The sequence below is a fragment of the Aythya fuligula genome, chromosome Z (genome assembly GCF_009819795.1).
Source record: "Aythya fuligula isolate bAytFul2 chromosome Z, bAytFul2.pri, whole genome shotgun sequence".
In the NCBI taxonomy this organism is placed as follows: Eukaryota; Metazoa; Chordata; class Aves; order Anseriformes; family Anatidae; genus Aythya; species Aythya fuligula.
This window is the reverse complement of record NC_045593.1, coordinates 46,114,511-46,258,689: the sequence shown is the minus strand read 5'-3', so window position 1 is coordinate 46,258,689 and position 144,179 is coordinate 46,114,511. Positions and strand designations below refer to the sequence as shown.

Sequence of the window (144,179 nt, the reverse complement as noted above, 5' to 3'; positions counted from 1 at the left end):
TATGTATTTTGTAAATTGGATGAGTCACCGAATTTCTCAGAATCCATTTCCCCATCTCTAATGATCACTACTCATAGAAATTAGTATTTGATAAAATATTTAAATGCACAAATATTATTAAATCCTCTAGTTTTCCTAGAGTAAGCCAAAATGAAAGTTTACCTAACACATAAAAATGAGATTTTATTTAAATCACTTTCAAATAATGCCAATTTAATTTCACTTGCTCATAGAACAGATTAAGTGAAAACAAATAGCCAAATAAATATACAGACTGTTGCAGAAGGTGGCCATAAAATATTATAAATAATATGCTGTTTTACATATACATTAATGTCCCTTACTGACCACTATATGTGACAGAAAAATGTGTCTGCTTGCACACTATGCCATGCTGAGTTGAGGAGAGATAAAAACTCCAAACATATTTCAGTAAATGCCTGATCAGTCAGTTCAGCTGAAGTGTCGTTCTGAAAATTCATCTAGAGAATATATCCTTAAGTGCTCTTTGCTGGGATGCCAGTTCTAACAACTCACAGTATTCTGTCCCATTGCATATTGTGACTTGTTAACACTTTAACTTTTTTACTTTAACACTTTTTAAACTAAATGATTTAAAAGTACAGCTACATTTTTAATCCAAGATCAGTTACTCTAAACTCATTGAGCCAAAAACTTTATGCTTGGTTGCATTGGGAATGTCAAACTCAGAGTATGTACATGGCTTACTAACAATTCTAATGTGCTGCAGCCACTACAGGCAATGAAAAGCCTTGGTTTACCATCTATAACCATTACAAATTTGTTTACAAAACCTCCCAATTCTTCCTTCCTTCCTTCCTTCCTTCCTTCCTTCCTTCCTTCCTTCCTTCCTTCCTTCCTTCCTTCCTTCCTTCCTTCCTTCCTTCCTTCCTTCCTTCCGTCCTTCCTTCCGTCCTCCCTTCCTTCCTCCCTTCCTTCCTCCCTTCCTTCCTCCCTTCCTCCCTTCCTCCCTTCCTCCCTTCCTCCCTTCCTTCTTTTTTTACTTCTCACTCTCTCTCTTTCTTTCTTGTAACTGAATAACTGATAGACAACAAGACGATAAGTTATTCAGACAACAGAATAACTTATACGACAAGGCAGAATTCAGAAGTTTGAAACCAAAAATATTTTTCAAGCCTGCAGCTAAAGTGAAAAAATGTTGTTCAGTACTTAACACAATTTTTCTTCTTCTTCTGTCATGGCAGATGTGTTAAGCTGGAAAAAATAAATAGATAGACAGATAGACAAACAGTCAGACGGAAACAAAGGAAATAAATCCTTGAAAATCCACACATGAAAATATTTATCTTCCAGTCAGAAAAGAGAGGTGAATTCAGATCCTTGCTTTTCCCAATGATCAGAAGGTTCATTTTTAAGTGCCTATAAGATTGAAGAATGTCCAAGATGGTCAGCTGCAACAATTGGGAATTCTGCTGGAGCTTGCATTCATTGGTGGGAAGGAAGACTGTAACCTGAATATCCTCCCTAACTACCAAAGTAGTAAAGAATGGGTACAAGCAAACAGACAAATTTCTCTTCATTGCAATGAATGTTTTATGTTACATGAAGCATTAGAGAACTGCAGCAAGAATTACTCCACAGAAACATTCTATGAACCAGTATTTGGGACAGCCTTCTAAGAGGAAGGGTTTGGGATTCCTGTATTTGTTCTACATGTATTTAGAAGACATACAGGCAACTCTAAGAGAAAGTGGAGACAGTATCCTCCTTAAATTTATATCATTCATCTGCTTTATCAGTCCTAGTCCCAAATACCTGTCAAATATATTGAATCGGTGGAATGATGGTAGGGAAGATATCACTTTTTTTTTTTTTTTGTCCTTTCCAAGTATCTGCATACTGGCTTAAAAGCATACCTGTGGCAAACAAGCAGACAGTCTCTTCAGGAGTGATATAACCTTTGATAGCTAAATGTAAGTAAATCTATTTGAAATTAAGTTTGAAATTAACTTAAACACAGTATCTATTTTTGACTTCTGGGTTACGTGGTATTCAAAGAATTCCCAGGAGTGTCTATTGACCTCTACCTCCACGAAAAGGATTTAATTCTGGAAATAAATACATATTAGTTTAGTTTTCTGCCCATCTCTACTTTTAACCTACAAAGAGGATGTGTTAGTGATCTGCAAATAAACCAAGTAGTAGAAAATAATGGCTTAAAAGAGTTAAACTGTGTAACAACTTGTACAGGTGCATGCTGAAAAAAATAATAATAATAATAATAGATAATGAAGCATTTCAGCAACTCATGATTTTGATGCCCATTTTTACTTCACTGAAACAAGATAAGAAAAATAATGTTACTTTTAAACTACAATAATTTTAAATCAGTTTTATTTGGCATTTAAGTATATTTGATTATTTAATATTTCAGAAGACTATGGAAATATAATACTCTGTCCTTGATCATTATTCAATTCACCTTAAATTAAACCTCCTTCCCATTTTGTAAGGCTTTTTGGTTGTTTGTTTTGTTTTTGTTTTGTACAAAGTTAAGCACCACTGAAATAATCCTTATACTTTGCAGTTTCTGTGTGGTTGTCCAGCAGCCCAATTAGCCACCATTTACAATAGTAAACTGGAAGCCAGAGCAGTAAAGGTAGCTGGACCCTTGCAAACTGAATGGATGACCTCTCTTTAAATCTGCAAAAGAGATGAATTTTCTCTTATATCCACCTCAGAAAAGTGCATCATAATCCCACATCTACTCCCAGCCAACACCAGAACAATGTATAAAACCATTATATCTGAAACAGGTTTAAAAAAGTAAAAACACTCATCAATAAAATAAACCTGTCTGTTCCTAGATTTCAGATGAATCTCTTAAAGCAAGTTTTCTGCAAGACTGGTAATCCTCTTCCAAATTCCTCGCATCTTGAACTATACATTTATGTTAGCTTTTTGCCTGAACTTTCATTGTATTCCCATACTTACCATAAAAAGCATATGTAACCCTGCTTGCTACTTCCTTCATTTCATTAGGCATAAACATAATCACCTAACTAAATCCTTGGCTGGAAAAGTAATTTATATATGTATTTTTTCTTACTACAGAAGCCTGTAGTTTCTAAATCCAGCTCCCTGAAGAATGAAAGGCTATCTCACCTTCCAATGTGCATGACAAGACATTTGTGCATACACAAAAATAGAATTCTTCTTAATTCATGGTGTAACTTTCAATTGCCTTATCACAGCTCTCAGCTACACTCCTGGTCTTCTGCTTGCATATGACCCCTGACCATTTGTGCTAGAAATCTCTCCTGTCTCAGAAAATAGTAGTTGCTCCATATTTTCACCATATTTTCAAACTTCATTTTAGCATCTCTTCTCTCCTTTGCTTTTACAGTGGATATTTTTCCTATTCTAACCTCATGGCTGAACAATTTCATTTACCCATCAAATAGAGGTTGTTGGGTTTTTTTGTTTGTTTATTTTTCCATTTATCTGCAATTCATGCCATGATATTAACTGGATTGTTTCTTCTCAAACACCCATGCTTTTGATATTTAAACATATTACTGTAAGTTTTAACTTCATGTATTGTAAAGTGTCAAGAAGTTCATATTTTGCTAAAACTTAAAAAAAAAAAATAGCTCTAACTTTAAAAAAAAAAAAAAAAAAAAAAAAAAAACTTATCAGTTAACCAATTTAAGCTGGAAGTCTTAAAGCACAACAACTTTCTGAGTGGTTTCCCCAGTAGTTCACTGGTGTTATTATTAAGCTGGTGCAAGACTGAAAGATTACTATAAGATTCCAAGTTACCATTCCTTTGGACAGAAGTGACATGAATAGTGTTTTTCCCTGCCTATTAGAAATGAGACCAGTGTCTTTCTCATAGGCTACCTGCTGTATCACAAAGCTGGAGTAGGTGTCATATCATTATCAGAGACTGAAGATATTGATAGATACAAATATATGAAGAAATCTCTCTCAAACTTTCCCTTGGAACTTTTGTAATTATGGACACAAACCATTACCACAGAGAACAAACAAAGGGGAGGTCAACAGATTTTTCAGATTTCAGAAGGATTTCTGGTCCATGCTTTACACAAGAGTTATGAAAAACTTTTGTTATAATTGGCAATATTATGTTACCATGGATCAAAAATCCATTAGAAGATAAGCGTCAAAAGAAGAGGATCAAAATGTCAATTTTTAAAATGGTGGGATGTTAAAAGTACAGTACCCTCACATCTCTCATGAGATCCTATGCTATTCAGTGGTCTGGAAAGAGACATATGAGATCTCTTTAAAACTGTAGGTTAAATATATATATATATATATTCATTGCAAATAAAATATGCAATGAGAAACTTCAGAGACAGCTTTACTCAAGTTAGGTGAATGAACAAAAGGATGGTAATAGAAATTAAGCATTGACATATCCAAATAATGCACACTAGAGGTGAAAAATCAAGTTATTTATATACCTTTATCAACTCATAAACCCACCTTGCCTTTGTGGGTAGCATAATGAAAACTTTTCTTCTGTGTTCTAGCTGCTGCCAAAATAAATAAATAAATAAATAAATAAATAAAAATAAAATAAAATAGAATAGTCTACATGCTACATGGAATGACAAAGTGATAAAGCATATTACACTCTCAGATTGAAATCAATGGCTCACTAAGCCATTTAAAAGAAGTACTTTTAAAACATGACCTCTAATTAGTTGTGGAACACTACTGACACAGCAGGTTGCAAAGGACAAGAATCTAAACACTAATGAAATGAATGAAAAGGGATTAGATATTCATTTGAACATCGCAAATAACCAGTGTTGTAAATGCAGACCTTCTGCCAAACAGTGATTGGCAGCAACAAGGATTATAGCCAGCTTTATGGGGTCCTTATTAAAACATGCAAGTAACAGTGGGTAAAGTCACCACTGCAGAAAACTGAATGTTTCCTAGTGTGTAAATTACACCACAGATGGTATAATGTAAGGCAGCACTGCACCACTAAAACCCAGAGGAAAATTCAACATTCAAATCTTTTCTTTTTTCTTTTTTCTTTTCTTTTTTCTTTTCTTTTCTTTTCTTTTCTTTTCTTTTCTTTTCTTTTCTTTTCTTTTCTTTTCTTTTCTTTTCTTTTCTTTTCTTTTCTTTTCTTTTCTTTTCTTTTCTTTTCTTTCCTTTTCTTTCCTTTTCTTTCCTTTTCTTTTCTCTTCCTTCCTTTCCTTTCCTTTCCTTTCCTTTCCTTTCCTTTCCTTTCCTTTCCTTTCCTTTCCTTTCCTTTCCTTTCCTTTCCTTTCCTTTCCTTTCCTTTCCTTTCCTTTCCTTTCCTTTCCTTTCCTTTCCTTTCCTTTCCTTTCCTTTCCTTTCCTTTCCTTTCCTTTTTTTTTTCTTTTCCTTTTTTTCCTTTCCATTTTTTTTCTTTTTTTTTCTTTTTTTTTCTTTTTTTTTCTTTTTTTTTCTTTTTTTTCTTTTTTTTTCTTTTTTTTCTTTTTTTTTCTTTTTTTTTCTTTTTTTTCTTTTTTTTTTTACAAAGAGGAGAATGAAGAAATATATCTATTTGAACAAATGTTATTGTCCACAGGGGTGAGACTCTCATCCCAGAAGATGTCTCCTAGTTCTGCAAGCATGCCAGGAGGAGTGGAGGGGTGGCAGGGTGGCAAGCCAAGGTTCCTTTCTGTGACTGGTTTCCTGCCACATCATTCTGGCCCTACTGGGCCCTCTCTTGCAGAAACTTTGTTAGCATTGCAGGCCATGACTTCAAAAATACCCAGTATTTACTTACCCAAAAGAAGACATACCAGTTTATGAATCTCTGTTCTATAAAAAAAAAAAAAATAAACAGACATTCACATGAGAATATACCTTGAGACAATATCCTCTTGCAAACTCCTCATTTTCAGATATTTCTCTTCATCCTAAGGCTTCTCAGTTAAGGAAAACAGGAAGCCAAAACAGCTTTTCACAATGTTATTTCAAATAGATAGTTGGATAGATAAGCTTAAGTGTTGGCACAGAAACAACCATTGTTGTAACAGGAAACCCCTCCCCAAGATCTCTAATCATAACTGCAAATCATGGCTACACAGACAGGTTCATTCGTCTTTTCTGTCAGTGACAGTTGCCTGCCATCTTTCTCTAAATGGTCTTTCATTTCTTTTCTCACAAAGAAGGTGATATTTTCTTTCAGGCATTAAGCCACTGGTTAATACAACTAACTAGAATTTTGAAAATATATTAATGTTTCCAGTCTTTGAAACTTTAGCCAAACTCTAATCAAAAGAGCTGGCTATTTTTTGGCTGAGGCAAGTGGAAGAGCAATGCCTTGAAACACACACTGCAGCAGTCACATGCCTGAATAGTATAATGCAACAAGATGACCAAGAGACAGCTAAAGAAAATGTCTGCAAAGAGAATGCAAAGCAGTTTTGACAACATGAAGCATTGGGAAAATGCTTCAAACAATAGAAATGGTTACTGCAGCAAAATGTCTACCTTACCTCAATGCTCCATGTATCATTTCTATTTATAACTGTTAAATGCCCAGCCCCCCCACAGGAGATTAGAACCAGTGAGAAAACAAAAAGACCTCCACGCTGACTTTAGAAGTCTCCGCTCCACCAGGACGCACACCAGTTACATCAAACAGCTGATTTTTATGCTCCTAGACTAATACATATTCATTACTACTTCTAAAAAAAAACAGGTTATTATAATTAGCTTCCAGGGTCCAGTCCCTCCTACTGGAGCATGCGCATCAGTCTCCTCTGGGGGTCTCTAGGTGTCTTTCATGCTGAAGGCTCGTAGTCTTCCTCTCCAAGTTTTTTTCTCGTCCTTCCCCTTTGTACACCTTTGGCACCGTACCAAGTTTATAGAACATTTTCTGCAGGTCTTGTCTCCCAGCCGTCCTCCTTCAGCTTCTTTTTTCTTCTTCTTCATCTCTTGGCCACCTGGCCAGATACCAGAGGTTTGCATAGTATGCCATAACAGTCACTAGTTGTTATCAGTTGTTCTGAAACCCCCAGACATCAAACACAAATAGCTTTCTTATTGACACTTCACGAGTAATTAAAACATTCTTCACCAGCCATTCACAGGGACAGTCACACCTATAGCAGTATTAAGTTAATCTCGAAGAAGACAGAAAAAAGGCTGTAACTATTAGAAATAGAAGTCCAGAATAACAAAAGCAAACAGGTTCATAAATTTGAGTATTTTCTGAAGACTTGATAAATTGACTAGAATGAGAGGGAGACTGGGACACACTGCATCTGTGGTTCAAGAATTAAATTGCCAGTGCAGGGCCCAGAGGCAGACAGGACTGTTCTTTATGGACACGAATTGTTAATACATTCCTAACAGAAGGAAATCTAACCCAAAAACCCCTGTGTTCTTTCCAGCTCCCAACTTCTCAGTATAGCCAACAACACCAGAAACATCAGGACAACATTGGGTGAGCTTGTAGGTTGAGGCCTGTAAGAAAGGAACTACTTTCCTCAAGTGACTGACTGAAATCTCATTTCCTTTTACAAATGTTTCCAAAATACAGCCTTCTGCATGGACCTCTTGTAACAAAATTTACAGAAATAATCAAACCTTTCATGTGTTTGACAGAATTCCTGCATTGTTATGCTTCTCCAGCTCTTCTCACAAGATCACATATAATCATGCCACCTCGTATTCTCCAGGTAAGAGAGATATTACAGTAAAATTGACTCAATTTGCATGTTTTCCACAGGGAGAGTATTTAACACAAAACAACTTATACTCCTTTAGTCTTCAATAGAACAAACCTTAACCAAGTTCAAATATTCTATCTGTGATATACATATGTATATAAATTTAAAAAAAAAAAAAATACAAACCAGTACAAAACAAAATCAATCTAGTGTTTTACAAAAATAAATAATGTTTTGAAATAATACCATGCAGATCAAGTACATATCATACATTCTTTGCATTCCTTGAAAAAAAAAAAAATATATATATATATATATATATATTAAATACTCTTCTTTAAAATTTTAACACAGAAAAGTGAAGGCATGAAAACTGCCACAGACATAAGCACTGCAGTGGCAAATTCTAGGAAAAAAATAGCCAAGTACAGCATGGACAGAAATGGGGATTCATAGGAAAACCAGATGTTGCAAGACAATAAGAAAACTAATAAGAAAACAGGAAAAAATAGAGAGCTCAAGAAATTCATATCTAGGGAAAGACAAGTAGAAATATATTAGCTTTTTCATCTCTTACTAGAAAGCATTGTTCAAAATAAGAAGGAGAAGGAGAAGAGAGGGAAGAGGTGGAAGAAGAGGAAGAAGAGGAAGAAGAGGAAGAAGAGGAAGAAGGGGAGGGCAAGGAGGTAGGGGTGAGGGGCAAGGGGTCAGAGGAAGAGGAGGAAGGAGAAGGGAAAGGGGAAGAGGAAATAAGCAAAGACCATGCAGAAGCAAAGAGAGAGAGGGAAAAAAACTCTTATTCCCTACCTCCCATTAACAAGTAATGTTTGACCACAACCTGAGAAGACAAGCCCCAATACTCATACTGCTTATTTGAAGACAGGCATCATTATAATAAACACCAGGCACCACCACCCCACACACACACACCTTTTCCCTTATCGAGTTTTATGGCTGAGTGTGATATCCCTTTGGTCAGCTTAGGTTGATGGCCTTGGCAATGTCTCCACCCCAGTTCTTAAGCACACCCAGCCTACTGGTTTTGGAGGTGTTTCAGGGAGTCTGGATGTTGTGCAAGCACTGCTCAGCAATAGGCAAAACATTGGTGTGATACCAATGCTGTTCTAGCTAAAAGCACAGAGCACAACACTGTATGGGCTGCTGCAGGGAAAGTTACCTTCATACAAAAAAAAATAAAAAAAATAAAAATAAATAAAAAAAAAAAACCTAAAGTCTTCAATAACCTGCTTTAACTTTTGCTTAGCCCTGAAGCATCCAGTGATGTAGCTGCCATTTTACAGTGACTCACCAAGGCAATTGGCTCTGGGGCAGTTCTGCAGTGGAGCAGAGGATCGCATCATTCAGGGGTTACCTTCACTGAGGCCCCTTCAAGGCAGCTGAGGGAGAAGCCAGGACCCAGAAATCCTCGCAAGAACAGCTGACGAGCTTTGGACAGAGTCAGGAGTACCCCTCCTCTGTCATACAATGGCACGCCCTGGGGGGTGAGGTGAACAGGAGTGCTGCAAAGAGGATGTAGTAGTCAGGTCGTGGCGCAGAAGTGTAGTGGGTTTACATGGCAAGGTTTTGGTAACAGAAGGATACACAGTTGGCTTCTTCATGAAGAATCCAGAAGCTAACATGGAAACCTTATCTAACATGGGGCAGCTTCTGGATTCTTCCCACAGAGTCCACTCCTGCAGTTCCCACTACAAAAACCTTCCCACATTAACCAATTGCACTGTAACATCTCCATTTTCAAGACTTTAGATGAAGACTTTTGTGTTTATTTTACACATTCTTCCCAAATGCAACAACCAGTTGATTTCAGAAGATTTAAAGCAATTTCAGCAATTTCTTCTAGATTTAAAAGTAGCTGTTATCTTTAAAATCTTACCAACGTGGGGATTTAAAGCGTTTCTGAATCAAAAAAAATATACTCATGACCACCTATCACTCAAGAAGATTCCAGACAGGTAGATATTGAGCAAGTGAACCCACCCAGGATGGGTAGCATGGGATGTGTTAGATATAGAGAAAGAGGGAAGAAATATAGAACAAGTGTTTGAAACCTAGCATTATTAATGACAGTCTAAGTGGAAGCATTTCAAAAACATGCAGTGAAAGAATAAGTTACAAAGTGTAAATCTTTCAAATAGCTTGAAAAATGTGATCTATATAGAACATCATATCGAAATCTTTGTCCAAAGTAACATGTTTAGCAAAACAAAGTTATGCTAAAGCATGAACATTCAAATGTGGTACACAGCCACTCAAAGTGTTAGAAACAAATTTTTAACAACACCAGGAAAAAAAATAATACAGGAAGTACAAGCCTTCCTACTCCACTGTTGACAGTCACAAAGTCTTGAATATAAATATTTGAAAAATATTCCTCTAGATTATTAAATGTCAGATCCACAGAGGACCATACAGCAATTGTATTGTTCTCACATTCAGAAAGACAAGCGTAAAAAATCCTTCTAAAACTTGTGAGCATTTGATTTTAGGAGCTAGGTTCCACAGACACCAGAAGATCTCCTCTGACGTGTTAATAGGTCTCTTCTTTAATCAGTGAGAAGAAGACAAGTCCTTGGACAACCCCTTGTTCTTCAGTTTTGTAGTAAAGAGTTCTGATGTCTTGGAACAGGTCAAGAATGAGAACTCTATCCCCTCCGAACAGTGATTTCAAAGCCAGCTGTGGTATTAAAGAAACGGCACTTGTGACCGAACTGCACTGAGCTATTTCAGTGATGCAACAGCATAATAAATCCAGCTTAATTTATTGCTTAAACTGGGTTTACAGTTAGTGCTTGCTACTGACAGGAACTCAATTTGTACTGCAAGTTCTTTAGGTTATAGTTTTGTTGTTTTTTTTTTTCTTTCACTATATACCTTTAGTGTGCAGCACAAAAAGCTTGAGCTTCAGAATAAAAACAACTGCAACAAGTGCAGAGACTGCTAGTGAATCAGCTTGACATTTGCTCTAGCCAACTGTTTTAGAACACTGCTGTTTAAGTTTCAGTCACCTGATAAGAGTCATAATAAGTATTTACAGAGTGAACCTCTGGTGTTTTTACATTACAACTGGAACAAATAAATCACTTTTTTTTTTTTCTGCATGAAATTGGCCAACAGGAGATTTTTGTTGTCTTTGGAGTGATGGAGAAAAAGAATAAAAATGCCCCTTCCTGAGTGCTTTCTTCAGTCCCACTTTCAATCATTTTCCAGAGTTCAACATTTCATTATCAAGTTTACCAGTTCTGAGCTTAGTACAACAAAGCCTCAGTCAGCACAGCTAGTCTGGTAAATTTGGCATTATGAAAGGTTAGATAGTGCTTCACCTTACAGATCTGTAAGTATCAATGCTATGCTTTCTTGCCTTTTCTAAAGCCAATATGATATCTTTTATCGTTTATAAGTATAATACAATGTCAAGTTGAATAGCTAGGTAGGCTAGAGCTTTAACTGCTTACACATTTTTCTGCAATACTAAATTAGAATTTTATAATCTATTTTCTTTCTACTGCAGTCAGAAATCTCAAAACTTGAACACAAATCTCATTTTTATAAATAAATATATACTTGCTTATGGGGGGGTATATGTTTAAATAGACACATAACATATATGGGAAAGAGATTTTTCATATATAAATATTTATACATGCAAATGTGTGTGTGAGTATATATACGTGTGCATGCTTAAGGCATAAGGTGTGTATATAATCCCCCAAACACACACGTAGGCACATAAATCACTTAAAGAGGATATTTTGTGCTTTAAAATTTTGTGCTTTTAATTTCAATGAGGGTTCAGGATAGCTGTCAGCTTCCTGCCTCAGCACCCCAGCACCCTCCCACAACTTCCTGTAAATTATTCTAAGGTTTTACCTTGCCTGAAATCACTTAATTCACATCAGTAAATGGTGAGCCTTTAGTCAGAAAGGTAATCCTATCACAGACTGCTGCATGGGTAAGGTTGATTTTCCTTTATAAATGCCTACTTTATATAGTAGATGGAAAGCTCTTTCACAGAGAACCTAGAATAAAAAATACATTTCCGTCTTCCAAGAGCACACCAGCTCAATTTCCAATCTTTCTTTCTATCTCCAGTCTACATCAATACAGAAGAACACTTTTACTCTTTGGTTTTGAACATTAGGAAAGCAGAACCTTGACAAAGAGATTTGAAGTTCAAAAAATCTAACAAATACTTTTCTAACCAACATGAGAATCTGCAAAAATCTATACTATTCCAAGTTCTCTCTTCATTTTCATCCTCCCTCCAATGTAAAAATACAGAAAGTATATGAAATCTGACGTCTTAAAAATAATAATAATAATTTCAAAGTGGAGCTCTAATCCACACAGGTCAAGGCTACTTAAACAGCAAGTGGCCAATGCACGAGCATGTTTTGCCTAGATCCTCTACGCTTGCAAAAACACCTCCACATCCTTCAGTAAATCTATTACTTTCATTCCTTCAGGCTTGGCAGGACCTGCTCTCAGCTGTGCAGGCACTACGTAACATTTGTGTCACTTGGAGTGGCAGCTAGAAATTGGCTTCCCACTGAGCAGAGCTTGATGAAAATTACCCAACAAACTCTGCCTGTCAGAGGAAACAAACTTAGGCCACTTTTGCAGCCTAGTTTTAAGGACTTTTTGTCTGTGGTGTGTTGACAAAGGAAAGGCAGTACCTGACCAAAGCTCAATACAGCCTCATCTTCTTTAAGATGCATCAGCACATAGAATATAGAATCATAGAATCATAGAATATCCTGAGTTGGAAGGGACCCTTAAGGATCATCAAGTCCAACTCTTGACACCGCACAGGTCTACCCAAAAGTTCAGACCATGTGACTAAGTGCACAGTCCAATCTCTTCTTAAATTCAGACAGGCTCGGTGCAGTGACCACTTCCCTGGGGAGCCTGTTCCAGTGTGCAACCACCCTCTCTGTGAAGAACCCCTTCCTGACGTCCAGCCTAAATTTCCCCTGCCTCAGCTTAACCCCGTTCCTGCGGGTCCTGTCACTAGTGTTAATGGAGAAAAGGTCTCCTGCCTCTCGACACCCCCTTACGAGGAAGTTGTAGACTGTGATGAGGTCTCCCCTCAGCCTCCTCTTCTCCAGGCTGAACAGGCCCAGTGACCTCAGCCGTTCCTCGTACGTCTTCCCCTCCAGGCCTTTCACCATCTTCGTAGCCCTCCTCTGGACACTTTCCAACAGTTTCATGTCCTTTTTATACTGTGGTGCCCAGAACTGCACACAGTACTCGAGGTGAGGCCGCACCAGCGCAGAGTAGAGCGGGACAATCACCTCCCTTGACCTACTAGCGATGCCGTGCTTGATGCACCCCAGGACACGATTGGCCCTCCTGGCTGCCAGAGCACATTGCTGGCTCATATTCAACTTGCTGTCTACCACGACCCCCAGATCCCTCTCTTCTAGGCTGCTCTCCAGCATCTCATCGCCCAGTCTGTACGTGCAGCCAGGGTTTCCCCGTCCCAGGTGCAGGACCCGGCACTTGCTCTTATTGAACCTCATGCGGTTGGTGATCGCCCAGCTCTCCAACCTGTCCAGATCCCTCTGTAAGGCCTTTACGCCCTCATTTGAGTCCACAACTCCTCCAAGTTTGGTGTCATCAGCAAACTTGCTCAAAATACCCTCTATTCCTACATCCAGATCGTTTATAAAAATATTGAAAAGTACCGGCCCTAAAATGGAGCCTTGAGGGACCCCACTGGTGACCGCCCGCCAGCCTGACGCAGCCCCATTTACCATAACCCTTTGGGCCCTGCCCGTTAGCCAATTGCTCACCCATCGTATGATGTTTTTATTTAGCTGTATGGTGGACATTTTGTCCAGTAGGATCCTATGGGAAACCGTGTCAAAAGCCTTGCTGAAGTCCAAAAAAATCACATCAGCTGGTTTCCCTTGGTCCACCATACGGGTGATCTTATCATAAAAGGAAATCAGGTTAGTTAGGCAGGACCTACCCTTCACAAATCCATGCTGGCTGGGGCCAATGACTGCTTTGTCCCCCAGGTGCGCCTCAATAAGTCCGAGAACCAACTTCTCCATGATTTTACCAGGCACTGACGTGAGACTGACAGGCCTGTAATTGCTAGGGTCTTCTTTCTGACCCTTCTTGAAAATCGGCACAACATTTGCCAGCTTCCAGTCTACCGGGACCTCTCCAAATTCCCAGGATCATTGAAAAATAAATGAGAGAGGTTCCGCGATGACATCCGCCAGCTCTTTCAGCACCCGGGGATGAATCCCATCCGGACCCATGGACTTGTAGGGATCCAGGTGGAGTAGCAAATCCCGCACACGTTCAGGGTCAGTTGGGAGTTTGTCATCCCCACCGTCCCGGCCCTCCAGCTCAGGGCACCCTGGGTCCCGAAGCCCATCATCGGCATTGAAGACAGAGGCAAAGAAGGCGTTAAGCGTCTCTGCTTTGCCTACGTCATCGTCTATGAGGAGACCTTCCCTCTCAAGGAGCGGCCCTATGAATTCTTTAGTTCTCCTTTTTCCATTTACATATCTAAAAAAAACCTTTTTATTTTCTCTCGCAGACACAGCCAGCTTCAACTCTAGCTGTGCTTTGGCCATACGAACTTTCTCCCTACAAACACGAACAGCATCCCTGTATTCTTTCCATGACGCCTGGCCCTCCTTCCAGTAGCGAAACACTCTCTGTTTCCGCCTAATCTCCATTAGAACATTCCTGGTCAGCCACGCCGGCCTCCTGCCCCACCTGCCTGACTTGCGATATTTAGGAATTGCCTGATCTTGTGCTTCTAGGAGGCATCGCTTAAAGAATGACCAGCACTGGTGGACATCGAGGCCTTCAAGAGCAGTTTCCCAGGGGACCTTGCTGACTAGTTCCCTGAGCAGCCTGAAGTCCGCTTTCCCCATATCTAGGGATGAGGTTTTGGTGGCACTTTTCCTTCTGTCACCGTAAATTTTGAACTCAACCACTTCATGGTCGCTATGACCGAGGCGGCCACCAATCACCACATCTCCCACCAGACCCTCTCTGTTTTCTAGCAACAGGTCTAGGAGGGCACCTTTCCTAGTTGGCTCCGTTAGCACCTGCACCAAGAAGTTATCATCTAGGTGCTTCATGAACCTCCTGGACTTGCTCGTGTCAGCTGTGTGGCACTCCCAGTTAACGTCCGGCAAGTTGAAGTCCCCCATAAGGACAAGGGGAGTTAATCTCGAGGCCTCTCTTAGTTCTGTAAAGAATAATTTATCAGCGCTATCGTCCTGGCCAGGCGGTCTGTAATAGACTCCCACAATGACATCCCCTTTATTCGTTCGTCCCTTGATCCTTACCCAGAGGCTCTCAACTTTGCCATCGCCGACCTGAAGTTCCACACAGTCCAGCCCCTGCTTCACATACATTGCCACCCCACCACCTCGCCTACCCTGCCTGTCCCTCCTGAAGAGCCTGTAACCATCTATCGCAACACCCCAGTCACAGGACTCATCCCACCAGGTTTCGCTTATGCCGATGATGTCGTAGTTGCGGGACTGGGCCAGGACTTCTAGCTCATCTATTTTATTCCTCATACTGCGTGCGTTTGTGTAAAAGCATTTCAAGTGCGTCTCCTTACACTCAGCACCTTGTGGATCTGACCAAAGGACCTCACTGGCACACAGCCCCTCTGATTCTAGCGTACCATCCCTTAGGTCTTCACCGGCGCGCCTGGTTTTAGCCCCTTCCCCCTTCGACTCTAGTTTAAAGCCCTATCTATCAGCCCTGCCAACTCCTGACCAAAGATCCTTACCCCTCTCCGAGAGAGGCGCATCCCATCCGGTGCCATCAGGCCCGGTGTAGCGTAGACCTTCCCGTGATCAAAGAAACCGAAATTCTGCCGGTCACACCAGTCTCGAAGCCACGAGTTTATGTGAACAGCACATCTTTATCTCAGTTTGATGTTATGGAAGGCTTGTATGTATTGTAAGCAGTAAGTATACCATTCAGTAATCTTCAGTAATCTTATATAGATGTCTGCAGGGAAATTAAAAGTCTCCACTCTGCTAGTTTCATGAAAAACTTCACTGATGATAGAAAATCTTACACAGAAGTAGAATTTTTTACTGAACATCTGCCCCTCCCACTAACCTTGGCCACATTTGCCAAGGATGATCATCATACTTGCCTCATAAATATTTATGTGACCTATAAAAATGCTTATAGACTCACTCCCAATTCCAGTAGCATCTTAGAATACATTCTACAAAACATCTTAACCCATTTAGTGCCATGTAGCATAATGGCTAGGAGTGCAAATTCTTGCCAACTATAAAAAATGCAATAAAAGATAATTAGTACAGCTAATGTACAGCTGTGCATGTCATCAGAAGATGACATCCAGATGATTTCTCTGCGGACATTTTGATAGTTGTGATCCCACAGAATAAATGCACAGACTCATGTACAGTTTCACCGGTGCAGAAGCTGACCAATTATAACAGAGCATATTGGGTTTCTGTGGCAAGGACTTGGTAGCAGGGGTGCTACAGAGGTGGCCTCTGTATGCAGAGTCCAACAGCACTCCCATGTCAGGTCAAAGCCTGCTCCAGTCAGCTCCAAAAAGGACCCTCTTCTGGCCAGAGAAAAGCCACTGAGGAGCGCTGGTTGGGCTCTGGGAGAGGAGATTTAAGAAAGGGAAAGCACTGCTATGTCTATTCTCTCACTGCTATAGCAGGGAGAGAATAGTTAGAACCAGCCTTGCAGACGCCAAGGTCTGTGCAAAACGAGGACAGGAGGTCCAGACATGCAGCAGAATCCCCCTACAGCCTGTTGAGAGGCCCCTGGCTGTCCCCCTGGGTCCCACATGGAGCAGATCACGCTGCAGCCTGTGGAGGAGCCCCCAGTGGAGCAGGTGGATGTGGCCTGGAGGAGGCTGCGGCCCATGGAGAGCCCCCACACGAGCAGGCCCCGGGCCAGAGCTGTAGCCCATGGAGAGGAGCCCATGGAGGAGCAGGAGGTCTGGGGGGAGTGCCGCCTGTGAGGGACCAGTGCTGGAGCAGTTTGCTCCTGGGGGATGGACACTGTCGTATAGATCCATATTGTAACAGTTCTTGAAGATCTGCTGCCTGTGGGCAGCCCCTGCAGGATCAGTTCAGGAAAGATGGTATCCCATGGGAGGGACTTCACGTGGAGCAGGGGCAAAGAGTGTCTGTGAAGGAATGGTAGATACAAAGCTTTACAGACTGACTGCAGGCCCCATTCCCTGTTCCCCTGTACCACTTGAGGGGAGGAGATAGAAGTGGTTAGATGGGAGAAGGGTGGTTATAGTTTGCTTTTAGTTTCTCACTGCTCTAATCTGCTAGTGAAGGCAATAATTTATATTAACCTCCCTATGCAAAGTCTGTTTTGCCCATGATGACAATTGTTGAGTGATCTCCCTGGGCTTATCTCAACCCTTGAGACCTTTCCATCATATTTTCTCCCCTGTTTTCTCTGGGGAGGGGGAGTGAGAGAGCCGTTGTGGTGGAGTTCAACTGTCTAGCAAGGTAAAACCACCACCCATGTGAAATCCTTGAGAGGGGGGGGTAGTGGGGAGGATAAAAAAATAAAAATAAAAAGTGCGACTTCTAGCCTACCTGTGGAAAAAACAGACCAACTTCTTGGCTTCAGTCAAGGGTTAATGGCAACAGCTGATCATGAGTTAAAGCCTATGGAAGACAAGTTTGAGACTGTCTTGATACCTTCCAGAGAAATCAGGAGGTTAAATATAGGGCTAATCAATTACTTACTTCCCTCAGCTACAGTGCTGCTGGACACAATCTGTTGTGCACTTCCTTTTTAAGCATGAGGGTATTGAGTATATTATTTGTTTTAATTGCTACAATTCCAGTTAAACTTAAGTGAACTAGAATCTAAATAGTTTATTTACCTCTATTTCTTTTTAATTCATATCCATAAATCACACCAAAGAATAAAACATTTGTTTTAATAGCCACAAAGTGCCTATTCATGTTTCATCAGTAGGATGCAAATACAAAGAGTAGTGAGTCCTATAATTAACAAGCACAGCAATCTCACTGCTTTTCACATTTGTTAGAAGACATATTCCAGATGCGCTCAAAACTAATGAAACACTAGTTAATAAGTGTACATCAAGATGTCCTTCCAGTATTATTTTTTTTTTTCATAACACTTCAGCCTGTTGCTGTATTTCTGCATTTTTCACTGAGCTTCTGGGAACCATTCTCACTCCTGTACAACCTGTCAATACCATCTTAAGACTTTTTGCTTTCTGCTGTGAATATCATCCATATCCTCAGTTCAGTACCATCTGCTATACACCTTAGGACTGTCAGACAAAAGCCTTTTCCTTCAAAACAATGATCATTTGGAGGCATAAAATCCCCTACTGTGTTGGTATCATTTGGAAGGCAGCACACAATCACAAATTTCATTTAATGTTTCTCCACTGACTATTTTACTTACATTTTTTCATTCATTTTTATTAACATTTCAAGCCAACGCATGCTAGATAGAATTGCTCTTTCTTTTCCTGCTGATTTGAAAACAATAAAACATGATGAGCACACAGCATAAGGAGGGCATGTTAAATTTTCTGTGCTGCTTATATTTTTTGTTGTTCAGATGTTTGCAAAGAATGGTCACCTTTCTGGAAAACTTTCTCCTCAGTTGTCCAGTTTTCAATGACAAGGAAGGAGATAAGGGTAAGATTGAGTGCTAAACCGACAAATTTTGCTGAATGTAGACGAATAAATAAATACCATTTTGTATCAGTATTTGTATCAATGTTTAGAAGTACAGGCTTGATCATTCTGAAAGAAAATGACCTCCTTTAGGCAATTCCCTCAAGACTTTCCCAATACTAAAATTTTCTAAATGAAAGAAATAAAGAATAGTTACATTTTCATTTTATAGTGGCTAAGTGCCATGTGGAGACAGAGACACTGCACGCAAGATATGTGTACTTCAGACAGTGGCACAGGCTCATAAATCGTATCTAAACAAAGGATTTTATACCAGAAACATCTACCAGTGATAGCACAGAGCTTCAAATGAGTCAGGGTAAATCAGCCTGCAAGGAGCTCCAGGCTGCAACAGCACTGACGTTAGCAGCCAATATGGCTCAACTAGCTGTATTTCTTTCACAATCTGCACCATAATGCACTCACAGAAAAAAATGGGGACTTGGGAGATTTGTTTAGGTTTCATAAATACCCAAATGCATGGTATGTGTGAGCATACAGAGCTTTTGCTGGCTCCACAGTTCAACATTGTAGAGCACAAATATTCACTAATCATGACTACATTGCTACTAAATTAGTAGTGCTCTCAGCACATGGCACTTCATCGCAGCCAAATGTTCCATGCAAGCATACAGTTTCATTTTCTTACATTTGTTTATTTATGCAGGAAATTACTAAAGGAAAAAAATACATGAAAAATAATTCCAGTTTTGCTGAAAACATAACTGGATTTCTGATTGTCCTGTCAATCTGAAAATACACTGGCTGAAAAAGCAGTCTGTACTTTTTGTACACCATGAAAATTGAGCAGTATAACACAATAATGAATTAATGCATAGTTTGAAGAGGTACGATTGGCTAAGGTTACATTGTCAACTTCAAAATAACCAGAACTGTAGCAATTGTCCAGCAAATATAATTCCAAAAAGCCACAGTAATGAAGTACATTCGAGCATCACATATATAAAATCTTAACAGCACATTGTATTTCAGTCTTATTTTTTAATGCTGTTTGACTGAAACAAGCAAATTAAATAAAATTCCAGGAAATTATGTGCAGTAATAGAAATGTACAATAAGGTCAAAAAGATCATGTGAGATGACAAATAAAATAATCTCTGTTTCAAATGATTGCTCTAGATTTCCTTAGCTGTCACAGTGTAGTAATAGCAAAGTTATTCCCAATTGGAGCTCCTTTTTATTTGATTTCATCTTCCTTTTTGTTTGTTCGTTTGTTTGTTGTTACATTAACCACTTCTACAAGGTAGAATTAAGAGTTTTGCACATAAAAATCTTTGATTGTAACTAAAAATTTTGATCTATGCCACTTAACCTGCAGACTGGTCAACCTAATTTAGAGCCAAAAATTTAAACACAAAGTATCATTTTCTAGATTAGACATGCACACATTCACCCAGTTTCAAAAATTAGATGGCATTTTATTTTTAAGTTGATTTGCACCAAAATAAATATCCCTTTCTTTATTTGTTTTAATATTTGTACTGGCTATTCAAAACCAGCATCCAACTACTCTTACAACTTTAAGACCTATGAAGATTATTTTTTTCTAGAAAATTAATGAATCTGACAACTTAGTCTTCACAATAAACATGTCAAGAGTTTTCCTGTATCAGTAAGAGTTTCAATAAGTTTGTATTATGTAAGAGTTTCCTTGAAATGTTTCCTTTGCAAAGGAAACAGAAATACAAATGAAGGATCATTTTGTTGCCTTCCCTTCCCCTTCCTCTCTTACCCAAGATATATAGGACATTTCAAGAATACTGTCATTACCAGGGAGGGGCATATTTTAGACTTAAACCATGCCTTCCCTTTACCTGGTTCAGGACTCATGGTGTTTTCATCTGTTGTTTCTATGGTCCCATTCTTACTGTAGGTGCACATATCGACAGCATTGGATCTTCTCTGACTTTTTTTTGTTAAAAGCCTGCACCATATTATTAAACTCCATTTCGTAGTGTTTGCTCATTTTCCCCTAACATGTTTTTTCTTGTGGTATCACTCTATCTTCTCCCTTAATCTTTCCCATTAAGTCTCCCATCTCTCCTTGGAGCTTTCTGATAGTATCGTCAGCCTATAAAACAGGAACATGGTGTACTATAGACTTGCTTCATTAACAATATTTACTGAAGGCTTTCTGGCTTGTGGTTGTTCTTTTTACTTGCTTGCTTTTTCCTAGGAGCTTATTCCAATATGTTCTGAAAAGTTTTAAATTAATGGAAATATAAACTAACATTGAAATTTAGCACTACAGGTGACAGGAAGTCCAGGAAATCAGCAGGAGAGAAAGCATTTAACTCCTAGGTCATTTTTAAGCTTGCAAAATCCAAGTCAGCAGCAAGCCTGGAAAAGATGTAGAAAAATAATGCCTACACCAAATGCAAGCAGGTTGCACAGTTAGTTTCCTGACAATCCAGTCAATGCCCAGTGCAGAACAACCCTGCTGGGAACCATAACTGAAATGTGTAACCTTGCTACAACTTAAGAGAGAGATGGGCAGCACTAGTTTGAAAAAATATCCCTGGAGAATGTTCACTGAAAAAGTCCAGTTCTCCATGACAGTTACAGTCCTACAGAAAGTCTTGATCTATACATGGAATTTGTGTTAGTAGAGAGCAGTGGAGAGAAATAAATTCAGGGCTTTTGTAGCTTTTAGTGGAAGAGGAGAAATCAAACAGTGCTACATTTTTCTTCAAAATAAGGATTACCTTTTTATTGTGATAATGAAATCAGTATTCATGAAATAAAATTTCCAGAAATGTATTCCATATTTAACAGCCTTACTGAAAAACTAAATATGTATTCAGATATAATGTCTTTAAAAAAAAAAAAAAAAACTTCAGGAAAAATTCAACTTCATTTAACTTGAAGACTTTTAAGAAAGCAAGTTGCTATCTCATGCTCTTGAAAAAAAAGTTTTAGCCTCAGGCTTTTGGGCAATTTCATAGCCATGGCCCTTAACACCATTTCCCTTTATCTTTCATTTCTTGTTTCAGGACAGTGGTATGCATCATGAGCTGATTCAGTATTTCTTTATTCTATTATCAATATTTTCTCTAAAGAGAAATATTTATGGTTTAACCTTCTGATATCCCTATTAAATAAAGACACAGCAGGAGACAGAGAAACAGTGTAAGTGCATGTCAAAATCAGCAACAAACAAATTCTCTTTGATAATTTGAACTTGAAAGGATTCTGAAGAGGGTAGGTGGGGAACTAAACAGAAAACATTTTGTTCTTCTTTATGCAAAGAATAAGAATCCATGTTTTTTTTTCTTTCATCCATGTTTAATTTTACCATGACCTTTGTCTGCTTCAGTGGAAACTATAAAAATGCATTACACCTCCTAAATAAAGCCTAAATATGGGCTATGGAAGGTCTCATTAAAACTATACATTTCTTATACTTAACATTTAAAAGTCGCTGTTAAGGCAAAGATTCTGTTGAAATGAATTCTCATTTATCAGAAATTGAATGTGTATCATTCAGAGATTTTCATCTCTTAATAAATTGAACCAGTTATGTTTGACTTGTACTCCTTGTACTCAGAAGTCACAAGCACACTTGAGTGAATGCAGAACTTATACATATAAGATCCTGTAGACAATAAGGTAAATCATCACATGCCATTCTCATCATCACATTGATGGAGAACATAGGAACTGGCTACAAGTTGAAGAAAATTGCATAGAAGAGTTTGAAGAACATTTGGAAACCAAGAAAAAGAAAGCCAAACAAAGCACAAATACAAAAAATCACTGTCAGTGTATGACTATACATGAAAACATTAATTTCCTTGTTCATTTTCTTTTCCACATTAAAAATACGGAAATCTTTTCTAAAGTGAGGTTCACCAACAGAATAGCTTATTTATTTTATGGATGGATTTGCTAAGAAAATAATAATAAAAACAGGAAACATTTCTTTTGTGTCAGCTTCAGAATAAATGTAACTTGTTTTGTCATGTGCCTTGGTTAGATAGGTTCCTAGTACAAATAAGTGCTTGTTGAAAGCAAAAGAGAGGGAAAAAAAAAATCTTACTAATAGGAAACAAGTCTCTCTCTCTGCTCAATTAAAATTTAAACTAACTGGTATAATTGTACATATGGCATGCATAATAATGACAGTGATAACATCCTGTTCAATTCAGTTTAATGAAAATCTACTACTGCTTCTAATGGTATATAATAGCACCAAATTAAAAGAATTAAATGAAATAGCTGTTAAAAAAATACAGTCTTTCCAGAAGTCTTATGCAAGCAGAGAATCAGTATCTGAAAGCACCTCAGAAAACAAGTTTGTGACTGTAAAATGCAAGAATGCACCCAACTGATAGGGCCAATGATACATACAATTGCAGCAGCCAGATAGCAAGATTTTTAAGTCATGTGCATTGCATTCACAACTATGGCAGAGTAGGAAAGAACTCCAACTTTTGAACTACACTAAATTATATAGACTATCACGGGCTTTGCAATTAAAAGACATAATTCAGGAGGGCTGCTCAATCTATAAGAATTTGAGAAGCTTTATTGCTTCTCTTTCTGACTGGCTAGCAAAGATATTTGTAATTCTGACACAAATAATACCACATATATAATTATTCAGAACATCAATATCTATATCAAGATTTTTGGCCTATTTTGCAGGCCTAGTCTTTCCCAGCAAAAAGCCCCCTTTACTCAGCTCCTTGCCAATTAATGCACTTTGAAATTACACTTACTACAAAAACTAACGAACAACATCTTATTCCTTAATGTCTAGTTTGATGACTACTGTGATCATATACCTTATGTCACTAGCCCCAGGCATCTCAATGTTTTCATCCTAAATGCCTGTTCTCAGATTTTTTGAAGATTTGTAACTGAAGTTTTAGGAGAAAAAAAAAAAATATATATATATATATATATATATATATATATATATATGTACATATATACATATATATATATATGATCTTTACTTCTTAAAACAGACTTAAACCAATTTTAAACCTCTTTAATTGCATTTTTTAACAGACAAAAACATCCTAAGTCAACAAGGTACTATCCCATCCACAAAACACATGACAAGCATTTTTTTAAACCCATATTCACTTCTATAGCTAAAAGTGTTTTGATAAATAATAATCTATTTACACAGCATAAGGAAAGGAAAGGAAAGGAAAGGAAAGGAAAGGAAAGGAAAGGAAAGGAAAGGAAAGGAAAGGAAAGGAAAGGAAAGGAAAGGAAAGGAAAGGAAAGGAAAGGAAAGGAAAGGAAAGGAAAGGAAAGGAAAGGAAAGGAAAGGAAAGGAAAGGAAAGGAAAGGAAAGGAAAGGAAAGGAAAGGAAAGGAAAGGAAAGGAAAGGAAAGGAAAGGAAAGGAAAGGAAAGGAAAGGAAAGGAAAGGAAAGGAAAGGAAAGGAAAGGAGCATAGATATTAAGGCATCAACCAGTCTGCCTTAATTGATTAGTTTACTGTCAAGGTTTTATTTCTTCTTCCTCTTCTGAGAAAGTGATTTCTTCTTGAAGAAAAGTTGCATTTAAATCTCCGAGGTAAGGAAATCATAGTAGGTATGGAAACAGAAAGTTCTTGCATGGCTTCAAGGGAAAGGCAGTCTGTTGGTTGTAGCTAGTTAACACGGAAATATCTCATAGACAGACTTTTCATGGTTATTCAGAAATAACTATCTAATAATTATGCAAATCAAAACTTCCTCAGTCAGAGTGCATGGATTTGCATAATTGAGAAATAAACATACAATTATAGGTCAGTAGTAGCACAGCATCAAGGTACTTGAGAGGAAATGTTTCAGTATCAACTGTATTTAAACTGAAAAAGTGTAGTAATTAAAGGCAATAGACGAAGCATGCCTGAGTCTACAGAAATATGACTTCTATGAAAAAAATCATTCTATGAATCAGAATAAAACACCAAATTCTCAGCTGCTGAGAGGCTGCTCAGCTTTGCTGATTGAAACCAAACACCCATTATATAGCTAGAAACAGAGCACTGGTAGAATAAAGCATGTGCTGTGCAATTAGGAAGATATGGAAACAAGGAAATGGAATATGGAAACAAGGAAAAAAAAAAAAAAAAAAAAACATTTTTTTAGAGATTTACAGGATTTTTTTTTTTAACTTCCCCTGCAGCATGAAGTGTGGCTTGCAATTGGGATCGCCTCTGTTATTATAGAGACTGGATTGATTCCCTTCCAGTGCCAAAGAAGCAAGTGCTGGCAGTATCCTGCTTTCCGAAGTTCTTTGCTTGCACTACACACCAGCATCCACAGGACTGGTGTGATTTGGTCTTAGTAGCATGTGTTTGCACAAAACATTTTTGTTTTCAAAAGCCAGGATTAAAAAAAAAAAATGTAATATCTTCTGTTATAATCTCTCTCCAGTTATAACAGGTAAATGCTTTGTGCATTAAGTTTAATTTCAAGATTCAGAAATGCATAAAGAAAATTTCTTAAAGTTAAAAAATTTCTTAAAGTTAATTTCTTAAAGTTAAATACATTTTTACTTGCATCACAGTAGCCTTTCATAAAAAATAAAAATAGGAAAAACAGGAAAGAAAATTAGACATGCCCATTTTTTCCCAGTGTTATATGTAAGCAACTAAAAGATCCCTCAGTACTGTATGAGCTGATTTTCAATTGACTACTAAAGGAATGTATGATCTTCTATATATCCCTTTGGACCTAAATTCCAATACATGATATTAATATTTGTCTTTTTTCAGTGAGATCTTCATAAGGATTTTTCATCTTGGATATCCTACTTTCTAAATTAGTTAGTTTCTTGCATTGTTTTCATCTTTCTTGTGATATTCATGCTGGAAGTGATGTTATGTGTAAATCTCAAGCAATAATCTCAAGCAATAAAAGGAAATTAACAAAGTCATGCAAACATGTCAGATTTTACAGACAATTTTTAAACCATACAATTAAAAAAAAAAAAAAAAGAGAGAGAGAGAGAGAGAGAGACAAGGAGAGAGACAATGAGAGACATGAGAAAACTCAAGGTAGAAACAAGATTTAAAAAAAATGCATGCATACTCTGCATTTGTCCATTGGGGCAGGGAAAGATTTCCCTGAGTGAAAGACAAAAATTAAATTAACCTTTGTTGGCATTTTATACATTGCATCACAGTTGATATAGAGATTCTCAACATGAAGTGGCTTTGTTCTTATAATTAGCACTTTTTTACTGTTCTATTGCAATTTATTGACTGCATCTATTAGGCAATAAAGATACCTGTCCTGTCAATCCTTTTGTTGTTTGATTATTTTATTTTTTTTTTGGTGGTGGTGGTGGTTGGTTGGTTTTGTTGTTGTTTTCTGCTGTTGATTTTGTTTTGTTTTGTTTTGGTGAAAGGGTAGGAAAAAAAAATACAATATCTGCTTATGTAGCTGAGATATATCTAAGAACAACTGAAATAACATTGGCATGTCAATTAAGAGTGTAGTATCAGATCAGACTAATTAACTCTGTGAAGAAAACTATTTCCTATCTGCTACATTACAAGAATTCTTTAAGAAATCCTTCTACTCTGTTCAGTTTCTCCACTGATAACTGTTATTCCACTGGGAGTGACACAAAACACAGAAGCATCACAAAAACTGCAGGCATTAAACAACTCAATTGAAATGTGTGAGTACTGCTATATGAAACACATCACAATTATAAACTATTGGTTATAATACAAAACCACTATATCAAATTATATTTATAAGGAAGGCCCAGAATACACAGCAAACAAAATAAAGGAACGGTAGAAAGTGCCACATCAAAACTGAGACTATGCACCATACACCATACAAGTTAAACTATATAATCACTGATTTTGAAAGGATAATATTTTTTGTCTACTTTTTTTAATTGAAATGGCTTATTTATTTTTATTTTTAATAGAAGAAGTTATTTAAATACAGAAAAGATATTTTGATCCCCCTTATTCATTCTTTTTCCCACAGTATCTTCTTTTCCCACTGGCCATAGTGTCACTTTCCAATACTGTAACTCATGTTTTAATTATTTCATTTAACTCTACTAAGAAAAAACTTGCTACAGTAAGTGTAGCAGAAGTGCAAAATTCTTTCACACTCATCTGAAAGCTGGTATACAACAGTGGGCCTCATTTTCCTGTCATAGAAATTGGCTTAAACAAAACAAAAGAAGCAAACAAACAAATAAAACCAGCAAGAACAGAAAAACAAAATGAAAAATTCCCCTTGTTCTTAGTCCTAAAACTGGTGAGATAGGAACACTACAAATCCCAAATCTACTTTGAATGTGACAACATAGCAACACAACTCAGCCACTGTACTAACTAAAAGCTCTAAACACTCTTCTCCCTTTGCCTTTGATATTGCAGCAGATTTTGCACACCTCCTTAGCAAGGAATCAGTTGTCAGTATCAGTACCAGACCACCAGCCAAAAGGAGGGAGGAAACTTCCACAGCTCCTGCATTTGTAGCAGCTTCAGACCTTGACAATACCATACAGCAGAAACAGCTCAAGAGCTGGCAACTATACCTAACAAAATGACTTTGAATAATTCATTTTAGGGTTTAAATGAAAAGGGCAAGTTGCTGCTTGACTTTGCTGTCACTTCCAGGTTAAAGTTTTAAAGAAAACTGAAGTGGATGAATGATTGCATTTTGCTATGTTAAAACTTGCTTATGTGTTAAAATAAAAAAGCAATGTCAACAATAAAAAGTAAGAATTTAAAAGTACATAATTAAAAGTCTTTAAAGCTATTAATTAATTAAGCTATTAATTATTAATTAATTAAAGCTATTAATATAATCTCCATAGGCAGGATGTCATATTTTTAAAAGTTATATAATGGTATCACACAACACCTTTCATTTTTCCAAAACATTCTGCAGTGCCTGCAGTTTGTAAGGAGCACCCAGTGGGGATGATGGAGCTTGGGCAAGAGCCCGGGAGGAGACACAGCCAGGCCAACTGACCCCAACCAACCAGAGACACATCCCGTACCATATAACATTGTGTAAAAGTAAAAGCTGGAGAAAAGAAAGATTAAGGAACATTTCTACAATGGCATTTCTCTTCCCAAGCAACCTTTATGCACACTGAAGCTCTGCTTCCCAGAGAGTGGCATTTTGCTGCTCACAGGAAGTGGGGAATTAATTCCTGTTTTCTCTTTGCTTGCACGTTCAGCTTTGGACTCTTATTAAACTCTCTTTCTTTCTACCCATGAGTTATCTAACCTTTCTTCTAATTTCTCCCCATTTTGCAGGGGAGAAAACTGAGAGAGAGTCTGAAGGGGTGTTTGGCCCATCCTACCAACCTACCACATTCAATCTATGATTTTTGGTACAATGCTTATAGTTTAATTTCTTTGTTATATTATTTACTTCCTCAGATTAAAATATTATCTGAAAAATCTTGAAAATGCTTTTCATCCTCCCTTCCACTTTGCTGTTTCCCTACGGAAAACTCTGTTTGAAAATAAATAAATAAATAAAAATAAAAATAAAAATAAAACATTATTCTATTTGATTGCAACTGAATGTATGAAGCACATGTGCAAAGTTAGCCAAAATCAAGCTAATGGAGACTAGCACATTTTGTGAGCTAATAAATTGTTTAAAATGACACTCCTCTTGATCCATTTCTAGAGTGATGACAAAAATCTACATTTTCAGTTAGCCCCAGGATGGTGATTTTGTGCAGGTTGGTCATAGAAAAGCAGCTAAATTTCTGGGTACTTGGCAAAATATTAATGTCACTGCATGCAGCAGTGATGAAACAAACCTGTAACTCAACTCTTTTCACAAGGACAATAAAAAAACATTTGTTAAGACCAACCTCGGTACAAGACTAAAGGAATGTTAACTAGAAAAAAATAAGCGAGGAGAGGGAAATTTCTAATTGTCAGAATACATGGCTTTACAACAGCACTTGAGAGCACTCATGACATACAAACTTGGGAAAAGGGTAAGGAAAATTATTTCTGCATTTCTCAGATGGAATGCCAGGTTACAAGAGGGAGTTATTATAAGCGTTAGCCATGAGCAATGCAGACCTGGACTTGAAGGATATGCTTTCCTGTACTTCATGCCAACACACCATGCTGCCTGTAGCACAAGTTGTTCTAGAAATAACAAACATGACAAGAGATGCACTTCTTTCAATTTTTTGAACAACTCGTTGTTTCTTGGAGGAAAGGAGAATAAATATTTTACCTTTGAAATCTCCTCTGTAATTACAAATGGATATAAAATCATGGATATTCATCATCTACAATATGCAAGATCTTGTGAGACTTAAATTTTATTCACGTGTCATGGTAAAGAACAGCACAGTCTCACTTATTTTAGAAACTTAATGTGCAGTAAAAAAGAAACCTTCACTGAAAAAAATACTCTATAGTGTAACCAAGAGATGTTTTAAATCAAATACTTGTCCAGATGAAAGGAAAAACTTGTCATTGTAGTAATAAGAAGCACAATAGGTAAACATTCAAGGAATAAACCTGAAAACATTTGTTACATACTGCAGAAGGAGAAAGAACATTAAATATATAGATATTGTGTCAGTTTAATTGTGTCTATGCACCAAGATACTAATGTATTTCACATTTTGCTTGGCCAAGAAACACTTGTGTTCAGTGATTTTGAAAAAGGTTGTATCCACCAGAAGGCAGGTTGACAAAGCATTTTTTTTAAATAAGACATATCAGTCTCCCTCTCCTCTCCTTCCCTTCCCTTCCCCCCCCCCCCCAAAAAAAAAAAAATCAAGTACAGATACCAATATGTTAGCATAACATATTATAATATATACACAATAATTAAGCTGGGCAATAATACAAGTATTTGTAGTGCAACTTGTAAAATGTTAAAGATGACAAAAATTCCAAATTTTTCAAAATGTTTGATGACCAGTTGTCTAAATCAACACTCAGTTAAGAGTAAGCAATCAAGTATAGAAATACAATAGAGAATGTGGAGAATGGATTTCAGACTTCAACAGCACATTCTCTTAATGACTAACAAGTCTGGAATATTTTTAGGGGAGAGAGGTGAACCTGCTTCAGCATTTGACATGAACACTTACAGCAATTTAAATAAACACTAAAAGTAAAAATAATTCTAATCGCCAGATAAAATAGACAATAACAAAAATGCCGAAAACTTCTGCAAACTTAACCAAAAAATGAAACAGATCTGTTCTAAAGACATAATTGACACAAAGAAAATATTAATCTAATGTAAGCAAGAAAACACCATGGGCATACATTTGTGGGACAGTGGGGTCTGTGAGATATTTTGACTCGAAATAAGTCATGGGATAATTCCATTACAAATTAATGTCACTAGGAAATTAGAAAGAGCCTAAAGTCTGCTGAATATTCATATTTTGTGAAACTAATGATATCAGAAGCAGAACAGTGGCAGCAAATGTGCAAGCTATAGTGAAAGTGAAATATTTTTCCAGCTCCAGAATTGTTCAAAAGTATTCCAATCAGCTGCATGAAATATAACCATGATACTCTAAATTTGCACTTGAATTCTATGTATATTTTTTTTGTTTTAATTTAAAATTCTTGGGAAAAAGAAAAGCCCGACTCATCCACCTACATAGTGCTATGACAGTCTGTTCCACCATGATAAATGCTTCATCTTGATACCATAAACTGTTATTTGTGTTGACAAGTAATCCTTTTCAATCAGTTTCATTGCTACAGTGTAATCACAGTAGTCTTCTTCCTTCACCAGTTCTATTACAAACATCTGATTAAATATGTCTGTGTGTGTGTGAACATAAAATTCATGTTACTTTCTTTAACTCAACTAATCCAGACAGACATTAAAATGCAGACAAATGTCTATCCTAAGGCTTATTAATGCAAGAGAAATTAATACATGTGAGTGAGTATATGTAATTTCCTGAAAATTTTTACTGTAATTTCAGAAGTCAAAGCAGATCTTGAGAACCCATCTCCATTGGAAAAGTACCACTGATTTCTGAGGCATGAATTACATGGTGTCACTTTAATCACCCTACTGATAGATAGCTTCCCTCCTAAGAAGCTTTTCTACATCTGGAGTATGGTAAGGCTTTAAATTAAAATGCTAGATATTACAGTAATCGTCAGTAGCAGTAATGCTGGAAAGTAAAACATCTCTGTTCTACGGTGTAATTATTAAGCATGATTTCCAATGATTTGATCAAGCACATGTAAAATAAGGATTAATAAAAGTGTACATCTTGTCTCTGGTGCAAAGCTAATACCTCTGGTATGGCAGGCTGCAGTAGGCCCAGATTCACGCTGCCCTTGACACCTGCCTGTACACTGTGGGCACACATCTCCTCCAGCCAGGCAAGGAAAGGGCATGAGTTGCCCTTGAACTGGGGAGTTGGGAAACTGTTCTTCCCAGCCTGAGCTGCTGCCAGGGCATGCTGCACAGACAAAAGAGGTCATTTAGGATCACAGGATTGGCCTGACTTTTAGAATTTGGATAGTTCAGTTGGAAAGGACCTTTAAAGTCCAACTGCCTGACTACTTCAGAGCTAATCAAAAGTTACACCGTACTATTGTGGGCATTGTCCAAATGCCTGTTGAAAACTACCAGGCACAGGGCATCAAGTATTTCCGTAGGATGGCTGTTGTAGTGTCTGTCCACCCACACATAAAATACTGCTTCCTTTATAACCAGACTGAACCTCCCTTGGTGCAGTTTTGTGCTGTTCCCATGTGTCCTGTATTCAGATACCAGAGGAAGAGACTGGCACCTTCCTCTCCACTTCCCCTTCCCAGGGATTTGCAGAAAGCAATGAGGTCACCAGTATAGGGAGCAATGAGGTTGCCTCTCAGCCTTCTTTTCTCCAGACTGGACAATCCAAGGCCTCTCCTCCACAGGAAATTCCTTCCAGATATTTTACAAGCTTAGTTACCCCCCTCTGGACACTTTTGAGTACTTTAAGATCCTTGTTATACTGTGGAGCCTAGAACTATACACCATATTCAAGGTGTGGCCTCACCAATGTTAAATACAGTGGGAAGATCACCTCTTTTGACTGGCCAGCTAGGCTGCATTTAATGCACCACAAAACACAGTTTGTCCTCTTGCCTGACAAGGAACACTGCTGGCTCATGCTAGCCCTACTGCCCCCAGCACCCCTTCCTGCTGAGCTGCTCTTCAGCCACTTGTTTCCCACTCTGTATACCTGCTTCCAGCACTACTCCATTCCTTCTTCCATTGTTCACTTGTATTTCTACTATGAACATGAGGGAGGTGGCTAGGGACAAGTAACCAGCTTCCCACAGCCAGGAAGGGAACAGAGCAAGATTTAGAGTAGAAAAGGGGGGAAAGGGTGCAGAAGGCTGCCACCTGCCTGCTAGGATTGGGAACAGCTGTCAACTCCAGCTACCAGAGCCTGCTGCCTGTTCACGCTGCATGTGGTGCACCAGTAAGTTGCATTTAGGAATGAAAGAGCAAGCTTCCCCAGCATTCACTCATCTGCCAAGCTGAAGGCAGGAGAGCTGCTAGTTTTGTCACTATAGAAGTTATCTAGCTACACCACTTCACTCACTCGCTCACTACCCCTCCACAGGTCTTCAATTTTCCTCTACACCTGTCTGAACTGGACACTGTCATGTGTTTGCTGTTCTCACACTTCACACTGTATGGGTGTCTTTGACACTGCTACAGCAGTCAATGTTTTATTTACATAACAAAGGACAGAATAACTATACTAACCAATGGAAATTCCTACCAACAAGAGCAGTTGCACACTTTTCTTGTACACATATAGCCTGCCAAAAAAAAAAATAATAATAATAATAATAATAATAATGAAAATCTCTTTACCACGAAGATGGGGCCACAAAGATTCAGGATAAATTTTCTTTCTGGGGCCCAGGCTGTACCACTTCTTAATATAAAGGTTTATTGAAAAATAGATGTGTAAGTTATTGTTTGAAGTGACACAAATGAGAAGGAGCAGTTAACTGTGTTTTAGGTTAAAAATCCTTGAAACCTCACAAAGCAAAGTTCAGACAAGATTAGAGGTGTGTTTTTGTTTATAGACCTCTGGTAGATGGTAAGTTAATGAAAGCCTTTTGTGCTGAATGCAGAGCTCAAGGTATTGTGTCCAAAGCAGATGTCAGACAGTCTCTTTTTGGAGAAAGAGACAACCTGTGTGTCTGTGAAACATGGTAACCTACCCAGCATCCTTCTCAAACCCACACCGCTCCTCCAGCCTCTACTGTCCCCACATTGCAGCCCTTCTGCTAGCTAATCAGTCTTTGTAGTTTACCAAAAGATGCTGAGGTTTTATCTACAGAAATAGCAAGATTGAAAAACCAAATTCTAATTATCTGCTCCCACATCACATTTTGCCACAGGTGCTGCTATTTCTAAACATAGGTTATGAGGATTCTACTGTTGATCAGAATGAACACAAAACATTTGTCAAGGGAGATATTTAACCAATAGTTTTTTCTCAGGTTTTGTTCATGAAATAGAGCTAGTGAGAGGGAAAGCATAGGAAAGCATTAAGAAACAACAACTATAAAAAGCAAATTCAGGGGAGTTTAAAAGCTACACAAAACACACAGGGAATAATATATTAAGCATGAAACATATAATGAGGTATAATGAAAAGGTAAAACAAGGAAAAAATATACCCGACAAAGGTATAATCTTGACTGAACTAACCAACACATCTTCAAAATACAGTACTTTAGCCATCTAGACTGCATTAAACTGTTGCTTTATAGAATTCCATAAAATCATTAAGGTTGGAAAAGATCATCCAGTCCAACCATCACCATACTACCAATGTCACCCACTAAACCATGTCCCTAAGCATCAAATCCAACCTTTCCTTGAACACCCCACCCCCAGGAATGCTGACTCCCTGGGCAACCTGTTCCAATGCCTGACTGCTTTTTCTAAAAAAAAATGTCTCCTAATTTCTAACCTAAACCTCCCCTGGTGCAACTTGAGGCCATTCCCTTTAGTCCTATCATTAGTTACCTGTGAGAAGAGGCCAGCCCCCAGCTCTCCACAGCTTCATTTCAGGTAGTTGTAGAGAGCAATAAGGTCTCCCTGAACCTCCTCTTCTCCACACTAAACAACCCCATTTCCCTCAGCCACTCCTCATAGGATTTGTGTTACAGGCCCTTCACCAGCTCTGTAGCCCTTCTCTGGACACACTCCTGGGACTCGATGTTCCTCTTGTATTGAGGGGCCCCAAAAATGAACACAGTACTTGAGGTGTGGCCTCACCAGAGCAGAGTGCAAGGGAATGATCACCTCCATGGTCCTGCTGGCTACACTCATCCAAGGCATCAGTAAGGAAACTAAAGAAGATGGGCCCCAGTACCAACCACTGGGGTACACCACAGGTAACTGTTCGGCAGCTGGATTTCACTCTGTTCACCACCACTCTCTGGGCCCAGCTGTCCAGACAGCTTTTAACTCAGCAAAGACTGTACCTGTCCACAAGGAGCCAGCTTCTCCAGCTTCAGAGAACACTATGTGAAACCATGTCAAACGCCTTGCGGAAGTCTAGGTAGACTACGTCAACAGCCTTTCCCTCATCCACCAGGTGGTTCATCCAGTCATAGAAGGAGATGAGGTTGGTCAGGCAAAACTTGCTTTTCATGAATCCACGCTCACTGGGCCTGACCCCCCAGTGGTCCCACCTACATTATGTGAATCCTCTTGTTGTTTTCAGCTTTGCCAAACTGCTTTTGTTGGCTAGTTAGAAAAATAAATTTGTGTACATTTTTAGAAAACTTTTCATAAAACAAGAAAATAAGAAGCTAGAAAAATAATATATTTCCGAACAGAAATTTACCAACTTTGCCTGAGCAATTACAGGGAGGAAAGAAATGCATACCTCACACCCAATTAACAAGCTTTTTGGGTCATAGTCTTAGTACCCTTTGGCCTGAGAAGAACACACATATTTATGTATTAGAGTTTTTGCAACCTTAATAAGAATAAGAATTCATAAGTTTAACAGCATTTCAGTGTTTTTCAAGGAACAGTTCCCAACTAAATCTTCCACTCTTGTACCAAAATAAGGAGAAGAACATTTTTTCCACCTGCCTGAGGAAGTGACATCCAAGAAGGCTGAAAAAGGAAATGGTTCCAACCATTTTTACAAGAAATTACAATACATTTTGAACTTAAATGTTAGTTCTGCATAAACATGTTAATTTCTGAAACTTTCCAAAAATCCTTTGTCATGTATCATGAAGCAATTATTTCTCTAACTTTTACAGACACCTGAAACAACTGTTGCCCACAAAACAAATGACAACTTTGAAGACTCAGACCTAGGTAAGGTATCAATATAAATTAAAAACTTTCCAAAGTACTGAAGTGTGTAGTTATATATTCCAAACAACAGAAGGCTAGTCATTTCATTCAAAAAACACCATGAGACCTTAGTTGTATAACTTTTCCCTCTCCCAAAGCCTCCAGCTATCCAAGCTAATCTAATCTAATCATTTGTCCTGTAAGTGCTCGTTATTACCTCCTAGAGATTTAGAAAACAATAGAGAAATGGAAAAAAAAAAAAAAAAAAAAAAAAAAAAAGGAAGATCTTTAAAACAACAACAACAAAACTTGCACTTTACATTGCTGAAACATATTGAACAGTTATTTAGTTGTTTCAAAGTGAATATGTATATATCAATGCTTCCCTCCAATTAGTTGCCTTTTGATACCTGAGTATGGAATCAAAAGGCAACTAAAATTAAAGCATTATCAAAAAAAATGATGAGGACATGAGAACTTTCACCATTTCTCCCCACATATTTCCTCTCCCCAAAAACAGAGTAAATTTTGATTAAATTACGAGTTCTGTTGCAAAATTGCTCCAGAAATAAGTTTGTCTCCTTCCTAAACAAGTACAGGAAGGATCAATGAGTTCTGTTCAAAGCTATTATTGTTCAGGCAGTGTTTAGTCTGCCTTGGGCTTTGTTGTTTTTGTTTGTTTGTAATTTTATATCTGTATGGGTTTAAAATATGTCATGAAGAACATATTTCCTTTTGAGGAAAACAAAAAAAAAGTAAAACAAACAGATAGAAAGCTTTTGAAATTAGGAACTTCAAAGAACATAAGGGGTAGAATAAAATTCCAGAAGATTACATATAGAGTACTTAAGTACCACAGATGCAGCTGAAATTTCATTTTCCAATGATTCCAAATTGTTATTGGTGCCTATTACAATTATTATTCTGATAGTTCAAAGTGGCACTTCCCATGTGTATTTATTTTTAAACAAATAGTTTTAAACAAATCACAGAACTTCAAGAGCCAACTCTAACTAAACCTAGAACAACAAGGCTACAGATTAGTGAATGTTTATCTCTGATGCAGTATGTTTCTGTATCTACTTTGTAACAGTAGATACAGTAAAATAGACTGAGGAACTGATCTGAATTAAAAATAACTTATAAGAAACTTAACATCAGTTCCCTTAGGGGGCAGAAAGCAATATGAAGAACTAATTACACTGACACCACCACAAAAAGAAATGACTGTCAAACACTGACCAAGATATCTCATTGGTGCCTTCAGAGATTTTGGCTGCAATTGTTCTCCCTTTCACTTAGTCTTTTATATTAAAATAACTTTATGTACTGACCTGGGTCTGTAACTGCTCTTCATATTTCAGCATGGATAATCAAAGGCAGAAGGTTTTTCTCTTCCTTTTTATTTTCATTTTCATTTTCCTTTTCATTTTTCCTTTTCCTTTACCTTTCCCTTTTCTTTTTCATTTTTATTTCATTTAGTTCTTTTTTTTTTCTCTTTCTTTTAACCAAAAGCAATAAATGTAGCATCCAATAATACCACCAAAACCATTGTCCGCTTAGACACTTGTCTACTACCTTTACTGGAAAGGTAGTACAAAGAAGAAGGGATTACTGTAAAATACAGGACATTTAGAAATTTACTGTGCAGTTTCCACAAGTCAAGGCTAACAGAATATAAATTTTAGTTCAGAGGCCATACTTTAACAAGAAATCTCAAGTTTCTGTGAAGGGAGCATGATACAAACTACTGCCACCATCATGGCTTTTGGAAATTAGAGATGAGGAGACCTTCTCACCCCACAGCACCAAGAGATAACAGCAGAGGCCTTAAACAGGGATGTAAAATGACAACATCCTTGCAAACACCTGATGAATTTCCTTACCATACTCAAAACCATTAATCCAAAGATCTAATGCACAGTATAGTGATACTGGTTTAGGCAGATATAGAAAGACATAGTTCTAGCTTAGAGCAAATTGCTCTTCACTGAAACAGCTTGTGATATCCGTAAATGATGAAGAATGTCAGATAGTATTCACTCATGATTTAAAATAATATTTCAGACTAGTTCTCCTGAACACATACCACATTGCACAAATACATGTACTGTCAGAATTTATGCTCACATGAGAGACTCAGGGAGTCAGAGATACATGTCAGTGACTACCGTTGACAACACACTTTCATATTAAATCTGACATGCTGAACCTGCATCTAGAACATACAAGTAAACTTTCTGTGATGCTGAAACATTACAGCTGGAATTAGTCATATGACATAAAATAGCTTTCAGAACACCTGTCTTGTCACACAGAATCACAGAACAGTTGAGGTTGGAAAGAATCTCTGGAGATCATCCAACCCCCTGCTCAAACAAGGCCATTGCCCAGACAGCTTTTCTCTTTTTATTTTTGTCTCCAGGGTATCTCCAACACCTCTCTGGGCAACTTTCTTCTCCTTATCCCAGCCTGTCCTCCTTAAAGAGCCTGTCTCCCTGCATTGCAACACTCTAGTCATGAAATAATAAGTTTTGAAATACCAATGTGTTACACTGTAGGGCCTTAATATGAAAAAATACAAGCAGTGCTCTATGAAGTTAATGAAGATTCTGTCTGTGCTGAGGATGTGTTAGAATTTTTGTGTATACGGTAGTTGTGTTTTGCACAGAGGAGCAGCAAAATGTATTTCTTTCAGACCTCTTAAAGTTCTATGAATGTCTGAAAAGGTTATTCAACTGTTCATTCATATTCTCTATTTGCTCATTTAAAAGATGCCACCGTATCAAAGAAGCATGTAATGGTATATTTTCTGTGTTATCTGTAACTTTCTGTGAAGATAAGTATTTGAAGATGATCCCAAGTTTATTCTGGTGCTATCCGAGTCCCAGGAAAGTGAAGGTCAGAGTGCATTCAGAGAAGGTGAGATAAGTGATTAAACATTAGTAAATGTAGTCTTCATATGTGGTATGTGATACAACCAGACAACTAAAGAAAATAGAGCATTTTCAATTTCTTAAATGTAAATTTGGTTTACTTTTTACATTTTAAATTGATCAAATCACTAAGGTTCCTTTCTCTATAGCTATGGAAGCTATATGTCAAAGCAAATATGAGCATTTTAAGGTAGAACATGATTTCAGGAAAAAGGCTTTAAAGAAAGTAATAGTATTGTAGTTGCAGTCAAGTTATCATTGACAATATTGTGAAACAGTTGGAAATGATTGAAAATACATGTACTTGTTTTTAAGCCACAACTATGTTTTGAATATTCTGTAAGGTGTTGTTATAGGCAAAATTTTGCCCAGAAGATCTTCTGTAACACCTATTCTAACTTCGGACTGATTAATGGCTATACTATGTTAAGTCAACCTATCTGGAGCTTTCAGCCTCTGCATGACTTCAGGATTCTGTTTTCACAGAATCACATAATCAGAGAATCACAGAATCACAGAACTGAAGAGGTTGGAAGGGACCTCGAAAGACCATCGGGTCCAGCCCCCCTGCCAGAGCTGGTTCCTTAGAGTAGACTGCCCAGTTTGGTGTCCAGATGGGCCTTAAATATCTCCAGAGAAGGAGACTCCACAACCTCCCTGGGCAGCCTATTCCAGTGCTCTGTCACCCTCACCGTGAAGAAGTTCTTTCACATGTTGGTGCGGAACATCCTGTGCTCTATCTTGTGACCATTACTCCTTGTCCTGTCCCCACAAACCACTGAAAAGAGGTTGGCCAAATCCCTCCGTCCCCCACACCTCAGGTATTTATACACACTGATGATATCCCCTCTCAGTTTTCTTTTCTCAAGGCTGAACAGACAGAAGGCTCTCAGCCTTTCCTCAGAGGGAAGATGCTCCAGGCCCCGTATCATCTTTGTGGCCCTCTGCTGTACTCCTTCCCAGAGATCCCAGTCTTTTTTGTACTGGGGAGCCCAGAACTGGACACAGTACTCCAGGTAAGGCCTGACCAGGGCAGAGTAGAGGGGGAGGATCACCTCCCTTGACCTGCTGGCCACACCAGGATGCACGCCTGGATCCCATTGGCCCTCTTGGCCACCAGGGCACGCTGCTAGCTCTTGTCCACCAGGGCCCCCAGGTTCTTCTCCTCACAGCTCCTCTCCAGCAGGTCATCCCCCTGTACTGATACATGTGGTTGTTCCTTCTCAGGTGCAGGACTCTTGCTCTTATTAAACCTAATTTGGTTTCTTCCTACCCATCTCTCCAGCCTGTCCAGGTCTCGCTGAATGGCAGCACAGCCTTCTGGAATGTCAGCCACTCCTCCCAGCTTTGTGTCATCGGTGTACTTGCTGAGGGCCGACACTATTCCCTCATCAAGGTCATTGATGAACGTGTTGAACAAGACCGGGCCCAGCACTGACCCCTGGGGAACACCTCTAGTCACAGGTCTCCAGCCAGACTCTGTGCTGCTGATCACCACCCTCTGAGCTCAGCCAGTCAGCCAGTTCTCAACCCACTTTACTGTCCACTCCTCTATCCCACACTTCTCAGCTTTGCTAGCAGGACGTCATGGGAGACAGTATCAAAAGCCTTGCTAAAGTCAAGATAGATGACATCTACTGCTCTCCCTTCATCTACGCAGCTGGTGATGCCATCATAGAAGACAACAAGATTAGTCGAGCATGACTTCCCCTTGGTGAATCCATGCTGACTACTCCTCATAACCTTCTTCTCTTCCAGTTGTTTGGAGATGACATCCAGAACAAGCTTTTCCAACACCTTTTCAGGGACAGAGGTGAGACTGACTGGCCTGTAGTTTCCCAGATCCTCCTTCTTGCCCTCCTTGAAGACCAGAGTGACTTAGCTATCCTCCAATCTTCAGGCACCTCTCCTGTTCTCCAGGTCCTTTCAAAGATGATAGAGAGCGGTTCGACAATCACCTCTGTCTGCCAACTCCCTTAGCACACGTGAATGCATCCCATCGGCACCCATGGATTTGTGTGTGTTGAGCCCACTCAGACACTCCCAAACCACTCTGTTGTCAACAAGGCGGGAGATCACTTTCCAGACTCTTTCTCCTCTCTCCAGGGTCAAGGAGTCCCAGGGAGGAGTCCTTGAAGCAAAGAGTGAAACAAAGAAAGCATTCAGTATCTCCACCTTCTTGGCATCTCCCGTTAGCAGGACACCACCCCCCTCGTTCAGCAAGTGACCCACATTATCCCTAGTCTTCCTTTTACTGTTTGCATACTTAAAAAAAAAAAAAAAAAAAAAAAAAAAAAAAAACTTCTTATTATCTTTTATCTCTTTTGCAAGCCTTATCTCTAGGTGGGCTTTAGCCTTCCTTGTCGTGTCCCTGCAGCCCTGACAACCATTCTACACTCCTCCCAAGAGGACGGGCCATTTTTCCACATTTCATAAATCTTCCTCTTCCTTTTGATCTTATCGATGAGCTCCTTGTTCATCCAAGCAGGTTTCTTGCCCCACTTCCCCGATATCCTGCTCTTAGGGATACACCGATCCTGAGCATGGAAGAAGTGCTGTTTAAATGTAGCCCGGCTCTCACATGCACCCTTGCCTTCTAGCAAGCTAGCCCATGAGATACTCCCAAGCACGTCCCAGAAGAGGTCAAAGTTGGCTCTCTGAAAGTCCAGGGTTGCAATCCTGCTTTTAGCCTTACTTCTTCCACCAAGTTCTGTCTTGAACTCCACCATCTCATGGTCTCTGCATCCCAAGCTGCCCCCAACCTTCACATCCCTAACAAGCCCATCTCTGTCGGTAAGAACAAGGTCCAGGAGCACCCCCTGCCTCATCGGCTCCTCCACCACCTGCATCAGAGAATTGTCTTCAACGCATTGCAGGAACCGTTTGGACTGTGCGTGTCTGACCAAGTTGCTTACCCAACAGATGTCTGGAAAACTGAAGTCCCCCATGAGAACCAGCACTCATGATCATGAGGCTACTATCAACTGCTTGTAGAAGGCCTCATCGATAGTTTTGCCTGTCTTTTTCTTTACTACTCTTTCTTTGTCTTTTAGTCCATTATTTACCTAAAATTAAAAATCAGTTCATATTAAAAATCTCTCATATAAATTAAAAAAAAAAAAAAAAAAAAAAGGCATGAAATTTTCAAGAGCTTATTAGCTTTTTTGTATTGAAATTCAACTGCTAAACTGGGATGTCCCTGAATCAGTTCCAATAATTAACATTTGGCACCTACAATCTGTATAACAGGTGTCAGTGTACTAGTTAGAAGTTCTTAATAAAGAAATAATATTTCCTGACTGAGGAGGATCATTTATGTCCCTTTTCTCTTCTGTCTGTCACTTAATGCTCTAGGCATAGTACTATATTAATACTCTGATATTCACTATTTAAGCATTTCTTGATATATTAAATATATGTAGCACATTTCATCCCAGGGCACAGCAGAAACTAGTAGGAAGGCTCCTTTTCCACCTGAAGACCTGCAGCTATAGGGTAGTCTCAGTGTTGACAAAGCTGAGAAGAGTATGTTTTTCAAGTGGAACAATTAACCACAACAGGACAACCTGAATACAGTAGTGCATTATAGTGGTGAGCAACCGTCTGCAACCGTCTGCTGCAGGGAATGAAGGCATACATCTGTCAACCTGGCCTGTGGTCTAGAGAAGTTTGCTGCTTTCTGGTGATGACCTGTATCCATTTTGTTGTGGAGAGACTGACAAATCTTGCCTTTCCCTCTACTAACGCCTGTTCTTCTCCAATGTGGACACCAGTGATCCTACCAGGGAGAACTTGGAGATCTTTGAAAGTGATGACAGAACCCCCAGGGATACAGGGGCCCCAGTACTGTTCTTTTCAATCCTGCTGGATGAGAGGAAAGTTTTACTGAATGTTAATGATGATGTGGAGTTGGTGCTTCCAAGAGAATTTTGGTTTCTATGACCATGGGAGGATGACTGTCTACCTCAGTAAGTGGGAAAAATGTATCTTTGCCAGCAAGATGGCTGAGCTTGTAAGGAGGGCTTTAAAGTAGGAATGAAAGGGCAGGGAGGAAGTGATGGCCAGGGCTGTTATGCAAAGCAGATGGAGTGATGTAAATTAAAAAGAACCCAATAAATAAATAAATAATAAAAAGTAAAATAAAATAAAATAAATACAATACAATACAATACAATACAATATAAAAAATGGGTTTAAGTGGAGTCACGTAAAACATTCGAAGATAAGCAAGGAAGTGTCTACAGAACACTATTATGACAAAATCTCCCAAACCCTTTGTGGGAAATCAGCATGCTGGGGTGTCTCTTTAAAGTGCCTGCACACTTGTGCACACAGAATTGGGAATAAACATGAGGAAATAGAGATATGTGTGCCATTGCAGGTCTGTGATCGTGTCAGGTTCATGGAGATATACTGGGATGGCTCACGTGACTGAGTGTTGTAATGAAGACTCTTTAGGAAGGATGGGTTGTAAACACAAGGAAGTGGAGGTCCCTGTGAAGGAACACCTGGAAAGTATGAAGCTTTGCCTGAGGTTAGATGAAGAGCCAAATGAGAGCTTATGACTGAGAAATAAAGAGTGGTACAGTATGTAGAACTTTGGTGTCTGCTATAAGCCACGTTAGGATGAAACAGACTGACTGGAAAAGAGGAAACATAACACCCATTTTTAAAAATGGAAAAAAGGTACTGGGGGATGAAAAGCTCAACATCACTCAGCAATGTGCGCTTGCAGCCCAGAAAGCCAACCATTTCCAGGGTTGCATCAACAGAAGCATGGCCAGTAGGTCAACAAAGGTTATTCTCCCCCTCTACTCTGCTCTCAAGAGACCTCATCCAGAGTACTGCATTCAGCTCTGGGGCTGCCAGCACAAGAAAGACATAGACCCATTAGAGTGGGTTGAGAGGAGGGCCACAGAGATTATCAGAGGAATGGAGCACATCTCCTGTAAAAATAAGCTGAGAAAGTTGTAGATTTTTTTAGCCTAAAGAGAAGGCCCCAGGGAGACCTTATAGTGACCTTCCAGTACTTAGAGGGGGCCAAAAGAAAAGATGGAGAAAGACTATTTCTCAGGAGTGCAGTGATAGGACAAGGTGTAATGGTTTTAAACTAAGAAAAGGTAGATTTATATTAGATATTGGAAAGAAATTCTTTACTATGAAGGTGGTGAGGCACTGGAACAGGTTACCCACAGAAGATATATATGCTCCATCCCTGGAAGTGTTCAAGACCAGGTTGAGCAGCCTGATCTACTGGAAGGTATTTGCAGTCATGGCTGGGGTGGAGGGGAAGTGGAACTAGATAATCTTTCATGTTCCTTCCAACACAGAACATTCTATGATTCCATGATTCTTTGATATCATATACAATACATCATACACAGGGACAAAGATTGAACCAGCCTCAGCTTATTTGGGTCTGTGTAAAGAATAAAAAAGAAAATATAATGATTTTGTATTGGGTTTATGTGGCAAGGGTTTGGTAGTGGGAGGCTAGAGAGGTGGCCTCTGTATGAAAAGTTCAGAAGCTGCCCCATGTTAGATAAGGGTCAGTTGAAGATGGCTCCAGAGGGACCCACTGCTGCCCAGAAATGAGACACTGAGCAACAATGGTTGGGCTTCTGTGAGAACAGATTTAAGACAGGGAAGAAAATGTTGTGCCACAAAAGCTGGGAAAAAAGAGTGAGAAGCAGCCCTGCAGACCCCAAGGTCAGTGCAGCAGGAGGGCAGGAGGTGCTCCAGGCAGCAGCAGAAGTTCCCCTGCGGCCTGTGGAGAGGCCCCTGGTGGAGCAAGCTGTCCCCCTGCAGCCCATGGGTCCCACATGGAGCAGATCTCCACGCTGCAGCCCCCCCATGGGTGGAGGAGCCCCTGGTGGAGCAGGTGGATGTGGCCTGGAGGAGGCTGCGGCTCATGAAGAACCTCCGCAGGAGCAGGCCCCGGGCCGGAGCTGTAGCCCATGGAGAGGAGCCCACGCAGGAGCAAGGGGTCTGGGGGAGCTGCCGCCCACCCGTGGGTGACCCGTGCTGGAGCAGTTTGCTCCTGGGGGATGGACCCCGTGGTACGGACCCATGTTGGGGTAATTTTTGAAGAGCTGCTGCCTGTGGGAAGCCCCCTCAGGATTAGTTCAGGAAAGATAGCATCCCATGGGAGGGACCCCACATGGAGCAGGGGCAAAGAGTGACTCTAAAGGAATGACAGATACGAAGCATAAGGGACTGACCGCAGCCCCCATTCCCTGTTCTCCTGCACCCCCTGGGGGGAAGAAGTAGAAGAACGTGAATGGGGGGAAGGTGTTTTTAGTTTGTTTTTAGTTTCTCACTGCTCTAGTCTGCTAGTGGTAGGAAATAAATTACATTAATCTCCCTATGCTGAATCTGTTTTTTCATGATGATAATTGTTGAGTGATCTCCCAGTCCTTATGTCAACCCTTGAGCCCTTCTCATCGTATTTTCTTCCCCCTTCTCTTTGAGGAGGTGAAGTGACAGAGCAGTTTTAGTGGTTCTCATGGCTCTGATGAGTAAAACCACCACAGCTGTACGTATAAATCTAGATTCATTCAAGCACTGGTCATGTATATGCCTAAAATTGATTTTTACTTCTCTAAGCTGACATTCCTCTTTACAGATCTATCCACCATGTTTTGACAGCTAATTTAATCACTTTATAAATGTCGCTTGATTTTAGGAAAAGGCTGCAATCATTAGTAGAATATTAAAAAAAAAAAAAAAAAAAAAAAAAAAAAAAAAAAAAGTGAACATTGTAGAGGTAATGTGTTTAAGATGCAATTTATTTTTAGATATAAAATTCATCTTCACTAGTATTATGCTGAAACTCAAGTAGGTATGTTACAGTTGGCAACAGAAAAACAAAAGATGCCTGCCATGAAGAGGGAAGGGACAGTAATGATCCTTTCATACTCTTTCACATTTTTGGTAGTTCAGGCTGGCAGCAATGAAATCACTGAGAGAAGCCTGAAGGCTATCAAAAGGGGCTTCCGGTGAATAGGGCACTTAGTGGGTGGAGTAGAAGTACAGGTGGTGTTTTCCTCTATCCCTCCAGGGGCAGGGAGGGATTCTGAGAGGACTCAGAAAGACCAGCTGATAAATAGATGGCTGAGAGGCAGGTGCCATTGCAAGAACTTTGTTTTTTTTGACCATGGGGTGATTTACTTGGCAGCTGACCTGATGGCTGCAGTTGGGTTCCACCTGTTTCAAAGAGGGAAATGGATCCTAGCCCAGAAGCTGGGAGGCCTTGTTGAGAGGGCTTTAAACTAGGTACAAAGGGATTTGGGGATGAAATGAGGCTCGATAGACATGAGCCTTGGGGAGCAATGGTTGGTGGTGAGGGCAATGGCTCAACTGAAGTGCATCTACACTATCACACGCAGCATGGGCAACAAACAGGCGGAGCTGGTAGCCATTGCACAGCAGGCAATGTGACTTTAGTTGCCATCATTTAGCACTTGCAGGGGAAGCAGGCGATCAGGCCCAGTCAGCATGGCTTTATGAAAGGCAGGTCATGCCTGACGAACCTGATCTCCTTCTATGACAAAGTGACACGCTGGGTGGATGAGGGAAAGGCTGTGGATGTGGTCTACCTTGACTTCAGCAAGGCTTTTGACACCGTCTCCCACAGCATTCTCCTCAAGAAACTGGCTGCTCTTGGCTTGGACTGGCGCACGCTTCGTTGGGTTAGAAAGTGGCTGGATAGCCGGGCCCAAAGAGTCGTGGTGAATGGAGCCAAGTCCAGTTGGAGGCCAGTCACTAGTGGCATCCCCCAGGGCTCAGTGCTGGGGCCGGTCCTCTTTAATATCTTCATCGATGATCTGGACGAGGGCATCGAGTGCACCCTCAGTAAGTTCGCAGATGACACCAAGTTAGGTGCGTGTGTCGATCTGCTTGAGGGTAGGAAAGCTCTGCAGGAGGATCTGGATAGGCTGGACCGATGGGCTGAGGTCAACTGCATGAAGTTAAACAAGGCCAAGTGCCGGGTCCTGCACCTGGGGAGCAATAACCCCAAGCATAGCTACAGGCTGGGAGAGGAATGGTTGGAGAGCTGCCAGGCAGAGAAGGACCTGGGAGTGATGGTGGATAGTCGGCTGAATATGAGCCAGCAGTGCGCTCAGGTGGCCAAGAAGGCCAACGGCATCCTGGCTTGTATCAGGAACAGTGTGACCAGCAGGGCTAGGGAGGTGATCGTCCCCCTGTACTCAGCTCTGGTGAGGCCGCACCTCGAGTACTGTGTTCAGTTTTGGGCCCCTCGCTACAAGAAGGACATGGAGGTGCTTGAGCGGGTGCAGAGAAGGGCGACGAAGCTGGTGAGGGGCCTGGAGAACAAGTCCTACGAGGAGCGGCTGAGGGAGCTGGGCTTGTTCAGCCTGGAGAAGAGGAGGCTCAGGGGCGACCTTATCGCTCTCTATGGGTACCTCAAGGGAGGCTGTAGCAAGGTGGGGGTTGGCCTGTTCTCCCACGTGCCTGGTGACAGGACGAGGGGGAATGGGTTTAAGTTGAGCCAGGGGAGTTTTAGGTTAGATGTTAGGAAGAACTTCTTCACTGAAAGGGTTGTTAGGCATTGGAACAGGCTGCCCAGGGAAGTGGTGGAGTCACCATCCCTGGAAGTCTTCAAAAGACGTTTAGATGTAGAGCTTAGGGAAATGGTTTAGTGGGGACTGTTAGCATTAGGTCAGAGGTTGGACTCGATGATCTTGAGGTCTCTTCCAACCTAGAAAATTCTGTGATTCTGTGATTCTGTGATCACTGAAATGTGGTAGGACCACTCTTATGACTGGAGTGCTACAATGGATGGCTACAAGCTCTTCAGAAGGGACAGACAACAAAAGTCAGACAGTGGTGTAGCTCTCTATGTTAGACAGTAGAATCATAGAATCATAGAATATCCCAAGTTGGATGGAACCCACAAGGATCATCAAGCCCAACTCCTGGCACCACATAGGTCTACCCAAAAATTCAGACCATATGACTAAGAAGTCTGAACACTTCTTAAACTCCAACAGCCTTGGTGCTGTGACTAGGTCCCTGGGGACCAATGCGTGACCACTCTCTTGGTGAAGAACCTCTTCCTGATACGCAGCCTGAACCTCCCCTGTCGCAGCTTGACTCCATTTCCTTGGGTCCTACCACTGGTCATTAAAGAGAATAGATCATCACCTGCGCATTCACTCCCCCTCATGAGGAAGCTGTAGACCGTGATGAGGTCACCCCTCAGCCTCCTCTTTTCAAGGCTGAACAGACCAAGTGATTCAATGTTACAGAGCTTGGGGATGGGAATGATAAGTTTAAATCCCTGTGGACTCAGGGGATCAGGGGACTCGGGATCAGGGCAAAAGCCAACAGGGTAGACTTCCTGGTCTATGAGGTTGAAGAGACAAGGCAGGATGAAAAGTCAGATGAGGCATTCTACAAGCAGCTAGTGGAATTCACACAATTACCAACATTTGTTCTCTTGGGTTACTTCAACTTCCAAGATCTGTGTTGGAAACACAACACAGCCCAGAGGCAGCACCCAAGTATCTTACACCAGTAGTTTGAAAATACCATAAATTGTCATTATTATGATTATGCAATTAATACAGTCAGAGCTGCAGTTCACATCTGTAGGGAGAAAACAATAAAAAACAAAGATAAACTGGAGTTGACACTGGCCACTGTGGTGTCAAACAACAACAACAGCAGCAAAAGTATATCAATAGCAAGAGGAGGTCTAAGGGAAGCATTGGACTGATACATGACACAGATGATGACCTAACAAGTAAGGAAGAGGAAAAAAAACTAGGTTTTAAATGTTTTTTGTTTGTTTGTTTGTTTTTGCCTGATTTTTAATATTAATGACAGATATTGGGCTGCCTTGTACTCACAGTGTAACAGTGTAAGGAACCAGCTGTGTCAGCTGAATGTTCATAAGTCTGTGGGCCTGAAGGGATTCACCCCAGAGTACTGATGGTGTCAGTGGGTACTATAGCTGGACCCCTCCCTCTCAACGATTTACCAAAGGTAAATTGGGAGTATGTGGAGATCGCTGCTAACTGGAGGCTAGATAGTGTTATACCCATTTACAAAAAGGGTGTAAGAGAAGACACAGGAGACTGCAGACTTCTTAGTTTGACCTCAGTGCCTGGAAAAGTCACTGAAAAAGGTTGTCCTGGGTGGTATGGAAAGGCATTTAAAGAACAAAGCAATTATCAGGAATGATCAACCATGGGTTCATGAAGGTTAAGTCCCATCTTGGTAATTTGATCTTCTTCTACGATAAGGTCACCTGCTTAGAAAATGAGGAGAAGGCTGCAGACATAATCTTTCCAGAATGTAGTAAGACCTTTGATAGCGTCCCTCATGGAATCCTCCTAGTCAAATTGTCCAGCTGTGAGATATACAGGTTCATGATTTGCTGGGTGGCGAATTGGTTCAATGGTAGAGCTTAAAGGGCAAGCTTGTAGCAAATGGGGCTACACCTGGCTAGTGGCCAGTCTCTAGTGGTGTTTCCTAAGGCTCAATTCTAGGGCCAGTTCTATTCCACATTGTTATCAATGATCTGGATGTAGGAGTGAAATGCATCCTCAACAATCTTGTTATGATTCTAAATTATAAGGGCTTGTTTACTCCCTGGAGGGACAAGAGGCCTTTCAGAGGGATCCAGATGGATTGAAGCATTTGGCAATCAGCAACAGCAGGAAGTTCAATGAAGGAAAATGATGGGTGCTGCACCTGGGCTGGAGTAATGCCAGACTAAGACTTCCATGACAGGTACAGACAACGAGGTGAGTGGCTGCAGGAGCTCAGGAGGAAGGGACCTGGAGGTACTGGTGACAGCAGGCTCAGCATGAGCCAGCAGTGTGCTCTGGCAGCCAAGAAAGCAAGATGCATTTTAGAGTACATTAAATACAGAATAGCCCACCTGGTCATAAGAGGTGTTTCTTAACATCAGTGTATTGGCCTCATGTGTCAAGGTTTTGGTAGTGGGGGGCTGCAGAAGTGGCCTCTGTGAGAAAAGTCCAGAAGCTGCCCCATGTTAGACAAGAGACAATTTCAGCCAGCTAAAAAGGGACCCACCGCTCCCCAGAGCTGAGCCAGTGAGTGATGTTGGCTGTGCCTCTGTGAGAGCAGATTTAAGATAAAAAAACTGTTGGGCAACAGCAGCTAAGAGAGAGGAGTGAGAAAAATGTAGAGAGAAATAACAGTGCAGACACCAAGGTCTGTGAAGAAGGAGGGGAAGGAGGTGCTGCAGGTACAACAGTTTCCCCACAGCCCATGTAGAGGACTGTGCTGGAGCAGGTTGTCCCTCTGTTGCCCATGGTAACACAGAGGAGCAGATATCTGCAGCCCATGGAGGAGCACCCAGTGGAGGAGGTGGATGTGGCCTGAAGGACACAGTAACCCATGGACAGCCCCTGCAGGAGCAAGCCATGGGGCAGAGCTGCAGCCTGTGAAGAGGATCCCATGGTTGAGCAGAAAGGTCTGGCAGGAGGTCTTGTATGTGGGGGACCCATGCTGGAGTGCATTCCTGAAGGACAGACTCCATGGTATGGGCCCATAGTGGAACAGTTTTTGAAGAACTGCAGCCTGTGTGAAACCCATATAGGATCAGTTTAAGAAGAATTGCATCCCATGGGAGGGACCCCATGCTGGAGAAGGGGAACCATCTGAATCACCATGAAGGATCAGCAGATGATGCAGTGCTATGTGCAACCCCCATTAACCATTTACCATATGCAGTGCAACCCCCATTTACCATTCCCCTGCACTGTTTGGGGGGAGGAAGTAGAAGAGAGGGCATGGGGGGGGGGGGAATGTGTTTTTAGTTTGCTTTTAGTTTCTCAGTGCTCTAGTCTGTTAGTAATAGGCAAAAATTACATCAATCTCCCTACACCGACTTGATTTTGCCTGTGAAAATACTTGTTGAGTGATCTCCCTGTCCTTATCTCAATCCTTGAGCCCTTTTCATCACATTTTCTCCCCTTCTTCCTTTGAGGGGAACAAAGATTATTATACTCTGGTGGAGTTTAGCTAGCCATCAGTGTGAAACCACTACAGTTGGTGTGACTTCTTCCTAAATATCATGTACAGTTCTGGGCTCCACAGTATATAAAGGATATTAGGGTGTTCAAAGGCATCCAGAGAGGAGGGCAACAAAGCTGGTAAAAGGGCTGGAAGGCACGTAATGCAAGAAGAGGCTGAGGACACTCGGGTCATCTAGTCTGGAGAAAAGAAGGCTGAGAGGCAACCTCATTGCTCTCTGCAAATTCAAGAGGAGAAGAATTAGAAAGGGAGGTGCTGATCTCTTTTCCCTGGTAACCAAAGACAGGATGTGCATGAATGACACAAAGCTGAACCAGGGGATGTTCAGGCTGGATATCAGGAAAAATGTCTTTACTGTGAGGATGGTCAAACACTGGAACAAGCTTCCTAGAGAGGTGGAGATGATGCCCCATGCATTTCAGTGTTTGAGAGAAAATTGTACAATGCATTTAATAACATGATTTAACTTTTGCTTATCCATGAAGTGGTCAGGCAGTTGGGTTTGATGATCTCCAAAGTTCCCTTCCAATGGAACTGGTCTGTTCTATACACAATTTCTTTCATTCACAAGTTATTCACTTTTAGTAATTGAAAAGACAAGCACACAAACTGCCAATAACACAGTTATTTTCTCCAAATTTAGTGGAAGATCATAGATCAAAGGAAAATTGCTATTAAGCCAAGTTGGTTGGAAAAAAATAAATAAATAAATAAATAAATAAAAATAAAACTTGACCAAATTCAGAATCAGTGTCTTTCAACACACAAAACTTGCACTATGATGAATCACAGCAATAACATTGTAATTAACTCCATGCAATAGGCATGTTTTCGAGCGTTTTTGTTTTTGTTTTTCTGTTCAGGACATAGTAGTAGAACTCATCTGCAGTTATGCTAAAACAAGAGGAACTTTCTGTTTACCTGTCATTGCCTACTGAGCTTAAGAAGTGTGATGTATGTGTATACACCATGGTGTTAGGTTTATGTTAGGATTTTGGCAGTGGGCTGGAACAGGGGGCTGCAGGGGCTGCCCCCTATTGGACAAAGAATGTTCCAGCCAGCACCAAAAGGGACTCTGCTGTAGAAAGTCAAACCCATCAGACACATGGTGGCACCTCTGTGATGACATATCTAAGAAAGGCTAAAAAAATGCTGTGTGGCAGTACCTGAGAGACAGAAATGAGAAAATGTAAAGCAAAATATCCCTACAGACACAAAGCTTAGAGAAGTGCTTGGAGTGGAGATGAGCCAAGCACAGATTCTCCTTCAGCCTGTGGAAAAGACCGTGATAAAACAGGCTGTCCACCTGCAGCCTACAGAGGACCACTTTTACGCAGATATCCACACTGTCTTTTCTCAACCCATGAGTTTTTTTCATCATATTTTTTCTCCTTGTTCTTCTGAGGAAGGGAGTGAGAGGAGCCAGCCAAGGCTGACCCACCTCAACCCTCTTCCCCTTAGGCAGAGCTACTTGAGAAATTCTGTGACAAAAATAATTCTTCCTTTCTTTGAATAAAAATACAGGCAGTAATAGTCTACTAGACCTAAGAGTAAAATAAAAATCTGACCTACTGTATGCAACTAACTTTACAATTTCCATGACATAATTCTTACAACAAATTTTTAAGGAAAATACTAACGTGGACTTAAAGAGTGCTAGTAACAGAGGACTTATCAGAGCAGTTTGCTAATTTTCCAGTGGTTTCTCTTGCTAAAAAACAGGTCTTTTGTTCCTAGTTTGAAATTGTGTGAATTCAAGTTTTGGTCTTCTGCCTTACATTTATCTGTTTTTTTTTTAAATAAATAAAAAATAAAATTTTTTAATAAAAAATAAATAAAAATAAATAATTTTTTTTTTAAATAAATAAATCTTATTTCTAGACAGATTTTCCATTGATAAACATTGGCAAGCAAACGGAATTGTTCACTGTTTAATTAACCTTAAAATGAATGTTCTCTATTCATTCTATTGGTTTCCTTCTAAATGCTCCAAAATTTATCTGTATCTCCCCTCATACCAGAAGACTAGAAGTGGTACATATTCTTTCAAGTAAGATCATCAGCAATGTTAAATAAGTAGTAATACAGCTCCTCTAAACAGGTATCTTTTGCTTCTATACACAACAATTTTGACACTGGGATTTTCACTGAGAAGTCATGTTTAGTTAATTACATTTCAACCTTTGTTTTGTTGTGGGGTTTGTGTTTGTTGTTGTTGTAGTTGTTGTTGTTTAGTTATAAACTCTCAAAATGGACATCTCTATTCTATAAACACAGCTGCTGTGATTTCCATGCCGTGATTTTCAGGTCATGTTAGGCAACAACAGAACTCTACAAATAGAATTTCAACCAATGCCAAATCAGACATCTTACAGAAGTTTATTGCATTGATATCAATATCTAATCAACCATATTTATAATTTCACTAAAGGAAAGATTGGTAGCTTAGTTTCAGAGAACTGGATTTCTATAAGCCCACTTTGATTACCACTACTCTATCACACTTCAATTCCTCCTTAATAAAAACCTGTTTCAGATCTTACATTATTCTGTTTCAGATAAATGTCAGGTTGACAGACATATAATTACCTGAACCATCTATCTTACTCTTTGCAAAAAAGTGACAAAACAGTTTTGCTGCATTTTTTTGAAACTTTTTAATTGCTCCAGGACTTGTTTAAAATCAGCATTAGCACTTAGAGACCAACTGCAGAGGGATTCATTTTGGGTAGTAATATTACTGCTGGAGTTTGTGACTTGAATAAATAACACATCTATTATTTACATGTTCTCTTCTTTCAGAAGATCTAATACTAAAAAAGTTAAAAAGGAAAGAAGACATTGAAAACAGTATTTTTTAAAATAGAAGCCTTGGGGAGAACACCCTTTGTTGCTCTGCTTTTTAAATATGACTGACTCAAGCAGCACACTACTGCACAAAACCAGACATAGCTCAAATGTAATAAAAAAGCAAATACACTCTAAATATAATTTGCCCTAATTGCACTCATAAAAGTTTAGGACTATTTAATTTTTAAGATTTGAGACTAAATTCTCAAAGTCTCAAGTCGTTTTAGATTTAAAAGTATAGATTTATTAGACAAAAAAAATATGTAAAACTAGATTTCTGAAACTCTACAGTATATACACTTACATACACTTATATATAAACAGATTATTAAACAGCAAGCAACATAATATTTTATGCAGCTAACTCATTCTTATACATCTTATGCCTAGACCTCACTTAAACATACAATAGATCACGTTCAGTTTCTAAATTAACCCTTCTCTCTTGTAAAATCCAATAATTTTTAGCATGTTTCACTGTTTCAGCTACAACATCCTGGAGGCACCTATGCACAGGTACACTTTATTACTATAAGTATTTACTTTCTTCAGTACTATATTTAGCACCTGTTGCAGTGGACACAAAGAATAAATGTGTTGATTTAAAAGGTGAAACAGCATCTTATGATGGCTCTACCGCTCTTTGTTTTATTTGTAGTAACTTGGAGCAACGATAATAACAAATAAAAAAATCCATGATGATATTGAAGTGCTTCTGGAAGTCTATGATTTCAGGGTTTTCTATTCATGTAGATAAAAATAGAAATATTCTGATATCCACTAGTAATTTAGAGATTTTTGATCTTCAGAGCTGAAGACTGAGTAATACTTTTGTAGTGTAGGAAGGAGCAGAATCTGTGAAAAGAGAAAAAAAGAATAAATCTCAAATTCAGGTATATAATCAATCACAAATAAATTGAACCTTTAGCTAGAAACGGCTAAGTTTGTTTTTGTTTCAAAGTTACTCTACAGGTGATCTTTGTGAAGTTTTCACTTCACATTGAAATTCTCTTAATCCATATTATACAGCAGCTATTCCTTTTCCAGTCAGCTTTTCAGAAGCTGCCATCTGCATAATTTATAGCACAAAAGCTCAGAAACAGGAAATCCAAGTATGAGTCTGAGATCAAACAGGCTTACTAAAACACACAAAGTTTAGTCTGTAAAGGCAGGTAACTATATCTTCAATATAGTTACTTATCTTAGACTGCACTAAGAAAACAGCTGTCACCTGCATTTGGCCTTGTTTAGGTCAGCTGTGCTTGGAGTACAGCAGCTTGAAGATATAGTTACATTACATACCTGTGGACTCCAGTCATGACTCCACATTTCACAGGTATGTAAATAAAACTCTACCGCTACACATTAAATGAGTAACTCTAAGTTAAAGTAATTATCTTAGCATCTCTCCATTTCTTCTATTCATTTTAACCACTGTTGCTACCACTACCAGAATCTGACACTTTCATAGCAGGTTTCACTTTAGAAGTAGGTGGCTTGAATTATCAAGTGTTCAGTTTATGGGCATTAAGGAACAAAAATCAAGTATCAGAACATGAAACGTATTCTTCAGACACACCCTGTGGAATTTCTCTAAGTTTTTATTTTTAATTTAAAAAAAAAAAAAAAGGAAAAAAAAATCTTACAGTACCACTATATAAATCACTTACATGAAACACAAGGAATGAAAAAAGATATATAAGATTCATTCTAAAACAAAAAAAAAAAAAGTCTAATTTCTATACATACATTCTCAAAGAGATTTAAACAGCTTTTGTGGGTATTTTGGCTCACAGGAAATAGTCCCTTTATTTCCTAAAATATATTAGTAAACAAGACTTAACAGACTGTTATTTAATTACAGCAAATAGGATAGCAAAATAAAGTAATAAGCAAACTTTCAGGTTCTGAGTAATAAAGACAAAAGAAGTGGTTTTAGTGCATTAATTTTACAGTGGTAAAAGCAATTAGTACTTACTTATTAGTGGTAAACAATTAGTACTTTGATACAAATTCACAGTTAAAGAATGCTCTATCAAAGTAAAGAGCATTTTATTTATACATTGTGTTCCTTCTTGAAGAGGAAAAGCACCTCTTTAGGTGCTTCAAATCACTGATGATAATCACAGGAGGCGTAAGTAAATCTGGAGAATAATAATCACTGCATATGTTAGCATTGAAATAAACTTAATGCATATACAAACACACCATAAAGTTTTGATACATTTGTTCAATCCCAAATGACAGAAATTTTTAACAGAACACATATCAAAATTTTCTCTTTTAGTCTTATTCAAAACCACAAAAGAAAATTATAGTTTAGAGGAGTATTGCTTGTACTTTTAAAAACTAATCTTCCCAAATATTTATATTCCAAGATAGTAACATGTCTACTGGAAGTCAACACATACCCCTTTCTCTTAGGTCTTCAATGTAGGCTTTCATAAACTCTTTTTCAAATTGCTCCCGTTCACGTTCACTTTCTATAATTTCTTCAGCGTCTTCACATACAATAGTTTCAACTGGGCTGTCCTTGAGACTTATAAATCTAAAGAGAGAATGTAGTGCAAAAATATATGCAGCAGGTTTCTGAATATCACTGGGCAACATGAATGTCATTTTGGAAGTTACTACTACAGCCAAAAGAAAAAACATAAGGAACATTTGGTCTTTTTTTTTTTTTTCCTCTATTAGAGCTTTCTTAAGGACAATCTATAACCTGTCTCAGTCATTAAATACTTCAAACAACACCTTCTGCATATTTCACTTTCCATATGAAAATTATTAGATTTATCTTTTTGTTTTCACCTATTTACCTAAATAATTATTTGCAATGACATGTTTTGTTTTGTTTTGTTTTGGTTTGGTTTGGTTTGTTTTGTTTTGTTATTATGGGACTTCTGACAGATGACACTAATTTCAAATCTGTTAATGAACATTATGAACTCCATCCTAACTCACCCAATTGGTGAGCAATTTGAAAATTTTGCTAGTATCACTTAGTTGATATGTTTTAATTTTGTTTTGTTATTTCTCTTTTACAATGGATTATTTGACATACATTAATTTATATTTTCAAATTTCCTAAAGCCACATGTTGTAGGTGAAAAACTAGGTGTCTATATAAACAACTCATATAATGCTCAAAGTAAATGCAAAGTATTAAAAAAAAAAGTCTCCATAAAACACTTTCAAAAGATATTTTTTCAGATTGATGATTGGCTTGTTATTATCTCATAATTTTTTTCTGTTAGTCTCCAATGTTTTCCTAATGAAAGACCTGAACATCACCTGCAGAAATGCAGGAACACAGTAATTACAGACAAAAATACTTTTTAGTCCTGTCCAGGACTAAAGTTTTGCAGCAACAAAATTCTGTTTCATAGCAAAGTGTGTATGAACTACTAAATTTATGTGATACTACTTAAGCTTTTAACTAGCTGTGTTTGTCAGGACACTTTTGATAGTGACACTGCACTTTTCAATTGCCTAACTACTGATTCCATTCTATAAGAAATATTTTTCTCCAGAATTAAGGCTGCTCTTTCCAAGTACACACAGTAGCAGTTTAGACTTACAGATGCACAATGAGAGGCACGGCAGATGAAAATCAGAAACCTGTGGCTCCTCTTTGCAATTCCCAATATCTCTAATGTGTCCTTAAGGGTTCTGATATCAGTTGTAGCAGAATTTGACCACCCGTGGTAGAAACAGATGCTTGCAAAAGTATTCCAAATGCATCTACCTTATTTTCTTAGGAATATATTTAGTTCTCTCTCACTTTTACTTACTTTAAACCTGTGGTTGACTCACAGATGGCTGTGGGTATCTCAACCAGGTCATCACCACTGACAACAAGCAAACTGAGTTTTGGCATATTAACCAGAGCTCGTGGAAGATAAGTCAATTTGTTTTTCTGTAAGAGAAGTGTCTGCAGTTGATCTAACCTATAAAAAATATAAAAGATAAGGATAACATGAAATATTTATTTCAAACAAGAGCATCTATTTAAAATAGTGCAAATTTAATCTTATTTTAAAAAGTAAAAAATAAAAATAACATGCACAAACTTTGGCTTCCCAAAAATTATTCATATCACAAACATTGTCTTCAACTTTAGTGGAAATTTCCAGCCATGCTTCAACATTATAGATATGAATACCATATCTCTCACAAACATGCCCAAGACAAAAGATTACAAAAACTACTGCACTTCCATACAGAAGATGTTGACAGAATATGATATAAAGCCTCACCTTGAGTATCCCAGTTCTAATGAAAAATATGGGTCACCATCTCACACTTTTGCCTATATGCTGGTTTCTACAAATTATATGTCTATGCTAGCCAATATATTTGAATCTATTGTTTTTCACTACGAATTAGTACTGTGGGGAGAAAAAAAAAAAAAAAAGACCAGGTCATGTGTCTCTCTCAAGTTTTCCCACTGAAATCAATTTAATGACAATGTTTTTTGGGGAAGGCTTTCTTTTTATTTTCCCTGGCTTTTCCTAATGCAAAAGTAATTTGTGGCTCACCATATATTCTGTGGAGTAGACAGAAAACTACAATCATAGCAAACCAATGAAACAAGTTTGTGTCATTTGACTAGAAATTTTTTTCTTAAAAAAAATGTTCCAGGTTATTGCTGGTCAGGCCTGTATAGTTTGTCTGAATTCAGGGGTAGATATTAAGTAGGGCTTCAGTATACTGCCAACTCATCTTTTTTAATCACAGACCACATGGTAATGATTGACATTCTTTGATTATGCAGAATATCAGTCTATATGAGCAGGTGTAGGAATCCTGACATTTTCTAGTCTTTAGGATGCACTTGATCCCAAGAGCTCTCAAAATTCAGAAACTAAAGCCAAATAAAAAACTTACTTTGGGGTGTCTAAACATGATGCTTTAGTATTGAGATTGACAATTCTATTCTAAAGAATGAAAAGGAAAAAAATAAAAGAAAAAAATATCTTAGATAAACAAACATATAGGGGTTACAGGTTATAGGGAAAAATTACTGTTAATATGAATAGGTATCCTTCAACAAAATAAATATATCCTCTTAGAAACTCTTCTGTATTAATGAAATATCTACTCATACTTGTGGAGTAGAGGGTGGGGGAGGGGGAGGAGGGGAAGGGGAGCAGCTTTTCACTGTTGGGATATACTGGGATTTTATATTGGGAATATTTGGATTGGGATATTGGGATTTATACTTATATAAAGACTTCAGCCCTGCTGTCAGAGAAATCTCTGATCCTACAATGTCCCAGAGAAGACTTTTTCCAAAGCATAAAGAAACATGAATGATGAATGAGTTTTCTATGAAGTCTCTTCTTCCCCAGGAATCTCTATTCCCAGATCCATAAACATTTTTTTTTCCTTTTTTAATAAACTTTAATTGATATGTTTTCAGTTAACTTATAGATATGTAGGGTTTTTTTAAATGAAGTTATGACGAGATTTCAGAGTATGTAAATGGGCCCAGGGATAAGAATAGTACTTTATCAGGCTAGTAAGTCCCATTAAAGGATTTGGAAGGACTTTTTTTAAAAAAAAAAAAAAAAAAAAACAGTTTGGAGAGGTAGGAGAAGAGCATGCATATATGATTCTGAGTAAGATCTATGTCAGGAGCTGTTGATCACATTTATTTTAATCTTAGCAAGATATTTCTGCTTTGTTGCCAAAGTTCCTCAGGTCCTTTAAGTTAAATATGCTTTAGTTCATTTTTCCATCCATCCAATCTAACCTTCTAGGTCACTCAAGAGATAGTGCTGACAACTCCTTATTGTAATTCTCCTTTGCTGAAGGTCACAAGTATGGCCCATGAACTTCCAAATAACATTGTCTGAATATGATGACAAATTATCAAAACTACAGCAGAAAATGTTATTAGTTAACTGAACAGTAGAGTATCCAACTGTACAATCTGCTATCAATGAGCTAGAAAATGTAGTTTCTGCTCTCCAACCCAGTCCATCAATAACAATAGCAAAGCTTATGTGCAAAACTAATGCATTTCCTAATGTGATTTTTTCATATGATTTTTCATTAATAGTGTCCCTTGGAAGGCTATTACTTTCTAGATTTACTTTATAGTTCATAATCCTGTCCATGAATTAAAACAAAAACTACCTGTCTATGTCTTCTGGGAGATCTCTCAGGTTGTTGCTGCTAATATCCAACCACTGCAAATTAGACATCCGGAGTACACAAATTGGAATAGAAGGGAACTTGTTTGCTGACACATCCACAACTGTGACTTGTTTCAGGTTACTTAGCTAAAAAGAAGTGGTGCTTTATTTTAGTTACATTTTGCAAATACAATAAAATATTTAATTCTTCAAACATTCTTCTTTCTGCCAAAGCACTTAGAAAAATCATAATTGCATGATGTTTTACTTAACTTTTTACCAGTCTTATATCTTAGTCACCAATTGATATGAAAAACTATTTCAGGAATGACTACTTCAAAATGTGTTCATCAGCTATTTTACATCATCATTTTACTGAATGAAATTTCCATTTTGAAAGAAGACATATAGTTTCAGACAACACCAAGACTAGAACAAGACAATGTCTTGGTTCCTATATATATTATATATGAACTAAGTTCCAGTGTGACTAATTACAGTGTCAATAATTAGATGTCAGGTTATCATTCAAAGAAACAGAGATTTTATTACTCCTATCAAAAATACATAGATTGTTTTCTGTTATGCACAGAGAATGTGCATTGCTAGGGACACTTCAAACATGAAACTGCCAATTTAAGATGAGAAATATTAGTCCAATGTTTTTCAAAGATCTTTAAAAATACATCTTCCACCCACCAAACTAACCATACAATATGGTGCACTAGAGCTTTTTATCTGAATACTTCTCAAAGGAATTACATTTATGTAATAAACCATTAATGTAATGATGGTTAACTGCAAATTTAAAATATAACTTTTCTAATTAATAAATGTGTTAAATAATTCTTTTAGTACTAAATCAATTATTCACACTACCAGCATGAATAAAATCATACATCTAGTTAAAGTGAGTCAAAAGAATATAAATGTTAAACAAACACACACACACAAAAAAAAAAAAAAAAAAAGGTATTTTACAATGAAAATAGTCTCAGAGCTTCTAGTCTTCTAGTCATATGTCAGCATCACTGCCTAGCCTTTCTTCTGATGCAGAAGAGAGTAGCAGAATATGTCAGTGGTCTTTGCCCAAAGGGCTATTTTGTAATGAGGGTGTGTGGCTGGGTGTGTGTGTGGCTGAGTGTGTGGGGAGGTTGTGGGGAGGAGACGTGGAGGGGTGTATTGTACTTCCAAAGTGAAGAAAATGCAGCCAACAGCATAAATAATGGGAAAAAAAAAAAAAAAAAAAAATAGAATGTAAGAAAGTACATTCTGAATCCTTGAGAAGGGTTTTTGTTAGTTTGTTTTGAATCCAGTCCTGGTTTGTTATATTTTATGGCCAAACTTCTATTTACTGCAATATTGCCAAAAATTCATCTGTGATATTTAGTTTGACTCTTGTCATTTGAAATGGTCACATTGGTGCTGTGATGGAGCCTGTTTGTTTGTTTTCTCTGTGTTTGTTTGCTTGCTTGTTTGCTTGCTTTTAAACACACATTGCCTCTCTTTGCTGCTAGACCTTAAAATTTGGGAAAATCCAGGGAAATTTACTGAAATTATGAAATGACTTCACTGTTACGTTTGCCTTTCAAAAACATAATAGAGGTTCAGAGTCTCTCTGTCCACCATTACATTAAAACAGCCTTGGTGAGGCATTACCATGGAAATGTCTTGCTCCTGATTCAGAAGAGGTAAGCACACATTTTATACTGACACTTCTTACTTCCAAATTATTTTGTCATTTTGAGAACTGACTACTAGCCATGAACACTCACTCCTCTACTGTAAATTTTTCCAGATACTGAATCTTTTTTTCCAAACACAGGAGAACCTCCATTTGCAGAATATCAGTAACTCTTCTGAATAATACTAAAAAGAAAATGGAGAAAACAATTGGCACCATGTTTACACTGCATTTACTTTGTGTTTTAATATTATTTTCACAATTTAAAATGTGAAGAAAATATTTCAAGTTTCTCTGCACTCAGAACAAGCCACTACTAAACAAGAAAGGTAATAATCTCTAAGCACCAAGTGGTAGATTAATGTCAAATAAGCTGACATCACTGTTCATCCAGGTTCCTAAACACTTTGCTTTCACATTAAGTCATCTATCATGCTGAAACATCTCATTAACATTAACGATAGGTTAAATGATATTTCTTCAACAACAGCACTTTTTTTATGATTTCTTGAAAGTGCTTTAAATAAATAAGTATATGCATTAAATATAAAAAGAAATATACATATAGTAGTATTGCTATATTTTTTATGAACATTTCTGCCATTTTTCATACAGTCTTGAAAATAGATTGTTTTTATACTTCATTGGATCAAAACTTATATTTTTCAGAATTTTGTGCCCTCCCAAAACTATACTAACAAAATATAAGGTGACAGGCTGTATTTATATAAAGTTTGGTTTAGTGTGACACAGAATATATGGAGCCATGATTATGCTGTGTAAGCTGCAAGCCTTTTTCTTTACTTGTACTTGTTCTTTTAGGGTAATATTTAACAAAACCTGTACATTTTCCATGGTATGTTGAAATCTAATGGAGTTTTTATTTAATCTATCTCTGAAATATTTCCAAAAACCACCTATGATATATGAAGCACTGGAAATTATTGCATCTATGTATTATATTTTCTAAAGAAAACCCTGTGTGTTTTATTTCTTTTTGAAAGACTGATTGATTTTTGCACTTCTTATAACATTTCATTTTCAAACAAGCATGGCCCTCTTATCATTTTTATGTTAGTATTTATTTTTGCTTGATGCTGAATTTTGTTATTTTCCTCTATTATCTGACTTTTAATCAATCAGTATATAGGCTTTATGCAAGTTCCATTTTAAAAAATAGCCATACTTGATCATCTAGCTACCTAGACCCACTTATTGTGGTCCTTATTTTTAGTCATTGTTGTCATCGTTGTTTGACAAACTGCCCCATTTTGCTTATCTTAATAATTTTATTCATAAAAATAATACAGATAACATTGTAGAAGTCCACTGCTTCTCTTTCTCTCTGACAGTTAAACTTTCAGATGAAAGAAAAGGACACCATGTCCTGGGCTGAACAAGTTATTTGATTAATGGGTATGTTTTTATTTCTGTTCTGCTTTTTGCCATGAAAGGGATTTGCTGATAAGGTTGTATGCAAGTTTGTCGTGAGTTGCCTACTGCTTAGCATCAACAAATGAAAAGGTGAGAATTCATGTCAAGCCCTACTAAAAAATTGTGCAATTTTCAGTTATGTACAAATGTTGTGTATCAGACACGGCACCCAAGCAAACTCAGTATATGACAAGATATAAAAAGAATTTATACATAAATGTCCATCAATGCACTACCCTGATTTTTCCCAAACATTTCACATTCAGTGAAGTCAATGAAAAATTGTAACAATTTAGGAGGATCAGATTAACATGTAATGTTGTCCCCCCAAAAGCATAGGCTGGCACTCAATATCTTGGTAGTGTGGTGAAAGCACTACAGTACATATAAGCCGAGGCATGAAGTGTATGTTTGACCACTTCAATCTCAAGCACTCAAACCAAATACCCAGGTTTTCTTACACAAAGCAATAGCTATAACCTATTCTATAATTTCATTGGTATTCAATGATCAATGATTGGTATTCATGGTCAACAGGTTGACCATGAGCCAGCAGAGTGCCCTGGTGGCCAAGAAGGCCAGTGGGATCCTGACGTGCATTAAAAGGAGTATGGCCAGCAGGTCAAGGGAGACGATCCTCCCCCTCTACTCTGCCCTGGTCAGGCTTCACCTGGAGTACTGTGTCCAGTTCTGGGCTCCCCAATACAAAAAAGACAGGGATCTCCCAGAAAGAGTCCAGCGGAGGACCACAAAGATGATACGGGGCCTGGAGCATGTCCCCTCTGAGGAAAGGCTGAGAGCCTTCTGTCTGTTCAGCCTTGAGAAAAGAAGACTGAGAGGGGATTTTATCAATATTTATAAATACCTTAAGTGTGGGAGAAAGAGGGATTTAGTAAATCTCTTTTCAGTGGTTTGTGGGGACAAGACAATGGATAATGGCCAAAAAATGGATCACAGGAAGTTCCACACCAAGAGGTGAAATCATAAGGTCATCTCATCTTCAAATTTCCAAACCTTGTAAATTGAGAACATTAAAAAGGAAAACTAGGCTTCAAATTCAATTACAGGTTTCTCAACAACCTATATGGACCCAACAGCTCACTTTGGATGCATACTCTCCCTATGTTTTAACTTAAAAAATGAGAAAAGCAAAAAGAGCAATGTCAGTATCACATGTTCACTAACTGACCTCTCCAAAATGCTTGGAGAGGAAGTGTCTCTTAGATATAACAAAATAGATTATTAAAGATATATTCTGGTCTTTGACCAAGATATGACCAAATGAATTAATTTCATTACCAGAACAGAGACAAAGCTAAAAGCACATTTCCTTTCCAATATACAACAGCAATTGAAGAAACACTATTCAAATGGCAATATTTTAATTATGATTCAAACATACACAATACTGTTCTGTCATGACAATACACTGTAGCCTGTGAAGATACATCGTGGTTTACAAAAAGATATATATATATATACACATGAAATATATATATATATATGCAGATATATATATATACACACACACATATATATATACTAATTTACAATGATTCTGAAATGATTCTGAAATCCAGAGGGAACTACTGTTTGCCAAAGGGGTGCAAAGGGGAAAACAGGCAAAAGAGAAGGAAAGTTTGTTTTATAGGTACTGAGAAAATATATATATGTATTATTAACAAATATGGCAAAAAAAGAGTTAGAAAACACTAGCTGATCACTTTGTTTTGCATTAATAAAACAGTAATTATTCACTTGGAAAACAATATATATGTATTGTATTTGAAAAGATAATAGAACCATGTAATGTCACAACATTGACAGAAGCAAAATAAATAAGAAAAATAATGCAAGAAAAACATTCAAGTGAAACTGAGAAAGTGATCCTATGCTCCTAACCCATTACAGTAGCAACATTTTGATGACTGATATTGATGAAATCATTTCACCTTATGAATATAGGTGCTGGGCAGTGACAAGAGCTTTCTGTGTGAGAGTGAATATATGCAGCCTGATAAACTTGGCAGCAAGAGTTTTACAGAATGTCAGCAAAAAATTAGCTTGTCTACAAATGTAGATGGTAAATTGAAGAATGGAAACCATGTTCTCCTCAGCAGCAGAGGTCAGAAGATTTCTGATCTGTCAGCTGTCTCCAATGATAGCAGGAATAAAACTCTCCTTTTTTATTATTTTATATTTTACACAGTAACTGGCAGGAGAACCCTGCAAGCTGGAATTGGATTTAGATGTTCTTGAAGCAGGAGTTAAATAATGAAAACGCCCAAATTCAGGAAAGTCACAACACAGATAAATCTGTTCTGCACACTATGACATATATTTTGGAATTAGGCCTTATCTAGTTGAACAAACTGTTTCAAAATGTCTATCATCAAAATTATTTTCTTTTAATGCTACAGACAGTACATGTGTGTGACCCTGATAGTACATAAACCTACAGCTGAGAACACTGCCAACAACTGTGTATGACGTTTTGGTTTGCCAGGAATATAGCAAAATTTCTCTCCCTCCTCTCTATTCCTCTCTCACAGAGTTGTTAGATACATGCTTAAATATATATATTAATCTAACAGTAACAGTTTTGAGTTCATCTCTTCACAGATCTTTCCTTTCTATATAGTACCAAGATTTCTTGGTGGGCTTATGTCTTGCCCTGGTAAAAACACATAAGAAAAATGGAAAGATTGCTATTAGTAGAAAAAGCACTGAGTAGAGGGTCTTTTCCTGACCTGGACAATCAAGGCTGTCCAGATTTTGTCCGAGTACCCATCTAGAAGGTATTAGATTGTTCCTGTTGTTACTGTGTCTGACAATAAATATTTGACTGAATACTTACTCTCATTCTTATTTATAAAAGCTTATAATGAAGCTGGGCTTCACAACTCCGTTTACAGGGAGAATTCCCCCGACCCGGAATTTGCAGAGACCTGTCACAGGCACTGAGCACACTGCAGCAATCCAGTAACACCACTCATCAACATATACTTTGGTACTACCCCACAGCAGAGGACATAGCAAACCTACAAACCTCATCTGTGTTTTACTAGAAATTCTTTTTATGATGCAGAGAGAGAGAAAGAGAGAGACAGAGAGGCAGAGGGAGAGAAGATAATCTATTCTATATAAAGGTTGTATAATAATGAAGCACTAAGTGAAATTGTATTATATATATATATATAAACATAGGTGTGCTTACAAAATATCTGGCCATGTCCAGTCTAACCAAGAGTCACCTATAATTCAGCCAGGCTTCTATGCCTAAATTAAGCCAGTCAGACTACCTCAGGAAGAGGTAGGCAAAAATAAAATGGGAGGCTTGCTGTATAATGCTCTCTGGATTGCTAAATTTTGTTCCATGTCTGATAAAGATAAAGGGAAATGGTATCTAATAAAATCAGTCATCTGGCTTGTCCCAGTCTAATTACTCAGAAATTAAGTTGTGTAGAATCAAGTTTCCTACTACTGTAAAAGTATTAGTTCAGATACATTTTGTAATCCTCTTTTCATGCCCTATATCAAAATAAGCAGCTTCCAAACAAGTGTTTCACTACCCAGTCCCCTTCAGATTGCATCCAAATAACTTACCTTTCTCAGCTACACGTTGCTGCTGAGACATGTAATCCCATACTAATTTGTAATAACAAACAACAAGGAAAAATCTGCATATTTGTGTATACCTTGCAAAATGATAGATAATATCTTCTGTGAACATGACATCCCAGAAATATCTATATAATGCTTTGAGCATATAAAACATGAAGAAAACAAACTTTGACTACTGAACAAATATTTAGAAGGAGTAACAGTTATTATTAAGAGGATGCATCTAAAACCATCAAGATTTTCATAACTGCAAATAAAATCTGATACAGAGGGGATGTCCAAGCTAATACAAGGACAGTGAACTACACAGATTTCTCACCCTGACTGAAATGTGGGAATATATGGAAAGGTGAAAAACATAACTGCATATAACTCAGCAAAAATCTTTTGTTCAACATGAACTAGAGATCAAAAATAAATAAATACATGCATACATAAGCAAATAGTTGGGTCTATACACGAATGTGAGATACAATGGTTAACTCCAAAATTGAAGAGGTCCAGACTGGAGACAGTGTGGGCTACAGTGACCATGCCCTGGTTTAGTTTGTGATCTTGAGGAATACGGGCCCGAACTTCAAAAGAGCAAACTTCAAGCTATTTTAAAGACCTAGTGGATGAGATCCGCTGGAACACTGTCCTTAGGCACAAAGGAGCTGAACAGAGCTGGCAACTCTTTAAGGATGTTCTCCTTAGAAAACAAGAACTCTCCATCCCTCTGCATAACAAATGTTTGTTTTTATAAAAACAAACAAAGAAACAAAAAACCCTGCTTCAGTATCCTACCACTCTGAACCATCCTTCACATTAGATCCTCAAATCTAGTCAGCCTTTTTATTGCATCTAACCAGCATTCACAGCATTTTGTATTAACTAGTAATCTGAAGACCTGGAACAAAATTTTTATTCTCAGATTTTCATGCTGAGAATGAAAAACTTTTTGACTATATTAAAAGCAATTTGGGGGCAATCTGACTTCTTCTTAACCATCTCTCTACCCTGCAAGGAGTATATTCAGAAAAATAAAAAGCTGCAAAAAAAAAAGGCAAAAATGGAGTACAACAGATCATGAAATGGTGATGTACATACGTGAACCTGACAGCTTCATATTCTAATTCATTTCAGCCTGTCTACAAATGTTATCCCATGGGACAAACATAACTTTTCACTGACCAACTCAGTATTTTAAGATGAGACAAAATAGCAGCCTCAAAACAGCCTGGCAGCCAGCATATAGCACCTGACAAGATTGAAGCTAGAAGTGATAGCCCTCAGTAGCAGCCCAGTCCTGCAGACCCTCCCCAGTCATACAACCACATAACCATATATTACATGACCAGACACACTCAAGGGAAGATCTGTACATGCCTACCATACAAAATCTACATACAGGCAAACATCAGCCACACTATAAATGTAAGCTGATTCATGGAGTCTCAAGTTATAGGTCCACGCAACTGGCAGATCTGTTTTTTGACAATATCATCTCTGATTAGTTCAGAAGGGTTATTGGCCAGTGTGACCAGAATAAGAGAGATGATGGAGAAAAAAAAAAAAAAAAAAAAAAAAAACTGTATCCCTGTGTCTATTAAAAAGAGTAAGAAAAAGAATGAGCAAGACTAATTTTGCAAGATGAAAGACTGGGTGGGGGGAGAAGGATCTTATTTCTTCAAAAGTGTGTTTACACTATAAAACATGAAGTTACTTTAACCTTACCATGACCTTTTTAACTTGTGCTCGTTCATAAAACTACCGGACTCCTCCTAAACTCCAGCAGTAGTAATCAAATCTATGACAAGCTACAACCATGAATTAAATGCATAGTCTAAATGCCAGGGAAAGAGACCTCTTTTTAATATTTTTTCTTAGCTTTTCAGCCATTAATTTCATAACCTGAAATTCATGGCACTTTGCATTGCTGTTCAAAAGCATGACAAAAGCTTGGGTTTGAAAGTAATCATCTCTTCAATAAGAAAACCAGGAACCACTAAACAACACCCTCAGCTGAATTGCCCTGTGCCTCCAACAGCACTTTTACTTTATGCTAGGTGTAATTCTACATTCTTTTGTCCAGCACTAGGAGAACAGAGATCCTATCTGAATGAGCCTAAGACAAGAAAAAATAAGGCAATATCTGCTTTCAACTGATAGTGCTGGTTCTTGTCTTTATACCTTCCCTACTAATCAATGACAACGAATAAAAAAAAAAAAAAGTCAGCCTTATCAAGTGTTGTTTACAGCTGTGAAGAGTTGATCAATCATGTAACTACCTATAATTAGTTAACAGCTGATAGGAATGCATTCAGTAATAAATTAAATACATTAAGTTCAGTTAGACTCTTCAACTTTATTCTTCTTACAGAATAAATAATTATTCTCAGTAGTTGTACTTTATAGAATAACACATAATTCTTTCATTTTGCCTACAACCCTCTTCTGTTTCTCATCAATCCATGTGTGTAGACAGCAGAGACGACAACCGCACGTTTTCTTTAAGTTATGTAAATGAGTGAGTGGTATGCATTTATACCATCTCCTGTGCTGTTTCTTTTTAGTAGTTATGTAAAATCTGCTTCATATTAAATGTGTTGATGAATGGAAAGCAAGCACGGTGGGATTTTGAAAGCATTGAATGCTATTGGATTCAATGAGATTTTAAACTGTTTAGAGTTGGAACAATACTGTTGGAACTGTTTTGCAGAGTTGGAACAATACCAAATATGCTTTCCTACCACACAATTATTTTGCTATTTGACTCACACTTTTTGAAACATTATAGCCATATTTTAGTGCTCTCTTATGCCTTGTTGCTCATTCTTAAGTCTTCTCTTATGTTGTAAAACTAATTCTATGTCATGTCCTATTTTTTTTTTAAAGGTGATATTACTTTTATTGAACTCATGAGAGTTAAAGGAAAGGTCACTGGCACCACAGCATGGAGATAGACATGGATCAGTTCTCTAATGAAGTGGTCTGTTATTATTAGCTGCTGACTTGCTCCAACAGTGCAGTGCTTTTGAAGTGTTATATTAATTAGAAGACTTTGGAAGCACAGTGTCAAGAACAGGATCAACTGACACACTTTCTTGTGCCTAACTGCATAATCCTGTTTCCTAACATAGAGCCATGCCCTTCTTTAGCCCCTTGTCTATTAAAATGTTTGTGAGAGTTCCAGCAGCTGTAAGCTCTCCATGAATCTCCTCTGACACCTAACACCTTTGCACCTGCTCTTTCGGGTTTCACACCCCTCCTGCTAATGTTTGATGTTACATCTTATACCAATTCCATAAAGCAACTGTTGCTTTAGATGGACTGACAGGACTTTGGTCAGCCATGACAGAAAGCCACTTGTCATGAGCATTAAGCAAATTTGAAAAGAATATCATCACTGGGTAAAGAAAAGTAAGACAAAATTCTTTCTAACAGAAATGTAAACAAGTTGAGCAATTGGTAAAACTTTTCTGAGACTGTGAAACATACATATAGAAATGCCAGTCTGAACAAAATCAACAGAACTTTTGCCAATGATTCAAAAGCAGAAGAATTTCACCAGAGTTTGGCTCACTGCTATTGGTTTTGTTGTCCATAAGTTAGTGCCTGGCCCACTGGGCATGAACCTATGGACAATAGCTTCACAATAGCAAGCTGAGCTTCTTAATACAAACAACACTCTTCTCTAGTTTATGGTCCTGAAAAACCCACATGGATAAAACTCAATTTTTACCATATCCAACACATGACTTCTTGGTAAATTTCTAGAAATACCTCTAGAAAAACCTTTACTTTAACCCCTTTATAGGGTCACACACGCTAGCACTGTTGAAAGATTCAAGACAGAATAATGAAGAATGTATTTTGCAGGTAAATAAAGCAGTGAAACCGCACCAGCTACAGCTCCTGTAACTGAATATTTTGAAAGCTCCTGGAGTCTGTACTCATTTATATCAGGACTGAAATCTACTGTGTATCAGAAACATACATACATACAAACGCTTTTTTGATCTGTTGAAAACACAGTGTGCTAAAACAGCACACTGAAAGCATAACCTTGCCATTTCTCTGAACTTCGAAGTTTATACAGGATTGACATGGAAACACAGGCATACATACCTACATTTCCTTTTTCTTTGACAAAGTATTCCTATGACATTCTGTCTTATTCCTTCATTTTGTACCACCTAGACCTCACAGGGAATATGCTTTTCTGTAGAAAGCATTTCAGGTTGCTTGCTAGGTCTTCTGAGGAGTGGTAATGAACACTGCTCAAAGCAGAATAATTTTGCAAATGCCCTTTTTAATTGATTTTGAATAAGGCAACACCTATCTGAAACATTTCTGACGTGCTGCTGGTGGTATGGAATGACTTGCCTATCCTGTCTGACTGACAGAATGTGCCAGATGGTGAAACTGGAGGAAATGTACATTTCATCATTTTCTCTCTCTTATTAAAATTCCCCCATGTCGTACTCTTGACATTATTAACAAAAAATTACAGTATGGAAGAATTGGCCCTTCAACACAACAAAGTTGTCTCTGGAGTATCAGAACAAAGCATTTATTGTGTCATGTACAGGAAATATTAATGGTGTGATTCAGTAAATAACTGTAGACAACAATAATTTCTTAGGAAAGCACTCCTCAAAATGAGGCCAGAACAGGTGTTTGTTTGTTTGTTTTAAAAACCTATAGCAATTCCCACTAATTTAATTACCATAGCCAAATAAAGTTTTCATAGTTGCCTGAGACATTTCAAAAAACGTATTGGGATTGTCTGAGTACCACAAGGCTAGAAAATAGTGTTGTTTTTTTTTTCACTCTGACTTATTTTTAACTTTGGTAAGTGACATTTTGCCACTGCATTTCTTTTTCCTTTCTGCTTTGCTTGTCATGGCTATTTGCGATATTAAATCTGCACATTAGGGATCTCTAAGTATGTGTTTTTACAAGATGGTATCACAGAGCTTTATTTGTAGTAATCACGTTGCTAGTATTATAATATACTGCTAAGCTGCAGATCAGCTTTCCAAAACTGTTCACCTTCTAGCAGTTTTCATATGAAATATCTCAATAAACATACTGAAAGTGGAGAGTGTTCAGTATTATTCTATTAAGGAACATCACTGAGCTGTTTGTGCCATTTTGGGAGGCTGAAAAAAATTGAACTGTGTTTGTTTGAATTGTGACATAGAAATAGAAGTTTTCATTATTTGTTTAAATGTCTGCTTTCTCTCTGAATTCTGCAAAGTTCTGAACATCAAATATATGTTGGTTTTGCAAATACTACAGCCTAATTGTATAGGGGAAGTTTTGTTTTATCAAGAAGTGCAATGCTTTTTGATTATGTAGTCCTTGTATTGTGAAGGAAGAATACAACATTTATTTACTAAATGGTTCTAATCTTTACAGTTTTCATAACCTTGATTTAGGTCTTTCAGAGCTACTGCAAACAAGAACAAAAAAAAAAGAATCAATAAAAATAATAGATTTTTTTAAATAAATATTAAAAAATGTTGTTTGTTGTTTTTTTTTCTTTTTTGATGTTGTTGTTGTTTGTTTGTTTTTTGAGAGAAAGAGAGAGACTTACAATATGCTGTTTTAGATGATAGTGTACAATTGATTTCTTTAGTGGCAAGCAATTTTTATAGAATCATAGAATGGTTTGGAAGGGACCTTAAAGATCACCCAGTTCCAACCCCCCTGCCATAGGCAGAGATGCCAACCACTAGATCAGGGCCTCATCCAACCTGGCTTCAAACATCTTCAGGGATGGGGCATCCACAACTTGTCTGGGCAACCTGTTCTTCTGCCTCAGTATTCTTACAGTGAAGAATGTCCTCCTACATTCTGAACCTGAATCTCCCCTCTTTTAGGTTAAGACCATTCCTCCTTGTCCTATCACTATCTACCTGAGTAAAGAGTCCTTCACCATCTTTTTTATAAGACCCCTTTAAGTATTGAAAGGTCACAATGAGATCCCTCTGGAGCCTTCTCTTCTGCAGGCTGAACATCCCCAGCTCTCTCAGTCTTTCTATGTAGGGAAAGCACTCCAGCCCTTGGAACAAATTTAGAGCCTTCCTCTGGACCTATTCTAACATATCACCATCCTTCTTGTTCTGGGGCCCAAGATCTGAATGAAGCATGCCAAGCGGGTCCTCACAAAGAAAGAGTTGACAGGGACAATCACCTCCCTTGACCTGCTGACCACTCCTCTTTCGATGCAGCCCAGGATGCAGTTGGTCGTCTGGGCTGCAAGTACACACTGCTGGCTCATGTCGAGCCTTTTGTCCACCAGAACCCCCAAGTCCTTCTCTGCAGGGCTGCTCTCAATGAGTTTTTCTCCCAGTCTATGCTCATGTCTGGGATTGTCCTGAGCCAGGGACAGCACCTTGTACTTGAACTTTTTCAATCTCATTAGGTTCATGTGGATGCGCTTCTCCAGCTTGTCCAGATCCCTTTGAATGGCATCTCTTCCTTCTTTGATATCAACCAAACAACTCATCTTGCTGTTGTCTGCAAACTTGTTGAGGGTGCACTCAATCCTACTGTCTTTGTCACTGATATTAAAATAAAGATAAATATTAAGATATTAAGATATTAAACAGTACCAATCCCAGGACAATCCCTCTGAGGGACACCGCTCATCACCAAACTCCACCTGGACATAAAGCCATTGACTGCCACTCTCTGGGTGAAACCCTCGAGCCAATTCCTCATCCACTGAACGGTCCACCATCAAATCTGTCTCTCTTCAAACTGGAGACCAGGATGTCATGTGGGACCATGTCATAGGCCTTACAGAAGTCCAGAAAGATGACATCAGTCAGTCTTCCCTTGTTAACTGATGCAGTCACTCTGTCCTAGAAGGCCACTAGATAGGTCAGGCATGATTTTCCCTTGGTGAAGATCTGCTGGTTTGCATGTGTATTGACATTTCTTCCAGGAGTATCTGTTCCATGGTCTTCCCAGGCATGGAGGTGAGCCTCACTGGTCTTTAGTTCCCTGGGTCCTCCTTTCTACCCTTTTTAAAATGGGACTGTTGTTCCCATTATTCCAGTCAGCAGGGATTTCACCTGACTGACAGGACTTTTCAAATATGATGGAGAGAGGCTTGGCAACTACATCAGCCAATTTCTTCAGGACCCTGGGATGCATGTGTAGTGGGTTTACATGGCAAGGTTTTGGTAGCAGGGAGCCATAGGGGTGGTTTCTGTGAGAAAGATCTAGAAGCTGCCCCATGTTTGGGAAGGGCCCCATTGTTTTCCAGATCTGAGCCAATAAGCGGTGTTGTTTGCGCCTCTGTGAGAGCATATTTAAGACAGGGAAAAAAATGCTGGGCCAGACAGCAGCCAGGAGTGAGAGAACAGCCTTGCAGGTGCCAAGGTCAGTGTAGAGGGAGAGGGAGAGGTGCTCCAGGCGCCGGAGCAGAAGTCCTCTGCAGCCTGTGGTGAGGACCATGGTGAAGCAGGATGTCCCCCTGCAGCCCATGGAGTACCACGGTGGAGCAGGGTTATATGCTGCAGCCCGTGGGGGAGACCACGGTGGAGCAGGTGGCCCTGCACCGACGGAGGCTGCCGCCTGTGGAAGACCCCTGCCGGAGCAGATTCCGGGCCGGACCTGTAGCCCGTGGAGAGGAGCCCACGCAGGAGCAGGTGACCTGGCAGGAGCTGCTGCCCGTAGGGGAGCCAGGTTGGAGCAGTTTTCTCCTGAGGGATGGACCCCGTGGTACGAACCCATATCTGGAGCAGTTCTGGATGAGCTGCTGCCTGTGGGAAGCCCACGCCGGATCAGTTCATCAAGGACTGTATCCCGTGGGTGGGACCCCACAGCACAGGGGACGAGAGTGACCGAGAAGGAGCGGCAGAGAAGATGTGCTGTAGACTGACCATAACCCCCATTCCCCCGTTCCCCTGCGCCGCTCGGGGGGAGGAGGTGGAAGAGGGTGGATGGGGGGGAAGGTGCTTTTGGTTTGCTTTTTCCTTTGTTTTCTCACTTCTCTCGCTTGTTAGTAATAGGCAATAAATCTTACTATCTCCTTATGCCGAGTCTGTTTTGCCCGTTACAATAATTATTGCATGATTTTCTCGTCCTTATCTCAACCCTTGAGCCCCTTTTCACATATTTTCTCCCCTTTCCTCTTTGAGGAGGGGGAGTGAGAGAGCGGCTGTGGTGGAGCTCGGCTGCCCACTCGAGCGGAACCACGACAGCATGTCACCAGGCCCCACAGACTTGTACCTGTTTGTTTTCATCAGGTGGTCTCAAACCTGCTCTTCACTTACACTGGGAGAGACTTTGCTCCCCCAGCCCCCATCTATGGCTTCAGGGAAACAAAAGATGTGGGAAGCTTGAGACTGGCAGTGAAGACTGAGGCAAAGAAGTTGTTGAGTACCTCAGCCTTCTCCATGTCTGTTGTTATGAGTTGTCATATGTCTGAGGGGAAACACTCTCTTTGGCCTTTCTTTTCTGAACAATATACCTACAGAATCCCTTCCTGTTATTCTTTGCATCCCTTGCCAAGCTTGGTACCATCTGTGCCTTGGCTTTCCTGATCCTGTCCCTGCACATGCGGACAGCATGTCCCTGGACATGTGGACACATGTCCCAGCTTCCACTACCTGTGCATTTCCTTCTTGCACCTCAGTTTGACCAACAGGTCCTTGCTCAGCCACCCCGGTTGCTTGCCCTCCCTGCCCAATTTGTTATGCAGGGGGATGGAGAGTTCTTGTTTTCTAAGGAGAACATCCTTAAAGAGTTGCCAGCTCTGTTCAGCTCCTTTGTGCCTAAGGACAGTGTTCCAGCGGATCTCATCCACTAGGTCTTTAAAATAGCTTGAAGTTTGCTCTTTTGAAGTTCGGGCCCGTATTCCTCAAGATCACAAACTAAACCAGGGCATGGTCACTGTAGCCCACACTGTCTCCAGTCTGGACCTCTTCAATTTTGGAGTTAACCATTGTATCTCACATTCGTGTATAGACCCAACTATTTGCTTATGTATGCATGTATTTATTTATTTTTGATCTCTAGTTCATGTTGAACAAAAGATTTTTGCTGAGTTATATGCAGTTATGTTTTTCACCTTTCCATATATTCCCACATTTCAGTCAGGGTGAGAAATCTGTGTAGTTCACTGTCCTTGTATTAGCTTGGACATCCCCTCTGTATCAGATTTTATTTGCAGTTATGAAAATCTTGATGGTTTTAGATGCATCCTCTTAATAATAACTGTTACTCCTTCTAAATATTTGTTCAGTAGTCAAAGTTTGTTTTCTTCATGTTTTATATGCTCAAAGCATTATATAGATATTTCTGGGATGTCATGTTCACAGAAGATATTATCTATCATTTTGCAAGGTATACACAAATATGCAGATTTTTCCTTGTTGTTTGTTATTACAAATTAGTATGGGATTACATGTCTCAGCAGCAACGTGTAGCTGAGAAAGGTAAGTTATTTGGATGCAATCTGAAGGGGACTGGGTAGTGAAACACTTGTTTGGAAGCTGCTTATTTTGATATAGGGCATGAAAAGAGGATTACAAAATGTATCTGAACTAATACTTTTACAGTAGTAGGAAACTTGATTCTACACAACTTAATTTCTGAGTAATTAGACTGGGACAAGCCAGATGACTGATTTTATTAGATACCATTTCCCTTTATCTTTATCAGACATGGAACAAAATTTAGCAATCCAGAGAGCATTATACAGCAAGCCTCCCATTTTATTTTTGCCTACCTCTTCCTGAGGTAGTCTGACTGGCTTAATTTAGGCATAGAAGCCTGGCTGAATTATAGGTGACTCTTGGTTAGACTGGACATGGCCAGATATTTTGTAAGCACACCTATGTTTATATATATATATATAATACAATTTCACTTAGTGCTTCATTATTATACAACCTTTATATAGAATAGATTATCTTCTCTCCCTCTGCCTCTCTGTCTCTCTCTTTCTCTCTCTCTGCATCATAAAAAGAATTTCTAGTAAAACACAGATGAGGTTTGTAGGTTTGCTATGTCCTCTGCTGTGGGGTAGTACCAAAGTATATGTTGATGAGTGGTGTTACTGGATTGCTGCAGTGTGCTCAGTGCCTGTGACAGGTCTCTGCAAATTCCGGGTCGGGGGAATTCTCCCTGTAAACGGAGTTGTGAAGCCCAGCTTCATTATAAGCTTTTATAAATAAGAATGAGAGTAAGTATTCAGTCAAATATTTATTGTCAGACACAGTAACAACAGGAACAATCTAATACCTTCTAGATGGGTACTCGGACAAAATCTGGACAGCCTTGATTGTCCAGGTCAGGAAAAGACCCTCTACTCAGTGCTTTTTCTACTAATAGCAATCTTTCCATTTTTCTTATGTGTTTTTACCAGGGCAAGACATAAGCCCACCAAGAAATCTTGGTACTTTTACATGCTTACAGAGAATGATCACCAATTATCATGAATATTTCACTGGATTAATAGATTTGAGCAACAAATGCATTAGATATTTGATTGAATTTGTCTAATTGGGGGAACTGGCTTCTTTGAGATGTGTCTGACCTCACACAGTCAACACAGCAGTGTTCCATGCACAGCCAGCTCTAAGGGACCCTCTACAGGGCAAAGCAAAGCCCGTCAGCCACATGCGTGGTGCCATTGTGTAAAAACTTTCAACAAAGGGCAGAAAATGCCAAACAGGAAGAGGAGTAAAGAACAAAAAGAGTGAGAAAGAGCAGAGATAACACCAAGGTCAGAAAAGGAACAGATGTTCCAGTCTGGAGCATATATCCACAGTGCAGCCCACAGAAGAACCACACTGAAAAGACAGGTATTTCTGAAAGATCTGCATCCTGTACCAAGCCCATGCTGAAGCAAAGAAGAAGTGTAAGGAAGAAGGAGAAGCAGAGAGACACTGATGTATACTGACTGCAACTCTGCCACTGTCCCCCTCCCCCCCCCATCCTTTTCCACTGCTCAGGACAGAGAGGTGTATGGAGTGAAGGAGTGAAGCTGAGCTTTGAAAGAGGGTAAGAAAGGTGTTCTTTTAATGTCTCTGTTTCTCAATACCCAAATCTGTCTTAGTTGGCAACAAATTAAATTAATATTCCCCAAGCAGAGTCTGTTTTGCCCATGGCAATTATAGTCAAGCAATCATCCTGTCTCTATCTCATCCCATGAGATTTCTTATCCTTTTTCTCCATTCTTTTTTTCACAGTGTTGTGTTGAGGAGGAGTGAGTGAGCAGCTGAGTTGACATTTGGCTATTAGCCAAGGCTAAACCACCACCACAATTAACAGTGTCTGCATTCCCTTCTTAGATGGTTTAGACTAATGTGATATTTTAATTCATTAAGTAGTTACTTGCCAGTGACTACCACCTCTTGTCCATCTGAGAAAAATCAAATACCTATTACATTAGCAAGGATACTGATGCAATTGCTCTGAATAAGATCAGCCATAGTGAGTACACTGAAGGCCAAACACTACAGCCTTTTAAATCATTTGATAAAAATGTTCCTTTAATTGTACGTTCTGCTTCCAAAGCTGCCCTTGAAATCTTGATTCTTGGAAACTAATTTTATAAACTAAATCAGAGGAGTTTATGTAGCCTGCCTCCTGGGTCATTGCAAGTATAAATTAAGTGTTGTCCTCCAGAGAAACAAGAAAACATGATAGAAAATGCCAATATTTTTCTTCTTGACTTTTTAGATCATACTGAGCTTAATGTTGCTTCCAGCTTTTGAGTTTTTGCTGTTATATAAACAGCCATTTGCACAGTTGTTTTTTTTTGTTTTGTTTTGTTTCTGTGTAGATTGTAAGTAAACCATTACCTGTATTGAATAGGAGACTGTCAGAAAGAACCAAACTTTCTGAGCTTGCTGAGAGAAACCCTTGCCTCTTAGGACTCAATCCTGAAGAAAACTTGCATATGCAGTTGGTTTTACACATAAAGGCTGTTCATAATGCATAGAAATGTGCAAGCCTTTGCCTACAATACCTGTAGAAGCAACTGGGAAAATACCATTGATTTTAACACAAATACACTGCTCTGGTCTGGAGGTTTCAGTATACTTCTTTTCCTAGATGATTATATTTTATTCCTCTGTCTATCAGGATGTCCTTTATTTCTGATTTCATTACAGTTCCTTTTCATTACTTAGTTTTTATCTGTTTAACCACCTACCTTTGCTAAACTGAAGGAGAAGAGAAAGAAAAGAGAGACCTGCCTGTTTGTTCTTTTGCTAACATTTCTATACAATGTCCACTCATCGCATTCTCTTTCCTCCACATCACTTATGAACAGTTCTTTGCAAAATAAACTGCCTTACATTGAAAAACCAGAGAGGAAAGTTAATTACTGTTTGCATTTCACTGGAACAGAACATAAGCATGGGCAAAACAGGTCTCGCATAAGTTCAATCCACTCCAATATTGCCTGGAAATCATCCACAACAGATGGATGCAAAAGATGGAAGCAAAGAGGAGCCTGACACTTCACACTGGTACTCCCCTCACTCATGGGAACATATGAAATTGTGCATATGTACTAGCCAATAGTTTCATTTCTCAGAGAACAGTAAGTGTTTGAGCAGTCAGGCAGAGAACAGTTATGTATCCAACACAAGAAACAGTGTTGGTGCATGCTTGGAGTCCTTTTCTGTCTTTATTATATATTCATAGCATGCCTCACATGTAATATCCCTTTCAGACAGAATTATGCTCATAGCAACATGCAGTCTTTTTTATAGACCTCTCCATACTCTTTTTAAAGAAATACATACATTGGGAACAAATGAAGGTTAGTAAGTGAATTTGACTGTCAAGATACACTTTGCCTCCACAGAAAATAGCTATTTGCAGCCTTCTCCTTATCATCACTGGCCAAATCCCCTTTGGGATCATGTCCTCCTTCATATATCAGAATAAATGTGAACAAAATTTAGTTACTTGAAAAGCAAAACAAAAAAGCTTGATCTTGTTTAGCTTCTGCCTTCATCATTTTCAGTGCTATTACTACCAGAACATTATTCTGAAAAACTGCAAGGAATGTGATTAAATCTGTTATGGTAATATTTTTAGATTTATTATAATTTATAATCCAAATAATAAGGGTAGAAGAAACATAGTTTGTTATCTTACTTCAAATGGGAGCTCTCTTATTTCCATGTTTCCAGACAAATCCAGTTTTTCCAGATTCTCACAGTCACCCAGTTCCGGAGGGACTGACTTCAAATTATTAAAACTCACATTGAGCACTTTGAGATTTTTTAAGCAGCCTGTTAGGGAAAGATAATTAAAATCAGTAGTGAGGGAAAAGGGGAAGAGGGGGTATTAAAATAAAAAATCTACTCCGCAAAACAGGTGAATAAATACCTTCTGCAGCGGTCACAAAGATGGGAACACATTGCAAAAGCGCTGTGTTGTACTCATAGATGTCTCTTAATCAGCAATGATTTTGGTTAGAGTTTGAAAGACTTAATAAGACTGATCGTACCACGGCTAACTATTGACCTCATCTGAAAATAGAGAAGTTGACATTCACCTCAGGAAGATTGTTTGAAAAGAAAACCTTAGTATTTATTATAGAACCTATTGATTGGGAACAATTGTTCCTACCTAATTTACTGCATTAACAGATCTGTCTCCAGTACACAGCATTGCATAATTTTGATTATGAAAGATACAGGATATATTTGTTTCATTATTTGTTTAATCACAATCCCTCATCTTTTGTCAGCTTTATTTTGGGGCACCAAGATTTTAGACTACATTTAGTCACATTGCATTCCCTATTTTTTCTACTTATAGAATTCTACTTATAGCATAATCTTCAATAAAAATAGGTTTAGAAACATAATTAAAAAGCAAAACATGTTATACTGCAAAAATGCAAATTCTACTGCAACATAGTTAAATAGGAAAGAAGTAAGGAATTTGAATGTACCGAAGAGCCAATTTGTTAGCAAAGGGATCCTTAGACACATACATAACAAAGCCAAGAGGATGTTCTATGTACACCTGTCCTGATGTATTACATGGATGTTTTTCCTCTCTAATCCACGATGAAATGCAGCAATCAGAACGGAAAGCAGTGGTAAGAAATTTACATACAATTCAGCAACAAGGAATAAGGAAAGAACATCTTGTGCCAACAGGTTCTCAAAGTAATACTGGCAAACCAGGTAAAGATATGCATAAGAAGCACAAGTCTGTATTTTATCACTGTCTTCCAGTTATCATCAAGTTTTAAAGAAAAAAAAAAAATCTCATGTTTTATGGAATTTGGATAACACTGGAGAGAATCTCTCTGTTACAAGTGCTCAATACCATAATAGTAAGCTTACGGCATTAATACTTGGTTAAATTCCCCCCAGAACAAAAGCTGTTGTAGAGTTGATCACCCTTTGCAATGTGTTCCTGTGCCTCCACAGGAAATCCTTACTGGAGGCTAGATGGTGCTTCCACAGGAAAAGGCAACCAGAGAAGAAACATAAGGGATTAAATGCCCCATAATCCTTCTCTTAAAAATAAATAAATAAATTGATAGATAAATAAATAATAGATTTGCTCTTTATAGAGGCATACAATTTGATGACCAATAATAGCAGCCCCAAATCACCTACACCTGCAGCATTTTGTGTAGATCTCCATTTAGTCCCCCTTGGATAAAATATTATCTTCAAATGATATATGGACCATCTAATTTTTCTCTGAATCTACAGAACAGTGTTAATCTGAATCTAAAGAACAGTGTTAGATTAATCTCTGCATGTTGCAACAGGGAAAAGTATAGAAGTTCCCACACAGCTTTCTCTTGTTCTGACAGAAATAGAAACTGAGGAGGTATTTATAATTTCAGATTTGTCCTTTTAAAATGGTAACCTTGTATTTCATCTTTGCAGTAAAGTCCTGGTTTAGTTAAAATGACAGAAACAACAAAGTTTTCTGTAAGACTACAACTGGCATTGCTTTGGTAGTACAATATACTATCCTACAACAGTCATTGCAGCTGGTGAGAGAGTAATAGAAACAACTTGAGGATGTAAATGTGTGACTTTCCAATTTTCCAGATCATCAAAGAAAAGAAAAAAAAAAAGTTTAACCTAACCATGACTAAGTCTCACTGAGTTTACTATCATGATGTAGACAAGTGAAGGTATTACATCACATGCTAAGTGGTATAAATACCAATTTACCATCTCACTGCAATAAAATAATCACTAACATAGAAGTGCCTCAAAATGAAATAGAGAATCAGAAAATCCCAAATTAATTCCTCACACAATTAATTCTTCAGTGAAGAGGAGTAAGTCCCATTGAAACTGAAAAGAAACTACTAATTTGCAGAGTAACTTTTTGTCTTGTCTTTTAGCAAGGTAATATTGTACTGAATCTGTCTGGGATGAAGTTAATTTTATTGATAACAGCATGTATGATTTGTGACCAAACTAGTAATACCAAAGTAGCGTTTTACCTTTTGCTGCATGAACAGCACTCACAAAGCATCAAGGCTTTCTTTGTTTCTCACTGCCCCACAACACGCAAGGCTCAGTAAGCAGGCTGGGGATAGGCAAGAAGCTGTGGGACAGCTGACTCCAACTTACCAAAGTGATACCATACTGCATAACACTCTGCTCAGGAATAAAATCGCAAAGGGGAGTTTTCCAAGATGGTTATTGCTCAGGAACTGATTAGGTATGGGTTAGCCATTGTTGATTAATTCCTTTTGCCTTGTTTGCTTTTGTTATGTTTTGTTTTTCTTTCTCCTTTTTCCATCATTAACTAACCTGTCTTTGTCTCATCTCATGAGTTTTTTCACTTTTTCCCTTCCAATTCTCTTCCCTCACTGCATCGGAGTGGGCAAGTGGCTGTGTGAGGCATAGTTGCCTACCAGGTTTAAAACACAACAGACGTACCTGCTAACTTTTTAGCCACTGATATTTCTACCACTGTCTCAGCTCACTTACTCACTGGATAACTAATGTAGGCAATGCACCCAGGGACACCAGTATCCTCTTGTGTAATTCTGCTAAGAAGATGTATTTACAACACATAACTAGTAGATATGGAGCAGAATTAGCCATAATAAAATCATAAAAGTTTAATAGCCTTTTTAGGCAGAGTGATGGATAAAACCCCTTTAAAACCATGCCATTTCACAGTTGGTTCATCCCAGCTTGAAGGTATAGGAGAGCAAGTAAGAAGATACATATTTTTTCATTTTTCCTTCAAACTCTCTCTGATATGACAGAAGAGTACTTCAGAATTGGGAGTCAGTAACTAGTAACTGCTGTGGCTAAGATTATTAAAATTACAGGGAAGAAAGAAAGAAAAAAACAGGCAATAAAACTTACAACTGAATTTAATTCATTCAGGACTACATAGATGAGGAGAATACAGTTCCTCAAGATTTGTCTGTGGGGAGCAGTCTCTTGCCTTTCTGTATAACTCCTGTTTTTTCACCTCTAGCTCTCCTGTGGATTAAGTTATTTCACCTGACAGCTGAGAGGTAGGTGAGAATTAACCTTCACTCTAGGACCATAAGTCATTTACAGGACACAATGGATAAATCCTTTACACCACCTCTTCAACCCCATATGTTGATTTACCACATTTCATCTTAAAAGTGGTTTGGCTTTTGACATGCACTCCTCTCAGAGGCTGGTGGGGGGAGTTACAGAATTTCATCCCTTTCATGATTAGAAAAGGTCTTCTAATTGCCAGTCTGAAATCATTTGTAGAAATTCTATAACCAGAAATTATTTTGTTAATTTTATCTATAAACAGCAAATTTCCTCGCCTGCTGTTTACTTCTCTAAGGTTTTCATAAACATCAGACATGCTGGAATTTATTTTACTAGCCTAAACAAGTCAATTCGACTAATTTGTACTCATAAAATAAAAATTTGCCTCCTAAAATTGTCTTAATATACTTCTTTAGCGTCTGATCCCAAATCAGAAAAACATTCTTGAATCTGAGTGACCATAACTCCGTATAAAACTCCAGACAAGTTCTTACTGTTTACTTGTACACTGGCAATTAATACTACTTTTCTTCAGTTGGGAATATCTTGCAGTTGGAGTATCTTGTACTGCCTTTTGTGTGTGTGTATCATACTGGATTTCCCTTTTGTGACTGGACTTCTCTTTTTTAATCTTCCGTTAAATGAACACATGACTTGCTGCAGAAATTAGTAGCTCCTGAGTACATGACCTTGAACTCTGAAGTCATTAATTTAAACTCTCTACTTTCTTAGAAGCTTATTTGACTATTCAATTTTTCATACTTCCTCCAGTTTGTGCAATGACAATAACTCACAAATAGTATCAGCAGATTTCAATTGCCCCGTTCCTCAAAGCAATTGCCCCGTTCCTCTTATTTCTATTAAGAAATAAACTCAGAACTGACTGTTGAGAATTCCACAACTTTCCTCTTGACTGATAGTTTATCCTCGCAAACAAGTGCATTTAGCCAGGCCTCTGCTTATTTTTACAACTTTTGTATCAAAGCCCATCAAATTTTCTATACTTCACTATCAAATGCTTTATGGGGTGCCACATAGAAGAAGAGATCTACTACTTGAACCTCAATCATCTCAAAAGAAGGACAGAAACCAAATGAGTCAGGTACAATTTACTTTTGTTTTATACATTTTTAATTCCAACCTTGTTTGCATTCAGCTCCACATCTTTAATTACTCCTTCCTCTAATAATTATATATATATATATATATATATATATAAAATTCTTGCAAACAAGATAAACAGGGCTAAAATTGGGTTATATCAATTTGTCTGAATTGTGATCCAGGCTATAAGGATTATTTTTTTATTTTCTCACATAAAAGGAGCAAAAATATCACTCTCCTTTTCCCCCAGATGTGTTCAACAAGTTTGCTAAGATATCTGTGTTGGAAAAAAATTGCATGAATACATGTCTATAAGACAACATTCATGACAATTCAAAATTCTTACATCTAGGTATTTTGGTCAAAGGAACGCAAAACTGGGGAATAGTGAATTTCTACATAACAATTCTATAGGCATTATCAGCCATATTCCAGACATTCTCAGCCACATTTGGAGTTTATTACCATAACAGAAGGGGGAAATAGAAAGGAAGATAGTATGAACGACTTTCACTACCTCAGTTGCAGAAGTTTGCATTCTTAGTTGTAGTGGCCAGCCACCACCAGGCCTTACAGGCATGCACTACAACCATTGACACAGCCCTGCAAGGATACAGAAAAGGTGACACTCCCTTTGCAGCTGGATAAATGTATGGCAGGATTTGACCACCACACCTGCCACCAATACACCCAAATAACACTCAAGTACAACTTCTCAGTTAAAGCTAGTGGTAATGAAATAGTTGCTGCTACAACATTGTTGTTAACTATGCTTTATAGCACTGAATTTTCAGTTCTATAAAAATGCAAATTAGGGAATTAAACAGCTAACATCTCTGTTTTGAAAAGAGAGGTAGTAAAAGCAGTAATGAAATCCATGGTTTCCCTGGCAGTTTCACAATAAAGAATATTTTATTTTTAAGTTGGAGATGCAATACTAAAATTGTTGCCTGAGCTAGCATTTATTCCAAGTTTAAATTTTTAATTCATTAAAAAAAAAAATAAACCAGTAATTAAGCTCTGTACTTTCTGATGGGTAATGCAGCATAGTAATAATAGTAACATAATTTCACCATTTAAACAGGGCTACCTAAGTTATCCTAGTAAGTTACTGGAGACAAAGTGCAATTAAGGCTACAAAGAGCTTTTATTATCTAAGGAACCCATTCAATACAAATGCAGACATACTAGTATAAGCTGTAGTAAAATACAAAGCAAATTTTACGTTGATCTGACAAAATCAAGACAAATTAGCTAACACAGAAGCTTGCTGTGGGCCAAGACAAATAGTTTCCTTAATTCCAAACAAATAGTTTCCAATCTTCTTTGCTGAATCAGTGACTTTGCCTTTGATTTATTGGAAAGGAGATATTGATGTTCAAGCTTACAGGTGACAGGTAAAACACTAAATGTTTTTAGTTTTGTTTGGGTTTTGTCTGTTTTTGTTTTTTACTTCTGATGAAAACAACCAAAGCAATAAAGGAAAAAGAGGGATGAAATCTTCTTACACTTTTATGAAACAAAGATGTAAAATCCTTTTTTTTTTCTTTTTTTTTTCCATTGGTGCTTATAAAAGCTAATAAAGTTTTATTCATCAACCAAGCTTCATGTGTTAATAAAAAAAAATCAACATGCAGAGAGAAATGGTGAGTAACTATTACAAGCAAAAAATAAAAAGGAGAAAGCTGGAGATCTAAGTCTGTGGTCAGAAGAATATTAATACAATGTAAGGAGAAATAAAAGTTTTCTTGCAACAAAACAGGTAGAAATACAAAGAATCTCTTTTGGGCTGAAGATACCCCCAGGGATAGGGGGGGAGGGGTGCAATTGTTGAAGATCTACTGAAAAGGCTGAAAAATAAAGAAGTGTAAATAAAAATGCAATGAGCTGAATTGAAGATACTTTAGCACGTCAGAAATCATATAGAAAAGTGATTTCTCTTTTTCATGTGAGCAGATAAGCTGAAACAAAGGCTCTGCTTTTCCTGTGCACAAGATGATACACAGCTGTTGCACAGCTCCTGCACTGTACCCATGCACTCAAGAGCCAGAACATCAAATTCACCATAAACCTGTTGCCCAAAAAAATCTCCTGGGTACATTCCTCCTCGTTATTTTTTTCTGTTATTCCTGTGAAAATCAAACATGACAACTCTGAGATGGACAACAGTCCCATTTTACAGTTCTCACATTTCTCTGTTTTTAGTTACTTGCTTTCCATGTTTTCCATGAAAATATCTGCTATTACGCAAAAAGCAGTTGAAAGCATTTTTATCTGTCTTCTGATCCAAACTCAGTCTTTTCAATTGCATAGATAGTTATAGCTGAGAGAGTGATTTGAAGTATCTGAGAATGGGTTTTAGTCTTTTCTCTAGAGCTTTTGCTTCTAATTCAAGTAAAACCTGAACTTCAGTTCCCTTGGATATTTTAGTTCACTGCTACTGCAGCAATACTATTTTTTTTTTAATGAAAATATTCTTATGATCTGTTCTCTCATACTTTTAAAGACATCTTGTTAGAATCAATAGTAGTCCAAACACAGCTCGCCGGTTTAGCTTCTGCTGGATGATTTGTTGGTCTAAACTCGGCTTCAATTCTGGCTGAAGATTAAAGACTCGACAGTATGCATGTCACTGACAATTTCAACCATCTGTCATTACTCTCAAGTATGTTTTAGTTGTGATATTTACCTACTTGTGTCTGTGCTGTAGATGGAACACAAAAAGATAGATACCTCAGCACTTCACCTTTCCAGCGACCTTAACTTCTGATTTAGCACCTAATTGTCACTCTTTGCTAAGAAGAGCTCTAAAGCCAAACACAAATAGATTTTCCCTATGATAATTTAACAGTTAGAAGACTAAAGTCTTTTAAAGCATAATAATAAAAAAAAAAAATCTTTTTTTTTTTTTTTTAAATAAGGTCTTATTAAGATAACAAGCATTTCCAGTATGTAGGAAATAAAAACTTACCTACCACCATTTGGAAGCACATCAATTTACATGTCCATAAAGATATCATTATACAAATTGAGAGAAAAAATACTTTGTAATTTACATCATAACAAGGGCAGCTTCATTGTGCTACTAGTAGACGTAGTAATTGTGTTACTAATAAGTCCTATCCTAATAGGACATTGACTAAAACTGAAAATTATTCAGCAGTTTGGGCAAGGAATAAAGCTAAACAGTTTAGCTACATAGTCCAGAAGGGGATTTGTTGTATTATTTATTTTAAACTTCATCAGTGAATCAAGGTCTTTGAATGAACTAGAACTGCTGCTCTGATGTGACTACTGTATGATGTGGTGTCTCAAAAGACACCACAGGTTTCAAATCCAGGTTTCTACAGATGAGGGTTTAGTACAGTCATGTACATCTGATGAATCTCGGGAAGAGAAAAAAAATCTGAAAAAGAGTTCACTTTTAATGAACAGGAGAGTGCTGAGTGCTGTAGCATTGTGTCTGAAGCAAGCAAACTATAATTGTATAGTGTTCACTAGCCCTTCCAATCATTCGCATTAAAAAAAAAAAAAAAAAAAAGTAGCAGCAACAAAAATATTGAAAGGAAAAAAATCAACATCTTGTGTTTACCTTGGAGGGATGATTGGAGCGGAAGTGGATGAATGGGGATAGCACAAAAATACTGAGTAAAATTCCCATAATTTAAATGCAAGTGATTGCTACTCAGAGCACCTGAAAATTTCTTCCTTGTTTCCCAAGAAAGGTATCTGTGGTGCCTTTTCAATTTCCCTCTACAGGGATAGGTTATGATAGAATGATCTGTTTGTGCATCTTTGTTCTGGAAACAGACTTTATTATCATTCATGATCACTTTTTCTTTGTGATATTTTCATTGTCAATGACCCAAATTACAAAAATTTAAGGAAAAAAAAAAAAAAAAAAAAAGAGAAAAACCTTTCTTGGTCTCTGACTACCTTGATTGCTAAACAGCTACTCCTCAAAACTCTCTTTCTTTTTTTCTTTTTTCTTTTTTTTTTTTTTTTCTCCAGGTTTTAAGGCCTTTGGAAGAGGACTGTGCCTTTTTTGTTCTTCTTCTTCACTACCTGGTGGAAGGTGTTAGTCCATTAATCTCACTGACCCATCTGATTTCTGTAGTCAAATTGCTGACAAAACAGTTACTGTTTATTTTATATCCATTATCTCCCATTCATGCCTTGCTTATGATTTGTTAGTATATTTAGCTGCCAGGTTGAAACTATAAAATATATCTCAATGTCAGCGGGAAATTTTCTGTGTTAACAGTAACAGTAGTAAATAAATCAAAATCATTAGTGTTACTCTGTCTGGTAGAAAATCTAGCAGTTCTTTCTGTGTTGCAGGATGCACTCTCCCTTTCTTCCTGTTTTTCTCACATAAACATATGATAACAATGGAGATGAAGGCTTTAGTGTTTATTCATTGTCTGAAAGATATTAATTCACAGTGTACATTAGGATTACCAGGCATAGGGAAAACTTAGGACTACTATATTTGAAAACAGAGGTCAAGGTGTCAGTACAAATAGGTGCATGGATTTGACTCTGGGGGGCCCATAAACTCTCATAGTACACCCAATCCCTTCAGCTCTCAAAGGCACCACTGTCTAGAGCAATACCCTTCCTAACACTCCAAAGAGCAGGAAATCCCTCTCAAACCATTACAGACTTTCTGTTTCTTATGCTTTAAGATGAGAAAACACAAGAGCCACTTACTAAATTATTATTATTGTACAGCTTAAAACAGAAAGTATAGAAGAGTTAAGAATTACATCATCTCTTTAAAACCGCTGTTGTCATTTTGGAAATATCAGTTTATTGATAGGAATTGTTACAGAACCAATTGCAAAACTGAAAAGATGGATTTTATGCAAGATTATATTTCTAGATTTATCATTACCACAATCTTATATTTTGATTCATTTTGCTTGTAATACTCTTTCTATTTTTCCTAACCCTTGACAAACATAAAACACCACCTCTTATCAGAAAGTATGATCCATCTACTGAATACAGTCAATAGTCCCATAGTCAGCAAAAGTGTAGGTCAGTTTTTCACACATTTGGGCCATACTAAGACCATGCAATTCAGCAACTCTAGCCACAACCAGCTAACTGTAAACATTTACACGTGACTGTTAACTTGAAAAAAAAAAAAAAAAAAAAAAAGTGAGAATAAAATTATAAGGAAATGAATAAGAATATTTATGAATGTTAATTTTACTCCAATACAGCTAGATGGCAAATGTATAAGTACCTGAATAGTTTGAACCAACATACCAATTTCCACTGGGAGATGGTTGATTTGGTTTTTTGACAGCTCCAGAACTCTCAGCTCTTGAAACAAAGCAATGTAGTCTGGAATGGTTTGAATCGATGTATTGCTTACATGCCATTCTTTCAGAAAGGTCTGGTCTTTCAGAGATTCTGGAAATTCCTGTAAATAAGATTATATAAATAGAAACCATCAAGATAGAATTTTGTTCTGTCATGTTTCTAAATAGAGTGAAAAGAATTCCCATGGCCAAATCTCAACACTTTCCCTAAATTATCTTGATGTAGAACATCATTTTGCCAAATCCTCACAGGAGTTGTTATCTTTTGATGAGTATTGCAGATGTGTGTCACCACATAATCTTTTTTTTTCAGCTGTTAATGCAATTATTTTGCTCTAAAACTGAAACCTATTTGAAACACTCAGATGTTTGGTGCCTCCCATATTATTTCCTTTTTCCAGCTGGAGAATTTTTCTAAAACACTTTTTACTGCTTTAATTCATACATCAAGATACAGTAAAATGCAACATGGGAACAAAATAGTGGGTGTATGGAGATTACCAATATAGGTTTTGACACTAAAACAAAAAGTGTGTTCTTAATATCTGCCGAGGATACAAAATTTGTTTGCCAAGATGGAACATGCTCCAAAAAATAGAAACATTTCTATTAGGATAAATATATATCACTTATTGAAAGTCTTATTTCAACTATGTAACTTCATAAGTCATTTCAACAGTTTGAGAATTTTTGCTCATTTGTTTATTTCAATAACAAAAATATTCAATTTTTAAATCAGTCAACCATTGCAATTAGTTCTTATTTTACTCAGAGAATATATTTTGTTTAACATTTTTAGGATTGTTTTAAAAACACAGCAAATAAGTTTGCTTCTGGTTCATCTTCACATTATATTTTATCTGTTCAAAATTTCCAAAGTATAACAGCTAAATTGGCTGAAGGTTTCAGAGCCTTTAATTCTTAAAAATTTGTTTTAGTTAATTGGTATTGAGTTCAGATATACACTTCTTTGAATTGTGTAACAAAATCCCTTTAACTGAATCAGATAAAAATCATTTCATAAAGCTGAAGGTCGGAACACTTAAAGTCAACTTACTAAACCAGCACATAATTTACCAGTCTGCCCTGGATTTTATATCACTGTATGCTAGTAACTTCTGGAATAAATAATTGTGAAGAGGAGCTAACTTTGCTCCATAAAAAGAGAGGTGTAATAGTTTAAGCTTTTAATTCTTTTACACCTTCCAATTTATTTTTCTGTGCATAAAGAATTCTACACAGTAGAAATTGCTGTTTGGTATTTTTTCCTTCTAAGTTTCATAGATGCCCCAGGACATTAACAGGTGTGATGCACTTAAATTGTGGGTTGTTTTTTTTTTGCTTTGTTTGGTTTTGATTTGTTTAATTCTGAACTAGGAGCAGTGTTGCTTAACTCTTAGATAAATTAAAACTTCTAATTAATTAAAGATATCCTGGACTGAAGATCACTTTTTTATTTTTCTTTATTTGGGTATTGCTGTCTCAAATTTCAGTTCTTTTCAAATATACATATGCAGACATTTAGCCTATATACGTAGTTTGGCTTTTCTACTTGCCTTTCCATGTCTGATATGGATCACTTCATTTCTTGCTTCATTTTCTATGTGTATACTGCATTGTGATCCATCTTTTATATTTTTCAGTTTATGGCAGTTGAAAAATAAAATAGCTTAAATGCCTTAGGACAAGTCAGGAGAAATCTCTCCTTCTTTCTGATGTGGGTTTCCACTACCACACCTTCAATACTGCACATTTTTCTACAGCAAAATAAAAGAATAAGTGCCACTGCAAATTTGGTTAGTATTGCTTTTCTCAGCTTTACAGAACTGAAAATGTATGACGTCAGGAATAATAACATTTAACTGGAGTATGAGAGATACTACTGTAAGAAAGAACCCTAATTCACTAAGAAAGGAGATGCATAACATTAACACAGGAGGGAAAAAATGTTTGGAACCAGATATTATTTGCCACTTTATTTCTGCTGTTGTGCCACAGCCTAGGTCTGTCTTGGTCTATTCCAGTGACCTGCCATTTTTTAATACCTTGTTATCAAAACAGACTATCTTCCAGCTCCTGACTGTCAAATGCAGCTGGGAGCAAAGGATAACACTTGCCCCTATGAAGCCAAAAAAAACAGTTCTCCCCACAAGGTTCTTTTTGTATTTAAAAGACAATGGACAACAAAAATCACTCTCAGATAAAGACCAAGCTGCCCAGCTCCTCCAGAAAAAAAAAAAATAATAATAATAATAACAAAATAGACAAAATATTTGTCTATGATTACTGAGAAAAAGGTTTTAAAAAATCTTTATTAACTGTTGTATAAATAGTGCCAAGATTCTTGTGCAATAACTGACATAAATTCAGGCATAAAGTTAAAAGAATAGAACTAGGTTCCATTCTTCTACCAGTTGTCCACACTCATTTCCTTTCTTTGGATTTTTTCTTTATATCTTATAATCATATTTACAATTTCCAAATCTAAGTTTACAAATTCTTTGCTATAATGTGCTTTTCTTTAACATTTTCCATCTTACCATACATTTGTTTGTGTCACTGGTATGATATTTTACTTCATTTACAAACTAGATAGGGAAGGGAAGAGAAATTTGCACAAGTTTTATGTTTGCTTTACTCTCTGATTCCCTTGTGTTCTTTTGTAATCAGCTGTTGCCATGCTAAAGCTGGCAGCCTGCTGATAAATTACTCCATGAAGACTGACACTTGGAGGATAGCCAGTCTTTTGCCTTTAACAGCAAAACAATAACTCAAAAACCCTTTGACTGGGGGATGGGAGGGAGTAGAGTATAAAAGGAAATAAATAGCAAACTTACAACCAGTGCTGATTTTACTATTTTTAATTAGAAGAGAATTTATCTAGCAGACATTAGCCTGAATTAAAATTGTGACCAAAATATTCAGCTCTCTGAAGTTTTAATTCTGCTTCTATTCCTAGCCCTGTAATTTTATCTGTCAGTGACCAAAACAAAAATTGGGTGCTAATTTCTTTCATCTTTGAGAATCATCGGATCTAGCTCCAAAAGTGGGTTAAGCAGTTTACAGGTTTTGTGGAGAAAAAAAAAAAAATATATCTGGAAGTGAAATAAGCCTGAGAGATTTTCTCTGTTCATTCAATGCAGTGATTCTATTCAATTTGTTGTGGCAAACAAATACCTCACTGTCACTAACTGCTGGAAATAAATAGAAATTCTCTGTTCCCAGTGAAAAGACAGAGCATGTCAGATGGTAAAAACAGAAAACAAATACAAATCTAGTAATTAATTTGCTGACATTTTCTGTGAAGAAATGATATGAAGAAGATTGTGATTTACTAGTAAAGAATTTTTGCATCACTTATTCATCCATTTGTTGTGCACATTTGTATATTTGAGTTGTTTAAATCTGTTGGATACAGATTCTCTGCTGAAGAAAATCATCACAGCCAAGTACAGCCCAGTTCTGTGTTTGAGTGAACATCATCACCACTCATTTGTCAATACTAATATTGCAAATTCACAGAAGTTGTTTTTCCTGAACTTTTTCTGAAAATCATTTAAAATTCACTGATCCACTAGAGAATAAACATTCATTAGTTAGAAGCAGAAAGCAAATGCTCAGAAAGGAAAAAAGAGTTAAAGTAAATTCATTGAAAAATTTGTATGAATATTCATAGTGTTATTTTCTGCAGCTTTCATTCAGCTCTAATAGCCATGCTGTTTCTCTGAAGAAATAATTTAATTCAGTAGATACATGCTTATATGTACAAAGGATCTCAATTAAGTGTTTCAGCAATTCTTCATCATTCTCGTCCAGGCAAGTAATTTGACTGTACAATTCAAGAGTCCAAAGTCCCTAAAGAGCTCTCTTTTACAGGGGGTTTGCTTGGAAAACTCTTAGAGAAATAACAGTTTCTGAAATATACCTTTGGAACCTCAACTTACTTGTGGCTCTTCTCATACTCTTCTCATGACAACAAGTCCCATGACTTTTGTAAGCACAAGAGGATTTAAGAGACTCACTGTTGGGGGCAATACAAATGGGTTCTGCACATTGTTTAAAAAGACGAAACTCCGTCTGACTTCTTTCACAGTGTCAGATTATGAGACCAGCCTGTTTGTTGTTGTAATATCTTTTCTCTCCTTTATTTTTTGTTGTCTATTTCAACAGCTAATTATAAATATTAATTAATACTGTACCTAGCTTTCAGAAATGCACCACACGGAGATGTAGACACTTGAGTCATAAATATTTGGTTGGTATATGAAAGAGGAGACAAGGACCACTGAATCTTAGGAATGCTGTCACACAACCTCTTAGTTGTGGAGTTCTGACAGACAAAGGTAAATCTATCTAACTGATGCAGTTACCAACCAAAATCCATAGCCAAAAGTTACCCATTCTAGACAGGCCAAACCAAAATAAAGCCCAAATCACTTTCAGATTCAAAGAGTCCTAGTGAGTACAAGTTCTTCAGGTGTAATGGCTTGATATTGATACTGCTTACAGCATTGTTGTTCAAAAGATTTCCATTAAGATATTGCAACCAAACTCATAAACCCATAGTCACTTGAGACAACTGCAGGCTCAAATTACATCTCAAAAATTAACTTAAAAGTGAAGCATAACTAAAAAGAATTAATGTTTCACAAGGAGTTATGGATCTGCATTTCCGTAGAATTGTAGTGCTAGTCTATCTAGCTCATACTCAGTGCCTATTCATTTAACCTAATATTCATTCTATGAGTTTTATCTTTCTCAGAGATGTTAAAATAATTACTTTATAACTAAAAGGAATAGTGAGTTTCCACTTAATTAAAATACATTAGCATTTCAATAACATTTGAAAAGTAGAAAATAGGTGGCATGGAGGTCCTTAAGGAAGGCATTCCTATTAGGAATTCAAAATGTGTGACCTATTTTAATTTCCTCTATTACTATGGTTCTCCAAAGGAGATCCAAGAAGATTTTCAAAAGAGCACTCTCTCCAGATGATTTTCAAAATACTTGTCCAAGCTATTCCAGTATACAGTTGAACATTTCGTGAGACCTGTTTTTAAGCTTGCACTCAACAGCACAGAGTCAGTGAGCCAGATTCCCTGCTATGCTCTACAGATCTGAAGCATGAGACAATAGCCTCTTTGCAACATCTACATTTTTACCATCTAGACAACATGTGTACTGATGAGTACCTGGTATAAGTTATAATTCTAATTGGCTGCAACATTTCAGATAGCTCAGTTAGTTGGTTTGTATGCTCAACTCATTTGCTGTTGAAGTTTCTAATGACAGGCCTTACATGGAGACCTCTGGGAAGGATATGGTAAAGCCACTTATTTTCTTCTTGCAAAATCCCTGTGCTGGGGATTACTCCTCTGTGAGACTTAACTTCACAGCATTCAGAAAGAAAACTGGTACAGACTAGAAGCAAGCCCAGTTCTCAAAATTAAATCTGTAAGTCATACCACCAACCTACCCAGATTTATCTGTCTAATGTCTAGAGGATATATCACTGCTTCATTGATGAGAAGAAAGAAGAAATGTAATAGAAATACTTATCAGCTAAAAGTGAGAGAGAGAGACAATTCAACAGCTAGTTCCCAAAGGGGCACTTAGTGGGGCTGTGCTATTCACTGCTGCCAAATGTAAGAGACCAGCCAATATGAACACAAGCTAGTTAAGTCCCTGCAACACTACAAAAACAAACCCTGTTTTTACATCTAGTGTCTGAGTGCTTCATCTCCCAAAGTTTCCACTCATAGATGTATTTATGTGCAAAATCAGTACCAAAATCTGAAGTGCAATTGACACCACAGCTCCTGGCTACATACACACACAAAAAAAAAAAGGGGGGGGGGGGGGGGGATTTTGGGATGAAACTGTGCCATGTCCATGGATATTTCTACACACAAATTGTCAGCCAGTGCAGCTTAGGTTGTATATTTTGGAAATGCATTTTCTGTAAGTGCAATTTCTTCTGAAGGGGAGTGTCATGCCTGATTCTTTCTTTGTTTTGGAAGTAACAGCTGACATTTGAAATAAAAAAATATAGAGAAAATATATTATCTGAATTACCAAAGTAGATATTTGAGAAAATTACATTAAGGAGAAATATATTTCCTTCAGAACTTTGTCAAGTGGATTATCATATTTTTTAAATATTTTTCCCCTGATAGAGTCTGCCAGTGCTCTTTGACTCTGAAAGACCAATGGTCTTCTATAAACAAAACAGTTTTTATTTTATCTTTGTCAGCAGACATCTGGATTATGTCAAAATATCTTGCTAAGAAAGCAAGATATTTTTAGCCAGGCTAGGTCTGGACAACAATACACAATGGTTGTATGATAAGGCCACATAAGATACGAAGACAGAATGAAAGTGCATGATGGTTAAAATTGTACTGCTCAAGATGGCACAATGTATGTAACCATACACCAATATCTCTGAAATGTGATCTTTCAACATGTTATATTGAAATGAAATAACATGGAAAATACAATAAACTATATATGTTTCATTTTACCTCTTAATATAAAGCCATGTTTATGATAGCAAAACAAAATGTTAACCAACTGGCAAAAGAGAAGAAGAAAAAGTTTTAGTTATGCAGTTCTCTGCTATGTGATGCAAAGTAAATATCTGCAGGTGGTACAATATCAGTGTTCAAGGAGCTGTAATATCTCTTTTTTTTCCCTTCAAATGCACATAAAAAGTTTACAATACAAGAGAGTGTGCATTATGAATTACACAGCTTTAACATCATCGTCAATATGCAAGGTCCTTGAAAGCTAAAATATAGTAACACTCCACCAGATAAATGATTGGCATTACGTTCTCCCTTCTAGAGCTAGATGGGAACTATATTTTCCAGAAATTTTGCTTACATTTGGTTTATTCAGAAAGGAATTAAAGTAAAATAAATAAATAAATAAATAAATAAATAAATAAATAAAAGCTGAAAAAGAAAAGACTTTCATATCCAAGTTCAAGTGTGGGACAAAGTTATGTTTCAGGTCAACCAAAATAATTGTTTACTAGATAAGATTTATTCACCTTGTAGATTGGTTTTTCAACTTTCACTTTTCTTAATTAAAATTTCAAAAATCCATTTCAAAATGATAAACTACAAAAAAAATAAAAATCTAACTCTAATATTCTAATAAAAAAGGCCGTCTCCTTAATAAAACAATGTGCATTATAAGTACATTTCAGGCAAATCATTCCAGGCACACTGTAAAAATTCCAGGCACACCATTGTTCCTCTTTTGCTGAATTTCAAACCAGCATTAACTCAGAGCTCATTTTTAAGCTTGTATTGTATTTCACTCAATACATAACCAGAAGCACAAAGCTTGGGGAAAAAAAAAATGTGTATATAAGTAGTATCTTTAAAATATTTAGCACACTTAAAAACTAAACCATTAGTTTAAAGTAAGAGAGGAAATGCTTTTGTCACTTCTAACACAGGGAAAAAGCATCATTATCATATGTTTGGCAATGAAAAAAAAAATGTTTTGCAGCATTAGAAGACACAGTGCAAAGCTACTCAATCTCTTTAACAACAATAATATATTTTCTGTATTTACCGTCCACTGCTGCCCAGAAAGCTGAAAAATAAACTTGTTTCTTTCCTTATTTGCTTCATCTGACAAAGCACACTTCTTCTGGAGTTGAGTAGTCTTTCCATATGTGTCCAAGACCTTCTCATCTGTGTCTACAAAGCCATTTTTAAGGTACTTTGATTGGGGAATGCCTTTCTTCCGGCACTCCAGTATGAAGTTCCATTCCTGCTTTATCCTGAAATAGTGACAAAAAGTGTTTATGTGAATTAGCTGAAATCACAGAGCACAGAAGTCTTAAAACTCAATTTTTGTTTGCATTAATAAATAACAAACTATAAACATGCACCTAATGTATTGGTCATTTAGAAAAGCAAAGGCATTCCTGGAGTCTTGCTTAGATTTTTGAGACTGACATATGGATTTCAGATGAGCAGGATTTCATATAGTTTCTATAATACAGTGATACTCAGGGAATAACAGAAAAACAGAGACTAAGCCTATTGTCATAGAAAGCAGCATGAATGATGCCCTTTATTTCACAGGAAATGAGACAGGATAGAAAATACTTTCTCACAGAACAAGGAACATCATATGTATATACACACAAAAAAAATGGTAATATATATGCAAAATTTTTCAGTCGAAAAAAAAAAAAGTTATTTTAACAAGTGAGGTGTTAGAAATATTCCCTTTTTCCTGCCCTTTCTTGTTCAAGTATAATAATCTATTTCCATTTTTAAACATTATCTTCCAACACCATCTTCAAAGGTGAAAGATAAGGTCAAAGTTATCACATGCTAACTAATTTAAGTTTAAATTTCCATGAAACTTTAGGCTCACCTCCAGGGCAAAGTATTACCTATATAACTTCAGGTGCAAATTCAATTTGATATAATTAAGCAGTGCTAAAATCACATGCTTTAATTTAAGAGAGATTTATTCCAGCTTAGTCAATTAAGGAACTGGTTGATTAACGGAAGCAAGACTTCCTTACACCAAAATAAGACTCTGCAGAGTCTTGTTTCATAAATCTGTTCTCGTATTTGGAATGATAGATTTTTTTGTTGTGCGTAAGTTTCAATTATGTGATCTCTACCCTCTGGCAAAAATTTTAAGCTAAAGACATGTAGAAAACTGACAGGTGCAGAAGGGAACAATGGTGAAGATAATATGCCCTCTAGGGAAACAAACCCATGAATGGCACATCCTAAAAGGAGAAGCAGAAGCAAGTTTGTAAAGTTTAAGCAGGAATTAATAAAATTTGTAAGCATGTTCCTAGCTAAGCATTTGATTTGCTCTAAAATTATAAAGTTTAAAATAACGCCACATTAATGAGCAAGAATATGTGGTTTTAAATCATGTACAATAAATCAGCTACAAACATAAATATAAGAAACATCTTCAAAATATGGTGCAAGTAAGCAATTTTCAGACACTCATTGAAAGATATATGATAAAAAATGAAGAGCAGAGTATATGTATGGGAATAGGATACTGTACTTTAAAAAAAAAAAAAAAACATTTTTAACTCATTGCTAGAAAAAATAATATTCAGGGATCAGAAATGCATGTTTAAACAGGAAGGGTGTTACTCAGGCAGTAGTGAAGTACCTAGCATGAATGGGTGTTCTTACTGAAACATTAGGGAATATTGGAGAAACGTGAAAGCAGAGATCACAGCAACAGTAGGAGACTTCAGCTATCCATAAACACATACCACACTGACACAAGGTAGACTGTATACAGTTTTGCAAATCACACATGACTTTATCAGAGCAGCTTGTCTGAGAGACCATAAGAAGACTAGATTTAGTTTAAAGCAACATCATACCATACACAGGTCATCAGAGAACTACAGAAGACCCCTGTTATAATAATCACCACAATGTATTCCCATGGGAGAGAGAGAGGGAGAGGGGGAAGGAAGGGGAGAGGAGGGAGGGGAACGGGAGAGAAGGGGAGGGGGTAAAGGGGAGTTGGGTGGGGAGATGAAAAAGTGCAGTTCACTTTTTTACACAGTGCAGTGCACTTTTACACAAAAGTGCTGGAAGATTGCATGAAAACAGCACAATTTCAGAGTAAGTACATTCTAAAGAAGGAATCACGTCCTCCTCTCACTTTCAAAAATGGGAAAAAAAAAAGAAATAACATTTATGTTCACATGAAGGAATGAGAAGGCAGTATAACTCTGACAAGTTAAAAATAAAAGCATAAAAAGGTAAGTGAAGAGACTTACTGCAGGTATACAGATGAATGGGAATAGGATTTTTAGCACACCAGAAGCAAGAAGCCTCTCAGAAAGATGGTGGGAACAATAACATACCAAGGTATGAAAAGAGCAGTAAAGAAATACTGAATGTTATTAAGAGAGCAGGAGTCATTAATGAAGCTGCAGAAAAGTCAAACTTACCCTTTGCTTCAGTGTTCTTTGGAGAGATCAGTATGCTCTTTAGAAGTAAACATTTTGAGAACTCACTGACATTTAAAGTGCCAACAGAGGAGGCTTGAGAATAAAAGAAAAAAATATCTGAAGTAAATCTCCCACATTCTGTCGGTGCCTAATTGTGAACTGCTTTATACCACAGCAAGCTGTGATAAGTAAATGGGTAAGGAAGAACAAAAAAATAGGCAATCAGAAATGTGTTTACCACCACATTTCAGTCCACGGAGTCCCTAGAGGAGTACTGAAGAAGTCACCATAGTCAAGGAAGAGTCCTCAACCAAACCACAGCATCTCAAAATCTTTTCCTAAGATACTTGAAATAGAAAGGACAAGAAAATGGGTTAGAGGAGACACATCTGCCTAGCCCTTTTTGTGGTCCTCCAAGATACTGCCTCTGTTACCTCTAGTTACAGAGGGACGGAATGGGCTTAAGTTGCGCCAGGGGAGATCTAGGTTGGATGTTAGGAAGAATTTCTTTACCAAAAGAGTTGTTAGACATTGGAACAGGCTGCCCAGGGAAGTGGTGGAGTCACCATCCCTGGAAGTCTTTAAAAGACATTTAGATGTAGAGCTTAGGGATATGGTTTAGTGGGGACTGTTAGCGTTAGGTCAGAGGTTGGACTCGATGATCTTGAGGTCTCTTCCAACCTAGAAATTCTGTGTGTAATTTTTCATTTCTCTAGAAAATGTTCATTGTTTTCAAACATAGCTGTTTTTAGAACTCAGTAAAAAGAAATATCCAGTTGCAGTAGGCAGCAGTACCATAGGGTATTCCCTCCAGCTGCAGCCTGGATGATGTGTGAGCTTTCAGATGCTTTTACACATTAGAAAATTCAATTTTTAGTGTTTATCTTGCCTATTTCAATCTGTCCTTTGAACCTCAGAGACCACTGGTGCAGTAGGGGACAGAAAATGTAATAGGAAGAGATCAACAAGAAAAGCTAGAAAACAACATTTTCATATACTATAAGAAAAATAAACACACCCAAAACAGCTACTCATTATTTTCCAAAATTTGTCTACCAGTGAGCATAGCTAATTAACTATAAACGCTCTCATTATTGTGCAAGGTGAGTGGGAAGTGAAGTGGGAAGAAAAAAAATAAAATAGTGAATTGAATCCCTGAAGAAGAGAACAAACAAACAAACAAAAACAATCTGAACCATTAAAGGGGACAAATTGAACTTAAAACTTTGGCACTCTTTTTCTAAAATATTCTAAATAATCCTAGCTTTTCATACCACTGTTCACATTCCCACCAGTCCTCCACATACAGCTTTTCTGTGCCTCTGCAAAGCTTAATTCTCCAGTACTGCCCTCTCACTTCCATGGAATTCCTTCATTTTCTACCAAGGAATTAAACATTTTATTTCAGTGTATAATTCAATACACTGAAAAAGCTTAACCCCATGATGCTTTTTTTAATATTCATTCATCTTCACTCATCAAAGAAATAACTGACGTGTTCCTCAAGGTATAAATTCCAAGAATGTTAGAAAACTTAACAAACAGAAATAAGAGGTCAAAAAGCCTAACTCTAGGAAAAAAAAAAAAAAAAAAAAAAGTAAGGCACTGAACTGCTGTACACCAGCTCAGTGCTGGCTGTGTCACAGGAACACATCAGGAACACAAGAGAAGTGGGCTTAGATCTGAGATTTTACTCTCTTACAGCAAAGAATATAGTAAAAGGTCAAAAGGCAACTGCATTAAAGATGAAAGAATAAACTGTCCTCTGACACTTTATGGATAACACATACAAGACAAAATTCAGGAGGATATTATACAGTGTTAGACAAATAAAATAAAATGCATACAACAAAAATCACTGCTAATCAAATCAGTTGGTGAAATACTGACTTCAGAAGAAAGGCTTTAAGAATTAAAACTGGTGAGAAATTCAACGTGGATATCCCAGACTGAGGTGGAAATCCTATGTCAAATTTCTTTGTCACATACCACTCTTACATCAAGTTATGTCAATGTGCTGTTTTAAGCTTTTAAAGAATGTTTTCTTGTAGTTACCAGGCTAAGTACTATGTACAAGCACATTTTGAGCAGATGGAAAGTGAATTAATAATGGAGCAACTAACATGCATAATTTTGTACAGTACGTATTAGAATGAAAACATGATATATGCCAAGGGCAGAGGGTCTAATTATTTACAATCCCTGCTTGGACCCTTGTGGTGTGTGCTAACCAAATGAATCAATCAGGCCTTTTTGGCCTGGAGGTGTAACTTCTGTCAAGTCAATATGTATAATTGAGCAGAGATTACAGAGCTGTAAATTGCATATCATATCATATCATAGAATAGCTTAGGTTGGAAGAGACCTTAAAGATCATCTAGTCCCAACCTCCCCTGCCATGGGCAGGGATGCCACCCAGTAGACCAGGTTGTACAGGGCTTCATACAATGTGGTCTTGAACACATCCAGGGCTGGAGCATCCACAGGCTCTCTGGGCAAACTATTCAAGAGCTCCACCACCCTCTGCATGCTACAGCTGAAGTCATACCAAAGGATAAAGAATCATAGAATTATAAAATCATTAAGGTTGGAAAAAAACTCCAAGATCATCTGCTCCAACTGTTACCCTACAACCAATATTACCCACTAAACCATGTCCCTGATTATCACCTCCAACCCTTCCTTAAACACTCCCAGGGACTGTGTCTCTACCACCTCCCTGGACAACCCATTCCAATGCCTGACTACTCTGTCTGAGAAGAAGTATCTCCTGATTTCCAACCTGAACATCCCCTTGAGCAATTTGAGGCCATTTCCTCTAGTCCTTTCACTAGTTACCTGTGAGAAGAGGCCGACCCCCAGTTCCCCACACCTTCCTGTCAAGTAGTTGTAGAGAGCAATAAGGTCTCTCTCCCCTGAGCCTCTTCTTCTCCACACTAAACAACCCCGGGTCCCTCAGCTGTTCCTCATAGGACTTGTGTTCCATATGATTCAATCACATGGTTATCAGTCAGCACTGTCTAGTAGTCTTTGTCAAAGCATAGAGCTAATGCTACTCCTTAAAGGATCTTTGTGAAAATAAAAACTATTTTAAGTCTTTCTTTCCTCATGCTCCTCAAATAAAGTAAGATTACCACCATGTTTTCGATATCTGAAGGTTATTGTGTGAGTCTTGATGAAAGACAGAAAATACATCTAAAAAATGTGGCAAACAGAATATATCCACACATACAAAATCAGCCTTTAAATATTCTATTATTCTTCTAGACAAATTAAATTTCTGGTCTTGGTACTTTAAGGGCAAAACCAAAAATAGTCCAAAACCATATTTCCATATATGACAAACAAATGAGTTGTCTACAAAATCACAGTTCTCCTGAAGTTTGCATCCTTTTATTGCTAAAAGAATGTAATAAATATTTCGTAATATTTTCTGTAATATTTTCATCTTCCTCCAGAGCTTGATTGTACACTTGTAGTCAGATTAAAGAAATAACTATTTTCATTATTCAGATAAAGGATGTTTGTCTGGTCAAGCCTAATTTAGGTGGGAATACAAACACAAAAAAATATTTTTTCTGGACTTAGAAACCAGATGAGATATAAGATCCAACTCAGCTAATTACTCCCATATTTCAACATTAATCATCAGAATAGTTTAACTATTTTTAATCAGGCTGATTACAAACTATTTACATGTGTCTAATAGGTATATGTTACATACTTTTATATTTATAACACAAAAGCACATCTGTAAGACTTCGCTATAGCATACTATAGACGGTACAGAAGAGTTATTTCTGGCAAGCCATTAAAGTCTTACTACAGCTTAACCACTGATTTTCAGTAAGCTTTCAAGACAATGCACTGTAGATATTAAGCAGAATCAGCAGGGAAATGGAATATTTAAGTATTTCCATTTTGGTGAAGTTTTCTTCAACAAATTCTTCCCCAGATGTTACCTCACCACACTTACAGAAAATAAATTTTACAGCACATAATTGAGATCTCTTATGATAGATATTTCCTTTTGAGGATATGGGAGTTCCTTGCTTGCCATTTTAGATTCTCCAACAAAATAACAAATCTAATTAACCTGATTGCAAAGAATTACTGTTGAACAAGTTTGATGATTGCGCCTTCAAAGGACTGATCAGCTTGGAAAACAAAAAGCTTACATTAATGTGGTCAAAAATTTGAGTCATCCCAGTAACTGAAGAGTAATTGGGTTTATTTGGATAGTTCTTCCTTCTGGAATTGCCTACTGATCAGTGTCTGTATAGGAGATCTTGATGAAAAAGCTGAAGCATCTTAAGTGAAGAAATGAATTTTCACTAAAAGACAGTACTTCCTCTAAATCAGGATGAAAACTGTCACCAGAGCACTACATGGTGACACCAGTTTAGTACTCTTGAGTGATGTTTAAATCAGAATTACTAGCCATGCAATATCACTAAACAATCATATGGAATTTGTATAGGAGCAGCACAGTTAAACTGGAGCTCAGCCCAGACTAACATTAGTGACAGATGAGTAACATTTCCCTCAGTTTCAAGTGGACTAATTTAATTTCAGTCCTACTGTCAGGCTCTTTAGTAGGTTGTCAAGTATTGTGGCTGAGCAGCAACTTTTATCTTTCAACCCACTTGCGTGCACTAAATTAGATGTGATGTATGTATGCGCAAGTGTGTAAGAGCAAAGGCAAATAACAAAAATGGTTATTAGTGCTCCATAAATACTCCCAGATTGTTACTCATTATTTGTGTTTGGGACTAAGCAATCCCAAACTGAGTTTTAGTCTTGTTTAGAAAAAAATCTGAATTGAGTATTGAGAAGGAGAATAAAGAAAAACATCAAAAATGTTGCAATTATTGCAATCATTTCAAACATGTTGCAATCCTTCCAAAAATATCATAGAATCATAGAATCATTTAGGTTGGAAAAGACCACGTAGTCCAACTTTTAACCTAACACTGCCAAGTCCACCATTAAACCATGTCAGTAAATTCTACATTCACACATTATTTGAAGACCTCCTAGGATGGTTACTCAACTACTTCCCTATGCAGTATATTCCAATATATCATAACCCTTTCAGCAAAGAAATTTTCCCTAATATCCAAGCTACACCTCCCCTGGCACAATTTAAGGCAATTTCCTCTTGTCTTATCACTTGATGCTTAGGAGAAGAGACCAATATCCACCCCACTATAATCTTCTTTAAGGTAACTGTGTGATAAGGTTTCACCTGAGACTGCTTTTTTCTAGGCTAAACAAGCCCAGCTCCCTCAGCTACTCTTCATAAGACTTGTTCTCTAGGCCCTTCACCAGCTTTGTTGCCCTTCTTTGCCACATACTCCAGAACCTCAATCTCCTTCTTGCAATGAGGGGCCCAAAACTGAACATAGTATTCAAAGTGCAACAAATCACAACAACTGAGTACATAGGAATAATCCTTTCCCTAGTCCTGTTGGCCACAGTGTTTCTGATACATGCCAGGATGCTCTTGGCCACACTGCTGACTTATATTCAGCAAACTACTGACCAACACCCACAGGCACCTTTCTGCTGGGCAGCTTTCCAGCGACTCTTTCCCAAACCTGTAGCATTGGATGGCATTTTTATGCAACAAGTGCAGTACCTGGCACTTAACCTTGTTGAACCTAATACAGTTGGCCTCAGACCATCAATCCAGCCTATCCAGATCCCTCTGTAGAGACCTCCTACCCTCAAACAGATCAACACTTGCAACTAACTTGTTGTTGTCTGAAAATTTATTGAAAGTGCACTCAATCCCCTTGTACAGATCACTGATAGAAATATTGAAGAGAACTGGCCCCAGTACTGAGTACTGAGGGACTGGGCCTCCAGCTGGATTTAACTCCACTCACCTTGACTCTGTGGGCCTGGCCACCCAGACAGCTTTTAACACAATGAAGCATACATCCATCCAAGCCATGAGCAGCCAGCTTCTCCAGGAGAATGCTGGAGGAAACAGTGTCAAAAACCTTGCAGAAGTCTAGGTAGACCACATCCATAGAATTTTCATCATCCATTGAATGTGTCACCTTGTCATAGAAGGGGATCAGGTTTGTTAAACAGGACCTGCCTTTCATAAACCCATGCTGACTGGCCTTGACTACCTGGTTGCCCTGTAGATGCTGTGTGATGGGATTCAAAATAATCTGCTCCATGAACTTCCCCAGCACCAAGGTCAAACTGACAGGCCTGTAGCTTCCTGGATCCTGCTTCTGTCCCTTCTTGTAGATTGGCATCACATTTGCTAGCTGTCAGTCCACTGGGAGCTCCCCTCATACCAACACATGCAGCATGGGAAACAAGCAGGAGAAGTTGAAAACCATGGTGCAATTTGACAAACATGACCTGATTGCTATCATGGAAATGTGGTGGGATAGATCACATAACTGGAACACTGGAATAGAGGGCTATAAGCTCTTCCGAAGAGGTAGATAGGGAAGGAGGGGAGGCAGTGTTGCCCTCTCTGTTATGGAAGGGATTGATTGCCAAGAGATGCTTGTGGGTGAAAGTTAAAGACCACACCAATAAAGGACGGCTTGTGGTTGGAGTCTACTGTAGGCCACCTGATCAAGAGGAGACTGTGGCTGAGGCATTCTTTCTTCAATTACAGGAAGCATCATGCTTGCATGCTCTCATCATGATGGAGGACTTCTACAACCCATATGTAGGCTGGGAAAACTACACAGCAGAATATAAGCAATCCAGGAGATTCCTGAAGTGCAATGAGGATAAGTTCCTGATCCAGGTATTAGACAAACCAACCAGAGAAGAAGTATTACTGGACCTGGTGCTCACCAGTGTGGACGAGTTCATTAAAGAGGTCAAGACTGGAGGCAATCCAGGCTGCAGTGACCATGCCCTGCTTGAGTTTGTGATCTTGAGGAATATTGGCCTGAAAAAGAGCACAGTCAGGACCCTGAACTTCCTATAAGTGAAATTCAAGATATTTAAAAACCTAGTGAGTGCAATATCCTGGAACACTGTCCTTATGGACAAAAGAGCTGAACAGAGCTGGCTACTCCCTAACGATGTTTTTCTCAGAGCACAGGATCTCGATGTACCCCTGTGTAAGAAAGCAAGTGTGGAGCACAGAAAACAGGGACGGCTGTGCAAGTTCTGCTGGTCAAACTGAGGTGCAAGAAGGAAATGCACAGGCAGTGGAAACAGGGACAGGTGGCCTGGAAAGAGGCCAGAGATGCTGTCTGCATGTGCATGGATAGGATCAGGAAAGCCAAGGCACAGATGGTACTTTGGTACATAGATGGTACTTTGCAAGGGGTGCAAAGAATAACAGGAAGGGATTCTGTAGGTATATTGCTCAGATAAGAGAGGCCGAAGAGAGTGTTCCCCCTCAGACATATGACAACTCATAACAACAGACATGGAGAAGGCTGAGGTACTCAACAACTTCTTTGCCTCAGTCTTCACTGCCAGTCTCAAGCTTCCCACATCTCTTGTTTCCCTGAAGCCATAGATGGGGGCTGGGGGAGCGAAGTCTCTCCCAGTGTAAGTGAAGAGCAGGTTTGAGACCACCTGATGAAAACAAACAGGTACAAGTCTATGGGGCCTGGTGACATGCATCCCAGGGTCCTGAAGAAATTGGCTGATGTAGTTGCCAAGCCTCTCTCCATCATATTTGAAAAGCCCTGTCAGTCAGGTGAAGTCCCTGATGACTGGAAAGAGGGAAACATCACTTCAGTTTTTAAAAGGGTAGAAAGGAGGACCCAGGGAACTACAGACCAGTGAGCCTCACCTCTGTGCCTGTCAAGATCATGGAACAGGTCCTCCTGGAAGCAATGTCAAGGTGCATGTAAGACAAAGAGGTGATCTGAGACAGATAGCATGGCTTCACCAAGGGCAAATCATGCCTGGCCTATCTAGTGGCCTTCTAGGACAGAGTGACTGCATTAGTTGACAAAGGACAAAGCGCCTCCCCTGTGCAGAAAGTTTGAGAGAGCTGGGGATGCTCAGCCTGGAGAAGGCTCTAGTGTGACCTTATTGCAGCTTTACAATACTTAAAGGGGTCTTATAAATAAGATGGAGAGCAACTTTTTGCTCAGGGAGACAATGACTGGACAAATGGAAATGAGGGGAGATTTACATTAGAGGTCAGGAGGAAATTCTTCACTCAGAGGTTGGTGAGGCACTGCAACAGGTTGCTCGGAGAAGCTGGATGCCCCATCCCTGGAAATGTTCAAGACCAGATTGGATGAGGCCCTGTGCAACCTGATCTAGTGGGTGGTATCCCTTCCTGTGGCAGGGGTTTTGGAACTAGATATTCTTTAAAGTTCCCTGCAACCAAGCCATTCTGTGATTCTATGATTGTTCACCATTGCCAGAATCTAGACAATGTAGTGCAAAACAGTGCTTTAACACAAATTTCCTTTCATAATATGGACCTCCATAAACAAATAATCACAGAACAGTGCACTTTTTTTTTTGTACATTTTGTGTTTGATAACCTATGGATTTAGAGTGGCCATGCCTAATGGGATAAAGAACATACATGTAAGTAAAATGAAATTACTTTTCCACAGTAATGTACTGTTTGTCTCTCTTTTTTACTTTTTCACACTCAATTGCTGACTTATATCTGCACCCCAAAAACAGAGGTCCCTTAAACTATTTAATGGCATTTCTACAGTCCAACAAAGCCAAAGGGGAGACAAAGGACTGAATTAATTCCACCCAAATTGATCTGACAGAGTATCAATGATTTGATGGTAGGTGCCCGAGGAACACTTCTCCTATGAAGCCAGGCTGATTGGGAATTGTTTAACCTAGAGAAGAGAAGGCTCTGGGGAGTCCTTATAGGGGCCTTCCGGTACTTGAAGAGGGCCTATAGGAAATCCTGGAATGGACTCTTCATCAGTGACTGTAGTGACAGAACAGCCATTAATAGTTTTAAACTGAAAGGGAGTATGTTTGAATTAGATATTAGGAAGAAATTCTTTATTATGAGAATAGTGAGACAATGGACTAAGCTGTATGGGGATGCCCTATTCCTGGAAGTGTTTAAGGCCAGGTTGGATGGGGCTTTGAGCAACCTGGTCTAGTGGAAGTTGTCCCCACCCATGATGGAGGGAGAAAGGTGGGGGGGGCAGGCAGAGGAGGTTGAACTAGGTATCTGCAGGGTCCCTTCAAACACAAATCATTCTGGGAGTCTATGGTTCTATTTCAGAGGGACAGATATGAGTTCCTTGCAATATTATCTGTGTACTGTTCTGTAGAAATAGGTTTCACTCGCGAGCTGCTTTTACATCAGTTCTAGAAGATCTAAATTCCCAAAATTTTTGCAAGTTCAAGTTTTGCATTCAGTTGGTTTCTGTCACAGAAAATCTTTAGGCAGAAATAAGAAATATCTTACACATGACTGCTTAGTGACCTTGCATGAACTAAATTACCTTTTCCCAAGGCAAGCAAAGTTCCCTAGAGGTTAATTGGGAGTTTCTCCACAAATAACACACGCTACATTTCACAATATATTATCAGGTCATTTTTCATAGCAACACAGCTGATGAGGAGCTGCACAGTCTCAAGGGCATTAGTGAATTATAACCTCTTTGAGAAAAACAAGAGTTTGTTAATAATAAAAAAAAAAAAAAAGGAAAAAAATAAAAAACAACTCTGTGGGTCAGATTCCAAACTCATCTGTTACACAGGTATATTTGGAGGAAAACTCTATTAATTTCAGCCTTACTTGGGAATTCACTCTGGCTGCTGGCATAAGTAAATATCTATAATATTAAATGCTGGAATGCAGTCCACAGTTCAGGAAATTGCCTTCTTTGAATATCTTTTTGGACTTAACATTTTGGGTTACAATGCTTTCCAAAATACTTTCTTTCTTTGAATTGACAATGAGCACTAGACTGTCAGAAGACCTACTTGACAGTGGTAACATTTTAATCCTTGAGTAAGGGAATACCAGAATTTGGTGACATATGCAACTCGTTGAATTAATGATATATATTTCCACAGGGAGACATTATTTCTGTTAGATATTTAATCGTAATTACAATTATAGATACTTTCAAGTTTACAACACGAAAAATGTTGTAATGTTTTTGAAAGCACTGAAAAACATCTAACTTGTGATCTGACCTTTAGAAACTGAAGGCCAGAGGTCACAGCGTGCCTCATAAAATAAACAAGATTTTTCTTATAACTGCATTTTGCATTTTATTTCCAGTATTTTTATGACTTTGACCATTACTGTATCAGCTTTATCCACTCTACAATGCCCACATCATAAGAATGAATGTGAAATTGGCCATTCATCTCAGTGAGTGAAATACTGATCACTCACAACCAGAACCAAAGCATTATTTCAGAGGCTCTTTTTTTTTCCAGGAGCTCTAAAAGTAGAATTAACTGGTGAGGAATCTGGTTGTTAACAGGAAGATACACAAGACACAAGACTATGCAAATTACAACCTAGAGGAAGAAAATAAAAATCATTTGTGAATGCATCAGATGTTCTCAGAACCTTTTGCTTCTCTGCTTCGTCTTAAATTACCTCCCAAATTCCTCCCTATATTTCAAGTTGGTACAGGAAGATAGCAGAATGACTTTGATCATCATTAGTGGAAAAAAGCAGAAAAGACCATCAAGCTTTACCCTTTTAGCTGAAAGGATACTGACAAATAACCATAAGTGAAAACAGAAAGGAGAATGGTAGTGGATTTGTTGTTGTTGTTTTTGTCTAAATGGAAAACACAGCTCACAATGAGTTTTAACCTGTGCTGCTGACCAAAAATGTGAGAGCTGAAATTACCAGAGCATGCAAAGTTACCTTCTTTCCTTCTTACATAAAGAAGTTCCCCACGTCTGGCACCTCTGGTTTGCTTTTGTACTACTGAATTAAGAATTTATCTTTTGCATCACAGAAAACCAGAAAGAAAAAGAAAAAAAAAAGACAAAGAAAAGATGACCAAGGGGTGTTGACATTGGGACTGACCTTACATCAATTCTGAAGGCGACTGCATAGGCAGTTGGAAGTTACACACATGGATGTCTAACCGTAATACTCTTTTTATGAAGACTGCAGTGGCACCCCTTGAGCGAATAGCACACATAGACAGAGGTAATGTAGCAAGTTTTCTGCTTTATCTGCAACAGAATTGTACAAACTTTAAACTTCTTCAAGCCCAAATAGAATTGAATCTTGCCAGGAATGGCAAAAAGAAGTGCTTTGACAAGTACATCAATACAAAAGACGAGAGAAAATGTGGGTCTTCTGTTGAATTCAATGGGAGACCTGGTTATAGAGGGCAATGAAAAGGACAAGGTTCTGAAGGCCTTCTTTTCCTCAGTTTTTGCCAGAAAGACCAGACTCCAAGCCCCAGAGACCAGGCTGAAATGTCGGATCAAGGAAGATGTGTCCTTTATGAAAGAGGATAGGGCCAGGGAACACTTCATCAAACTAGGCATGCACAAGTCCATGGACCCTGTTGAGGTGCATCCAGAAGTGTTTTACTGCCATTAAAGATAACAAAAAACATTTTTATAAATACATCAACAAAAAAGGAGGACTAAGGAGAATCTCCATCCTTTACTGGATGCGGGGGGAAACTTAGTTACAAGAGATGAGGAAAAGGCGAAGGTGCTTAATGCCTTCTTTGCCTCAGTCTTTAGCGGCAATACCGGTTTTTCTCTGGATACCCAGTACCATGAGCTGGTGGAAGGGGATGAGGAGCAGGATGTGGCCTTCACTATCCACAAAGAACTGTTTGGTGACCTGGTACGGCACTTGGATGTGCACAAGTCGATGGGGCCAGATGGGATCCACCCAAGGGTACTGAGAGAACTGGCAGAGGAGCTGGCCAAGCCACTATCCATCATTTATCAACAGTCCTGGCTATCGGGGGAGGTCCCAGTTGACTGGCGGCTAGCAAATGTGATGCCCATCTACAAGAAGGGCCGGAGGGCAGACCCGGGAAACTACAGGCCTGTCAGTTTGACCTCAGTACCAGGGAAGCTCATGGAGCAGATCCTCTTGAGAGTCATCACGCAGCACTTGAAGGGGAAGCAGGCGATCAGGCCCAGTCAGCATGGCTTTATGAAAGGCAGGTCCTGCTTGATGAACCTGATCTCCTTCTATGACAAAGTGACACGCTGGGTGGATGAGGGAAAGGCTGTGGATGTGGTCTACCTTGACTTCAGCAAGGCTTTTGACACCATCTCCCACAACATTCTCCTCAAGAAACTGGCTGCTCTTGACTTGGACTGGCGCACGCTTCATTGGGTTAGAAACTGGCTGGATAGCCGGGCCCAAAGAGTTGTGGTGAATGGAGCCAAGTCCAGCTGGAGGCCAGTCACTAGTGGCGTCCCCCAGGGCTCGGTGCTGGGGCCGGTCCTCTTTAATATCTTCATCGATGATCTGGACGAGGGCATCGAGTGCACCCTCAGTAAGTTCGCAGATGACACCAAGCTATGCGCGTGTGTCGATCTGCTTGAGGGTAGGAAGGCTCTGCAGGAGGATCTGGATAGGCTGCACCGATGGGCTGAGGTCAACTGCATGAAGTTTAACAAGGCCAAGTGCCGGGTCCTGCACCTGGGGCGCAATAACCCCAAGCAGAGCTACAGGCTGGGAGATGAGTGGTTGGAGAGCTGCCAGGCAGAGAACGACCTGGGAGTAATGGTTGATAGTCGGCTGAATATGAGTCAGCAGTGTGCTCAGGTGGCCAAGAAGGCCAACGGCATCCTGGCTTGTATCAGAAACAGTGTAACCAGCAGGGCTAGGGAGGTGATGTTTTGGGCCCCTCGCTACAAGAAGGACATGGAGGTGCTTGAGCGGGTCCAGAGAAGGGCGACGAAGCTGGTGAGGGGCCTGGAGAACAAGTCCTACAAGGAGCGGCTGAGGGAGCTGGGCTTGTTCAGCCTGGAGAAAAGGAGGCTCAGGGTGACCTTATTGCTCTTTACAGATACCTTAAAGGAGGCTGTAGCGAGGTGGGGGTTGGTCTATTCTCCCATGTGCCTGGTGACAGGACGAGGGGGAATGGGCTTAAGTTGCGCCAGGGGAGTTTTAGGTTGGATGTTAGGAAGAACTTCTTTACTGAAAGGGTTGTTAGACATTGGAACAGGCTGCCCAGGGAAGTGGTGGAATCACCATCCCTGGAAGTCTTTAAAAGATGTTTAGATGTAGAGCTTAGGGATATGGTTTAGTGGGGACTGCTAGCGTTAGGTCAGAGGTTGGACTCGATGATCTTGAGGTCTCTTCCAACCTAGAAATTCTGTGATTCTGTGATTCTGTGATTCTGTGAGGGAGTTGGCAGATATCACTGCAAAGCCACTCTCAAAATTTTGTGGTTGATTTTGGCAACTGGGAGAACTGCACTAAGACCAGGGGAAAGCAACTGTCACTACTATCTACATGAAGATCAAGAAGGAGGCCCAGGGTATTACAGGCCACTCAGCCTCGTCTTGATCCCTGGGAAACTGATGGAACAGCTAATCCTGGAAACCATTTCCTACCACATGAAAGAGAAAGAAAAAGAAAAAAAAAAAAAAAGAAAGAAAGAAAGAGAAAAAAAGTCATCAGGAGTAGTCAGCATGTATTCACCAAATGGAAGTCATGCTTGACTTAACCTGATAAGCTTCTATGATGAAATGACTGGCCTAATGGATGAGGGAAGAGCAGTGAATATTGTCCTCCCATTCTTCAGTAAGGCCTTTCACACTGTCCCCCATAAGATCTTCACAGAGGCACTGTTGAAATATGGGCTGGATAAATAGGCAATGAGGTGGACTGAAAAGTGGCTAAGCAGACAGACCCAGAGGGTAGTGGTTAGTGGCACAGTCTATTTGGAGGCCAGTAACAAGTGCAGTAGTCCTTGGGTCAGTACTGGGTACAGTCCAGTTTAACAGCTTAGGTAACAATCTGGATGAGGGGATAGACTGCACCCTCAGTAAACTCACAGATGACTCAAAAGTGAAAGTAGAGGCTGATGCACCAGAGGTCCATGCAGCCATCAGAGGGATCTTGACAGACTTTAGAAATTGGCTGAAAACAACTTTGTAAAGTTCATCAAGGAGAACTACAAAGTCCTGAATTTGATAAGGAACACCACCAAACACAAGCACATCCTGGAGCAACCAAGCTGCAAAGTAGTTTTGCAGAAAATAAAATAGGAATCAAGACAGCAATGTACCCTTGCCACTACAAAGATGAATGGTGTCTTGAGCTGCATTAGGTCGAACATTGACATCAGGTCCATGGAGGCAATCCTTCTCAACTCAACACTGGTGAGGCCTCACCTGGAGTACTATGTCCAGCTCTTGGCTCCCAATACAAGAGAAATGGAGCTATTAGAGACAGTCCATCAAATGACTGTTAAGATGCTAAAACACTGGAGCATCTCTATGAGAAAAATATTGGAAGAGCCTGGAAAAGAGAAGGCTCAGTGGGGACGTCATCAACGAATATAAATAACTGAAGGGGGGCTGTAAAGAAGACAGAGGTATAGACTTCTCAGTAGTGCCCAGTGACAGGGCACTAGGCAGTAGACACAAAATGAAACACCAAACATTCCCTTTGAACATCAGAAAACACTTCTTCACTGTGAAAATGAGTCAGCACTGGAACAAGTTAGGCAGAGAGGTAATGGAGTCTCCCTCATTGGAAATCCTCACAAGTTCCCAGGACATGGTCCTCATGGTTCTTGGCCACCTGCTCTAGGTGTCCCTGCTTGAGCAGTGGGGTTGAACCAGATTACCTTCTGAGGTCCCTTTCAACTTCAGCCATTCTTTGATTCTGTGATATAACAGCTGGGATGGAAATCAGATTTAATGAGATTTCAACACAAATGACTTCACTTCTATTTTCCACCATCATGAACACTTACAACAGCAAACTTCCTCTGCCCCTCAGCTCATACCAAAAAGAAAACTTATTTTTGTTAATCTGAAGGAAGATCTTTTTTTTCTTCTTCTTCTTTATTTTCTTAGGATTATGTTTTTTAACATAGGATTTATGTAAAGATGAGAGAAGCAAGATTGTCACTATGAATGTTTTGAAGAGAAAGTTCATACAGAAAAGGCAATCAAACTGTACATTTCCCTGATCTCCTCTTAACCAAGCTGTTCTGCTGCAAGGTCAGCATAGCTGCACTGATAGTCAGAATCTTTAAGTCAGATCTTCAAAATGTTGCACCAAGATCTAGTATCCTTAAATGAGGGCACTGTTTAACATTGTGTATTTTATTTTTAAAGCATAAAGTGATTTTTATTGCTTTGTTCTCTCCTCAGAGGGGGAAAAAAACGATAAGTCATATATTTCTAATATTGCCAGCACAGTGTAATATTTCAGTGTCTCTAATAGGGACATACATAAAGAAAGCAAAATATTGCTTAAAGAAACAGTAAGTTAAATATATATATAAAATAATGATTAGTGGTATAAGCTCTATAATCAAGGGTCTTTTTAATATCTGAACAACAAAAAAATCTTCTGGTAGTGTTTGGTTTTTTTTTTCTACGTTCTCTCTTCTATTCAGAAATATTTGTATATGTCCATTTATTGCAATCATTTTACTTCTCTTGTCAACTCAATAAGATTTTAAGTATTTTGCCATACTGTATTTTATGAGCATGTTTTCATGAATTCCATAGTAAAAAGCACTATAGCATACAAGCATTAGAAAGGTATGAAATGTATGATTTTTCTCTTCAGATTAAATCTTCACAGTAGACAAGCGAAATACACCATCACTAGATCACAATTTACATAGGAAAGAATGGGGCAAATGAAATACATGCATAGTTAGTACATAGCATGTATTATACTTCTCTTAAAATCCTTTATGAGAAAGCAGTATGAACTCAAGAAATCTCACACAAACACACACACAAATAAAAAACAGTCTAATAATGCTTAGTATATTCCAATATAATGGATAATAATGATTTCAATTAAAAAAAAAAAAAAAGAAAAGAAAAGAAAGAAAGAAAATTTGGCTTACTTCTCTAATGAGCTTTTTTCTAATCTTTCTTTCTCTTTCCTCTGACGTTCTTTGTTCTTCTTAACTCGAGTTTCCCACAGTCCTCTTATGAGAGAAAAGTCAAATATTATCACCTGATGCCCCATACTGTTGACATTAAGCTTCTCCTGCAAGAAGAAGCCATCATGATCACTTTGGGAGAGAACAATGAGAAAAATAAGGGACTGAACAATCATGTTTCGTTAAGCTTAAGAGGAAAAAAAAATCAAAAGAAATATTAACATAACATGCTTTCTATCTTACCTATTTTTGGTAGTGTTTTGTGCTAGCAGTAATTAATGTTATACACAAGGTATTTCTATATAAAATTAATGGCTACAGATAAATGTTAAATTTTCTGGAATACTTGCACTTTTCCCTGTCAAAGATGAAGACACAGTTGCAATAAACTACCAATTTGATTAAGTAACACTGATGAAAATAACTTTAAGGACTTTGTGGTTGTAGCAATTTATGTAACTAGTGTTAAAATGAGAACTAATACAGTATTTATTCATCATAAATCATGCAAAAGCACTCCGTCGTGAATTCCTACCATAATGATTTTTATGGACCTAAGTAATCCTGTCCTACTGTAACTGTAGGTGTTTATCTCTATGTCGTGGTTTAACACGGCCACCAGCTAAACACCACGCAGCCGTTCGCTCACCCTCCCCCTCCCTCTCTGGGACGGGGGAGAGAAATGGAAAGTGAAGCCCATGAGTTGAGATAAAGACAGTTTAATGAGACAGGAAAATAATAATAACAATAATAATAATAATAATACAATGATGATAATAGTACTACTAATAATAATATGTACAAACAAGTGATGCACAATGCAATTGCTCACCACCCGCTGACCGATGCCCAGCCTAACCCCGAGCAGTCCGGCCCCCTCCCCCGGCTACCCACCCCTATATATTGTTTAGCATGACGTCAGATGGTATGGAATACCCCTTGGGCTAGTTTGGGTCACCTGTCCTGGGTCTGTCCCCTCCCAGCTCTTACTGCACCCCCAGCCTGCCTGTTGGCAGGACAGAGCAAAAGGCTGAGATGTCCTTGGCTTGGTATAAGCACTGCTCTGCAACAATTAAAACATCGGGGTGATATCAGCACTCTTCTCATCCTAAGCCAAAATACCGCATTCAACCAGCTACTAGGAAGAAAATTAATTCTGTTCTAACTGTAACCAGGACACTCTGAAATTAGTTAAAAGATCTGTCCTATAACACAAAATAAAAACTTACCTTCTGCAAAGATAAGATCCCCATTTACTAGGACATGTAAATCATAGAATCATAGAATATCCCAAGTTGGAAGGGACCCATAAGGATCATCAAGTCCAACTCCTGGCACCGCACATGTCTGCCCAAAAGTTTAGACCATATGACTAAGTGCACAGTCCAATCACTTTTTAAATTCAGACAGGCTTGGTGCAGTGACTACTTCACTGGGGAACCTGTTCCAGTGTGCAACCACCCTCTCATTGAAGAACCTCTTCCTGATGTCCAGCCTAAACTTCGCCTACCTCAGCTTAACACCATTCCTGCCGGTCCTATCACTGGTGTTTACAGAGAATATGTCATCTGCCTCTCCACTCCCCCTCGTGAGGAAGTTGTATACCACAATGAAGTCCCCCCTCAGCTTCCTCTTCTCCAAGCTGAACATGCCCAGTGACCTCAGCTGCTCCTCGTATGTCTTCCTTTCTAGGCCCTTCACCATCTTTGTCGCCCTCCTCTGGACACTCTCCAACGGTTTAATGTCCTTTTTGTACTGTGGTGCCCAGAGCTGCACACAGTACTTGCGGTGAGGCCACAGTACTTTAGGTGAGGCCATACCAGCACAGAGTAGAGCGGTTATCACCTCCCTCAACCAACTAGCAATGCCAAGTTAATCTCCCAACAATTCAAGAGTTAATACCAAAGTATTACAACCTGAGGCCATCTTTAATGTGATGTTAAGAACTGAGCTGAACTGGATCCCAGCTCACCAATCCTTCCCTATTCAGTTAAAAAAAACAAAAACAAAAAACAACAAACAAAACAAAACAAAACAAAACAAAAAAACTTTCTTTTCCCAAAGTTCATCACAAAGTTCTCATTCTCTTTAAAGGGGAACATCACTGAGCTTGGCCAAATAGGAACTGTATCATCTTGCAACTTGAGGAGGGAAAAAACATGCTGGAGCACCTTTAACTACCACAAGAGAAAACCTTGGATTTGCATCTTATGAAACATAGTGTGAATAGCAATATGGTGTCCCATACTAATCTGTAGGAATGGTTCAGTATCAAAAAGGAAACAAATCACTAACAAATATAAGTATAAATCTTGAGAAACAGGTAAAACAGCACTCTTGCTCTCTTGCCCGGAGTCACTGGTGAGGGTGTAATCCTCACAACACAATTTTTTTCATGAAATACAGGTACAGATCATTTCTGTCATTTTTAGTTCATGTGCTGGACCACTGTGAACAAGTCTTACAAAACAGAACATTGAAGCTTTTTAAAAATAATTGTTTTCATATAGAAAAAGAGAAAAGCAAAATCAGCTATTTATACTTTGAGGTTTCCATAGATTGAGACTTCATTAGATTCCACTTTTATTATACCATTCAGTTTTCAAAAGAAAGAAAGATAGGGAGAGGGAGAGAGAGAGAAAGAGAAAGTGAGAACAAGAGAAAGAAAGAAAGAAAGAAAGAAAGAAAGAAAGAAAGAAAGAAAGAAAGAAAGAAAGAAAGGAAGAAAGGAAGAAAGGAAGAAAGGAAGAAAGGAAGAAAGGAAGAAAGGAAGAAAGGAAGAAAGGAAGAAAGGAAGGAAGGAAGGAAGGAAGGAAGGAAGGAAGGAAGGAAGGAAGGAAGGAAGGAAGGAAGGAAGGATGGAAGGAAGGAAGGAAGGAAGGAGGGAAGGAAGGAAGGAAGGAAGGAAGGAAGGAAGGAAGGAAGGAAGGAAGGAAGGAAGGAAGGAAGGAAGGAAGGAAGGAAGGAAGGAAGGAAGGAAGGAAGGAAGGAAGGAAGGAAGGAAGGAAGGAAGGAAGGAAGGAAGGAAGAAGGAAGAACGGAAGGAAGGAAGGAAGGGAGGGAGGGAGGGAGGGAGGGAGGCACCATTGGAACATCCACTGATAACTGAAAAAGCAATCTGCCATTTTCTTTACTGGGTATTTTAAGTTTTCAGCTATTATGTTTTTCTCAGACCTGCCTGTAATAATTTTTTCCAAGCTCTACATCCTTCAGTTGGGGCTATTGAAAATGGCCCAATTTCTCTGTCCTTCTGTTATAATACTGAGGAGGAAGGGAGAAATATTCTCTCTTCTGCATTTTTCCTCTTGTACTATCATAACTGTCCCTTTTCTCTTTGCATATAGATCTCTCTATAATACATAACACATAGAGGAATAATATCTTCTGAGCCAGCAAAACACTGTAATGTCCTCTGGAAGACATGTAGTGTGGATTAAAATGAATTATGAAGATGTATACCAAAAGGAAAAGTTCCTACCTGTCCACCTTATTTGTCATGTTAGTAAGAAACATCCTTAATAAAAACATCCAAATGCTAGCACAGAGATACTGATACACAGAGACTGATATTTTTGGACAACAAAATCTTCTCTATTTTAGGATGGTTAGATATCTGCTATCTTTGGTGAACATAAAACTTCTCCCATTGCTTGTTTATCCTTACAAGCATTAACAATGAAGCAAAAAATTGTTCATAGCCTACCTGGAACTGACTGCTGAGAACAGCTGAGTCAAAACCCCATTAATAGCAGTGTAATGAGAACGGTGACCTTATTCTCAGTGGAATGGTTTATCTATAATCAGACGCACCTTCCTAAAACGTTTTCACAATTAATTTATAGGAAACTGGTTATCACCTAAAATAAAGCACTCTCCTCCGTTGTCTAAATCAAGAAACACGGTAACCAGAACTTCCTCCTCACAGTAGCTGCAGTCACTCTTCAGGATCTAATTCATTTTAATAGATCAACTCATAGCACTCTGTTTTGGTAGAAGGGCTATTGCAGGAGCTGAATCGCTGAGAGACAGTGAAGTGGCAGCTGGACACTTGACCTCTGCTGGAACTAGATGGCCTTAATCAACAAAAAGTCTGAATGAACTGTGAAAGTACTCTATTTTCTTGACTTGTTCCCCGCCTTCCTGTCTCTCATGTTAAGTCATCTGTTCTTTATTGAGACACTGATTTATTATATGCTCAGGATGGAAAACTTTATACAACTTCTATCCACATATTGGATTAAACAGTGATGCATTGGAGTTTCTCTTCAATGGTAAGTCCAAGTACAAGAGGAATAGGGGTGGGAGGTGAGAGGTGTCCATCATAACTCCTGAGGACTAATCTGTTCAAAATGAACAGAGCTACAAATCCTGATTAGATCATATGGTGGTAAGGTTCTAGAAATGTTCAACAGGATAAACACAAAAGTTTGTTGCTAGCTACAGCTCAGAAAAGGCCACTCAACAAAATTCACAGAATTTTGGGGCTGAAATATGAACAAAGAGAATCAACCAGGATGGCATGAAACATGGGCATAAAGAATTAACCATATTTCTCTCCAAGTTCAGGTGCCATTCATTATGAGATGTTACAGATGTTGTCCAGGAAAGGGAGTCTGGCAAGCAGGAAGATAGTAGACTAATCTGATACCAAGAGCAGGTTCTTCAGGGTGCTTACTCATGTGTGGAAAGAATTTGAGATGGAGAAAACAGCTACCAAAAATAATTTCTATTTCTAGAACATAGAGATGATCCTATTCAAGCTCACACACAACAATTGCTTTCTTCCAATCATTGTATTAGGCCTGCACAAGAACCGAATCTATCACATTGTAGTCACAGATGGGAAGTTACCTCTGAGTTGAGACATGCCTCATTATAGACTTCTTTTAACTTCCCTTCAACTAGCATTCCACACCTGTTTTCCTTCCCATACATAGAATCTTCACAGATAATCACTATGTATATTTTACCCTTTGTTACTAATCACAGAATGTGTGAGGGGGGCTCTGGAGGTCACGTAGTCAAATTGCCACACTCAAAGCAGTCACCTATTCCAACTGCTACACTAAAAGAAGGATGTGTAGAGATGGTTGTTATACACATACTTCAGCCCTCTTCTCCCTCCAGTTTCCCCATCCTTTTGTAATTCAGCATTGCTCCTTTAACACCCCATACATGTTCATTAAGGACTAGTTTGGTCATTCTTGTGAGGATTACCCAACCCATCAACAAAGCAGTAAGTGAAAAACAATCATGATAGATAAGTAGATAGATGATAGATAAGTAGATAGATGATAGATAGATAGATAGATAGATAGATAGATAGATAGAGATATTCATATACAATTTATTTCTTCCACAAGTAATAGGCAACTTTGTTTTCGATAAGGACAAGTCCCGACTATGGAGCCAGCATCTGCAAAGCCCTGCTTCATAACGAGGCAGAGTTTGCAACTTAATGCCATCTTCCTTGGGTGATATGTATATCTATACAATGCTGTGGATCATCAGCTCACCTTTCTTATATGATGTACTGTTATAATGTTCATTCAGTCTTATGAGTTATTAGTGAGATAGATTACAAAAGTAAGGCTCTTGAGTAGTGTATGATAGCACAGTGCTTTCCAGAGGGGGAGAAAAAAAAAAAAAAAAAAAAAAAAAAAAAAGAGAGAGAGAGAGAGAGAAGGCAAAGATGTAATTTACAAAAGAATCACTTGCGGAAAAAAAAAAAAAAAAAAAAAAAAAAAAAAAAAAAAAAAAACAGTTCTCTGTGTGCGCCTATGGAAGCCAATGATCTTATCCCTGGTCATTTACACCTCCAGAGAAGTAATCTACAGGGCTTTAACCAATATCCTTAAAAGACAACATACTGGGAAGTCAGCCTTATTTCTTGTCTAATTTTTTTCGCAATAGTTATCTCAGAAGTAAAGCTGACTATTAGGTTAAATATTTTTTTTAATGATTGAAAAGTTTTCCTTTCGGAATTAGGTACACATTACTTTTTAGGCAATATTTTTAAGTAAAATATATTTTAAGTAATTACTTTCAACATTAAAAGAGCTTTTTAAGAATAAGTATTTGCACTATGTGGCAAAGTGACACTAGAGTCTTTAACCAGTGAAACTTGAACTAACGGCAGAGATGTTTCCTTTTCTTTTTCTCATTCCTTCTTTTTATATTTTTCCTCAGAAAGAGAAAGGTGGAAGAGAAAGTGAGAACAAAAATATTATCTTTAATAATAATCATATTAAAAAATATTTAAAAAAAAATCCCTTTCAGCACTATGGCTATTGCAACATATTCTTTTCCTCAATAAGGAAAACTAGGTCATACCTAGTTTTCACCAATAATGCATACACGAGAATCCTTAAAGGTAACTTTTATCCAATCTACATTCTAAAAAAGGAATTTACTTTTCTTCCCATGAGGGCTGTGCTTTCAGTCTGAGGTACTATGTCTACAATATTTTTTCTCAATGTCATCTTTCCAGAGCCCCATGCTTTCACTAGAGAACCTTAAAAATCCCCTCTCCTCAAGAAGTCTCTCAGCCTTGCTCTACTTCAGGCTCCACTTCAACACTGAAACCAATTTTTATTTCTTTCCAGGCAATTTAATAATCTACTGCCTCTTTGGGCCAGTTGAAGCTGAGCAGATGTGCATGCTTACACAATGACACTCTGTATTGTTTTAATTCTCTGATTGCTATATGTTGTCCCTGTAAGCACTGAACAAAACAAAGACCTTTACAAATATTTTATTGAGATTTCTGGTCTTAAGAAGAAGACAGAACTATTATTTTACTATTTTGTAAAAATTTTATTCATACTACTACATATATAAATATACCTATTAAAATCAAAGGCATTTCTTATGTGCTAAAGAATACTAACACACTTAAGCATTTGGAGGATTAGGTGAGAAAAAAAAAAAAATCAAAATCTTAGTGATGACACTCATCGTGTTTTCATTGAAATAATAAAACATTAATGCCAAATGTTATTTCTTGTAAAAGCATCTGCTTAAGTATATTCATGGATTACTTTTATTTTATCATTTATTTTATTTTATTGTGTAAATTGACCTAAAGGCACCCAGACAGCTCTCTAGCATCCCCCTTGGACTTCTTTCCACAGTAGCAGGACCCAGGAGCTCTAGACTAAGATCTGTTTGGTAAGGTGTTGAAAAACTACAGAATAAAAAAGAAGGCATCTGCCTTGTAACGTCTATAATCTTTATTATTTCTATGTATGGTTATTCTCAGATTTAGTATGCTACCTCCTAAAATCCCTCGCGCCCTTCAGTTACTGCTATGTCATCCCCTTGTGTTTAGGGTCCCCTGCACAAGAAGGATGTTGATCTATTAGAATGGTGCAGCCTGACCTAATGGATGGTTGGAACTAGATTTTCTTTAAAATCCCCTTCAACCCAAGCTATTCTGTTATTCTGTGATTCTATGATTTACAGGTATGCCATAGACCTGCTAGGCAATTCCCTGGCCATTTTTGACAACAGCCATTGCTGTCTTGACCACTCTGTTGTTTTTGTTCTTATTTGGCCTCTGTTACCAGAGAATTTGACTCTTTGTTTGTTGTTTTGTTTTGATGTTTAACTGGGGTTGGGAAAAAGGAGAAAAATGATAACTTGCAATACATCTGGAAGTGTAGCAAAACTGGGCAAAACTGGGCTATGCTGGACCACTTAGGCAACTTGTTTTATTTTGTTTTTGTTGTGGTGGTTTTTGTTTGTTTGTTTAAATGGGAGTGCTTTTCTGCAACTCTGTCTTTGATGCTGAAGGAGTTTCATGTAAGTTACCTGTGTGTTCAACACAATAGCATGACCTGTCTGATCTTGAAGAAGCAAACTGCTTAAGGACAGGTAAGCTAAAAGTAGCACTGAATTCCACACAGAAATCTTATAGAAGTGCACTTCAGATCATCAGTTTCATTGAATGAACAGTTTGCAACATTTCTGCCTTCATCTCAGCACCTGAGATATATAGATGCTCTGAGAAGCAACATCTTTTGAAAGGAAAGTCGTGGAGCATAGGGTAAGAGTCATCTTAGATATGATGACCACATGGCCTTCCAGAACTGACTATATCAACTCTTTTAAAGCTTCTTGCTGTTTGTCAAGGTTATCTCTGTCTTGTCTAGAGTGTGTTTAATACAGTTAGTCATATGCCAAAATTACATTTGCTTTATTATATTATAGTCTAGCCTCATCCGAACACAGCTGGTGTCAGTGTTAATACTGGCCAACTTGCCTGTGCAGTGTGTATTCTATAGAACAAAACCCATGTCATCTCTTTAGTCAGAAAGCTGTCCAACATAGTTCCGCTAACTACTAATACAGCCAATATTAGTCTCTGTTACAATCCTTCAGAGTTTATATGGGTCTCGGTTGCCTTCAAAAATAACACTGTATAAACTTTCCATTGCTGAGTAACCAAAATATTAATGTTTTTCTTTCTTCAATTTGTTTAATGGTCTTGTTCACTTGAGCCCTTTTTCTTTCAGATAATCCATGTGGGAGATCTGCTAAGGTTTCATGAATATTACTGGCAGGATTACATAGGGGAAAGCATGAGTGAACATGTCTCCTACGAATCCTGTAAATAATTTCTTAGGAAGTAAGCTGACTCACACATTGAATGCTTCAGAATGATCAAGTTATTTATCTCACGAGTCTTTAAATAATTCAAAAGGAACCTGACCTTTGTATACCAATTAAACACATTTTTTGTGTTATCAAGGAAAGATTAAATTACAGATGCACAATGCTTGCAAGAGCAATCGAAAGGGTGACACTGGCCACAGAATACAATTATGGTATGCTAACTGCGCAATTCTTAAATGGGGCAGTGCTACTTTGGAAGTGGGAGGGGACTGCAGAGCAGGAGGCTGTTTTTCCCTACACAGTACTTCTGCTGGTAAAACAAGCTTACTCTACACCATCAGGGAATTATTCTCCCCAGAAGTTTTGCAGGTTTATCTGTAGCTAAACCTGCCAAATGTGCAGATTTACCAGTCAGAGTTTCAGGTAAGGGACCCAAGTTAGTTCACACCTCAGATCATATATGCATGCTTAAAGGGAGAACGTGTAGGCAGGGAAACCCTGTGCATCATGGCAGGTAATCCCCTAGAAGCCCTGGGTCTGTAGAGATCCAGTAAATGCTGCTGCACCACAAAGTAAATAGAAGAGAAAAGGAACAAGCTGCTTCAGGCTTAAGAAAGCAGTCCTGACACCTGGACACAAGCCCAGATGTTTTGGGAGTTTGAAATGTTCCCTCCTGCTCTCTCAAGAGCGCATTCTCAGGCAGCCAGCTCCTAGATAAACAAACATAGACAGCAACATTTCCAAACTATTTAGTAGTCCAGCTTTCACTGAAGTTAATTTCAGAAATTAGTGTATTTGCATATCACAGTTCTTAATCCTAAATGCTCTGATAAATCAAGTTATTTTTGAGTTTTCTATTTATTATATAAAAGAGTTTTTTAAGGACAAAATCTGACATTAGCCTCTTTAACACATAAATAAATAACTTTTTCATAGTTTATATACCAGAGCTAATCGAACAAATATTTTTTTCTTAACCTATTACTTATACTTCAGGTAAGAATAACTAACTATGAACATCAAAAAAAAAAAAAAAAAAAAAAAAAAAAGTACAAATGATAATTAAAATAAACATAAACATTAAAAAAAAAAAAAGGTGAATATAGACATTGAAGGGCTGAGCTTGGTTTCCACACATTTTTCTAAGCATATTTCTTATTGTCCAGTGCTGCAGCACAATATCTTACTGACAGTTCTCATTAATCAGTTGGTATTCTTGATGTAAAATAACCAGTCTCACAAAGATTCCCCTTTATCACTCCAGTCTTCGCATCTTGATTTTCAGATAATTTTTCACTGGGCTGTTCATTAATTAGGTCTTTAATTATGGATTAATTAGCAGCTGAATTACAGCTGAATCCTTGTACTTCAACTCTTGTAGCACTGATATGTTTACCATTAAGCATGATAGATGTCACATATGCAAGGGGATTTATTACAGATGTATTCCCCTAACACTTCAGTGAGCTGACTAATTATTCAAGGTGATTCTTCCACTGGCAATGTAGCTAACAAAACACTGGATGTCTATGACACAAAGCCATTCTTTATTTTTTCACAGGGCATTACTGAAGAGAGGTCTATTTCTCTCAAGATTGAGAGAGGTCTGATGGGGATGTATTTTAAGGTTGTTTTTTGTCAAAGGAATAACAGTGAGCTCAAAAGTATATTAAATATTTTTAAAAGTGGTTGAATCTACGAATATAGCTGTAATCAGCAGATGAAAACAATTGTCATGGGTAGTAGACAAAAAAATCCTCAAAAAGCTAGAGAATGTATTAAGAATTAGAAATACTCCAAATCAATTACTTATTCAAAGACACATGACAAATAAATTTGCGCACAGTACCAATGAACAAAACATGGAAACTTTCATATATTATTATTTTAATTAAGCAGAAAGTTACAGTCTCAGGGTTCTCAGACCTGTTTTATGTCATTGATTTTTATTTTTATTTTTTTTTAGCAGAACCTTTAATGGACTTATTTACATTCAGCATATGGATAATGGGCTTTGGCCATCTCCAGGAAGAAGGACTACTAGAGTTATCTTTCATACACTGGCAGCAGCTTGTGGAGTTAGTTTTATGGGTGACACCATTAGAAATATTATTTTAGATTGCATTTCCTAATTGAGAATAGCCAGATAACAGAGAATAGACAAAATTTTTACTACGTCCTTTTGCTCTCTAGGTCCATTTTCCATGCACTGAACTAAGAAGAATTCTATCCTACTACCTGCATCTTCCCATGTTGCAGAAAGTGAGCAAAAACCCATGTCTGACCTATGACTCAAGCCTTTTAGTCATTTCAAATTTACTCATATGTTGAGTAAAATGCTCATAGCCTAAAAACTCAGATTACATGATTTAAGATGATAGAACAAACAATTTAGATAAGCAAGATAATATGCTGTTTTTAACTACTTCAGCAGCTAAGTTAGCTTAGCTTAAGTGGTCCAAACCCCACCACAGCTGTATTACCTCAGTTTTCTTCCCTGGCCACTGATGTAGCCTTAGAATTTTCCACCACATTCTCTCATGCCTGTAGATAGGAGAAACAGGTGGCATAGACAGCTGGGCATCCTTCTTGTAGCAGTTCTTCACCTCCACCTTTTCTCTGAGCAAAGTGAATGAAACTCTTTGGTAGGATCCTTTTTGATCCTGGCAACAGTGCTGAGTTAACTACTACCAAAAGGAGGCGAACTGGTCTGTACCATTTAGCCTACAGAAAGTAATATGTCAATGATGACAACATTTGACTTTAAATGAAAGGTTTTGCTCACAAAATATTTGGCAAGTTGGATTTCCTATACCATGTTAGATTAGCTGTAAGTGGCCTTCAGAAACTGAACTTCTATAACTCTTTTTAAGCTCCACTCTAAATTTTGACAGACAACAAAGATATATGACCAAACTACCCCAATCATTTTTTTATTGAAAATCATTCACACACCAGCATATGTCCTTGAGATGTAATAGCAAGGGTTTACTACAAATGAGTCATGGAGTGAGCAAGTAGCTGGAGTCTTGAAAGCTTTCCTAAATTATACAGTTTGGATTTGTCACAAATGTAAATATATTTAGAGGAAAAAACATATGGGGTGAAGCTTACTATCTTTAAAGGTATCCAGCAAACACATCACTTTGGATTAATGCCTTGTATTTCAGCTGTTTTCCCATATACATTAACACTTAAAAATCCACAGCACAGTAGCAGCAGCAAAGACCTGATAACGACATTTCACTTTCACTGCTATTTCCTACCTTGACCCCACACATATGAAGAAATACAACAATCAGCAAATCTGTCACTTACCTACTACTAAAGAACACGAGTGTCCAGAGCTCCTGAGTGTACTCTGTGGTTATTTAATTTGGGACACAGAGGTTGTTTATAGCAGCAGTACAGCTCGTGGCCAGCCAGACCTGTCTGAACCCCACAGCGTGACTAGCTTTCCAGATGTACTAATATGCTATATTTGTAAAGTGATAACATGATCTGTGGTCTTACAGCAGAGGCATTGGCAGGATAAAATATCTATACTGCATGACTCAACATAGGACGAGAAACAGCGGTGCTGAGGGCAGCATCTCATTTCCACCAAAGTGTAACAGAACTAATGTTATTCGTGCTTATGTATTTTCCTTGGAAAAGCAAAAGGAGAATCAACACAATAAAGATACTCAGTATTTCCCTGGTACATACTCTGTCTTCCTTCCTAAGTCTGTACAAGTGTGAGAGATAAATAGACACACATGCACACAGACACTCACTGTGCAGTTGCCATGAATGATTGATTTATAGCAAATACTACTTTTACTTGCTCATTTTTTTATGACTACTGCTGAGAATGGATGACAATATTCCTGTTTGCTGAGTGTTGCCACTGAAAAAAAAATATCACTCTGGTATATCATGTCTGTCAGTGTGCCTTGAGGGCTGGCAGTTCTTTTGCGGCTTGCCGGGAGGGCTCACAGGGACTGGGGTTCCCCATGGGTGCAGCAGAGAAGGACCTGCAAGCTGGGCTGGTCCAACCTCCCCAGCCAGTAAAAGGGCAGCAGAGGTTGCACCAGATCCAGGCACCTCCATGGGGAGAATAACAGGACAGGGATGGGAATAGGAAGGGGAATGGGGCTTAGGCCAGACCCTGAGATGGGCCTGCAGGTGGGGACAGGGCTGTGGGAAGCTGCAGACCAGCACTGCTGTGGCCTCACTGGGGCAAGGTCTGATGGCCCTGGGGGCTGTAGTGAGATCCTAGGCCATGTTGAGGTGGAGAGGAGGGGGCATAGAGTGGGGCTGAATTGGCATGCTGGGCTCTGGGTAGGTGGGAGAGGCCACGGTGGGGAGGGGAGAGGGGAGTGGAGGAGGCAGGCAGGGAGAGGAAGGCCATCAGTGACCTCAGGACCTTGACGACAAATATTTGGGTCATATTCTTAGTAAAATAAACCCATTCATTCCTAATTTTAAAATCTTTCTTCGTCAAAAAATAACTTAAAAATTTTTACCTTCAACCAGAAAGAAAGACAATGCTTTTAACAGAAAGTTTCAGGTCTGTTCTTTTCAAAAATAAGGTTTTCCTTCAGAAACATTTCCAAAAACTGCTTTTGATTTAATTTCCTTTTAAGTTCAGCTTTGCAATTAAAATATCATTTAATTTTCTGATAAAGAACTGGCATTTTCCAACCATCTTTGTTTATTATTCATCACTGCCAGTAATAACAAGCATTAATTACAACAGCTGGGCTTGGCTCAAAATTCATATACCAGTTTTACATTGCTGTGTTTCCAGTGCTTGCACTGAAACCTTACTATGTTGGTACTAGCAGGAGAAAATCTGGGGGGAAAAAAAAAATGAGATTTAATCTTTCAAGTTTGTCTTCAAGCCTGGAGAAGATAATATCAGGATTCACCCTGACCTTTTTGATATAGCATGCTTCACTGCCTTGGTGGCATGCCTGAAGAATCTGCATCACAAGTCCTTACCCTTTGGTCATCTTATTTTTCACAAATATTAGTGATAAAAAGTTTATTGATCACCACTACCACATCTGAGTTGCCTAAGATGTATTTGTTGTCTCTTACATCTGCCCACCTACAAGCACATTTTTGCCAAATAGCTATCAGAGTTTTCTGTATAGAGTTTTCTGCAAGAGCTGACTAAGCAATTGGTAAGAGAAGCAATATGCATATATACTGTGGAGCAGACAAAATGCATCCTTTGTGTTATCAAAAGCACACTCCGTATTTTTGTTTGCACACTGCCTACAAAAACACATTCCTGTATTTTTGTTTGGAACACAGGAATATTAAATTATTCTTTGGGTACTGCACCTGGGACACAACAACACCAAGCAGCACTACGGGCTGGGAGATGAGTGGTTAGACAGAGAAGTGGCCTGACAGAGAAGGACCTGGGAGTATTGTTTGATAGTTGGCTGAATAGACAGTTGGCTAGCAGTGTGCTCAGGTGGCCAAGAAGGCCAACAGCATCCTGGCTTGTGTAAGAAACAGTATGGCCAGCAGGACTGGGGAAGTGATTGTCCCCCTGTATTGAGCTCTGGTGAGGCTGTACCTCAAGTACTGTGTTCAGTTTTGGAACCTTCACTAAGGAATCAAGATGCTCAAGCCAGTTCAGAGAAGGGCAACAGTGCTGGTGTGGGTTCTAGAGAATGAGTCTTATGAGGAGTGGCTGAGGGAGCTGGTATTGTTTAGCCTGGAGAAGAGGAGCCTCAGGGGCAACCTTGTCTCTCTCTGTAGGTACCTTAAAGAAGGCCGTAGCGAGGTGGGGATTTGGTCTATTCTCCCATGTGCCTGGTGACAGAACAAGGGGGAATGGGCTAAAGTTGCACCAGGGGAGGTTTAGGTTGGATATTGAGAAGAACTTCTTTACCAAAAGGGTTGTTAGGCATTGGAATAATCTGCCCAGGGAAGTGGTTCAGTCACCATCTCTAGAGGTCTTTAAAAGACATTTAGATGTAGAATTTAGTGATATGGTTTAGTGGAGGACTTGTTAGTGTTAGGTCAGAGGTTGGACTAGGTGATCTTAGAGGTCTCTTCCAACTTAGATGATTCTGTGATTCTGTTAATTAGCAATTATATTAATAAATATTTCACTGTTTCAGGATTCATCAATCACTGTATTTTACAGGTGTTGATTTTGACCAAGGAAAATAACAGGTCTTGTAGTGTTTCAATGTTGAGAGACTGAGATGGGTCTCAGCAACAGACACTTCCCATTTAAGTTGTACATCATAGATCAGCTGTTCTCAAAACACTAATCATAGCCTATCCAGAAGGGGAATAGGGGAGTCTTGGGAGTTGTGCTGACAAAGGAATGAGGAAGCAAAGATCAGCTTGTGAAATCAAAATTGCCTAACTTAGAAAAATAAAAAATAAATGGTGTCTTCCACAGGAAAATGAAAGATGCAAGAACAACTGCGGAAGGAACTGAAGAGAAGTATAACAAGTAACTGAAGAGACTGAAAGAGGGAAAGAGTGAAACAGAGAATATAATGTTGAATAGTTACATATCTCAGTATACTTTACAAAAAAAGATTAAGGAAAATAAAATTGTAAGCTAGGTCAATGCCTAACAAGCTTCAATCAAAGTCTTTCTTGCCCCTGAGGTTGTAGGAATCCAGTCAAGTCGTAGTCTATTCTTGGAGCTAACAAGGGATCTGGTATACCAACGAATAAAGGGAAAATCTTGGATAGTATGGGCAACAGGCACAAAGGATTGAGAAGTAGACAGATCAGCCAACAGACAAAAGGCTTGCCTGAATCCAGCCAAATTTACTGGCAGGTCTGAGACAATTTAAGGCATGCTTGGTTGACAGAGGCTAGTTCCCTAAAAAGTACTCGCTGCATACTGCACTCTGCATCCCAGTGCACGGTCTGTTGCAATGTTCCCCATAGGAACTGCACCTCATCATGCTGATGGAGTAGACCTGCCCAGGGTCTGTGTACTCATGCAACATTGCAGTCAAGTGAGTCCTCTTCCTGGACAAGGAGCACTGCCTGGGAAGCACTGCTGAAATAGTCATTTCATAAAGAGGCAGTTCCATTCCGGCAGCTGGAGATAATGAAACTCACTAGACTAGAGCTATCACCAAATGGAGGTGGAGCCAGTGCTGAAATTTCTGGCATCCCAGTCTTGATAATAAAATGCAAAAATGCCCAAGCTGTCACTATGTGAAGCCAGCTGTTCCACAAGACAGCAGTCATATCATTTTCAATGACCAACTCTCACTTAAAGCAATACAGTCTTTGTCATGCATCACTGTATTCATCTAACCCTGCTGCTATCCTAAGACAGTAGATCCTCTACCCATGATACTGATGAATCCACAGCTCAGATAGCTAATCCGGATAACCAAGCCTATTAACACATAGATCAAGAGATTTTTTTTTTCAATTCTGCTGTAGTTGGAACACACTTAGTTCCCCTATCTCAACAACCTTTCCTGCTGTGCCACTTTGTAGAAAATACAAAAAGTACAAGTCATCAAAGATACTAACAACATGATGTGCTTAATAAACTATTGCAATAGATAAAAATGCAATAGATATGCTCTTTTGTTGTTTGGTTGGTTGGTGTTGGGTTTTTGTTTGTTTGTTTGTTTGTTTGTTTGTTACAATTTGGATAATAATATGCCATTAAATTCATGTCAGTAAAAGACTTCGGACAACCAAATGAGTATCAAGATAACACAAGCTCCAGACCTAGAATGAGTAAAGTTGGGAAAAGTACTTACTGTAAACAAGACACCTTTCCACTAACACTTCAGACAGAAGCCTGAGAAGTGCTTCTAGCATAGCTTTCATGAAAACAACTACGGTAACAATTAGCAGCTATTTAAGGACACATTTCCCACAAATACCTAACAAAGCCAAATTTATGAAAAGATTTACACAAAGTTAGGCTGAAGATAGAACTTCCTATACAATTTTCCATTTGCAGAAAAAAAAAAAAAAAAACAAAAAAAAAAAACAAAAAAACAACAACTTTAACTATATATATATTTGTTGCATTATGCATTATTTTCACACTATCTGTTGTGGCCTTCAGTCTACGGCTGTCAGAGCTGCAGAATGACTGCAATAATACCGCAGAATCCATAGGTCCCATTACACATTAGTTCAGCAGGGCAAATTCATATATCAGTAACCTCTCAGTCTTGAGGGGTCAGCCCTTTCTCATACAGTCTCAGTAAGCACCAAGGGAAAGATCCAATTTACAACTCCTGACAGAGCTACCACTAAGAGGTGGTTGCCCTGAAATGTGCCTGGAGCATTAATATGATAGGAAAAATCTCAAGCAATGTTTGTATTGTGGGCCATGAGTCCTGCAAACACTGGTTTGCTGTTTTACCTGTGCAATGAAGCCTCTTGTACAGACCTATGCTATTACACAAGTACTTCAGCAGGATTGACTTATGGTTCTTTGGTGAAGTTAAATGAAAAAATAGTCTTGATGAAAAAAAAAAAAAAAAATTCCTTTGTTGCTTTCTAGCGATTTTGTCAGGGGATCCTGTTGACATAGTAGGTAAGTCTTTAAGAGTCACAGCTCCCAAGTGATCTGGGAATAAGTAACTCTCAGAGAACCTCAGAATACCTCAGGAATTGTCCCTGGTGTTTCTTAAATGTCTTTAAAAACATTTCAGCTTGTTGACGCTGTCTGTCCGGAGGTAAATCACTCTCCAGTAAATGTGCAATGACCTTAAAATCATGACAGCAAGAATGTCTACGAGTTTCTGAAGGATTTTGCAGGCATGCTAGGGAAGAAATACAGCACTGAAAATGTAGAGTTGTACACTACATATTTTGCCAATCTCTTTGAGTAGACAACAAGACTGTGATTGGTTGAGATCTTCCCAGGAGGTTGTTAGCAAAGTTATAAAGGATAACAAGATTAAACTATATTAGTACCAATGATAATATTAGCATTAGTGCTTGACAATGAACCCACCATGTGAAAGATGCACAAAGATGTAAAGTGGAAGTACAGCTTTACTCAACCTCAGGCTCCTTTTAGAGCTACTTACACTTGTACCTGATTTAAACTGAATCACCTCATTTAAGAAACATTTTCTGCTCAAAATAATGGGCATGTTATCTATTGATCATTCTCTTATTACATTTAATTGTGCAACAAATCAAAGGCACAGGAGCCTGCTGGTGTGAACGAACAGAAATTAGATGCATGTTACATTTGATTGACCTGCAATTGCTGAGAAGAGGAGGCTCTTTGGTAGGAGCCAGATTCAGTAGACAGTCTCATTAGATGTGTCATTAAAGGGAGCAAACTGTAACTATCCATCCATGCTGAGCAAGTCAGTGAAGCAGCACAAGCTCTTTTAAGGGGTGCATATCTTTATCAAGCTGTAATAGGGTGCTGTCAAGGGATACAAACATGTTGTTTTCTGAGGAAGATTAAACCTGGAAGAAGAAGGGCAAATACAGCTTAGTTCCCTTTATAGTCAAGTTTGTGCACCCAGAGTGCTGGAGCAAACAGACCAGTGGACTATCAAATACAACACCCTACCATGGCATCATTTCAGGAAGTGTGTCTGAGAGGATGATGTAACTTTCTGGCCATTTGAAAACCTCATCATCCCGTAGATCCCCACAGATTTACAGCTCATACTCAATTGTAGTAAAATAAAGAAAATCGAAGTGTTCTTTCTCTGAGCCTGCTAAGAAGGAGCACGCGCACACACACACACACACACACACACACACACACACACCCCTCCTCTTGCAGTCCTGCTGCTTTGCAAAACCACAAGAGGATGTTTTTAAGAACGAAACAAATGGTGCCATCTACTGTCCAAATGACAGGGCCACCTAGCTCCCTTGCATACACGGGAACTCGCCCCGTGATTTTTCTTCTTTTTCCTTTATTTCTGTGTGTCACATGGAGGCTCAGAGGCAAATGCGCTTTGGCAGTCTACTTTGAGAAATATGTGCAAGAATATGTTACTAGAACATGTAATTCTATAGTATGACTTCCCTGTCTCGGTAGTCCCATCATAGCACCATGCAGTACGCAGTACTTATGGAGTATATATCTCTACTACTAGACAGAGGAAGTAATTTTACTGCAGGAAGAGTGTGCATGAACACCAGATACAGCTGCAAACTAAAGAGAGATAGAACACCTGTCTTCTGATCCAGAAAGGTGTTTTTGTTTTTATTTTTAATTCCTGACCTGCTACTAGTAACCTAAAAAGCTCTCCAATGACCAGCAACCTTTGTTACTTAACCTTTTATTATAGCATACCTTAAATAACTTTTAAGCCATACCTGCAAACTAAAAATAGAGTAAGTGGGAATCTGAACACAATCTCAGAACAGAAGCAACCTTCAGATTAGTACAGAAAAAAAAAAAATGGTCAATGACTTCTCAACTCAGTGTCTTCCTACCTACTATAGGTTAAATTTAGATGACACTGCCATGACCTAATCAACATGTCAACAAACTTTCAGGCAAATTTCAGGCATGCAACCAAAATGAGAGGACTATCAGATGAGCATAATTTTTAGCTTTAAAGTGACACATAAGAAAGTGACACATCTCAAAGTAGCACAATAAAGCTCAATCCAGGGTAGAAATGAAAAGTTTGTCCTCCCCATAGCTCTTGTGCCATTATAATATAATTCTGTAGTGTTTCTCTCCTTGCAGTACTTCCTGCTCTATACTGCAGACAGAGCTGAAATAAATTACATAGTACAAAAAATTAGCCTCCAAAGATGCCATTTTAACACAGCAGATGTAAAAAGTTCAGGGAGACCTGAAAGGAAGAGAAATAACTTGATTGTGCCTTGACTGTGGGTTGTTAATGGTTTTCATTCACACAGAGAACTGGGTTTTAGATTAAAGGGACAAAAATATAAAGAGCAAGAATAAGAATGGAGGCCTGGAGGTGGAAAAAGAAGAGTTTTAATTTTATGAACATTCTTGGCATACATCAATATTGATAAGGCAATTCTCTCTGAAATAGTTAGGCATCTCCCACTGCATGTGACTCATGGGGCTAGTTAACAGAAGATGGATGCCACTGAATCAAGTATTTAGCAGCAATGGAGTAATATCTGGCAAAACAGACTCACATCTGAAAGGGCAGAAATTCCAAGTTTGCTGACCTTGCAGTGTATACACCTTCATATAGCCAAAAGCCACAGGATATGTTTTCCTGTGCTGTGGAGACCTGAGGGCCAGGGAACTTGTGAGTGCACAGGACAGAGTTGAGGCTCAGTCCCAGGAGTAACAACATTCACCTGTAGAAGAGGTAGAATTGGGTTTGGCAGGTGCCAGTCTGATAGTGACTATTGGCACTAGCCCTAACAGTCTTTTCTGGGTCCCCCCTGCCCAATCAAATATATCTCTTTTTTTTTTTTTTTTTTTTTTTTTATGTGTCTGCATAAACCCACCGCCAGTCATGTTTCATGGTCTCTGGATGTGAGACATGCTTGAAGTTCTTGTCAGCTTTGCAGATGAAAAGCTTATCTCCTGCTACTTCAGTACTAACAGTGCACTATCGACAGTGCTATCCATTATCAGTACAGTTTTAAGTAGCTGAGCTTTGTGTCGTCAATGACAGTAAATATTAAAGATGCTACAACCACTAAATATATATTATCTTTCAGTCTGTCAAGCATACATTGCAAGAGGGGGCCATGGCAATTACAGAAGGTAATTACAAGTGGATACAAAGTAGTTTATCATAACAGATGACAAATTGCAAGAAAGGATGAAGAACCTTTATTCTATGTGGGCAATTCATACAGACTAACCAATAACATTAAAACAATTAACCTGGTAGAATGTAATGATTTTTAAAAAAATGTATTTAATTAGTTTAAATGAACTATCCCATTAAGACTCAAACTCATCATTTTGATTTAGAAAGTTTTAATAAACCCAACATTTAGCACAGTTTTAATAACTGTATTATAGATTTATAGATAAATGTCTGAGGTGGAAAATATCCAAATACAATGAACTCCTAATTACAGATGGCAAGAATTTCTCAGGAAGTTTTAAATCAGTGAGATTGGTAATAATTTTAATTGAAATAATATTCTATTTTTTTAACTCTAACATCAGGCATTTACACATTTTTACCAGGACTGTAAAAAATTATGTTCTGTAGCAACAAAATTACAGGCTTCTAGCTTTCACCCAAAATTTTAAACTCGACCACATCATGGTCACTATGACCGAGATGGCTACCAATTGCCACATCCCCCACAAGACCCTCTCTGTTCTCCAGCAACAAACCTAAGAGGGTACCTTTCTTAGTTGGCTCCCTTAGCACCTGCACAAAGAAGTTATCATCTAGGTGCTTCATGAACCTCCTGGACTTGCTCGTGTCGGCTGTGTGGCCAACCCAGTTGACATGTGACAAGTTGAAGTCCCCCACAAGGACAAGGGGAGTTGATCTCGAGGCATCTCTTAGTTCCACAAAGAATAATTCATCGGCGTTGTCACCCTGGCCAGGTGGTCTGTAACAGATTCCCACAACAACATCCCCTTTATTTGTTCATCCCTTAATTCTTACCCAAATGCTCTCAACTTTGCTATCACCAACTTGAAGTTCCACGCAGTCCAGCCCCTACTTCACATACTCTGCCACCCCCCCACCTCACCTACACTGCCTGTCCCTCCTGAAGAAACTATGACCATCTATAGTGACACAACATTCACAGGACTCGTCCCACCAGGTTTCACTTATGCCGATGATGTCATAGCTGTGGGACTGGGCCAAGACCTCTAGTTCATCCATTTTATTCCTCATACTGAGTGCATTTCTGTAGAAGCACTTCAAATGCACCTCATTGTATGCAGCACCTTGTGGAGCAGACTGAAGGACCTCACTAGCACACAGTCCCTCTGATTCCAGAGCACCATCCCTTAGCTTATCACTGGCAGGCGTGGTTTTATCCCTTTCCCCCTTTGACTCTAGTTTAAAGCCCTATCTATCAGCCCCACTAACTCCTGTGCAAAAACCTTTTTTCCCCCTCTGAGAGAGGTGCATCCCATCCCACTTATCTGCCAAGCTGAAGGCAGGAGACCTGCTAGTTTGTCACTATAGAAGTTATCTGGCTACACCACTTCACTCACTACCCCCCCACAAAGTCAATCTTCATGCTTCCATTTCCACTACACCTGTCTGAACTGGACACTGTCATGTGTTTGCTGTTCTCACTGTCTGAGTGTCTCTGACACTGCTACAGCAGTGACTGTCTTATTCACATCACAAAGGACAGAATAACTATACTAACCAATGGAAATTCCTACCAACAAGAGCAGTTGCACACTTTTCTTGTACACATATAGCCTGCCAAAATAATAATAATAATAATAATAATAATAATAATAATAATAATAATAATAATAATAATAATGAAAATCTCTTTACCACGATTCTATCAAATTCCTTGACTCTGCAATAATAACCAAAAAACATAGGGTGCCAGGATTAAAACAGCTTGGGGAAAAAAAAAAAAAAAAAAAAGTAGTTTTGAAAACAGAGTGATTAAATGCCTATGTTCTTCTGTAATGAGAAATAAAAAAGGATTTAAGGAGCACATTACTCTGTATCCAGAAACAGCAGGTGCCAGAAAGAGAGAAAGGGAGACAACAGGTTGTTTTCTGGCAGTCATTGATTCTCAGGTGATTTGTGTTTTAAACAGTTGTTCATTAGATCTGACAAGGCTAACTGAAAGAGTGTATTTCAGAGATTTGAGGTCTGCATTGCAAACAAGAAATGAAGGACTATGGACATTTTTATTTTCTTTCTTTTTTTTTTAATGAAATGACACTATGTGACTGATGCAGCTTTGGACGGCCTATTTTTCACTAGTGGAGGGCTAAATGTGTTTCCTAACATGAAAGAGAAGAAGAAGAAGCTAGGATAAAACATGCCGAAAGAAAATCTACTAGAGCTGCTTCAGTCATCTTACCTTGCATTATTCTTTTTTTTTTTTTGCTATGTTTCCATCTGGTCAATTCCTTAAATGGCAGGCCTCAGCCTTAGGAAGAAATTTTCCACTCAGAGGGTGGTGAGACACTGGAACAGGTTGCCCAGAGAAGTTGTGGATGCCCCATCCCTGGAAGTGTTTAAGGCCAGGTTGGATGGGTCCTTGGGCAACCTGATATAGTGGGAGGTGTCCTTGCCCATGGCAGAGAGTTAGAACTGGATGATCTTTCAGGTCCCTCCTACTCCAAACCGTTCTATAATTCTTTGAATCTTTGATTCAAGTGAGCATCAGCAGCAACAGAAGGGAGGTGTCCCTCCCAAGCACAGCTAGCTCCAAGCAAGCAGAACCATGGCAAAGTCAATTTAGGGTCTTGGGGTACTGAAGTCTCAGTACAGTCTATGACAAAAAAACACAACAGGTTTGGACCACTGACAAGAGAGCTAATGACCTTACTGCTACTGGACAGATTTTAAAAGATTTAAGAAGATCTTCAGAAAAGTCCCTCAACAATCATTCTGATTTCTATCAAGAAGTTGTGCATATGCATTTGGAATTTTATAATTTTAATATTTACTCTTAACTATAAATATTCACAGATTTTTCTCAAGCATAGACCACTGTGGCTTGAGTTTCCAGTAAAGGCCAGTGAGAACCATATCCTGTGTTGTCCTTGCCCTCTACAGTAGTCATCAGTTAAACCCCAGGCAATAAATATATCAGAACTTTGCTTTGCTCTACATGATTTCTGATTAACACATCCATAACATCTCTCAGGATACATTATTTCCCTGCTTTTGCCTGGTGCACAAAGACAGTAATCTGTCAGTATTAGATTCTGGAAGACACATTCACGGTTTTGCCTATGTCTTCAATGAACTACTCTGGAAGAGAATGACTTGCAACATAGCAGTTTCTACCTGCAGACCTAGGGTCTTACTAGCATGTAGATGTGTCTGTAAGCCTTATTTCTCTACAATGTCATGTGCTTCAAGTTCAAGGTATGATTTCATGAGAGTGCACTGACCTGAAGCTTGATTTCATTAAAATGAAGAGGCCTTAAAATCCTCTTCTATATCCTAATTCCTTCTTCAATCCCAGCCACATACTCCTGCCACTTACCTTACCTGCAATCACCGGTTCCTCTCTGTAAACTTATTAACCCAGAAAAAAAAAAAAAAAAAAAAAAAAAATCCAACAAACCATGTCTGTATTTTTCTGTGAAACAGATAAGTACTTTATAAACTTTGTGGATTCAACATGTATCAGCACAACCAGACAAGACAGAGCTGCTGGGAGTGGTAAGGAAAAAGTGGAGAGATAAGGGAAAAGATTTCATTGTCAGCAAGTTTTCATATTCCTTTTGGCAGGATATGAAACTTGTTAAAAAAAAAAATGAGGGAGTGAGGAGGTGAAAGAGAATGTCATGGCACCTTTAGTTGTGTGGTAAATCACAAATGATTGGTATATTCTTGGAAGAGATTATATTCATTTTCTTCTCTGGAGTCATGTTACTTCACTGTCTAATTCAGCATCATTTAACACTTCATGTCCAAATCATCCCCTAAGATTTAAATGTATTTACAGTTACACAAGGGGAAAAACTCTCACCACATTTATTGACTCAGATTATTTTACATGGATTTATATACTGGTAATTGCAGATACAACTGTGCCTAAAATAAGACAGATTTGCAGGGTCTCTAAGTTACTCACACCTCTGAAGTGTTCATGGCATCATCTCCAAACTGTTCCTGAAGAATATAAATAAAATATATGCAGGGATTTTTTTTTTTTTTCATTTAATATTCTGTGTTAAATAGCTGGGAACCTAATTCATGTAAATTCATTGATTTCAGCACGTACCTCTTTTTTAACATCTACCAGTCTAAAGTAGAATAGTGATATATCTTTAGAGATATAAACTATGTAAGAATTGCTCCCTTAATACAACTTACACTAACAGCTACAATACAAGTTCGTGACAATGACCAGTCCTTGTCACAACATAATCACTAGGAAGTCAACAATTGTGGATTACTTTCCCATTGTGAATGAGTAGAGACTGATGCTTCTGACCCAGTTTTTAGGGTACAAGATTTCATACCTGTTTCTTTAACCAGCTCTATACTCAGAGAATTTCAACAGGCTGATACATAGCTTTACTGACAGAAACAAAAGCTGTGCTTCCCACTCCTTCCTTTTCCACATCTTCTTGCCACTACTCCTGCTTTTAGCCAGGAAACACACAATTTGATATGATTTTATATGAATTTGATATGATTTGATATGAGTTCTTTGGTCATCACTGACCAAAGAATTATTCTATGATTCTAAAGAGAAAGATACATTTTCTTGTGGCTGAATGTGTTATCTGTCTGAAGGGATGGGAGAAAATGATCAGCCAATGACTAGAAGCAGTTTACTGGACAGTAGCAGTTCAATTTTTCCCCCATTAAATCGCATATATAATTCAGAAAGAACTGCATCACATTAACAGCAAGGAATACAAAAGGAAGAAAAAATAAAAATGTGCCCTCACTTGCACACCAGGAATCCTCTGCATTTTCAGTAGCATATGACTGATGTTCTGACCAACACATTGGCTTCACTTTTGAAGTGCAGCTTTTTCCAGTTCTAGCACAACAGTGAAACAACGTGAACTTCATGCAAGATAGTATGAATTTCTCCAGTCCAAATCTGAATTAACAATTTACAATCACAGTTCACCACAAGAAAATTGGGTGCATTCCTGGGTGCAAACCTGTCTGAAGGGTTATGATTTGCAAACTCAAGCAAGTTGGTTCTTAGAGAGAGAAAGAGAGAGAGTGATAAATAAATAAATAAATAAAAAGAACATTAATCCCTTATTACATATATATATATATAATAATGGAATGGTTCACACAGCTGGAAACCTCAGGACATCTGTGTGGAGAAGCTGATAACTGCTATCACTGCCTCTTCATTGACTCTTCATTGGCAGCTTCACACTTCTTGCAGTTCTGCAAGCATCGATTTAAAATGGCCTGTAACACTGCCAGCTCAATTTAACAGCAAGAAGCTGAAACTAGTTAAAAAAAAAAAAAAAAAAGCTATGCAAGTTCTACAGGAGACTCTATGACTCGAATATATTAAATATATTACTCATTACAGCCTGGAAGACTGGAAGAGACATTGTTGCTCCCTTCCTATAGATTTCTCTTTTTGCTTTAAAAGCATCCAAAAATATTGATATGCCAGAGATAAATTTTAATAATCACCTGTTTATATTCGGTCTTTATAGTCCTGTTTCCCCAATTTAGTTAGCAAGTCATTTAGTCATTTCTCATCTTGCCCACATAGCTTTGCACATGTGAAAGAGGTGCTTGTTTTTCCAAAGACTGCAGTAGAATCTCTGTGTATGTACTAAAGAAACTGCGCAACCTGTGAGATCCAATCCAACAAATGGTAGATTACAGTGTATTCAAAACACCAACATTGATTCCCCCAGGGGCCACCACTGATTTCAGCAGTAGCAGAATCGGCTCATTATTAGCCCCTAAGTGAAATTACATTAATATTTCCTTAATGGAGTTATGGCTTCTAGCCTTTTAGTCTCTATTGCCTTGACCTTGTGTTGTGCCCTCATGTTGCAAAATCAGTGCATAAATCCATATTGTCATACCAAGTTCTCCCAAAGGCCTGGGCCCTTTGACATGACAATTTATTTATAATTTATAATGCCCATAAAGCTTCCATGACTTGGGTTAAACTTAAAAAGTCTTGGCCACCTGCCTGACATTCACCTGATGATTTGTTCAAATTTAAACTTTACAGGTGCAAATTTCCTTGAGGCAGGCACCAATCTGTATAGGAGTCAAGACTCACATTCAAGGCTTTGCATTTTGCATTTGCTTGGCAGATCCTTAAGCCTACCTAGAGATGTTGTGATTTCATGAGCTTTGACAGGACTAAAGCTTTCCTGCTCCAAACTCAGGTAGTGGCCAGGGCACCTACCTGGGAAAGAAGGGATTGGACCAACTTTCAAAATTGTCTGTCACTGTATAACTTAATAAATCTAGTTTAGACATCTTAGATTTAATGTAATTAAAATTTAACTTAAGGATAAGTCATTCTTTGCCGTTTTTCTTTTTTATTTTTAATTAGATATTTCCTTGACTATATTACAGACATTTTACTTCTTCCATAATATTCTTTTTGCACTACCCATTGTCTTTCCAAAAGGCTCCTGGGCTAATTTGTGCCTACATAGGTATAAATAAATTGGTGAATTCGCATCTGTCTCTAATAGCTGGACAACATGTGCAGTGGTGGGGTAGTACGTCCCAGAAAGAGACAAAGGCATCCTGTATTTGTTGTGATGTATGTTCACTCAGGTGAGCGGGAGTGGAGATATCCATACTGGGAGTGGGGGCTAGACAGGTGATAATTGCCTTTCAATTGCTTATTGACTGACTTGCTAGGCAGGAAAGCAAAAGTAGCAGCTTTTAAGTCTTACAGGACACAACTTGGAAAGCCGCTTCAAGTTCTTACAGCGATTTGTTCTTTAAACAGATGATGGTGAGCAGTAGCTAGAGGGGTTTGACAACAGAATGCGTTGTTATTTCTTCCTTGGTTTCGAAAGGCTACAGAAGGATAATGAGTAAGAGCCTCCCTGCTAGGCTGGAAAGGTCAAGATTCTCTTTACAACTCTGTCAGTGTTCTTGACTGATTTTTTTAATGACTGAATGGAAAGAATTTATTTTTTTTTGGTGGGTTTAATTCTGTTAAGGTGAACTTTTGCGATTTTTTTTTTAATCAAACACATAGTTGTGTTGATGGATTATTTCACCTTTCCCACCTATGCTGCAATTTATGACTCCTTCACACCTCTCCTGAGCCCTCTCTTCTGTCTTAGATCCATTTGTGCAGAAATATGCACTGGAACAGTCTTTCTGCCGTAGGAATTGTGGCAACAAGGATGAATAATTCAAACTGAATACCGTGGTAACATTTTCTTCTCCCTGTTGTTTTGCTAACTTTCTGTAAGACGATTTAAATCCTCTTGAACTAGCTATTAGAACACTAAGTTCTCTATCTATATTTTCATTCTAAAGTTGTGTTTGATCATGATACTTGCTCTATATATTTCTAGTCCTTACTTAGATGACTCGCTCTTATTTTAAAATCACATTTCTAACATGAATGCTCAGCATAAGTGGATTTCTGGGACCATTCTTGTTGGAAGGTATTTCTAGTAAGTTTTTTTCACTTCAGAAAACTCACAATAACGGAGGGCTACCAGTTATGACAATTCAGATGTGTAACCTTGCTATATATTCAATTCACCACCCTCTACTTGAAAATTTTAAAAGGCTTTCACAGTGTAAACTAGGATGAGTTTTCTGTTTAAAAGAACTTATTTTCCAATCACTTGAAGCAAACAGTTTTTTAAAAGGAGAAGTCGTGGGAAATGAACTATACATGCTTTGCTTTGAAAATAACTTTCTCTGTATTTAAAGAGACTTGCTCTTGGTAGGGAAAGGTCAGTAATGGGTGAGGAAACTGATGTGATTTTTCATTATCAAATTTTTAAACTTTGGCAATATGGCATATTTCTTTTCTTAAAATCATTTTAAGTTCATTTTTACTTGAAAAAGAACAACAACAAAAAAAAAATCTCAAGTTTTCTCTGTATCCTTGCAAAAAGTGATGCTGACAATAAATTAATACAGCTCCCTTACCACTGCAGACTGGTATGATTTTTTACTAAAGAACAGTTTTACAAAGCCATTTCCTCCTTTCACCCTGACTTCAATCTGTGTTAGGCAATAACATGGGGAAAACATAGTACCGAAGAACAATCCTGTTTCTCAGCTTTTGCCGAAAAAATATCAAGCAATTATAGAGCCACAAAAACAGGGAAGACAAGACATCAAGAGGTCACCTTATCATTCTGTCCCATGGCCCAGGACAGGATGAAGAATACCGCAAAGCAATGTAGTCTTTGTACTGTAGATATTTCCAATATTTCTTCTAGTTCCTTTTCTTTTTTTTTTTTTTTTCTTTAGCTTACTGTATTTCAATACAGTTGAGAGAACATCACTATTTTAAAATCTCATAGGATGACAGATGTAAAAACAATTGCACATGTGAAAGTAAGATCTATGAGTGTAACACTGCTCTTAACAAAATTTCACAGACAAGTTGTTAAACTTGTTAAATTTTGCTGCAAATATGAAGAACTGGTGTCCTGGGCAAGTTTTTCTGAACGTCCTAAACACTACAGTGGTTGATACCATGACTTTAATAAATATATATATATATATATTTAAATGAAACTTTTAAAAGCAGTCTGCAGAGACGAACGTTGTTATCCATGGTATAAAGGAACTAACTCGTCTCTGTACAAGTGTGTTTGTGGGACTGTACCATCCCTGCATATTTCAAGATGACAGTGGTAAATAAATTAGTTTCAGAGGCTGAAAAAGCAGGTATATAATATACATTTTCTCATTAAGTGAGATCCTAAACTGTTAGGTTGCAGAAGGTGTTTGACATCAACATTACAACCAAGATATTAAAGTTATCAAAGCACATCTTGGAGAAAAGTGATACCCCAAGATAATGTCCTAGTTAACTGAGGGGAAAATTGCCAAATCTGAGATTCGTATTAGCAAAAGAGGGAAAAAAAATAATAAAGGAAAATATAGGTTTTGAAAAAGATTAGTTTACTAAACAACCTGGAACTCCAAGAATCTGACTTTGCCTACTAGGTTTCCTGTCTTGCACTATCTTTTCTCTTCTGAATGCCACTGTTAACAGCTATTCACAGCTCCATTCAGATTTCCTGTGCTTCCAAGTGCCCGCCAGAAATGCATTCCAATGGCTTAGAAAGGTTTTTTGAACAGAAGAGGAAAATGTACATGTTCAAGAATTCCTCCTTTTGATTTATGTTTGCAGAGGAAAGCAAGGATGAAGAGGAGATTTTCAAAATACCTTCCCAGAGTGTTACCAGCAGAAAACATCTGTTTTTCCACATTGCACTCTGCCTTACAGAATGGAAGCAGGCCAGAACAGTCCAACCTCTCTTCATGTTTACAAGTGAGATTTCAGAGCTGGGTCTTGTTCCTTTAACAGAAACGTTTTGTAGAACCTAGTTAACAATATCAGCTTCTCCCGGCTATTTTTACAGTCCTCTGAA

General features: G+C 38.3%; 1 protein-coding gene across 1 annotated transcript; it reads right to left on the bottom strand.

The window, feature by feature from the left end:
- Positions 1–53,356: 53,356 nt before the first annotated feature.
- LRRC2 (leucine rich repeat containing 2) lies at positions 53,357–114,477 on the bottom strand. Its single transcript, XM_032206361.1, has 8 exons — positions 114,353–114,477; positions 95,966–96,176; positions 88,323–88,479; positions 78,556–78,692; positions 58,693–58,838; positions 56,343–56,498; positions 54,963–55,099; positions 53,357–53,406 (listed from the first exon to the last, which is right to left on the bottom strand). The coding sequence occupies exons 1-8, from the start codon at positions 114,475–114,477 to the stop codon at positions 53,357–53,359; spliced, it is 1,119 nt and encodes a 372-aa protein (XP_032062252.1).
- Positions 114,478–144,179: the final 29,702 nt, after the last annotated feature.

Bases quoted from the DNA above. Each gene is read 5' to 3' on its own strand.
- LRRC2 (XM_032206361.1), bottom strand. From the start codon at position 114,477: ATGGGGCATCAGGTGATAATATTTGACTTTTCTCTCATAAGAGGACTG. The intron at 96,177-114,352 runs GTAAGCCAAATT...TCACTATTTCAG, and splicing joins GAAAAAAGCTCATTAGAGAA to GATAAAGCAGGAATGGAACT. The intron at 56,499-58,692 runs GTAGTTTTTGTT...TATTTTTTATAG, and splicing joins CTCCCAGAAGACATAGACAG to GTTAGATCAACTGCAGACAC.